Source organism: Triturus cristatus, chromosome 5_2, assembly GCF_964204655.1.
Source record: "Triturus cristatus chromosome 5_2, aTriCri1.1, whole genome shotgun sequence".
NCBI lineage: Eukaryota > Metazoa > Chordata > Amphibia > Caudata > Salamandridae > Triturus > Triturus cristatus.
In genome coordinates, this window is record NC_140588.1 from 1,105,013,937 (window position 1) to 1,105,158,115 (window position 144,179).

General features: G+C 42.8%; 1 pseudogene across 1 annotated transcript; it reads right to left on the reverse strand.

Moving 5' to 3' along the window:
• Positions 1-39,437: 39,437 nt before the first annotated feature.
• LOC146829783 (nicotinamide N-methyltransferase-like) lies at positions 39,438-94,690 on the reverse strand (annotated as a pseudogene). Its single transcript, XR_014962047.1, has 3 exons — positions 94,544-94,690; positions 63,268-63,475; positions 39,438-39,874 (listed from the first exon to the last, which is right to left on the reverse strand). The product of XR_014962047.1 is annotated as a nicotinamide N-methyltransferase-like (transcript).
• Between the last annotated feature and the right edge of the window lie 49,489 nt (positions 94,691-144,179).

Genomic DNA, 144,179 nt, shown 5'->3' on the forward strand with positions numbered 1-144,179 from the left:
GATCACTGTAGTAAAGCTACTGCTCACCACGGAAGTCTGCTGCTGGTATTGAAAGTGCATGTTTCAGTCTGCATGTCAGAATTTTTTTAATGAAATAGAAGAGGATTTGAGAAGTCACTCAAAACCTGCCCTACTTTTCATTCTGCAGCATTAATCATAATTTCAATGGCAAAATGAACCCCCTTATGTTGTTCCTTTTTAAATTAAATGTTTTAAGAGTTACCACTTTATTCCAATCAAGATGGCTTCAGGTGTGCTATACTTTTGTCATAAGTAGGACTGTTAGCGCTCTAGTTGTTCTTTAAAACACTGTTGGGACCTGCAGTAGACACAACGGAGTCATCTGACAGTCTCTGCCCTTGTTGGATGTACATGTTTTACTGAGAATGTCAGACTTCATTCTCATATGACTGATAAAGATAATGTGAATTTACAGAAAATATGCTCTCAGTTTAGCTTCTGGAGCACCTTCCAAACCTCTATGGGACAAGCATGAGAAAATAGTTTTCTCTCAAACATGATTCATGAAATTCAATCAGAAGGCTCTTTCACAGGCTAAAATCACCTTAGAACAGACCACAATTCCTAAAATTAGTATGGTACAATCAACAAATGATTTATAATCTAACTAAAGTCTTATCAACCTTTATACGTTCTCCTTTTGGTAACCCTCAAAACCTTGTATTCACTACAATGCATTTTAATGGGATGCTATCATGTATATTGGCCCTGAGATGGTTGCCAACACTTCTAGGATGAAGTACTGACAGCTAATCAGATCTCACGATGAGATGTGTAGTAAGACTCCGCCCAGATATAGAAATGTATTTCTCCTATAATATTTTTAAAAAACGACTGTACTGATTTACACCTGGATCAAGAGCTACCTTTCTGCCAAATTTGGTGTAATTCCATTCAGCAGTTCGGGATGTAGCCGGGACAAACATTTCCTATGGCAAACACGTTTTGGGACCCCCTTTTTTCTCAGCCCCCGCATGATAAATCATCCCGAAACTTTCAAGACAGGAGCTGAACCGAGCGCCACATTAGTTTTAAAAATTTGGAGAAGATTTGTCTAAAGGCGCCAAAGATATTGGCAAAATAAATAACACTTTTTGAATAGAATCAACATTGTAACTATAAATACCTACTGGTGATTGCCACATATATATGGCATATATGCCATATATATGGCATATGTGTGTGTATATATATATATATATATACATTCACTGAAAAAACCATAGGATTCAGGACTGTTATAGTTAGCTGGACATTTCACTCGTACCAAACCATTGAAATTCCTCCGTTATAGTTAGTTCTGCTAACTATACCTCGCGCACCCGCAATCCACTGCTGATGATGTCACATATTACACCATTCATGACATGGTCAGTAACATCCTTGATGACATCACTGATGACAGCTCAAATGACATCATTGATTACATCACTTTTACCGGAAGCTCCATGCCCACAAAGGCAAGTATCGGTGGTGTGGAAGTTTTTCACCTTTCCGGAGGGGCAGAAGAAAGTGAACGCCACCAAGGTAACCCGCAATATCTGTGAGCGTGTCTTGTCTTGAGGTAGTGCTGAGAAAAAATACTCTTGCGGTACTGCTTCGATGTATAACCACCTGAAGACTCTGCATCCAGTGAATCTGGCTTGGGAGGAGTGCAGGAGAGCACAACAGAACCCTTCACTTGCAGTGCCTGGTACCTCTGGCAGTTCTACATCACCATCATCACCGGACATACGTCCTGAATTTGCTCTACTGAAGCAGCACTGCATAAAGTGCAACAAACTAATATCATATGGAGAGCAGTCTGTTGAAGCAGTGTGTGCGGCACAACAAAATCATCCTTGTTAGACTTTTGTTTGCTTTTTTTTTAGTTGGGAATGGCTGTTAATTCCTGAAGTTTCCTGTTTTTTTTCGTTCTTTTTTCATTTTTTTTAAAACACCAAAAAAATAACAAAATTGTTCATGAAAATACAAAAAAAGAAAAAAGAAGAAAAAAAAACTATATTTGTATGTTAACGTGTGAAAGTTTGTTTGAATGTATGTGTATAGCTTAATTGACTGAAAGAATGCATTAGTAGTGTAGTGCAGAACTATAAGTGTGTTGGTTAGTTAGGGGACTGCATGCATAGTGGATAGGGGTTTGAAACAGTCCATGTGCTAAGGCCTGGCTCACTGCATGAGTACTTGGGTACTGACTGAATGATTAGAGTACTGCAAGGATAGTGCCTGGGTGAATTTCTAAGTGTTTGGGTTTTGGCGCAGTGAATGGATTAGTACATTAATACATGGTGCTGGATAGGTCATTAGAGGAGTGCAAGGGGAGTACCAGAGTGTTTGCTGGAGTGTATGTATACTGACTGGGGAATTGAAGGTGTGAAAGACAAATGCAGTCCATGTGCTAAGGCCAGGGTAACTGGATGAGTACTTGGGTACTCACTGAATGATTAGAGTACTGCAAGGAGAGTGCCTGGGTGAATTTATAAGTGGTTGGGTTCTGGCGCAGTGAATGAATTAGTGAATGAATTAGTACATGGTGCTGAATGGGTCACTAGAGGAGTGCAAGAGGAGTGACAGGGTGTTTCCTGGAAGTTTATGGATACTTACTGGGGAATTCAAGGTGAGAAAGACAAGTGTGTAGAGGTGGGTAGAGGACTGCATGCATAGTGAATAGGCCTTTGAAGCAGTCCATGTGCTAAGGCCTGCCTCACTGCATGAGTACTTGGGTACTGACTGGATGATTAGAGTACTGCAAGGAGAGTGCCTGGGTGAATTTATAAGTGTTTGGCTCAGTGAATGTATTAGTACATGAACCTGAATGGGTCACTAGAGGAGTGCAAGGGGAGTGACAGGGTGTTTGCTGGAAGTGTATGGATACTGACTAGGGAATTGAAGGTGTGAAAGACAAGTGTGTAGATGGTTAGAGGACTGCATGCATAGTGGATATGGGTTTGAAGCAGTCCATATGCTCAGGCCTGTCTCACTGCATGAGTACTTAGGTACTGACTAAATGCCTAGATTGCTGCAAGAAGAGTGCCTGGGTGAATTTAGAAGTGGTTGGGTTTTGGCGCAGTGAATGGATTAGTACATGGTGCTGAATGGGTCACTGGAGGAGTGCAAGGGGAGTGACAGGGTGTTTGCTGGAATGTATGGATACTGACTGGGGAATTGAAGGTGTGAAAGACAAGTGTGTAGGTAGTCAGAGGACTGCATGCATAGTGGGTATGCGTTTGAAACAGTCCATGTGCTAAGGCATGGCTCAGTGCATGAGTACTTGGGTACTGACTAAATGATTAGAGTACTGCAAGGAGAGTGCCTGGGTGAATTTATTAGTGTTTGGATTTTGGTGCAGTTTTTACAATATTTTCAGATGGGTACTGGTGGTAACTGGCTCTGACTAATCAGTCCTAGAGCCAGTGTTATGCTATAAGACACTTAGAATGCAGTTAAAACACCTACATACACTAGGGAACACTATATGGTGGGGTAACCCTGTGATTACCATGGCCTCCTATGTAAGACCCTAGTACATATTAGGGCAGGGGGATTAAACCTACCTCTTAAAACGTGCCACAGGGTGCATTTGCACACTGGTGAAGGGAGGAGGGGCTGAGCTGACATGTGCAAACATGCCCTCTGGCCTTTTTAATTTGGGGAATAAAGTTCCCTTGAATCCTGAGGGTCAGTGAATGCAACTAGCCCACGAGGTAACTCCAGTAAGCGCCACAAGGCTGCGTTGCAGAGAGGTGTAAAAAGGGGCATGGCCTGCACCACCTCTCTGCAACGCAGCCCTGTGGCGCTTACTGGAGGTACTTGGTGGGCTAGATGGCCCCCAGGCACCCCCAGTATTGACGGGGAATTAATTCCCCAATTTAAAACACATCACAGGGCTTGTTTGCAGAGTGTTTTTGTGAGGGGGCGAGGCCTAGGCACGATTGCGTGTCTTTTTTTTTTTTTTTAAAGGGGGCTGTTTGGCCCCCCTTCCTTTTACTTTTTTGGCGCCCTGGGGACCCCATCCCCCAGGACCTGACCCCCAAATGAAAAATAAAATAATGTATTAACAGGAAGGGGGCCGCATGGGCCCCCTTCCCGTTGCCAATTTCGGTCCCATCAGACCCTATCCCCCGTGTTATGGCCAATTTTTGTAATACTATTATGGAGGGGGGGCTACATTTATGGCCCCGGGGACCCCATTCCCTGGGGCCGGCCTCTGCATTTTTTTTTTAATGGGGCAGGGGAGCCGTGTGGCCACCCTCCCGGGCCACTTCTGGCTCCGGGGACCCCATCACCCGGGGCCTTGCCTCGTTGGGGACCGTGGGAGGAGCCCCAATCCCCCAATGGTACCACCGGCACCCCGCGTCCTACAGGAGCCGGCATTGCTTGTCCACATGGGGAGCTGCTAACATGCAGCTCCCCATGTGGAAAAGCAATCTGCTTTGCTTCATTGAAGCGAGAGCAGGTTTCCCTGCTCTTGCTTCAATGAAGCAAAGCAGGTTGCAATGACAGGGTGGGAGCCGCGAGGCTCCCACCCTGTCATTGCAAACAGCAGTGTCCCGGGGTGGGCACCCCGGGACACTGCAGGAGCCGGCCCTGGGGGGTGGTGGTCCACAGAGCCATCAAGGGCTCCAGGAGGGGTTCCACGCGGCCCCCCCTCCCAACATGTATACAGCCCCGGGGGGTGGTGGTCTCTGGGGCTCGAGGGCCTGTTACGGATCCCCCAATTTGAATAATCAGTGCCCTGGGAGGTGGCGGTCCCTGGGGCGTGTGGGGGGCTCGAGCCCCCCCACACAGGCATTATTATATAACAAAAAGTAAGAAGCCCCGGGAGGTGGCAGTCCCCGGGGCTGCAGGGGGGGCAGTGTGCCCCGGCAAATATAATTATTAGGAGCCCCGGGGGCGGTGGTCCCCAGGCCTTGGGGGGCCTTAATGGCTCCCCAACTTTAATCGAACAAGCCCCGGGGTGTGGCAGTCCCTGGGGCAGTGTGGGGGGATTGGGGCCCCCACACATTTTTTTTCTGCACCCGGGACCTGACCCACCCGGGGGCTTAATTAAACGAAGCGCGGGAGGCCGTGCTTCGTTTTTTTTAAAATTTGCGGCCGAAATTTGCGCTGGGTGCACGAATCTCACCGATTTAAAAAAAAATAAAAACTTCTGGGCCTAGGGGGTCCTTGTGGGACTCCCTGAGCAGACCTAGGGGGTCAGGGTGTTTCTACCCTGACCCCTTTTCGTGTTTTGCTCTGTTTTTTTTCTGTTTTCTTGAGCCTCGGTTCTATCCGGAACTGCCAAGCCAGGTCCTCTCTGGACCGGAAACAAGCATCCAAGGACCGGTTTCGGGGTTTCTCCCCTCTTCAGCCAGGATAGCTGGATTCCAGTGGCACAGGGAGCCCAGGACCCACGTCTGGGCATATCTGGCGCAGTTAGGGCGAGAAAGCAAAAGACACACAATTGAAGGACGGAATGCAGAACAAATCAAAACATTCACCCCCAGTCAAGAGATCTGGATTAAATCCATCATTCTTTTGCTCACCATGCCACCCCAGTTTAGACCTGGCCATATGCAAATCAGTCTTGACCCTGTTCCTCATGGGAACAGTCCAGCCCGAACTGCCAAACCAGATCCTTCCTGGACCGGAAACAAACATCCTAGGACCGGTTTCGGGGTTTCACCCCTCTTCAGCCAGGATAGCTTGATTCCAGTGGCACAGGGAGCCCAGGACCCATGTCTGGGCATATCTGGCGCACTTAGGCCAAGAAAGCAAAAGACACACAATTGTTGGACGGAATGCAGAACAAATCAAAACATTCACCCCCAGTCAAGAGATCTGGGTTAAATCCATCATTCTTTTGCTCACCATGCCAACCCAGTTTAGACACAGCCATATGCAAATCCGTCTTGACCCTGTGCCTCATGGGAACAGTCCAGCCCGAACTGCCAAGCCAGGTCCTCCCTGGACTGGAAACAAGCATCCTAGGACCGGTTTCAGGGTTTCACCCCTCTTCAGCCAGGATAGCTTGATTCCAGTGGCACAGGGTGCCCAGTACCCACGGCTTCACAATGGCTTACCGGATTGGTGTAGTCCAGGCCCCTTCTAGTCACACTTGAAGCTTCTTGGATTGCTGTCCTGGATTGCCGTCTCCTTCTCAATTGTCTGTGTGATTCATTCCAGAGATTTCATTGTCGGTGCACAGGAACAAAATTTACCGCTCATTTTTCCACCTTTGCCGGTGCCCTCGCTGGCGGGTGCTCTTGTTCAGGGGGTGTGCCGTGTTATTTATATTAGCTCTATAATCTCTTAGGCAGACACACCCCAATGAGAGATACTCAGGGGGTTCTTAGTTAATTTTCTTGAACTCGTGCAACAAACAAACGTGTTTTGGCTGTCGCCTTTCACGGTGTCATCAGGGCGCTGGAAAGGGCCATCATTTATCATGCATAAACTTATCAGCATGAAGAATGGACTTGAGAATCACATTTTTATTTCAACATAATGTTACTCACAATCGATGCAGCCGTTTCAGCAATACATTGTTATTGTTCTAGATTGTAATATAATTAATTCATACAGGGCCCATTAAGGGCGTGATACTGAGTTCAGTATTGATTGAGCATTGAAGAGTATACTATTTTTGCTTATGATTACACATGAACTGTACCTGTATTGTCATGTATCTTGTGATGTAGGATATTTCCCAACTATAACTACTTACTGGCGACCACCAGTAGGTAATATACATAGGTGCCAGGAGTGTGACACCTCAACTGAAGTTACGTGCCAGTACAAACTTACAAAGCTACAAAGTCCAATTTTGAATAAAAGGCACTAACTCAGGGCAGATGCATTGTTCTTTGACACCACTTTTCAGCCATGACAACCTTGATTATATGACAACAGTATACTTGTAAAAAACTTCAAAAAGGGCAAATGTGGGCCTCCAGGGTGCCATCTTAAAAGAGAAAAACCCCATAAAAGTGGTGCACATAGAATTGTAAGTACTCTTAAACAGGGCTCAAAATGCACAAACAATTGGTCAATCAATGAATTGTTGTTGAGGACACAAAATAAATTAATTGGACTATCTCATGGTCTGGCCATTGGTTGGGTACTATGGAGATATGGAAGAATATGTAACACAGCACCTATCTTATACAAGTAGCCGAATGCCCACTGGGAAGTGAGCTAGTGGCACACATTTGTGTCCATATATCATATTTTTTGTGTCCATTACAACAGTTGATTGCACATTTTGAGCTTTGTTTAAGAACACTCGAGAAGCCATTTGTCCATACCAGTGTGTCCTTTACATCAATATTAATGTTCTTGTTTTGAGCTCCATACAATCCCAATAGAGGAAAATAGTGCTGCTGACAGAGTGTCTCTTTAATAATTTCTTTGCTAGCATATCAAGACCTATAATTATTATAGTCGTTGTATGTCTTATACTATCTCAGTAAAACTATACATTTCTTTGACAACATAAACATCAAAACTTTTGATCAAAATGCCAGAAACATCCTTTCACGCATATGGGAGTGACTTGCTAGGCACTCATGATCACCCACAAGATTTTCAGGGCTGTTTGAGGGTGCCACAAGATTTACTAGCTGGCCGCATGCTTACTTGTGTTTTGTTTTTTACTTTCGTTCCAACTGGAAGATAGTGCTCCAGAGTCTCCAACTTACTGTTCCTCTCCAGCAAGCTCCTCCCAGTGATTTCTCCATCTACTGCTCACTTTTCATTTGGGTTTGGAGCTGGAAGGATTCCCTTTTGGGTCTGCTGCATATCTCATTGGATTTAGGGACTTTGGGCCCTGATGACCTACTCTACCATTTATCACTCGTTCATACTGTTCCTTTTTGAAAAAATTGCATTCTGGCCTATTGATTACACTTTATCCAGCCCAAGCTGGACTGTACGGCACGAGTCGTAGAGTACAACCCGGTTGGGCCAACGCCTGAGATTTCTGCCCAAATGCGGATGTGAAGCTATGACTCATAAATGACCTCTGTGAATACCAAAGGTTAGACTTTTATCTCAGATTGCCTTTGTTACTCTGTCCCTTTATATTTGAGATTTTACAAGTAAGTTGAAAAAATTGTGTTGTGTGTTTGATTGGGGCCATGCACCTTTATTTATTTGTACTTTTAGATGCTTTTTTAAAGTTATTGTGCTGTGTGGCCTGTTGTTTCAGTAGGGGCCTAGAGATTTCTTTGCATTTCATTTATCTTCTTTAGTAAAGGAAAAATGTCGCACCGCTTGATGCATGCTCTACATTTTTTTCTTAATACATTTGCAATACCATAGTCAGTTCACAGTCCTGAGGCCTGCATGTGTTCTTTCTTTCCACGCCTCCTGCCTCTTGTTGTGACCATGTGGCTGGCGACCATTTTTTTACCACTACCCAGCCAGTATGCTTTCCCCATAGGCCTGCATCTGTTGTCTTGTAACCATGTGGTCGATGGCCAATTTAGATGTAGGCAGCCAGTGTACTTACCTCATAGGCCTGCATGTTTTCTCTTTGGTCCCATTGCTTTCTTGCTCAGTGTTCTTATGGTTGATGATAATGAGGCACTGGATGGCAGCCATTTTGTGCGTCCAGCCAGCATGGCCCTTTGCCATAGGCTAAATAGATGGTTGAGCAGTGGGATAGTAGTTTAATAACTTATTATATCTGTGAGGATAACTTCACCTATTGTTCTTTTTTTAATTTTTATTTTTTCAATGATTGTAAACGTGTTTTTATTTTATTTTATTTCTTGCTTTTTTTGTTCACACCATTTTTATTGCATCTGGCATCAATCAACCTCATGTCTGCTGTAGGTGCACAACAGCATTCATTGTCTAGGGATTATTCCTTCCATTGTAACTTACATCTCTACGAGTGCTACATCACACATGAGTGATGTTATGTAACATACATAAAGCAAAGAGTTGTATCTTTATGTTGATGTTTTTCTCTCTCTTATCCTTCCTGAGTGACACAGTCATTCACCATGAATGCTTCGGTTGCTGTGGTTTTCCGTTTTGCCAATAGATACACTGTATTGTTAATTATTTATAATCGGAGTAACAAGTGACCATACTAAATGATATTGTGTTTGTTTGTACTACTAATCTAACTCCAAAAATGCCACATGTCACTGATTTCCTTCTTGCTTCTTTTCTTTTAAGTGCACAACAGACAACTTCACCAACAGTACAGACAGAAAGAAGGTCTGTTCAAGACGTGACACGTGACCCACAAATCACAGACATATTTTCAACTTGTAAAGCTAAGTGCCACTACTAGCAGCATCAAGATGGCCTCAAATAATGGCGCTACTAAGAAATTGGCCAGTGAAAGGAAGAAGGAGCTTACCACCACCAATGTTATGTCGCGGCACATCAGTGGAACCACCCCAATCTAGGCCCAAGCCTATGTCTGTTACAGAGGCAGCCAGTCTAATCACGGCAATGGTGATTAACGGTGATGTTAAAATTTACTTATTGCAGAGTAGTACCCAATCATTGCAGGAAACTCAGAAAGTGGACAACAAACAACAACAGCCACAGTCACCAGTAGTTCCTCCCAAGGTAGGAGCAGTTCAAGAGATTCAGCTTCATGCTGATGAAGTAGAGCAAGCCACTCTTTCACAAGATACATTGTCTTCCAGATCTTCAGCTAGAAAAATAAGGGTTAGTGGTGCATCATCTTCTTCTTCAAGCCATCTTCTGATGATCTAGATACCACTTGCATCCTGCCTGAGTCTGAGAGTGAGACATACCACAAGATGAGGCTAGGGAAGAGGAATGATCCAGAAAGCCCTAGAGCTATGGAGGCAGATGTAGAAGATAAGGATGCCCACGTGCCAGTCATAATGTTAGCTCTGCCCCAGTGGAGACTGACGTTACCTCATACCAACTTCCCGGTGGCACCACAGATCCAACCACCACCAGCAGCTACCACATTTGCAAAGTCCCAGCAGTGACCTACATTAACAACCACCTCAGTAGACATTGGCACCGCCTAGAGTCAAATGTCAAAATGCCCACCTAGAGCTAGTTCATCTGCCATTGGCAGTGGCAGCAGCATTAGAAAGTTGATCTCCCCAGTTTGGAACTTCTTTTCAGTTATCTAGAAGGAGGTGAACATGACCATTTGTTCCCTTTGTGGTAAGATTGGTACAAAGTATGGTAATGGGGGCCAAACAATCTATTTGAGAAAGCACTATACGATCTGTTGGGAGGCGCACATTAGTGTTGGTGACGGTGGTGAAAGCTGGCTAAGCAGGGAATCCCAACCTGATCCAATCATGGGGGAAGGTGAAAAAGAGGAATACATTCTCATTATGCAAAGCAGCCTTCTCCCTAGCAGTGCAGTAGTATCACCCAATCAGTAACCTTGCAATGGCACAATACTCAAGTCAAGACACCAAGGCAAAAGAGGACAGTGACTGGTCTGATGAAAATCACATTGAACCTACCACCACCTGCTCTCAAGAAGTCACCTACATCAGTGGCATCAGAAAAGAAAACTACTATTCTTGCCATGTTTAGGCCAGAGTTTCAAAATGAACGCAAACATCTAATGATACATTTGTACAACGCAAAGCTGGCTAAAAAGTTAGTGCTGGACCTCCTGCCATTTTCTTTTGTGGAAGGGGTGAATTTGTTCCCAGGTGGTTCCATTTCACTAGAGTTGTTATTAAAGTGCTACATCACAAAGTGCTGGAATTGCTTAGACAAGCTGTGTAGCAGAGTGCTGTTCACAGTATCTACCTGACAAAAGATATGTGGAACAATTACTGAACGACTGATCACATGTGCATCACTGCACACTGGATCACTTTTGTGGGGGTTAGAGAAAAGATAACTGCAGCTGTTGACAGCACTGGGATTATTTTTTGTGTTCAAAATAGTTTTGGGGATTTTATAATAAGTAAAGGCATTACAAAAAACAGCACTGTATATAGTAACCATATAATAAACATATCTGTAAAGAAACCTAATTAAACATAAAACAGGTACAATATAATATGAAAATAGCAATCATTAAATAAAAAGAAAGGGAAGAGACAAGCAGTTAATATTGTAAAAAAAACAATTTTTAGCAGAGCCACTATAAGTTGAAACATGTGAAATTTATAATGTAAGGAAATAAATAGAAGGGAATATAGCTAAGAATATAAATAATGACCAAGCAGTTGCCAAAATGAATGATAAGAGTCACAATTATGAGTAATACCAGACAAAGATAAATTGGCACCTCTTCTAGTGAAAATAATCCGTGACCACCAAGCATGAACAGATAATAGTGACGCAGCTTTTCAACAATTTGCAATACAATTTAAAGCGGCTGACAACAGAAAAATAAAAGATTCACACTCTAAGTCACAGAATTCTTTAGAAAGAGCAACAGATTTGCATATCAACATATTAAATGAAAGTCACTCAGAGTTATTGAGTATTTTTAGTATAATGTCCCAAACCTGAAATAACTTTAAGCCATTAAACAGAATATAAGAATTTGTTTGATAAAGTGAAACAGGTAACCATCCTGAAATATTATTCAGCCATATTTTTTTCCGTGTATCATATGAGAGAGAAATTCAGAATTCATTAGTCCAGAATGTTGAAATCACATCAATATTGTCACATTGAAATGCATTCAGCTTCTTTTACATTAATGAAACAGCATGAGACGAAGAGGAAACTGTTTGAATATAAAGTGTTAAATCTGAATTTGTATTTGAAGAAATATTATTAGGAAAGGAATTTAGTATAGAATTACGTAAAAGGGTAAGTGGAATTTTGCCTGTAATAAATCAATCGATATGGGAGTGTTATTATTGTAAATAACTTTTAGGAAAAACATACCAGTGTTAATCCATGAATTCCAAAATGTAACAGTTCAAGAAAGTTTTAGTTGTGGATTGTACCATAATGACATATCAACAGTATTTGAAATGATTGAGTCTAAATCATTTAATATTAACTTTGTGGATTTCAAAATAATAGACTTATAATCATATAGTCTTGTTAGACATGGTTAACAAGCTATACAATGGTAACGGAGTTACCAAACTCTTTTCTATAAGAAGCCAATATAATTATTGTGAGAATGATTAAACCAAATATAGCTTTGTTTTAAGATAAACACGATAATTAAAAAAGTCTGGCAAACCAAATCCTCCATTACACTTAGCCATTTTTAGTTTTTTTATAGCCAAAAATGAGGTGACTTATTATTCTAAAGAAACTTAGAAAGATGTTGAATAACAATTTTATAAAACTTCATAGGAAATTGACTAGAAATCATAGCTAGACAATAAAAAAAATCAGCGCTATAGTCATTTCTATTGAGTCCATTTTCCCCCACCATGAAAGGTGAAGAAAAGACCATTTAGATCATTTATATTTACTTTAGTTTAAAATAGATTCAACATTTATTGTAATTGTTTTTAAACATAGCCAAAGAGAACAAATGCCAAGGTAATTGATCTTATCTCTTTGCCAAATTGTTTCTTTAATAGTCAATATCTCTGGGGAACAATGAGGATTTAAAGGAAAAAAATCAGTTTTATTGGTGTTTAACATATAACCAGAAATTAGAGAATATGAGATCAAGTTGCGGTTTATTATATAGGGTAGTGTAATAATTTAGAAATTCATTAACAATATATTTTTGGGACAATGCAATTTTCCCATTAGGGGCATAAATTGAATGTATTTGTGTCAACCAGATCTGTTAGCAATAAAACAAAATTTGGCCTTAGAATTAGAAAGTTGTATACCGGCACTTTTACCTAAAATTGAGTTAAACTCATATTGCAGCTTTTGTAGTTTTATTTTGAATTGTGGGTCATTAGAAGTAATAAAAAGTCTCTCAAACTTTTCAATTTGTTTGTCCAATTCTTTAATTTTTGCATTGAAAGTTTTGTTTTCATGTGCCATAAGAGAAATGGAAGTCCCTCTAATATAGGCGTTGAAAGCATCCCATCGATTCACCACAGACGTAGAGCACTCTGGGTTAAGCTGGAAGAATTCTTGAAGTGCAGATAAGATTTTTGGTTTATTTTGCTCATTTAGAAAAATTTTACTATTCATGCGCCATCTGGATTGGGCTTTAAAGTTTTAGTTGAGTTTTTAATACCATATAAATCAAAGCATAATCAGAGATATTAATATTATAGATATTAGTAGCAACAACTGAAAAATTGCCAAGAAACTAATAAATATTCATATATACACTAATGAAACCCCAAAAACGGTCCAAGGATGCTTCTTTCCAGTTCAGGGAGGACCTGGTTTGGCAGTTCGGGCTGGACTCATCCCATTAGGCAGAGGGTCAAGACTGATTTGCATACGGCTGAGTTCAAACTGGAATGGCATGGTGAGCAAAAACAACGATGGAATTAGGCCCAGATCTCTGTACTGGGGTCAATGTATGACATTGTTTTGCATTCTGTCCATCAACTGTTATTTTGTTGTTTATTTGTTATTATTTGTGGGATGGGTATGCCCAGACGTTGGTCCCGTGCTCTCCATGCCACTGGAGTCAAGCTATCCTGGCTGATGAGAGGTGAAACCCTGAAACCGGTCCTAGGATGTTGGTTTCCAGTTCAGGAAGGACCTGGCTTGGCAGTTCGAGCTGGATTGTTCCCATGAGGCACATGGTCAAGACTGATTTGCATATGGCTGGGTTCAAACTGGAATGGCACGGCGAGCAAAAAAACAAGGGATTTAGGCACAGATCTCTGTACTGGGGTAAATGTATGACATGGTTCTGCATTCTGCCCATGAACTGTTATTTTTTAATTTAACTATGAGCAGCACAATGCTCAAACCATATAAGATGAATTTTAGTACAAGACTTATAGACTTTTCAGTTTCTTTCTCTACCAGACTCCTCCCCTTTCTCCCTCCTATACATAATACAATCATTTGAGAAGCAAAACATTCTTGTTTCATTTTTCTTTTCACCTTCATATAGTGGGGCTGAAACACTTCCACTGTTGTTGAGTGCGCTACTCACCATACTTCATAGCTACTTAGAAGATTTCTACTATTGGAGATACCATTACTGCACTAGCTTATGTAAGTTCACTATTTTGAAGGCTATTTACCTTATTCGACCTGCAACAGGAGGACATTAACCTTACACTCAATGTTTGCAATTTTATGTTTTTAACAGCTAAGACTTTTATTGAAACATTTTGGGACAACTTCCTTCTTTCACCACAATATACGTCTTGTTTGCTATTTCATGCTTCACTGAAATGGCTTTTTAGAATGTAGACAAATTTTGAAACTATCTGATTTTCCACAGCTGGTGTAAAATCTCTTCTCACATTTCTTTTGCCATTCTTAGCCCACATGCACTGCAATACAACATCCTTTCTTTGCATGTTACTAAATATTATCATTAACATGCAATCACTCCAAATATTCCTGACACATTACTCTTCTAAAGACTTGTGTCTTTGGGTCTCTATCTGGTGCAGAACTTTCTATGTTAACACTCAACTTAGGTTGGGCACTACATTAACCGTCTTCTTATCTATGGAATAGTGGTGCTTACAGTTGGGTGACATCTACATTATTGTATTACTACACAGTATTGAAAAGGTCACATCAGTGACGAAACACATGTCGACTGTTCTGCATCATCACTGAACATAGCTGCTTTGAATGGAATGGGAAAACAATAACTTATAATACCTGTTAATTGTTTGCAACTGAATTGCAAGAACTTGTTAAAGAAAAGCTTACAGAGAAACAGTTCATTCTTTTTGTACAATAACTCCTTCCTCTCTGTTTGTCTACACTTAAACGTTTCTCTTTATTCTCAATAACAGTTTTCATATGTAAATGTGGAGTGCCGGGGTATATATCTCATAAACTTTTGAATGCAAAGGTTTCCCTTTGTACAAATACACCGCAGGTGGTAGGGTGTGGTATTTCTCAGAGTGGCACGATTACTCAACCAAAATATATATATACTGTATTTCTTTTCACAATATGCCCACTAAATAGCTTATCATACGAGGTATGACTTTTTGTTCCATTACCATCTTGCTTGTTGCGTAGGACAAAGGAGTCTCTGCATTACTTAAGTTCTTACATATTCAGTCAACAAGTATCGAGAATAACGATCATATGAAACAGTATTTGCAAACTTAACTTCCCTGCATGTGGGAAGCATGCTCGCTATTTAGGAAAGAAATATTTCCAATAACATAGAACACACAAGTAATAATAATGTTAATAATTAGCTACATGGGGGCATGATTAGCGCCCGAGGGAAATGGCCGCCAGTCCCTGACTCTCCTGGGATGGTGAAGACAACGACAAACTCGCCGGGGTCCCTGCCGCCTGCTGGTTCTCCAGAATGAAAGCGTAGTCAGCCTAAATGTCGCTGCTCATTATGGGATGCTCAAAAATCACTGCACTGCAATGCAAGCTGCTTTTTTCTCCATTTGTGCATTAGAGCGGGTCCATTTTTGAAGTGGCAGCCATTTTGAATTGCACTTCTTCTGATTCCTGTCATGGAATTCCTTCATACTAATTATGCACCTCAGCAATCTCAACTAATTTTGTTTTTCCAGTAGGGGTCATTGCTTCCTCCACTTGTGTCCAAAGTTCTCTCACTCCTGGCTCCTTGGTAGTAAATATGCACCTCAGCAGCTTCAGTTAACTTCGTTCCTCAGCGAATGAACACTGCTCCCTCTAATTGTGTTCAAGGCTCTTTCACTCCTACTTCCTTTGCAATAAATAAGCGCCTCAGCAGCCTCAGCTAATTGTGCTATGCAACGAATTGACATATTGACATTATTCTCTCTACTTACACCCAAGGTTCCTTTATTCTTATTTCTTTGCATCATTATTTCTTTGCGAGTTTGTGCCTCACGTAAATTTCAAAGGCTTTATGGTCTCCCCAACTCCTGCCTTCAAGCTTGAACATCCTTGGGCCACCAATCTCTTCTGATTATATTTTGTCTCCTTTCTCCACCTGCTCCATTTTACCGGTGCAGGGAATAGTTGCACATTGCATCACTCACCAGCAGGTTGAAATTCACCTCACAGTGACTGTGGTATTTACTTTAGTTTATCTTATATAATACCCAGTTGTACCTCTTTCATAATTGACCTGTGATGTTCGCTACTACTTACCCTTATTTTCTCCATTTGCACTCCTATTGTCAACAACTGCTTTTTCTTCATTCAGAGGCTGCTGCATCTGCTCTTCCCCATCTAGGTACTGGGATCATTTAAATCAAGTTTAACCTCATTCTCTGCTCTTACTCAGTATATACTGCTTTGCGATGGATTACTCAACAAACGTTTCACCTAAGGGTGCCGCGTCATCCACCATTACAGCCGCCTCAAACACCAACAAAACGCCAAGCAAGCATTTAAAGAAAGACCCTCCTTCTCCTCCCAAACAACCCTCTTCAGTCTCTTTGGATCTACTATTGGAGGAAATCAGAGCTCTTCTTCACTTTGTGGAGGAGACTAACTCAAAGTTATAAATATTAACTGATAATTGGTCAAGTTTGGAGAACAGAGTGTCAACAGTAGAACATAGCATTGAATTTCTCTCCTCATCTCACGTCAAGATGGAGGCTCTCCACTCTCAAGTATCAACGCTCCAAAAACAAGTTGAAAATCTTGAAAACAGAAACCGACGCAATAACCTCCTTATTTGCGGATTACCGGAGGTTTCTGAAGGTTCAGACCCCATCAACTTCTTCAAATCCTTTCTTCCAAAGGTCCTCAACTTACCGCAGGATACTCTTCTCAACATACAATGAGCGCACCCTTTGAGCCCTATCTCTTCAGTGAGCTCCTCTACAGGGCGGAAACCGAGAGGCTTCATTTTGTATTACTTAAAATACACTGACTTACTTAAGGTCCTATCTGCAGCCAGAGCAATCAACCATATTACCTGGTCAGGAAATCCTCTTTTTTTCTCTCAGGACTATTCCAAACCCACCGCTGACAGACGCCGGGATTTTCTAGCAATGAGACCACATCTTCACTCTATTGCTGCTCAATATGGTCTTTTCCATCCCTGCCTAATTAAGGTGACCATCAAAAATAAGACTACTACATACGAAGATCCCATAAAGATAAAAAGCTTCCTCAACTCTTGTCAGAAGGAGTTTATGGATACCTCCTCATCACAGAACAAATAGTTGTTCTTGATTTGGTCTGGATTGAGTTTTTTACTCTTTTTTTTCCTTGTCAACACTTTTTCCTGATGTATTTTTTATTGCAGATATTGTTTCTTCACTCAATTGCTCAGCATGCATATGAATCCTCCTTTTTCCCTTGCAGGTTTTGTTTGCTTGATTTATTTCCCCCATGTCTTCTGCTCATTGGGTTTGTCTCCATTTCCCCTTCCAGCTCAGAGTCTGGACTCGTCATTGTTCCATGTGGTCTCATCTCCCCCCACTCCACATATATCTCGGATTTTTGTAAGTATGTCTTTTGTGTTTCCTATACTTTTTCTCACACCAATTGTTTCTATTTTCTTATTCATATTATTCTCCCTTTCTCTATTTCCTTACTTGCTTTCCTAGGATCTATCCTTCCCTCACCCTTTTATTCTTTTTTCACTCCTTATCACTTCATCATATTTCCCTTTCCCGACCTTTTTCCTTCTACTTTTCCTTTTTTATTCGACTGATTTCTATAATGTTCAACTTCATATGTATTATTTATTCTATATTGGTTATACTGAAGTTTCATTTTACCTGCTTTATAGATGTTCTTAAGAATCATTACTTGGAACATTTAAAAGCCTCAAGTTATTCCTCCGAGCGTGATTCTCTAAGCGTTCAAGGCCCTCTTTCAAATCCTTATTTTGGGCAGATAATTTAGCTACATTGGCTTCAGTGGAGCGAAGAGAATACTTAATTTGGGGGATTTCCAACTCAATTGTCTCCATTCTTGCTGTGACTTCATCTAATCTTTTGGTCAGTGCTTCACAGGAGGCTTGAATTGCTGCCTGATTTGCCTCAGAGGTTAGAAATCTGTTTGTCATCTCTGCCTGATTATTTTCGGACACCGTGAATCTATTTGCAATTTCATCTTTCATTGCAAGAAGTATATCCGCCAATGTATGTGATACCATATTTGCTGCGCCCGATGGACCAATTACATCTACGCTTTTGACGGTTGCCAATGTATTCTCTGCTATGGGGTCTGATTGTTTATTGCAAGATACTTTAAGTTGATCTTCAGGAAGATTCACTGGCTCCTCATTTGCCAGCACCGAATATCTATTTGACAGATTTACTACTGAGTGCGTGATACCAAGAGCTATGTTCTGTGTATCATCAGCTTTCTCCTTCAATTGAGGTAGGGCACTAGGGGGCTCTAAATTATTACCCAGTTATATGCCTAGAGTTTCTTAAGTGGCGACTGACTGGGAGGAAGGCATAGTTGCTGTAGTTGTTGGCAGTAGTGGTAGACATTACTTTATAAAAGGTTTTAAGTGATGGAGTGATCTTTATTTTAGAGGGAGACCCCTTCTTTCCCCTGCCTTTCTTCCTTAGAGGGTCCACCTTTTTACCTTTAGCCTCGTCCGTACTGTTATCTTTAAGTTTACCTTGTCTATTAATGATCTTTACTTCGGAAATCGGGGGAGAAATGCGGGGTGGATATGCCGGAGCCTCAATGTCAGTAATCGCCCTGCTTCGTAAGATATATCTGTTAATTCTAGGCTCTCTGGCGTTACTTATCTCTTCTTTTGCTGCTACACCCTTGGAATTGCCTGAGGCCTCTAAGCCAATACTTCGACCAGGGTTGCCAGATTTTACGCCTCTCCCGATATCCATACAGTTCCCCGCGTTTTCCAGAGAGTCCCACCAGTCTTTGCTGCTGCCTTCAAAGACGTCGAAACGTTGAGTGCATGCCCCTATCTCTCGCCTTGCACACAAACTACAAAAGTGTGTTCCGGCGAGAGAAGACTAAGTTGAAAAGAAAAAACGTCGACTCCCTAACTCAGGGTCAACAACCGCACCGCGCTCAGCCCAGTTCGACCCTTTTCTCCCTTCCAGCCGATGTGCGCTGCCTCCAGCTCTTCTTCCCGCAGCTCTGCCTCCTATGACCCGGAACAGATGCAAGGCTGCAATACACTTCCTGTGCCCCTGGGCGGCCTCCTCCCAGCGCCAGAGCTCAGCGCAACCAGCGCTGACCGCTCCCCGCGCCTCGATCCGCACAGCCTCCCTCAATGCCCCTGACTCTCCCGGGGCTCTGGAAAGAACATCTGGCGGCATACCAGCGGCATACCAAAGGTTAGTTGATTCTGGGGGTGATAGGATAGGGGGGCAACACCTATCTACAGGAATCCATGACACACGAGAGGGAGAGGAGGACCGCGGCCGTTTAGCTAGCTGCCGCCATATTCCTCACCATGTCTTGTTACTTGGGGTTTATAAGCATTTGGCAGAGGAGCTGACCCCCTTATTAGGTACTATTTTTAACTCAGTTTATTGTCCTAAGGGCCGGGTTCCTGAGTCCTGGAAACAGGCAACAATTGTCCTGATCCTGAAACCAGGCAAGGATCCTTTAAAAGCAGACTCATATCACCCAATCTCCCTGCTGAATGCCGATTATAAGATCTTTATGGGCATATTAGCAGGGAGACTGGCGAAGGTGGTTCCAGAGTTAGTTCATGTAGACCAGAAGGGTTTGGTTGCAGGGCGGTACATTCAGGAGCAGACGCAACTGTTAATAGGCAACATTGATTTGGCCATACAGAGATCGGATCCTTTGGCCATAGTTGCTGTAGATGCTGCTAAGGCATTTGACAGAGTCTGCTGGATGTATCTCTGGGTAGTACTGGAGAACGCGGGATTTGGACTCATTTTTATTCAAACATTACAGAATTGTTATCAAGGAGCCTCGGCCAAAATTCTTTTAAATGGAATATTGAAGTCAAGCTTTTCCATCCAAAGGGGTACCAGGCAGGGCTGTCCAATGTCGCCTTTACTGTTTAACATCTACATAGAACCACTGGCACAAGCCCTTAGGTTGGATGATTCAATTTGCCCATTTAAGTCAGAACAATATAGTTCTAAAATAGCCATGTATGCAGATGATCTAATCTTATATACTATTGACCCTGAGGGGGCAATTCCACGGGTGGAGGCACTTTTGACTAACTTTGGGGCCCTGTCTGGTTATCTGATTAATAGGTCAAAGACAGAAGTAATGTGTTTGGAATTTAGACCAATGGCCTGGCAAAGTTAGTACTGAATTTAGATACTTAGGGATCTACATAGTTAAAAATCTGGAAATGATCTCTCAGGTAAACCTGAATCGAATGACTAAAGAAATAGACCGCCTTTTTAGTCGATGGAGGAATCTCCCTTTGACTATCTATGGAAAAATTAGTCTGGTAAAAATGATTATTCTTTCCAAACTCTCCTACTTATTCTCTGCTATTCCCCTTGCTTTTCCTAATAATAGTATTAGTAAGGTGTAGAGTAAGATCGGAAGTTTTGTTTGGGGAGACGAGGGGGTTCGGTTGACATGGAAGAAGTTAAGACGTAGGCTCGACAAGGGGGGATGGTCCTTCCAGACATTAGATTATATGCGGCAGCCTTCCAGTTTAAAAGCATTCGGATGCTACTTGTGAAACCAGAGGAATCAGCCTGGGGGAGGATGCTGGGAGAAATGGTTAGAGCCGAAGGAGGTGGTGGGGGCCAGGCATTTCTGTATAAGTTTGGCGCCCCTAAGTTCTTCAAGCAAGTTCGTCTGAAGGTCTTGAGGGCAGCCCTAGAGCTTTGGCATAAGATAAGACTCAAGTGGGGTATTGGATATTACTCTGACTGTGCCCCTATTTGGGATACCCCCGGAACTCCGGATTGACTTAGAGACAGTTTAGCGTTACCCATTAAAAGGGCGGGCAATAACACCTGGTCTGAGCTGGCAGACTCCGAGGGAATTCATCCCTGGGAATATCTGCGAGCTAGGATAGGCGCCGGATTTTCCACGTTTAAATTTCTGCAGTTAGAGTCGTGGGTTAATGCGAAAAAAGGGGAAATTAGAGGAAATCGAGACATGGAAAGGTTCTATTCTATTCTATTCAATCTATTCACCCACTGAAGAGAGAAATCTCAGTATGGTATACATTTTTATTTGATGTTGAAGATCAGGAGACCCCTCCCTCCAAGATGGTTTGGTCTCGAACCCCCCTTGGTCCATTAATAGGTTCTCTCTTCGAGCCATCATTGAAGGTGCTATATAAGCATGTTAAGCCTGCTTGTTTGAAAAAGAACCATTTCTTTGTCATAAATAGATTGTACTATACTCCAGCAAAGACCGCTAAATTTGTTTCAGTTCCCCCTTCCAAATGCCCGAGATGCTTGTTACTCTTTGCCGACGACTTAGATATCTTCTTTGACTGTCCAGTTTTGGAAACCTCCTGGAAGGAGATTGGGGACTCACTTTGAGACATTTTCAAGATTAAAATCAGTGTTAACTTGTCATTTGTGTTTTTAGGAGATGACGGTATAATATGTCATACAGTTTCACAACCAGAAAGAGGTCTTTTGTTATATTTGGTTTTCATGGCTCTGAGAGAGATCTGTAAGACATGGAAAGACCCCCAATCACCAACAAGGGAGAATTGGCTCAAAGCTTCATTCGCTATGGCTCGTCTGGAGTACGAAAGTACAGCGGACCAGCCATCCAATATTTGACATCATCTTATGAGCTGGGGCAGTAGCTTGCGGTTAATAGAATTGGTCCAATGATTACATCAAGCTGCCTTAAGATTAAGGGGTTGGTCAGGGTCCAAGGCGAAAGCGGAAAGCCAGGAGGCCCTCAGATCGTTAAATGGCTTTATAAGATCCGCTGAGATATGTTTGGTGAGATGAGGACTAAAAAAGAAAAAAAAAAGAATCATTACTTGGAAAGTCAGAGGCTTAAATTCTCCCATTAAAAGACAGCAAGTTCTCTCACACTTATCTAAGATGGATTGTTATAACTTTATGTCATAAAGCTTTGAATGCTAAACTTATCTAACAGGAATCAGACAGTGAAGGTAGATGGTTGTTTACTAACTTATTGATTGGAAAAACCCCTATATCTGTATTTAAAATGTATGCTCCCACCAATGGTGATGTCTCTTTCTGGTCCCACATCTCCCAATTACTCTTAAAATATCCATCAGATAATTTTATTTTTGCAGGCATCTGCAACCAAGTGATGGACCCTTTTCTTGATCGAAATTCTAAGATTCCTTTCATCCCAAATAAATCACACAAAGCTTTCCTATAAAACAGAGAAACTTAATTGACGCCTGGAGATTGTGCAACCCATCTTTAAGAAAATACTCCTTTTTCTCTCCACCGCACCAGACACAATCCAGAATAGACCATATTTTTTATCACACATGAGGTTTCCCAATCTTTACTCTCAGCAGATATAGGACCCGTACTTATCTTTGATCATCTTCCTGTTGTGCTTCAATTGGATATTTTACACCAATCTATGCCACCCAAGAGATGGCATTTCAATAACTCTTTACTTCTTGACCCTAACTTCAATGCATCCTTTAGTGGAGAAGTGTGGCTCAATGATTAGAGCGGCAGACCCTGATGCAGAGGTCTAGCCCGGGAACAGGGTTCAATTCCCCGCCTTTACTTCTTTTATCCATTCATTTTTTCAAAGTAACCAAACTGATGATCTCCGCTTCCATACAATCCGGGATGCTTTTAAGGCTACCGCTTGCGATTTTTTTATCAGATATACATCAAATAAACGTAAGTCATTTTGAACAAAACATAATGCACTTCTTACCTTGAACACACCTTTTACACCTCCAAAATGAAAGGCAGTCTGGGAGGTCTTATAAATGCAAAGATAGCTTTCAACAAAACTTCGACTGAAAATGCCTTCATAAACTTACTAAAATTGAGTGTGAAATATTATGCCGGCCAAAATAAATCTGGTAAATTATTAGCCAACTATTTTAAGATTAAGCAAAAGAGACTCCACATTGATTCCATTATTGATGACGATCAAACACCTAAACCTAAAGATTCTGAAATCCTCCAAGCATTTGTATCCTTTTATGAATCACTTTATACAACAGAACTACACCTTCAGATGCAGATATACTTCAGTATATCTCCATGATCCAGAAACGTATTACTCCCCAATCTAGTTTAGAAAGTTTGGAATCTGACATTACACAAATGCTAAATGCACTGAGAACTCCTAAAAAAGATAAAGCCCCAGTTCCTGATGGAATTAAAGTTGTTTTATTTTTACATTTAGCACAGCTCCTCATTCCTTATTAACACACTCTCATTTCCTCCTTCACCATTTCTCGAAACTCGTCTGGTTGATTTCTAGAGATCCTAATCTGCCTCATACCGAAAGATGGTGAAGACTCCAGATATTGCAAAAATTATAGTTAGTTAATGTAGATTATAAAAAAAAATCAAAAGCATTAGCTCTACGACTAGAATCACATCTTCCTTTGTTGCTGGACAAGGAACAATCAGGATTTGTCAAAGGTCGCAGCATCACAGATAACACAAGATTGTTTTTTGACATTTTATCTAAAATGTCTCATCACTCACATCCAATTGCCAGAATTGCCCTGGATGTGGAGAAGGCCTTCGATAGAGTTTCATGGCCATTTATTTTTCATGTCCTCAAATGGTTTGGTTTTGGCCCCAAAATAATTTCCCTAATCGCTTTACTTTATTCAGAGCCCAAGGCGGCCATTTCCACTAATGGTCTTGTTTCTTCTTACTTCACTCTTAAAAGAGGAGTTTGTCAGGGCTGCCCTTTGTCCCCTTTTCTTTTTAACTTGGCATTAGAACCTTTTTTATCTAGAATTCGACAAAATCATTTTATTGCGGGTTTCACTTATGAATCCCAGCACATTAAATTAGCAGTATATGCGGGTGAGCTTTGTAGTCTTCCTTTCTCAACCACAATCTGCACTCCCTCCTTTTTTAAGGGAGATTGATGCTTATGGTTTGGTATCTGGATACAAACTAAATACTGAAAGATGTGAGGTAATGCCCTTAACCAAATACACATTTAAGGAAGATTTTCAGATCTCCAAGTTTGCATGGAACCCTAAGCATATAAAATACCTTGGATAATGGTTCTCTCCTTCCTTAGCGACAACCACCCCTCTAAATTTAGATAAATGTATAGATAAATTAAAAACGCTACCCGAACAATGGCAACTGCTCCATCTATCTTGGAGGGGGCGTTTAGACACCATTAAAATGATGCTTACCTCTATAATACTCTACATCATTTCTAATATACCAATATCTATACCAGCTAAATGTTTTCATAAGATCACTTCCATTGTAACATCAATTTTATGGAATAACAAAAAAACAAGAATAGCACTACAGAAACTAACACATCCAAAGTCAGAAGGAGATGTACATTTTCCCCATTTTTCCAATTATCATAAAGCATTTCAATTAAAGCAATTATCAAATTGGATTTCTGACCAATCTCCTAATGACCCATTATGGATTGATCTCGAATCCTCATTTATATCACCCTATCATTTATATCACCAGCCAACCACAAAAAAGCTATACACCAGTAATGAAACACTTGTGTAAAATATTACAAGCCACTCTTCCTTTGGTCCCACACTTTTCTCAACTCCACAATTTGGCACAACAAACGTATACTTGTTAAAAATAAACCTGTATACTGGAAAGTATGGAGAAATAAAGGTTTAATTTGGGTCCACCTGTTGTTTCAACAAGGCACACTCCTTCAATTTTCGAGGGTACGTCACTTTTATAGCCAACCCCCTTTCTTTCAGCATAAATTTTCAATCCCGCAAACTGCGATACTTGAAACCTGCGCTCAGTTTTCACAAACACTCTCTATGACTCCCCATGTGGACTGCACATGGAATAGTTTTCTACATGTTCATCCTAAAGCCTCTACCATTTACTCCCGTCTAGTACAGTCATCCATAAACAGGGACACATCTAAGACAGAACTCTCCTGGGAGACTGACTTGGGCATTTATTGGCCTGTATCTCTATGGAATAGAATATGGATTAAAATACATAAATCATCTAGAGCAGCAAGTGCCACACAAACAATTTTCTTTGTTTATAACAGGCTTGTTTTTACACCCGCACATTTACATAAGATGCATACTGCTACTCCCAGTACATGCTGGACTTGTTCTTATGACACTGCTGACTTAAAACATGTTATTCACGTGTCTGTATGTATTCAAGTTTTGGGAACAGGTTTGGTCTCAAATCAAAATCATATTCAACACTACAGCTTCCCTTTCCTTCACTAATATTATCTTAGGCAGCTTATCCACTGATTGGAAGAAAAGACATTTGCATATGCAAATAATAGATCTGCTATTAGCGGTCGCTTTTCAATAGATATCGGAAAATTGGAAGAACACCTCTAAATTATCAATTCTTGCCTGGTGGTATGCTATCTCTCATAATCATAGATTGGACACGGCTCTAGTACATCCACTAATGCTTGCCACAAAACGATTGCAGCTATGGTATCCTATCACACAATTTCTAGATGTGATAGTGCAAAAAAATCCTTTACACCCCAACCTACACTACAAGAAGTTGCTAAGCCTCCTTGACTTCCTCAATGTTGTATTTTCACTGCTCAATATCCCATGCAGCAATATCTATATGCTGATACATTGTAAAACCATCATATCATTTATTTGTATTGTGTTAAATTTAATATGAACCAAACTTGCTTTACTTTTCAGTTACACATGTTTATGAATGTATTATTTATATTACTTCTATTGTAACTATGTATCATCAAAATCCCTTATTTCCTTTCCCTGACCTATAAAGTCGTTATTGGTTATTTGTATGAAGTTTTGTTGTTCGATTGCTTTCCTTAAATAAACTTACTCTTCAAACTTAAAAATAATTAGCTACTTACTGAGCCCTGTGACCTCAACCCCTAACAGGTTCAGCAATGTTGGACCACCGGTACATCAGCTGACTATGGGTGTGCCGGACCCTAGAGCAGCAATATCCTTCCCGGCACACCTTTACCCAGCTTGGATGCCGCTCCCAGAGCCCGGACCCAGGCCTGCTGCCAGCTGCTAGGGTGGAGGGGAAGTTTCGCTGGACATAAAAAAAACTGTGCTGCCACATGCACCTCAGACAACAAGGCCTAAGCTGCACCCATTCCTGGTGCAGCCTCCTGCAAGGAAGGCAGCTTCCTGTTGGCACCTTTTAAGGTTCACCCTTTTCTACCATGATGCTGGGAGGTGGGAAAGAGATAAACTGTAGAAAGTAGAGAAACAGGAATTAGAAGGAAGGAACAAAGAACAAATTAGGAAGGAAGTAAAGAGAAAAAATTAAGTAAAAAATTTACCAAAAACACCCCCCAAAATTTGAAAAAATGCAAAATAGTCATGGATTGCAAAGATTGCGGTATGATGGAAACTTCAAGCAAATGGGTGGGACAATCAACGTCAGCCACTCATGGAACTACACGTACCGTGGCAGACTTTTTATGCGATTTTGCATTGTTTCACAAAGCGCTGCTATGCAAACTCCACATACCCTTACTCAGAGCATGACAACACTGACTCCCCAAGGAAATTGTGGAAACAGATCTAAAACTTTTTCATTTAGTAACTCATGCACACCTAAAGAGATATCCAAGAAAGACACATGTTGTTACCATATGTATTGAAGCACTATTATTCTTGTGTAAAACACGTGTACAACAATATTCAATAGAAGTAAACAGAATAGTGTGATCAGCATAATAAGAATGGTAAAGAAGATAAATATTTCAACCATTGTGTCGTTACCAGGTGTGGCCGGCACGGGTAAGACCGGTGAGGTGGGGCAGAGTGGGGGGAAGTTGACAGATAGGTCAAATTAAATGAAAAAATAAATGAAACCACTAACCTTGAACTTGCTGCATCGCTGACTCTACACATTTTGCATATTATTGGATTGCCAATTTAATATTAATAATAAGTGTGTACTGTCAACTGTTTGTATTTATTTTTTCAAGTTTCTTGTACCTGAGGGAGTCCTCGAGATCTTGTGGGTCTTACGCAAGAGTCTTGCAGCCAATGAAAGGCCCTCCGGGGACTCTAAAGCAGCTCTACCTATAGGTATGGCTTCTGCTGGATTCCCAAAAGAGCGCCACAATTTAAAAAGCAGTATTTATTTTGAAAGAGACATTTTTTTCTGCGTGTGAACCTACATGGTCCGCAAGTGGGCCAGTTATTGGTGATACTTTGAGTCTTTTTGGTGGAAGTTAATTTTGTGCTCCCATATGTGTCTCGAAAGAGTCTCTCAAGATGTCTGTGGGAGTGATGTCTCATGCAAATAAAACACTTGAAGTCTTGTTTATAGTAAGTACCCACTCTTAAATTCTTACTTAGGGTTTTCACATAATTGGGGTAGAACCTTGTGTTATCTTATTATCAGATTTTTCCAAGTTTGTGTTCAGCATTGCCTCGGATAAGGAGCAAGGATTTGTGGAGGAGCACATGTTTGAGGTCGCATAGGAGGAGATCAGTTACCAGGCTCCAAAGGAACTATTAATGTGGAAGTATTTCTTATAAATCGTCAGGGAATAAAAAAGGTTCCCCCCATTTCATACCTTATAACATCTGCAAGTAGGAATTCTCTTTTGAAACGGAAAAGAATATATAGTTTTTAGTATATGGATGCACACCATGCTCCTGGTGAAGCTGGCTTAAATTGGAAAACAACAGCGCAATGCTGAGCCTCCGAATCATAAGCAGGCCCATCCCTTGCCGGAGGTGACCAGCACCATCAGAAGTTCTTAGGGCACCTACAGATTTGGAGCTAGCATATGCAGAGATAACTGACTGAAGGGATGTAGGAGTTCCTCAAAGGTGATGTTTAGTGAGAAGCAATCTCATTTTCAATACCCTGTTTTTTATATTGAAACCCAGTGGACAAATCAAAAATCCCCCCAAAATTAAAAATGTGGTTCTTCATGTTTATGTGCTTATGTTGCTTTATCCTAATTGTCTCCTATAGCAGTGCATTTTTAGAATTCAATTGTAAGTCTGCTGTTAAGAGTGTAAATTGAACACAAACACTTGTAGCAATAGATTTAACTTACATTTATATAGATTTTGTGTTAGTTTTGCATAACTTTTTCAACAACAACAAATCAAACTTTATTCAGCAACCCATGCCTTAAAAGGTGATAAGAAGACAAAAACATTCTTACATTTTATTAAAAAGTGGAAGTATACAAGTGAATAGTCACTAAAAGTATTTTCCCTAGAAAAAAAGTAATCAAGATACAGTATTGTTGCAAGGATTCTGTTTGGAAACAGAACTTTGCCTCGGCAGAACGGGATGTCACAAAGTAGGGACTGTGGGCCTCATTTGCAATCTTTTGGCATAGGGCAATGCCGCAAGCCTTCCTGCTCTGCTGCCCTACATCAAAAGAACAGGGCAGGAATGTGCCCTATCTATCGGATACAGCCAATTCCAGTCCATTTCCCTGTGCGGGTGCACAATTGGTTGCCATGAACCTAATCAGGCATCCTTGCATTTTAGGAATTATTGTTTTTGCGCAGGAACACCCACAGTAACACCTATGGCATGTTTCCTATCACAGGATGAGCCAAAGCAGCAGCTTGCTCTGGGTTACCTCAGTCCATATCCCTAAATCAATGGAACGCTACTCAGGGTAGCATTGAAGATATAGCCCTGCAGTAAGTGCTGCTGGAACATCACTGGAAGTGATGTTCCTGCTTCCCAGGGGCCTTCTAAATGAGGCCCAGTGTCACCCGTGGGCCCACATCTGACTAGCTCCAGTGCCTTACCTGAAATCCTAACCTAAAGGTGATTTCAGCAAACCTCTAATTCATCACCTTTCACTCTCACTCATGCATGTCCATAGTAATCAGATAAGAGAGACAAAGGGAGTTTTTCATGTATTTATTGAAACTTTAGTAGTCTATTTTGAAGCAGGTTTGCTGGGATTAGAAAACAGATACAACTAAGGAAAGTAATCAACATTACAAACAGGCTGTAAACTATAAAAAGTGTAAAGAGGGCTGTGAGTGCCAGTGAAGTGTGATGGCCTGTTCAATTGGCTGAAGTCCCACTTGCTATAGTAATGTAATCTGAATCGACAAAAGAAACAAGATAAAAGGAATGGTGGGAATGCAGTTTTGTGTGTGTAAACCCTTATAGAAGGGTACAGATAAAGAACGGAGGAAAGGTCCCCATTGGTCAATTACGAGCTTGTGTTATTTAACAACTACTAGTATCACCCAGCATAGTATTTAGCAGGTGGTAGGCTGTCATCAAACATAGTGTTGTGGTGATGCTCAAGTGGATGAACAAACATATAAATATATAAAGGCATCTCGGTTAAAATCATGATGTCATGTACAGTGTCATTACCGTACTGGAGTAGACAAACACACACATAGATGCATTTTGTTAAGCCAAGGGCAAGGTCATGACCCAGTCACACTTTTATTTCATACTGTGAGCTGTGCCGACTATATTGGGATTGTAGAAAAATATATTGTTGTATTGTGAGGTAAAAACATATATTAAGGTAGACCATTGATGGTAAGACCTCAGATCTCACTGTGCTGACATGGAGTGAATGGTGTGGTATGCGCTTACCTATACAAAACGGGGTTAATGTCCCATGAGGTACAGCTGAGGTAGTCCTCGAAATCTGTGTAGAGAGTTGTTGTAGTAGTTGCTTAATACGTACAGAGTTGAATGCAACAGAACACGCAGGGGGAGACTTTACTTAAAGGCAAACCTGGGGCATGCCAAATGTGTATTGACAATGTGCCAATGTTTTAGAACAAAGTTTTTCACTTAATTGGAGGTAGGGGTGAATGTAGTTCCACAAGTCATGATGTCTTCTTGTGTTCTGGTGTTTGTTTCCAACAGCACTTTGTGGTAGTTATTGCGTGCTCTCTTCTTCGCATTTCTGATGACTTGTTTAGGGTAGTTCTTTCTCCGCAGGTTGTTGCTTAGGTTTTCTGCTTGTGTCTCATAGTCGCAAATGTTGTTGCAGTTCCTTCTCAGTCTAAGGAATTGTCTGTAGGGAAGGTTCTCCTTAGTGCTTTGGGTGATGGCTATTGAAAGGTAGGAGGCTGTTGCAATCACTAGGTTTCTTGTATGTCCTTGTTTAGAGGTTCCAACCTTGTGTTTAATCTAATTACAGAGGCTCCTGTGCAGTTGAAGAATCAGGATGTGGGGGTGGGCCTGTGCTGTCCTAAAGAGACATTCTCCCTTTAAAGATTAGTTTGGCTACTCCTCGCCCACTTCCTGCCATCTTATCTATAGATTGTACTTCTCCACCCACAGAAAACCTATTGTGTCTTCTGACATGACAGCTCATCAGACAGCCCTGTCAAAGCCTGGGAGCAGGCTGGCCAGTCAGGAGAAAAATCTTGAAAGCTGAACTTGTGATCACATAAAATAAAGTGTATTAACTTAATTCTTGTAAAATATCCAGCAAATCCAGCTGTCGCAAGTTGTTGGATTTATTACATGGCCCTTAACAATATTTATACTTCAATAACACTACAATGTTAGTCTAAGGAGCCATTGACTACAAAGGGAAAAACAAAATTGGCATATTTTCCCTCACTTGAGTTCATACAACTTCTTTTATTATGCCCCTGCGTATAGTTCCACGGCAGCCTACACCTGGAGCACCTAGAGGAGACCTTAGTAGTGACTTATATTTACCAATAAGGTAGTTTGAGACTTTCAAAGTACCTTTAATTTCAAAATCAAATTTGCATACAGTCTTCAAAGCAGGGCCTTTAAAATGACAGGAGGCAACACAGATGTGCACACACCAGTGAAGAAAATGTACAGGGCCTCTAAACTTCCTTGCCTTATTATATACTGGGGACTTATAGGTAGGTTGAATCCCCCTATTCCTATTATCTACCAGGAAATTACAGGGTCTCTCAGTGCCAATTGTAAATAGACAACATAACTTCAGAGCAGAACACTTGCCCTTGGTCTGGTAAGCAGAGCTCAGGGCACAGTGGGGTCCGTTACCACCAGAACAAGTGAAAAATGGGGGTGATAAGTACAAAAAGGATGACTTTCAAACAAACAGGCACATGCATCAAAGGAAAAACCGGTCGCAAACGGGCAGATTCTCAGAATCTGCCCCTTTGCGACCGGTATTTTTGCATTTGGGATACATCATCCCAAATGCAAAAATCGCAATTTAAGGAATCTCTAAATTGCGATTACTTAAATTGCGATTGCATTTAAGGAATCCCAAATTGAGATTCCTTAAATGCAATGCATTAAAGTATAAAAATTAGCGATTTCGCTATTAGGGGGAGCAAATTACCATGAAGTTGAACTTCATGGTAATTTGCAAAAACTTTGTAAAATGCACTTTTGTGCTTTTTTCAAAGTGTCATGTTGTGCACACACATGCCCTTAGAGCATGTGTGTGTGCAACATATGTGCACAGATCAATTTCAGGGGTGCAATAGGGTGTCATTTTGACACCCTTGTACCCTTGAAATTGCATGAGAAATTTGCGAGTACCTACTGGTACTCGCAAATTGCTCATGAAATCTCCAATTCATTCCTATGGGCCTGGTGGCCCATAGGAATGAATGGGACGGCATTCCTTAATTGCGACTCGCAATTTGCGACTCGCAATTAAGGAATGTGTAGGAATCGCTATTTTTATAGCGATTCCTACATGCATAGGCTTTTGCAACTCCTTAATTGCGATTCCTTAATAATCGCAATTAAGGAATCGCAAAAGTCTTCGTTGATGCATGTGCCTGAAAGTGTGCATCACATTTCTAAAATATTATCTTGTCACAAAACAGACATTGTATGTGTGGCTATGTTACCAAGGGAGAATCAAAGGGAGCCCAGAAGGGGAAATACTACAGTACGGCTATCTGAGAAAGCAGTGCATAATAAATTATAGAAATACTATCCACAGTTCCACCAACCTAGTAGAATAGGATTAAGCGTTTGTGATGACTGACAATCCTAAGAGGATATTGTTATCTAAAATGAATTATGAAGTATTGGAATGCCGCTGGGGCATTGCAGAGTCCGAATGGCATTTCAGTGTATTCAAAAAGATCACACTTTGCTTCCACTCATCTCCTTCTTTTCCACATGACACAATAAGCGCTGCGTAAGTCCAATTTTGTGTAAATGGTAGAACTGCAAACCTGATCCAAGAGTACAGGAATTAAAGGCAATGGATATCAATCTTTTATAGGGGCCTTATTGACTGCAAAATAGTCGATGCAGGTTCTAATTTCCCCATTTCTTTTTGCCACAAAAGGAGATGAGACTGGATAGATGGAGTGTCAAATAAATCCTATTTCCAAAAGCTAATGCAAATATGTTCCTAAATATTGGGTTTCATGCTCAGTAAGGGCATAAATCCTACTACAGGGTGTGAGAAGCTGGCCTGGTATATGATGTCCACTAATGTAAATGGGCACCTTGCACCAGTCCAGACAACCCTTAAGGTGAATTAACAGGTCTCAGGCAACCTTAGAAAGCTATCCAAGTGGTAGCTGTGGAGAACAGCATTCATGTTTAGTTTTGAGTGTAAAGCCGCTTGTTTTACCAGAATGCTATCCTTTAGTATAGATTAAATGAAAAGGAAACACACAAAGTATTTATAAAAATATGTATCTATTTTCTCATGTATGTTATAGTATCTCCTACATGGAGATAGACACAAAGCACACAATATCTTAGCAAAGAAATCACAGCAAATAGAACTAATAAACAGTGGGGACCAAACCATATACCAAGACAGTGGTGTAAGTACCATGACTTGAGTCAAGACAATGTTGAGAGGATGTAGAATTCCTGGGGACCCACAGAACCACCCAAAGTAAGTAGATAGGGACCCCATGGAGAGTGTGTGCAGTTTGTGAACACGTCTGTGTGCTCCGTACAAGTCTGTGTGTAAGTCGCGGTTGGAATGTTAAAGATTAGGGACCCTTCCCAGTGGGCCCTGAAGTAACCCCATTGAATACAGAGGGTTGGAGAGCCACCCCATCCGTGGATACCCTGGTACTTAAGTAACCTATCCCAGGGAAGCCAGGTGCATAGGTATGAAGCTGCATTGGAAACCGCAGTCGAACCCAATGGAGGACTTCATGAAATTGCCGCTGCTGGAAGAGGAGAAAGTGTCCGGAAGAATCCAAATATGGATTGTTGGAGAGAAGTACCTGAAAGCAGAGGGGGCAGAGTCTATCTCACTTGGGAGTGACCAGAAGTCCTGGAAGACGAATATCCTCCGAAGTCAGGTGCTTCAGGAAAGATGACAGTGACCTTGACTCTGCAGCTGCGAGGATCAGGTGATGCTGAGGATGAGCAGAACCCAGTCCTGAGCTGTCCCACAAAGGATGTCACGTGCTGAGGGTTCGATGTCTGGCAGGAGCACAAACAAGCCTTGGCAAATGCAACCCATGTAGGAGACTCACCACAAGCAGGGGAGTCAGGGTAGTCCCCAAGCAATCAGGGGAGCAATGAAAACAAAGGTCACCATCAAATGGACCCATGGGCCAAAGGCATAGGAATCGCGAGAGGACCTCAATCTGCTCTGCAAAAGATACATGCAATGATTCACATGATGCAGTGTTGCCAAAGATTCTGGTCACTGGAGGTGCTCAAGGTCAGGGCTACTTGGTGCCTGAATATCTTCTTTGAAAGATGTCAACAAGCCTTTGCAACTGTAAAGGGGATGAGGGTCCCAGGGGTCGGGTATTGCAACACCCACAAAGACTACTGGCTTCAAACTTGGTAAGAGTGTGGAGCAGGCCTGGGAGCTAAGGAGAACCATGAGCTGTGTTGCCGAGGCCACGGAGTCTGGAGGAGCTGGGGATCTATGGACTGGTCGTCTTCGTTGCAATGCCTGCAAATGCAGAGTAGTGAGTCCTCCTCTTCAAGGGAGATTACTTCAGTTGTCATTGATGCTTCACAGGCCTTGGAAGGTTCCTGTATGATGCACAGGCACAGATGATGCAGCAGACTGTAAGGGAGACGAGGTCAGGCCCAAATGAATTCCAGCAAAGTCCAGAGTGCCAAGACGGTATAAGTGCGGTGGTTTCAGTTCTGAATCTTGTCCCATGATGAATCTAGGGACCTACACCTAGGTAAGTCCTTAAATACCCTAGGGAAAGGGTTTGGGACTTTCAGGGGAGTGTCTGGACAGGGGGAGGCTACTCCCATGTCCTTTGTCCAGTTTTACATCAGAGCAGGAGCCAATGGCTCCCAGAACTGGTTTGAACTGGACTATGCACAGGGACACCAAATGTGCCTCTCATTCAGACTTCCTGGTGCTGGAAAGTGCACCCACCCAGCCACAATACACTAAATCCTGTCTTGGAGCTGGTCAAACCTCCCTGTGACAGTATGCATATTGTTCTGCCTTCCCCTACTCGAGCTCGGCTCAGCAGCAGGCAAACAGAAATATTTCTCTGGTCAGCAGCAACCATTTTGTGCTCTCCGGACTAGAACGCTGGTACCAGGAACACTGAAAGCCTAACAAAGGGCTCTTCCAGTGCTTGGAATTATACCGCCCACACCTTTTATACCAAACATGATAGGATTCATTGCAGCTGTTTTTGAGACAGTCATCACGTGATTACGCGTTACCCCTCTATATGGTAGATGGCTGCTGCACTGAAAACCCTGGAAAATGGACTCCGAAGGCTGCAGGGATGCCCTGCTCATGCAGGGGCACCCTCTCACTTAGAACCAAGCACCCTGCCTTCAGGATAGTTAAAGCCTGTTATAGGGGGGACATAGACTAAGTGCAGTGACTCTTAGATATGATACAGAGCAGTGCGGAAACAGGATGAGATGATATGCCTCACCTGGTGTGGTCGAAATGTGTGTGTTTTGTCCCTCTGCTTTCCATATTGTATAATATTTCTTTCTATTTAAAAATGCAACTCGATTACAAGTATTCCAAAATCTCCAAACTTCATCATATTTTCCTGCGCACTGCACTCACAGTCAATTGATGGCTTATACATGAAATAATCAACTACTACCTAATGAAAAGTAGCTGTTGTTATGTGGCTATGCTTGTTGTTTATAGGCATGTTATCATTTAGGGTTCAAGTTTGATTAAATGGAAAGATCTATTTTGCAGAGTGGAACAGGAAGTCATTCGAGGCTTCATTTGTACCCTAGAATAAAAGAGTAGTAGTGATGTGTGTGTTGGGGAAAAAATGCAAGCATGCCTTTTACAGAGGGTATAACTACTAAACAGTGCAAGGGGCAGCACCATCCTCCAGTGGTGACATTTGAAAGTGGTGAAGAGTAAAAGTTTGCTATGACTTGTATGTAGTATGTGAGACAGGAATGATTAATGAACAAATATACGGCACAGGCTGGATCCTCTATGGTGCATGTTAAAGCAGAAGCTGGTTTGTTAGAAATCTTTAATGTCCATGAGACTTCAGACCAGGAGGCCAGCCAGCTAGCCCTTTGAATCGCACAGGGTTCAAGGGATGCAGGGCCAGTCTTTTTACCCAGGCAGGGAAACAGTAGGGAGCAGGGCAGCATAGTAAGTGGCAGTTCTTTAACAGCGCAGAAGTCCTTCTTCCTGGCAGTCTTTATAGATCTAGATGTGTACTGAAGTGATGGTGTCATAGGTCCGGTACTTGAAGTGGGTAGACTTTATAATTAGTCCTTTTTAACCCTGGGCGTAGTACTACGCTATTCTCGCGGAGCGTGCGTAGTTTGCGCTACTACGCACTACGCGAATTGCACGCAGCGCGATGCAAAAACACGTAGCGTAACGGAAATTTTTTCTTTCTGGTCCTCAAAATCAAGTTGGCAAACGCGAGCAAGCAAAATCAACACTCCAGCAAGACTTTTCCTTGTTAGCGATCAGCAACATCAAGTTGCCGATCGCGAGCAAGGAAAATAATCCTCCCAGCGAGATTCTCAATGCAGGGAGGTCAGGTTGCGAGCGGTTGCGTATGCTCGCGACCGCTCGCAATGAGAAACTACCAGTCCACGTTGACAAAGCTACCGCTTGAGTACAAATCTACTGAAGTGGCAGAAAACTACCGCTTGCACTGTGCAAGATGCCGTTTGCATTGATTACACAGTGTGGACAAGCATCCGGCACTGTGCAATCAATGCGAACAGCATTTCCCTACCGCACTATGCAGTTTGTGTAGCTACATGTAGCGTGCGTAGTGCAAAGTGTACTTCACATAGCTACGCGTAGCGCTACTACGCAAACTACACCCAGGGTTAGTCCTTTTTAGTGCACAGATGTTTTCCCTACAGGTGGGTATGTAGCCCTTTGTATCAGGACAGGACTCAGCCCTTTCAGGTATAAGTTCTTCTCTTCTATCCTCCCAGGTTGGACCATCAAGTAGCAACTAAGCTGTCATTGTGTGTGGCTGTTTAGGGAATACAAAGAGCACAGCTGTCACCCACCCCAGGCAAGTGATGAGAGACAGGCGGCTGGCACCAAACAACTGAAGTAAAAAAATGCAATTTAAAATCCGACTTCATCATAAGTTGTGACTTTAACTTGTGTTTACAGAGACACAATACTCAAAGTCTATGTCTTCACAATTGGAAATTACACTTAAACTTAATAATCTATGGCTAATATCATCCTATGGGAGATATCAATTTTAAAGAGTTTTTTCACTGCATTTCCTTGCCTTTTAAATACATTGCACCCTGCCCTCTGGGAAGGTTTAGGCCTGGAAAGTGATTTATGGTTATGGTGGAAATGGCGGTGTAAACCACACACAAAGGTTCTGCAATGGTAGGTCTCAGTCACGGTTAGAGGGATACTTAAGTGGGGCACAATGAGTGCTGCAGGCTCACTAGTAGCATTCCCTTTACATGCCCTGGGCACATCTGGTGCACTTTACTAGGGACTTATAAGTACATTAAATAGGCCAACTAGGGAGAAAACAATATTACTATGTGTAGGGAAGAGACTACAAGCATGTTAGCACGGGTTAGCAGTGCTAACACGCACATAGCCCTAAAACCAGCAAAAATGAGGTCAGAAAAGTGCATGAGGTAGGCAAAAAGTTGGGGTTAAACAACTCTAGTGTCGTTAGGTCTAACAATCTGTTATTTCTATATTGCTTCTTAAACTTGCAATGAATATTTAAATAGGAAAAGTCTGTTTCAGAACACACCTTTTTCTTGGCTTGTGCTTGACAGACCACCCTGAAACTCGTGTCTCTATATTGTTTGGTTGATAACTTTGACACCTTTTGACTTAGCTCGTTGAAGCTTCCCAAAAAAGAAAAATCACCCACCTCACCTCCTTACGCAGCTATCTGTCAAGTGGGGACTGAGAAAAGAGGTGCGGGGTCCCAAAACACTTTTTCCCCCATGCAATTCGAATAGGGAATTTCACATTGTAAAGCTAACAAAGGAGCAAAATAGAATTTGTCAGAAAGCTAAATATTTACTTTTAAAGTGTGATGTTTGTGATTTGATGTAAAAATGTTCAGGATGGATAGTCTTAGCAGGCACCTGCAAAAGTCCCACAAAACTGCACATTTAAAAAAAATGTCTGTATCTGTATGTTATGAGGACTGTTTTCATTTGCCCATTTCAGTTCCACAAGAGCGAGCTGTCTTTTTTTAGCAAAGGAATCTATTTGCTGATTGGTAATGGCAGCAGAAACATTATTTTTTACGTTGTGTCTCTTATTACAGGACACTTGGGCTCGGTCTCTGTGTCTTGCACAATTAAAATAAAGACTATATAGGTGCAGGATAGGTGCACACTGACCCCATGGTCTTTGTGCGTGGTGTGCCCTGGTCACTGTTCCCTTTACAGCAGGGTCACCCATGGGACTCATGTGGGGACCAGAATGGACCTCCGAAGTTCCTACAGGAGTCCCACAGGATTGATGAAAATGTAAAAAGTAGGAAAATGTGGGGTGGGACTCGTGGCTAATGACATCAGAGTTATACTTGCTGGGTTATATATAAATTATGAAAATTGTATAAAAATCTTGATTAATTATATAAATTATTTATATGTAAATGATGATCTTTTATTTATTTTTATTTATTTATAAATTTATACCGCGCTAGAATCGACTCTTGCATAAGAGTATCTCTTCAGTGTTTTGGGGGTTTTTCAGAAGCTATTTTCTAATTATTACAAAACCTATGTATATTTGTATGATATTTATTTTATAGGTTTGTTTGTATTCTTCATGCGTGTCATATTTGCTTTTATTGAGAGCTTCTATTGTATTGCTTATTATATGTAATGCTTACTATGTTGATTATACCCCTTACCCTCTCACCCCCTATTTCTTTTTCCTCCAATAAACTCAAACTTAAAAAAAAAAAAAAGAAAACCTATGTATAACTCTATTTTTAACCTTGTTAGGGGCATATTATCAAGACAGGCGATAAAATGATCGTCGCTTTAGCGGCAGAAAACCGCCGCTAAAGCGGCGATAATGGGCTTGATAATATGCTCTTTGGAATTCCAATTGAAGCTCAGGTGTTTTTATGTAAACAGACCTTCTTTTTTACTAAATTTACCAAAATGCATTTGAGCCTGAAACAAATTCAATGAGCTTTCAGTGCAGGATGTGGTCACACCCTCAGGGTGGCCCCTGGGGTTACTCTATCATGAGAGGTGTTGAAGCACATGGGCTGGCCATCTCCCATGGCAGCTCCCAATGCACCCAGAGTGCTCAGGGCTGGGAGCAGCAATCTTTGGTTAGACTGAGTTAGTTCTAGAGCAGAATGCACAAACATGACATTATCTATTGGATCACTCTTGAAAACATCATTATAACATTTCCTCCTTCATAATTTCTCTAAGTCTTATGTTTAAAGCATTGAGTTTGAAAATAATGAATTTCAATATGTGCCACTGACTTTTTAATTTCCATAATAAACATAAAGGAAGCATGAGAGCCTGGTCACCCTGCTTAACCTCCCCTAATATCATTTTATTTTCAGAGATAAAATGGAGTTAAGGTGAACTACTGCCACATTTGTCCTGAGAATTGGGAGCCTTTGGGTTATGACTATAATTGCTGCATTAGGATCCAGATCCTTTGGGTTTAGACTAAAAAACAAAACACCAGAAATGAGAAGTCTTGAACGGAAAGTCATGTCCAGGAAGACGTCATTGATTATTGAATGTTTTTATGCAACAAATAATCAGTAACAGTTTTACTCACTATTGTTACTCAACATTGTCCAGCATGATGGACTACTTTTAAGGTTTACCAGCATTTCACTTCAATTTTAAAGGAATTATTATAATTTTAAAGAAAATACATCATGGGAAAATGAAAAAGAAATTAAGTTGATGCTCATCCGAGCTTCCTTTTTCATCAGTTTGCCTCCTGAAAGTCTACTCTTAATTTACTGAAAATTATATTTTTCATTCTTTCCGAGCTTTTAAAATGACAAAATATTTATAATCAGCTGCACTGTACAAACTTTCAGTTTTCCGAGGATAAATGTGATCTTCCTCAATGACATAACCAGCCCCCTTGAGAGCATCCTTCATCATATCCTCATCCAAGCAGAGAATAGGTATCTTGACGTCACCGCACATGTAAAATGTAGCACAGCATTTTGTAATCATTATCAGATGTCGTCCAGGCTTTAACAGTGAAGAGACGTTTTTCAGTGCTTCGCAGTAGGACTTCTTGTCTGTGAGAAAGTGCTCCACACAGTGAGCCAGGAGCAGACAGTCAGCCTGGGGGTGGATGACGGGAGACAAAAGGGTTACTGCACATGACGTCATATTTCAGGACTCGTTTGAATTTTCTTTGTAACATCTGTTCCTTCTCAGTCCATTTTTCACTAAAACAAAGAGATACAAGGTGATTAAATGTTTTTAATTGTTGACTGACTCATATATTGTAATGCAAAGATAACCATCTTCATAGCTGTTATGGAAAAATGTATCAATGTTTTCAAGATGGCTGCCCCCAGAGCCTGTGATGTGCAATTTCTATCCTGCACTTCTCTAGAGCAATCAGTATGACTGGTTTATCAACTAGAAGTACATTCACATTCACTTTTCATTGCATTTCTGCTTTCCCTGAATTTCTATTAAACATGCTGGTGTAAGTTTTGCTTTTTGGAGTTAGTGCTCTGCTTGACATTAAAGAGAATACTGTACCTAGGCAAAGTGAAAATGGTCCATCATTTCTAAAATCTGGTCATTGCCAGATATGTTTAAAGTGATCCTTTCATCTACATCACACATGATTAAAACCACTGTGTAGGAGCAGTCAACTCCATCACCATCAATAAACCTTCCCATCCACTCAAAACCCTCACCCTGAATGAAACAGCAAAATCTAAGAGACTTGAGTTATAGTTTTTCGATTTAACTCTAAGTGTAAGTTGAACTTTAATGGCTTTGTGTGTGTAAATTTTGAACCTAACTGTAAGGTCCCTATAAATTGTTTTTTGTACTGCAATACTTTGCACTGACCTCTTACTCTTTGCACAGTTCACTACCTTCTTTTTACCCGCCCGGTCCATCCCGGCTGTGTGCCGTTGTGTGGAGGGTGGAGCTAAGCTTGCCTAGAATGTTATTTCTGGTCGGGGAGGGGAGACTTCCTACCCGAGCCTCCTCAAAAGACCGCTATGCACACGAGCGCACTGAGATGCTCTGGTGAGATTGCCGGAGTGTGCGCGTGTGATGGTATTTTTAACGCTGTGTTTTTAGCTCAAAATACTTTTAAATCATTTTTTGTTCTGCAATACTTTGCACTGACCTCTTGCTCTTTGCACAGTTCACTACCTTCTTTTTACCTGCCCCGGTCCATCCCGGCTGTGTGCCGTTGTGTGGAGGTCGGGGCTAAGCTTGCACAGAATTCCATTTCCGGTCGGGAAGGCGGGACTTCCTACCCGATCCTTCTCAAAAGACCGATGTGCACACGAGCGCACTGAGATACTCTTGTGAGATTGTCGGTGTGTGCGCATATGATGTTATTTTTAATGCTGTCTTTCTAACTTAAAATACTTTGAAATCGTTTTTTGTACTGCAATATTTTTCACTGACCTCTTGCTCTTTGCACAGTTCACTACCTTCTTTTACCCGCCCCGGTCCATCCCGGCTGTGTGCCGTAGTGTGGAGGGCGGGGCTAAGCTTGCCTAGAATTTCATTTCCGGTCAGGGAGGCGGGACTTCCTACCCAATCCTCCTCAAAAGACGCGGCTCGCCAAACGCAAGCCCGGGGTCACAAGGGAGGATTAGGTACTTAGGTACTCAGCTGAGGAACTACGTAGATTATCAAAGCCGATCGGCACATTATTCAAACATACCATAAATGCAGATAGCAAGGAAGCAATATGCAATTACTGTGATATGACCTTAACATTTAAAACAAACAATAACAAGGAGGGGAAGCTGCACCTAGCATTACTAAATTGCAGGTCATTAGCTAATGATGTTCTGGACGCACCCCCCCCCCCCCACGAATATGTGATAGCAAGGCAGGACCGAGAAGGTCAAAGAGGCGGCGGTATTGCTATAATCTACAAGTCCACACTGAAGTGTGTGATAAAAAAACGCAGACCTAGAAAACTGCGAGGCATTTTTATTCTCCTTAGCAGCTACGGAAGGTAACACCATAGCTGGCCTTCTAATTTAGCGCCCACCAGGTCCATTATAACAATTTATTACGAGCCTGGAAGAGAAAGTAGTACACCCAACTCTCCGACACAAGAATTGTTTGGTACTAGGCGACCTGAACATACATTTCGATAATAAACAGAACCAAGAAGCTAATACAATATGCAGGGACCTATTGACACTTAACTTAGCACAGAAAGTAGAGACACAAACGCACCAAGAGGGACACATTTTGGATCCCATCTTCTCAAATATTACGGAGACAGAGGTTGACAAACCTTGGCCAGTCCCCTGGTCAGATCACCATCTAATCCAGTTTACAGTGCCCTCCCAAAGAAAGAGGCCAGAACAACAGACCAAGGGAATCACAACTAGGAAGTGGAACGATTTCAAACCTACCTCCTTCACCCAGGCGCTTTTAGAAAAAAGGCCTACACTTATCTAGCCAACAATCAACTAGAAACCTGAATTATAGAGGCACTAGATAAGACAGCACCTTGGAATACCAGGATCCCAAAGAGAGAAAAGGAAACCACACCTTGGTTCAGTGATGAACTGACGATGGCTAAGAAAAAATGTAAAAGGCTTGAGCGAGTATGGAGGAAGGAGTACTGTAGTAGGGCCAGAGAAAACTACAAAAAGGAACTAAAACAATACCATGCACTAATCAAGAAATCCAGAAGTACTAAGGTGACTAAGATATACGACCCCTTCCTGGTAGAAGCACAACAAGGTATAGGCCTGACGGGCGGCAGCCAGACTAATTTTTCAGGGGTGACGCTGGATGCCTTTAAGATCGTGGAAATATAAGAACTTACAGCCATAGCAGAAGGGATCAAATCCGGCTCCCCTCTGGATCCAGCCCGACCTAAAATAATAGTGGAAGGAGCCAAGGCAATTATGCCCTATATATATCAGAGATTATCTCACACTCCTTCCAAACTGGCACTGTCCCCACAAATATGGAAACAGGCCATTGTCAAGCCACTCTAAAAGAAACCATCATTAGATCAAACAATATTAGAAAATCTCCGCCCTATCTCACTACTGCTATTTGTGGCGAAAATTGCAGAGAAGGCAACAAACAAACAGCTGGTAGACCATATAAACAGGAATGACTTGGCACACTGCCTCAAGCTAAACGGTAATAAAACAGGGGTACTGATTGTAGGCAAGATGCCATCCATATGGTCTACCGCGTGGTGGACTGATTCTCTAGGCCAACTACCCACCCCAAAAGCAGAAGGGAAAAACCTCGGGGTCTGGTTTGACTCAGAGTTGACATTTGAGAGCCAAATCCGGAAGGTAGCGGGAAAATGCTATGGTGCTATGAAAACTCTGCAGAAAGTCCTAGACCTCCTACCATCTAATGCCAGGAAAACCATTGTACATTCAGTAATAACCAGCCAATTGGACTATGGGAATGTACTATATCTTGGAGCCACAAAGAGGAGTTTGGCCAAATTGCAGAGGGTACAGAATGCGGAGACAGAAATTACCCCAGGTTAACCAGAGAGCAGCGGGGCAGGAACAGGCTAAATCGCTACAAAAGGAGGGAGAGGTCCATTATGAGTCAGTTACTTGTACTGGGGGCGGTTGACCCATTCCACCAAAGGTTTCATTAGGAACTAATTCCGGACCACCAGCGTACCCTAAGAACTGTCCCTAGATTTTGCAGCCCTAACCTCATCGGCCTCTGATCTTATTGGCCCAGGGCCTTCTGTCCCTGCAGTCACAAGTCTATATGGTCTCAGTCATCATTCTTCACTGGCAGAGGGCCTTAATAATTAACACTCACAATCATGTCCAAAATTAACAAATGAAGAATCTGTGAGGGAAACATTAAGCTGTTATTGATTGGCCATTAGCCCAAGCATAGACAGAGTCAAAAGGGTGAAAGAAGGCACCAGTATGCCCCTGACCTCTAATATTAACAAGAATGAAGCCAGTAATCAACTTGAACCCTAACTCCTTTGTACCAATGACTCAGGGAGCCCTCCCATCTCATAACCATGTACAAGAATCAACCCCTTTATAGCAACCATTAACAGTCTATTCTTGAATCTATAGCCTGAAAGGAGAGTTGGGTAACATCTTAGATTTTAGCTACTATATAGGCCCAAATAGAGGACACACTTAGTCAAACTCCGATATTGGGATGGAGGGGGTGCAGTAACATCTCCGACTCAGATTCAGTGTCCCATCGCTGGTGGAGATATAGCCTTGTCCTTTGAGATGTCATCAGTGATGTCACTGACCATGTCATGAGGGATGTAATATGTGAAATCATCAGCAGTGCATTATGGGCGCGTGAGTTATAGTTAGGTCAGCTAAATTTGGTTTTGTACAAGTGAAATGTCAGCATAACTATAATGCTCCTGTAACCTGTGTTTTTGTTCTGTGAATGTCTATAGTTTTTTAAATTCCATGTCCTAACTATAACGTCCCTATAACCTTTGTCCTTTTTGAATGAATTTCTAATGTTTTTTAACTAGCAGTCATGTTTGCAGAGTGGTGGAGAAAGGTGGCTGGGCCTCCAACCAACTCTCAGGAATTCTGCTGCATAGGACTTACAGGAGGAACCAGAAGGGCCTCTTGGCCTCTAAGGTCCCTAAGGACTAAAGTGGACTTCATTCCCCAGCCCACCTGTTGCTTCCACTAAGCCCCACACAGTGCTATTGCTGAGAGTTGGTCGCAGGCCATGCCCCGTTCTACACCACATTATGAATTATTAATTTAATTGCCCTCCATAACTGGCCCACCCGAGGGCCTAATTAAAATCAGCACATGCTCCCACCCTCCTAGGGTTTAATTAAAATTGAAACAATTTATGCAGGGGGTACCTGCACAACCCACCCATGTCCTGAGTACCACATTCTCCCTAGGGCATGTTTATTTAATTAATATAGGGGGCCTCTTGGAGCCCTATTGGCCCCGGGGACCACCTCCTCCCCAGGCCTTTCCAGGTAATAATTTGGGGGGCTGTATGGACCCCCTTGCAGTCCCAGGTGCCGCCATCTCCCCAGGGCTTTTAGCTTTTGTCAGTGGGGGAAGCCGCACAGACCCCCCAGCCCTGGGAAAACAACAAAATAATGAAGGGTGTCTGTCACAGAACGCCAGGCACCATCTCCTCCTCGTGACACATTCAACGAAAGGACAGGGGCCATGCAGGCACCATCCTGGAGCCTTAGATGGCCCTAGGCACCATCACCCACCAGGGTCACTCCAGCGATGTCCCAGGGTTGGGCACCGCTCTCAATAAGCCATAGCAAACACTGCTCTGCTATGAGTCAGCGAGGGCAGAAAATACTCTTCCTTACTCAAAGCAGAGCAGAATTGCTTTTGGACAGAAGGAGCTGCATGTTAGCAGCTCCCTCTCTCCAAAAGCAATGCTGGTTCCTGGAGGACGATGGGAGCTGGCTGGGATGGTGTGGGCTTTGAGTCTCCACCTACAGTCCCCAACATTTAAAAAATCGGTGCCCCGGGTGTGACCAGGGTACCCACACTACAGGCCGGGCCACAGTGATGGGGTCCCAGAGGATGAAATCATCCTGGAAGGAGAGCCACTCGCCTTCCCTCTTTTTTATTTAAAAAAACATAAAAGGGGAGGACCTGGGGGAGGGGTCCGTGGATGACAATTAGGCCCAGTAGGGGTACCTCCCATCCCCACTCCCTTTAAATAAAACAACAAATTAAAGACCTGGCCCATGGTGAAGCTGTCCCCAGGGCCAAAATCAGCACATGGAGGGGGACTCTCACCTATTTTAACTTAAAAAAAATAAAGTGTGGCCAAACCCCGGGGGATGGGGTCGCCAGGGCCAAAATTGACCCAGGGAGGGTGAGCCATGCACCCCTCAATATTTCATAAATGACTGGCCCCACAGCCCTCTTCTATTAAAAAAAAGAGGTCATCAGGACTAAAGTGGACTTCTTCCCCAACCAGTACTGCGCCATGAGGTGTGTTTGTAGAGTGGTGCAGAAAGGGGGTGTGGTCCTTCCAGCAATCAGGCTGTGTGGGACTTACTGGAGGTAACAGTGGGGGTACTTGGACCCCAAGTACCCTCAAGAGCCAAGGGGATCTCCTCCCCTAACTAGTGGTGCGCTAGGAGGTGTGTGTGCAGACTAGTGGTGAAAAGGGGGTTACCATGAAAACGTCCCAGCAGTACTGCTTGTGTGGGACTTACTGGAGGTAACAGGAGGGGTAGTTGGCCCCCAAGGACTCTCAAGAGCCAAGGGAACTTCATACCCCAACTAATAGTGCACCAGGAGCCACGTTTGCAAAGTAGTGGAGACAGGGGACATGACCTCCAAACATCTCTCAGCAATCATGCTGTATGGGGCTTACTGGAGGTAACAGGAGAGATAGTTGGCCCCTAGGAACTTCCTTGGGGGGCCATCAAGCCCTCCTGTTAACTCCAGTAAGTCCAAATCAGCAGAATTGCGGAGATGATTTCTGTTAGGTTGGCACATACTTCACCCCATGTAGGGCTCTGCCCACAGCTTTGGCCATATAAACGTTTAAGACAGGGGAGATACTCTCCAGATCATTAGTCCTATACATGTATATATATATAATAGTCAGTAAATAGAACACAAAAAAAACTTAAAAATTCATTGGAAAAAACAAAGATACAGGGATATTGCAATTAGGCACAGATTTCACTCATACAAAACCAGAGAAATTCAGCAGTTATAGTTACCTGAGCTAACTATAGCTTATGACCCTGCAAAGCACTGCTTATGAGCTCTCATATTACATCACTCATGACATGGTCAGTGACATCACTTACTTTAGCCACTATGTGCCTGCAGCCTGCCTCTGAACATGTCTGTGGTGGGTGACAGTTGGTCTTATGTATTCCCCCTAAACAGTCACACACAATGGAAGCTTATATGTGTCTAGATGGGCCATTCTGGACGGATAGAAAGGAGAACATCGACCCAGCCTCACTTACACTTCAATAGGCTGTGTTCTGTTCCTAAACAAAGGGCTGCATACCCCCTGTAGTGAGTGTGGAGCCAGGGCACTTCATAATCCTGGCTTTGAAATCTCCCTCACTTTGAAGCCACAAGTGGATATAAGTACTGGTCCTCCTTTACCACAACTTCAGTACACTTCTGGACCTGTGGATACTCTGCCAGCAACAAGGACTGCTTGCTGCTGGGCTGCTACACTACTGGACTCCTGATTTGCTGTGCTGACCTGCTGCCTGCTGCACTCTTCCTTGGGTGAGAAGGACTGGAGCTGTAGCACTTGAACCAAAAACCCAGAGTGACTCTAAGGGCTAGTTAGCTGGCCTACTGGTCTGAAGTCTGGGGAACATAAAATACTTTCAACCACTCTGTTTCTATACTTTGACTCTGCCATCTGTGAGTCTGCCATGCCAAGTGGTGCCACTCCAGTCCAGGATCCTTGGAAGTGGGCCTAAGGTGGTTGCTGCAGCATTGTACGGATCAGAACTGAAACATTACCACTGTTGTGGGCATCAGAACCAGTTCATTGCCTCTGCCACATGGAACAACACTGATGCATTGCTACAGCTACATGGATTGGACCAAGCACATCACCTTTAGAAACATCACTGCATGTCGGGTCTACCCAGTGCAAGGTCCTCCTATTACCATCGACAACAACCTCAATGATGCTATTGGTCTCGGCATCACAGTGCCCGCTCATCGTACCCAATGCATCACCACTGCTGCGTGGATCAGGACCAATGCATTACCACCACTATGTGGATTGACACTAGTGCATCTCCTCCACTGCAGCATGCATCCCTTGATGTTGACACCTCCAGGATCTAGGTACTTTTGTTCAGTGGCTCAGCCCTGGTCCCTGTAGCCAGCCCATGTTCCCTCGCCTTTTGACTTTGTCCTGGTCTGGTGAAACCAGATATCCCATGTAACTGCTTAATGTTTCTAAACTCTATATTACATTATACTACCTTTAAAAATTCATAACTCAAGTTCTACATATTGGATTTTTGATTGTAACATATGTTCAATTTTTCTAAACTGGTGTGGGATCCTTTTGCGTTGTGTTTTCACAGTTTGAAGCGTTGCAAAAATACGTTACACACTGCTTTCAAGCTAAGCATGACTGCTCTGTGCCAAGCTACTAGAGGGTGAGCACAGATTAATTAGGAGATTGCTGGCACCTTACCCCAACTAGGATTGTTGTTACTGCTTGACCAGGGTTCACACCCCAGTCAACCAGGAACCACATTTCTAACATTTTGCTTTCCGTTCCATAATATTTGTTGAATTTGTTTTTGGTGAATTTAGGATGCTCTGCACTTTCCAACTGCAAACGACTGGCAAAATACGTGTGCTCTCTCTGTTAAACATAGTACAATTGGGATTTATCTGATTGGTCCATGAAATGTACTTTTAGGTTCCTAGTATATGCTACAAAATGCACTGAGAAAGTAAATGGTACAAGTGGGCAACAGCACACATTGTGTCATCCACTGAACTCGAACCCTGTAGTGCAGTTTAAAATCGTCATTTTTGCCTTGCAAAATAAATCTTTTGCCAGGCCTAAATCCTCCTTTTTAATTCTTAAAATCACCCTTAAGGTAGCCCTTAAAGGATCATAAGTAAAAGAATATGTGCGCTTAAATTGTACATGTACTGCCATTGAAAATATCTTCCACTGGTACTTTTCCCTGTTGCAAGGCTATCTCTCCAATTGATTACCTTGTTAAGCTTACTTCTTGAAAACTGAAGTTTGGAGACAAATAGAGAAATGCTTCTTCTACTGATTTGAAGTGTAATTTAAAAGTCTCATTGATGGTAAAATCGGATTTTCAGTTACTGTTCTGAAGGTTTTAGAAAGTTGGCATTGTTCTGCCTAAATCAAATGTGCCTCCCTGTCAGTATCCAGAAGAACATGTCTGTGAAATGCTTACGAGTGGTGTGTCTTATATGCTTACAGACATGGGAAAAAACGTGCCTGGTGTAAGGGAGTAGGTCTTTCTGAAAGGATGGCTGGGGAGGAGGTGGTCCCTGCCCTGATTATACTTCAAAGGACCCTTGTATGCACACACAAAGGAAGTTAACAGGCCTGCCCTTGCCTTTCTCTCCCTAGACAGATTGGAGCCAAACCCAATGTAAGAGAAAGAACTGACCAATATTAGTTTGGGTGTAGGCCAAATACTGACCTACACAAAGGCTGGCACTGGGTATATAAATGGCACCCTAAGATCATCATCAGAACACTGTTGGACCTGTGGATGATTCAGATGGACTGGACATGCTTGCTCTAAACCCAGTATTCCAAAAAGCAACTCCTATACTCAATTGGATGACCTCCTGTTTGAGCTGCGGGGAAACAGCAAGCTTCCAAAGGCCTTTCATTCAACTGCTGAGCTTCCTAGCACCAATTTGACCTGCCTGAGCCCTGCTGCTAGAGTAAGCACTGATCCCAAAGAAGTGCTCCTAAGGGCCTGCACCCTTGGCTGGCATCAGAGTGTACTTTCCCCGCCTCATAACTGAAGTCCAGGTGAAAATCCAGACATTTAGAGCTCTTCACGACCATAAGTGTGCTACTTGCATTAGCAGCAATCGCAATGTTTCCAGCCCATGTCTCCTGCCATGTGAGGCTCCAGCAAAGACCTGCTCCTCGTGCCAACAATGATGTCCTTGCAGTCCCTGCTCAAGCTGAGGCTCATTCACATGGATCTGGACCCAGAGAAGGTAAACTCTTCTCCTGGACAAGCCTGGGTCCTGTAGCTGACCCTTGCTTCATCGCGTTCGGCCAAAAAGCGTGACTTTGACATGGTTTAGCGTGATACCTTGATCTTTTTGTCATAGTTTTCACCTGGAACTTTTGAAAAAAATTGACTATAGTTCTACTTTTTGAATTTTTACATTTTGGTGTAATTTTATGTTTTAAATTTTACTCAATTTTTCTCAATTGGTTTGGGGTTTTATTGTGGTGTGTTTTCAGTTATTTCTGTTTACATTGCTGCATGCATTCTTTACACATAGCCTCTAATTTAAGCCAGATGCTTTGGTTAAGCACATGTTAACTTAGTGACTTTTTGTGTTTCTCTTTGACAAAGATTGTGTCTATTACTAGACACTAAGGACACGATTTCCTATAAGTTGCTAAAGACCCAAATATGACCCTCTAATACATCACTCCACAGGCACCTGCAAAGCCACTAACATCTTCTTCATGCAGTTGTTCCAAGAACACATTGACATCACCAAGCCCACTTCTACTATGCCCACCCCTCCATGCTGTATTACATGATTTTTTTAATGGAGTTTTATATACCGCAAACTTGACCCAAAGGTATCGAGTATCAGAGCGCTTTTACAGGAGCGCCAGTTGTGTTACATGAGGACACATTCCTTTTTGTTAGACATGGGGAGATTAAGTGGTTTGCTTGGAATCACAGGATGTTGCACATCCTTGCTGAGACTTGAACCCGGTTCCACAGATTTGAGGTCAACTACCCTAGACGTTAGGCCAACTCCTCTGCTTTCCTTCGAAGCTCTGTCTGTTGCAGACCTCGCTGATATCCTCAAATCCATCAAAACCATATCCAATAGAGATATTTGTACAGGTTCTTCAACAACACCCTCACTGGAAACGCTTTATCATACTTACTCACCATTGTTAATATCTTCCTAAAATCGAAGAATTATCCCAGAATCTCTGATAACATGCAAGATCCTCCCACTCTTGAAAAAACTCATACTAGATCCAGAGGGCCATCACTCAATCCTGAGGATATTGTCAGGCAATCACAGCCTCAATTCAGGAAGACCTTGCTCTTCTACTGAAATACTTGTACACCCCCAGTGCCTTGAGACCCTCACAGTTGACTAGTCACGCTTTATAAGAATGCTGATTGATTGATTGATGTATCCACTTCTGGGCCATCAATCACCTAACCGTTTACAACAGAATCATTAAAATATATAACTCCAAAAGCAGCTATTTCCTGCATCAGTCCAGCTTAAGACACACTGTAGCACAGGACACCTATCTTACAAATCGGATCGTATCATAGGCTTTGGGAGGAGGAGTCACGCTACTGCCGCTTGTTCGCTCGCTCGCAGACCTCGCTCACCTGCAGCTCGCTGTTTGCTGTATGCTTTCTCCTGCCCTTTCTTTCTGCTCCACGGCCGCCGCCGCTGTCGCCGGGCTTCATCGGAGAAAAGCTCTGGCTTCTCCTGTCTGACTGCCTGCACTGCCTGCACAGCTACTGCACGCCCAGCCGGACCGGACCCGCTTCCCCCCACGTCCACCTCGGACTGTGCGCTCTGCCTCACGCGGGTGCCTCGGCGGATTACATCGGGCTGCACCCCCGGACCTGGACTGCTGGGAGTGCTGGCAGTTAAGGGCAGTTGAGGGTGGCCGAGGGCCGAAGGCTGCGGAGGACAGAGGAGGACAGCGGAGGACAGCAAAAGGTGAGAAGTACAAGGGGGGAAAAGACTGTCAACACGAGCTGGAGGCCCCCGACGCTTGGCGTCAATTCCCCATTGCTCCTGCTGCTTTGCCTTGTTTCTCCCTGGCTGGGACTTTTTGTGGTACCCGTGCCCTACTCCATGTCATTGCAATTCGTCGTTTGGTGAGGAGCAGGGCAATAAGCTTCTTGCTGTCTGCCGGAAGGTCCTTTACGTAGCCAAGTAACGCCATCAAGGGGGATCTATCTAAGGAGGCTCCTGTCATTTCTTCAATTTTGTACAAAACAGACGCCCAATATTGATGAACTTGGGGGCATTCCCATACCAAATGTAGGAACGTTTCATCAGGCGAGCTACATCGCTGACAGTACGCCTCAGAGGCACGGCAGAGAGGAGGAGCTTTTCACGCGGCTTGCAGTTTTGCAGTCTACAGTTCGAGCGGAGCGAGTGAAGCCGGAGCTGGGGTCGGAACCGGTGCCGGTGACAAGTGCCGACGATTAGAGAAGCTGGAGTCGAGCTGACAGAAGCCGGGTCGAGCTGGCTGGTGTGGTGGCGGTTCACTCTCCAGCCCCCCGTCCCCCGGCGCACTCGTTGCTTTGCACCGAGCTGAGCAAGCAAGCAAGCTGAGCAAGCAGAGTCGGTGACTGGAGCCGCTCTCCTGCTCCCCCAGTCCAGTCCACGTTTTGCAGTCCGCATAGCCATTCGTGAGGGCAGAGGAGACCAGAGGAGGCGGGCTGCGAGCTGCGTACAGCTGTGAGCACCGAGAGCTGAACCAAGCGTTGGGAGAACAACACCAACTCCGCAGCAGAGGGAAATATTACCGCCAGGAAAGCCACAGAGCAAGGAGAATAATACCACCAGGAGAACCGTGGAGCCGCGGTGCTGCAAGCCGGGACTACTCGGTGAGTCGGGGGAGGTCGGCAGTGCACGGAGCATACGGTGCACACGGAGCATACGGTGCATACGGAGCTGGTCGGTGGGGTGGGGAACCTCAAAAAACTACCTAGCAGGGATTAAGGAGTCGCGGGAGCCCCAGTAGCTCCTGTTGCCCAGAGGCTCGTGTGGGGGGCGACCCGGGGAAGCTAGGAGCGGAGCTGCGCCCGCGTCTGTGTCTGCAGCAGTCCGGTGCAGATCCAGTGCAGACCCAGTCAGCGTAGACCAAGTGACATCGTCGAGAGGAGAGGAATAAGCAGAGTAAGCAAAGGGACTGAGGACTGGGGAGTAGGTCGAGATAGCTATCAGGAGGCAGTTGCCGACCCTCTCCGCCTCGGCTGGTGTCGGTTCTGCTGGCCCCCAATGACCCCAGTCTCCTCACTTACCCAAGTCGTGTGGCCTTGTGAGTCAAAAACGTTCTATTAGCAATTAGCAAATAGCTATTAGCTACCAGCTACCTAACTATCCAGCTAAACTGCTTCCGGGTCAGTATGAGGTCCGGAAAAGTGAGAAGGACCATTATAAAACCAGTACTAAAACGAAAAAAGGGGGCTACAAGAGATGTTGGAGCCACTCTATCACCCACAGATAAAGACCTCTGTAAAATAAGGACCACTAAAGGAAAGGATAACTCGAACGATACCAACTCCACCAATCAAAACGGCGACGATATGGGCTGCCTTTGGTTCTCTTGCACGGATGCCACCAAAGATAACAACTTAGAAATCGCAGTGGACCCATGCAATTCAATAAAACCAAGTAAGCTAATAAAAGGAGCGAAAAGAAAAAGAACCGAAGATCTCATAACTATTGATAGAGAACCAGCTAGGAAAACTCCATTCTCTTACCAACCAAAAGTTTACACGAAATTTGCATTCTTAAAACATCCGGGAGCAGCAATTTTCACAAACAACGGAAACCTAGAAGGTCTACCAACTCCATTGGAGCCTGGGAAGATAGAAAAACAAAAAATACGGGAATACGGGAATCAGAAAGAACGCCAAAATTTACAGTAGTGGATATACACACCGCTAATAATCCTATGACATCAATTGAAAGCAGCTTACTAATTAACAATGAAGAAGGCGGAATACTATATTTATCAGTAGACCCGCCAGTGGAGCTCAACAGCCAATCAGACACCGAACCGATAAACCCTCAAGGCACACAGACTCAGCTCAGGAGGATAAAAACAGAAAGCTCCCCAGACAAGGTCACAACATTCAATGAGGCAAGTATAGACAGAGCATTAGATGCCTCCATCATTCTAGAACAACACGACCCACAGGACTGGGGTGATCAACAAATGGGTCCGCCACGGCAAAAACTTCGTACCATGCAGGACGCAAGGACAGTAATATCACGACAAACTAGCAGCCTTTCACCGACGCTGAAGAGCGCACAAGACGGCCCTCTCACGGCCCCAAATGAGCAGAGCGATATGGGTCACCCCAATACACCAAAAAATCGGCAAATGGAGAATCCACACACTTTAGACAGTGATATGTCTTTCCTTGCAACATAGGAGTGGCAAGATCTAGTGGCGGCATACAATCTAAAACCCACTACAACTCCAAGCACCAGGAGACCAGAGAGCGAGAGCAAAAGCTCGTTCATTACCTTCTGAGCAAACCTACTAAATACAATGCAACTATCAGCAGCAGCCTTACAATATCAATCAGAGAAATTAGATATGCAACTAATAGTACTGGAAAGACTAGCTGAATTCACTTCAGGGATTGAGAAGAAACGGCTTAATAAAAAGGTTTCAGGAAGCAGAAGAACTTTCCGCTATAGTAAGAACAGAATGCGACTGCTCCCCAATAATTAACAAACTATCGACACTATCAACCATGCTAGAGAACCTTCTGGTTCATCTGAAGCCAATTACTCCACCGGACTTGACAGATATACCTAAGGGAGGAATTGTCGTACGGGACTCCCAACCACACGGAAATACTGAAAAAGCAGAGAACGGGTTGCTCCAAAACGAGAAGCCCTACTCCTCTACTGCCGGGCAACCGCCAAATAATGCACTCCCAAACCTTTCACCTCAAGAAATAGCCACAACAGAGGTGCCTACAAACTCAAGAACCCGCCGGAAACAAAAAAGGAAGGGTAGGAACAGGAAAATGATAGCCATGGCCCATGAACAGGAGGGGCAGATAGTGGAATTCAATTGTCAAGTGGAACAAGAAGAGACAGCGGGACTCTTAAATCAGGTCGAGCAGGCCCCGCCATTGGGCAAAAAACTGTCAACCATAAGGACCCCCATCAATCTCAAAATCCCGAGATCAACGGAACTATTAGAGACAGCAATAGAACACCTTGGGCATGAGGATGTTACAAAGGCACGACGCTTACATCAGCAGGAAAGATTCGAAATAGAGTCTGACTCATGCAGCATAGCAAGGAGTCACATTGATAGCTGGCCAAGGGCCACGCTACAAAATGTGAAACAGTCGGCCCTGGAGCAGGAATCAGAACAACTCAAAATAAGGGCAACCTTAGTCAAAACTGACAACATCAATGACCAACCCTCCACCGGGGCTAATCATCCTGAACAAATCGCAGCCCGAGTATCTAGAGACACTATAACAAATAAGACAGATATACTAATATTCGCTCCAGAGTACAAATCTAGGGGCAGAATGGATACCTTGAATAGAAGAAACATAATCAAATTAATTACATCTATCAAGGGTCTGGAAGGCATTACCACAACTGATTTACTTCAAATTGAATTCCAACCTGTACTCGACCAGTCCAAACCTGAAACGACAAAGACAACACGGGCATCAAATGATCTGGTCGACCGGATTTTAGGAGAACTTAACAAATTTGCTCAATGGGGAATAAGGCTGGAACCAGGCAGAAGACCAGCCTACCCAACACCGTTTTAAGGGAGAGCGAAAAAGAACACCCGCTCAAAGCTACATCAATTCTAAAAGGAGCCCTTAGCCAGTCGCCAGGCCGCCAAGGAAGGTCCTTAAACACTAAAACGGTAATAATGAAATCTACAGCTCATAATCTGGACACAATACAGCGAACAATAACAAATAGAGGTGGGCAATGACAAGGACACCCTGTGCAGCCCTCAACACATACAACATTGAATAACCTTAGAGTATGTATTTGGAATATCAACGGCTTGTCTGACAAATTGAATGACCATGAAACACTAAAATCCCTAAGGACATTAGACTTGATACTACTTCAAGAAACCTGGGAAGAAGCTGAGATTGCCCTTGAAGGCTACATGACGCAAATTGTCCCAGCTACCAGGACCTCACCCTTTGGCCATAGCTCAGGCGGATTAATGATCTTTGCCTCAATCCTCATAGTAGGATCAATGAAGGAAATAAAGATCAAAACTATAGTTCCTAACGTTATACAGGCGACTGAGATAACAATTAACACCAGAAAGCCGGACTATCGCCTGGTAATAGTTAACTCTTATATACACCCGAAGCACAGACGGAAAGGTGCAAGAGAGCTGGTCAAAGAGACAGCAAGAATTATGGATGAGGGGGAAGCTGAAAATTTAATCTTGGCTGGAGACTTTAACCTCTTTCTTTTTGGAACTGCAATGGACGATGATTTGATATATAAGAACTTAACAGAGCCTGGGGAATACCAACTCAGGCACAACCACTTTCAACTAAACAAACCAATTGCTCGAACCAATTGTTAAAAGAATTAGAGCAACTAAACTTAAGGGCGTTGAATGGCCGGTACAAAGAAGATACTCCTCCAGCATCAACCTACGACTCGGCAGCAATTTCCTCCCACCTAGACTACGCATTTGCAACTCTCCCTCTATTCGACATCATCAAATCATTTAAGTTGGGTGTTAGTGATCAAAGTGACCATTTGCCATAAGAAATCGTTCTAAGTATAACCAGGGAGAACCCCATGGAAGTCAGTGCATGCGCTAGATCCGAATATACATCAGATTTTAAACGCATAAGATACAAACAAAATAACATCGAATAACTGAGTTTAAACGCGAAGGAGCTTATCCATCAGGGCAATTTTGCTGCAAACCCAATAGAGGCCTGGGAGTGGTATACAAGGACTCTGGGGACCAAATATGCAACAAAACCAAGGTCAGTCAAAGGCAAAATCCCTAAGTCTGCATCAAGTAAGACAAAGAAGCTGGAGATAAAAATAATTAAACGGAATATAAAGCAAACTTTAAACCAACTCCGTATACAGCCTAAAAAAGGGCCTTTGCAAGACCCCCTACGCGGTTTAAAAACAAGCCTAAGAAAGGCAACTTGGGAAATCAAAAGACAGGTGAATGATGAACTCTGGGCAAAAATAAAGTACGATTCGAAACAAAAAAACAGTGCTAAATTTTGGCAAACAATTCACAGCTTGCAGCGGCCAGGCCATCAAGGAATAAACTCCTACATATCAGAGGCAGTTTGGGCTGACTATATGCACAAACACTTTAACCAAACTGACGAAGGTAATCCCACAGCCCTGACAACACAAGAAACAGATAACAATCAGAAGAATAATGCAATAGGAAAGATTGAAAAAGGGTCCAGGAATCCCAAGGAAAGCACAACGGTAAAACACGACCAAAAGAAGACTGTTGGGGTAAAGGGATCACTGACGAAATATCGAGAAGGAGAATATCGAATTGCCAAAATATCGAAGTAAAAATATAGAATGCCAAAATATCGAAGCCCTATCTCCAAACAGGTAAGTACAAAAATATAGAATCCAAAATATCGTTGTAAAAAATATAGTTAGTCACAATATCGAATTATTTTAAATGTCTTAAAATTAATGTAAAATTAATGAAATAAAACATAACATACTTAAAAATACTAAAATAACTTTAAAATTAATAAATAATCAATGTAAGTTAAATAAAAAAAATAATACATGTATATTAACGTAATATTAATTTAAAAAATGCAATATTTTTTGCGTAGGATAGCCGGCGGGTACATTTTACTATTCCCACTCCAGTAAGTGCAATAGTAGGGAAAGCGTTGGATAGCGGGAGGGTAAAAATTACTATTCCCACTCCAGACAGTGCAAAAGTAGGGAAAGCGTTGGATAGCGGGAGGGTAAAAATTAGTATTCCCACTCCAGACAGTGCAATAATAGGGAAAGCATTGGATAGCGTAGGGGTAAAAATTCATATTCACACTCCAGAGAGTGCAACAGTAGGGAAAGCGTTGGATAGCGGGAGGGTAAAATTTACTATTCCCACTTCAGTGAGTTCAACAGTAGGGGAAGTATTGGATAGCGTAGGGGTAAAAATTACTATTCCCACTCCAAAGAGTGCAACAGTAGGGAAAGCGTTGGATAGAGTAGGGCTAAAAATTACTATTCCCACTCCAGAGAGTGCAACAGTAGGGAAAGCGTTGGATAGCGTAGGGGTACAAATTACTATTCCCACTTCAGAGAGTGCAACAGTAGGGAAAGCTTTGGTTAACGGGAGGGCAAAATTTACTATTCCCACTCCAGTGAGTGCAACAGTAGGGAAAACATCAGATGGCGTAGGGGTAAAAATTACTATTCCCACTCCAAAGAGTGCAACAGTAGGGAAAACGTTGGATAGCGTAGGAGTAAAAATTACTATTCCCACTCCAGAGAGTGCAACAGTAGGGAAAGCGTTGGATAGCATAGGGATAAAAATTACAATTCCCACTCCAAAGAGTGCAACAGTAGGGAAAGCGTTGGATAGCATAGGGGTAAAATTTACTATTTCCACTCCAGTTAGTGCAACTGTAGGGTAAGCGCTGGATAGCGTAGGGGTAAAAATTACTATTCTCGTCCAAACCGCAATTAGAAACGTTACAACAAAAAGGCACCATGATTTGTCTTGCGATGATCCCCTTGAAGAAAATACTGCCAGACTATACGCTTGACCCGCTTCTACAAGTATTGAGAGCTCGCCTTCAACCGAAGCTAACATACGGGAGTGAATCAACTCTCGGGAAAGATGCTCTCACCCTTGACAGAGTGATCAGTAAAACGTATAGATCCATCTTTCGGCTACCCAATTATGTATCTCCTGCCCAAATCCGTTTGGATTTCGGGGTTCAAAAACAAACAGTGGAAAGAAGGGGCAGCTTCATAAAATGCTGGCATAAGATTAGAAATGCAGAGCAAGGCACCTTAAATGCCCACCTTTGGATTGAGCTGCAGCGACGAGAACGATTACACGCAAGGAAGTATTTGATGGAATCATTAGAAGTACTCGAACTGTCTGACCTCTGGAACTCCCCAGTAGAACACAAAAGTTTTAAAAAACTAGTAACAAAGGTTACAAAAATAACATCATTATTAGAGGATAAAGAAACCCTATCAAAAAGGGCACACGGATGTACAGTCCTAAACGACTATAAAACATTAAAGACCCAAGCGTATATGGACCATGGATTCAAACAGAAGACTAAAGAGAAATTTTTAAAACTGCGACTCGGTATACTACCAATTCTCCCTCGCCTGGGCCCATGGAAAAGGAATCAGGAAGATAAAACTTGCTGTCTCTGCAGTGCAGGACCTGAAGATCTAATCCACATAATATGTATCTGCCCAATCTTAATGGACAAAAGGAGATCCTTATTACGCGCAATATGGAACCAGAAGGGCATCAGAACCTGTAGACATTCAGTCAAATTATGTTTTAATCCGCAGGAGACCCAATTAAACTGCAGACTTACAAAATACTTTGACGCAGTGGCGGAGAGAATTAAGGAGACACAAAATGAGGAAACTGAGTAACAAACTGACATTGCCTTGAGCGTAATTTATGGGCCACAGCTCTAAAGAACAATAACAAAAATGTAAACTATTAACACGGACTCCATAATTTTAACTCCTGATAATTATTTTTTACCTTTGACATGTATCTCTTTTAAAGCTGTGTATCTTAAATTGTAAGTTTTAATTAACTGTGCAATAAAATTATCTATTTAATCTTATCAATCTATCTTACAAATCATAAACAATGTTCCCCTGATCACAGATAAAGATTGTCCCTGTCTCAACCAACTTCTATGCTGATGACCATTTTACACTCAACAATACACAGAAGGAATCACTGTTCTCTTCCTAAATATCCAAATGACATCACTTTTTTACATGGGCACCTCACTTTTTGGCAACTCCAGGTATTTATATTATCCTCCTGGGAAATTGTTCCCTAAATATCTTCTGATAATGTTCTAGTCTTAAATATTGTTAGGTTGACTGTTTTCAGTGCTTATAACTTGTTGATCTATGTAAAACACAAAGGTGACACGTGGGAAACTTAGATAGGTTATAAAAAATGGCATTAAAGCTAACAGAGAACTTCAATAAATGTATCAATGTTTTTAGAAAAGCAAAGAGCAACCACATAGTGTGTTTCTGAAAAGCCCTTCATGATACAGCCCCAGTGGTTTCAAAATATCATTGGTTGATATTGTTTGGTTATGCTATATATAGGTCTAGATTCCCCCTTTTTTGAGTATAATATCCTGTGATGAAATTTTCACATTTCTGCAAGAGAACCTATGAAAAATGTCTACCTGCCAGCCATCTGCTTCGTTTAACAACATTACCTCTATTGTGTCATCATGTTTTAACATTAATAGAGACTTTTTGTACACCCTGCTGTAGAATTTCATGGGAGATCTAAAACCAGAATTTATAGCCATTCTCCAGTAATTCGAAAACTGTCGCTAAGCACAGTGCTATATTTAGAAAGAGTTAGTTTTAACAATGAGTCCCCCCGTCCCTGGGTGCCATGCCCCTTAAAGAGGAGGATAAATGTGAGAAAAGATGAGCCACAGGTGGTGTACATCATTGGAAGTGGTACCGTCAAAGCCATCCAATACAGACATAAGTCAATGTCCCATGTTAAGGGCTTATCCTCCTCCTTCTTAGAGCAAAACTCAGTATCATAGTGCAACCAAGCCAACCCACTGAAGGTGTTTTGTGCTTATCTTCTAATTTACATGTACTTAAAAAGAAAAATGGTTCCCTCTAAGCACTTCTTTGTATTGCATTTGCCTATACAACTCATCCAAAGGTCTAGAATTTAATGTTAATGAGCTGTGTAAGACTTCCAGCTAGTTCTCTTTTCTATTTATTGGCTCTTCTTTGGATCTAATTATGCTGTGTGGTAGCTTTAAAAGGGTAATAACATCACTAATCCATACTTCTACTATTGTATACCTCTGTAGAGAAACCGTAAGGTTAGATCTGAGTTACCTTGTCACTTACAAATACTACTTAGTTTCTCCAAAAGTGCTTATGTGCTATGGTCTTTTTTAGACCTGTCTGCCTTAGGGTGGTCTTCTCCCAACTTGATGCCTGTTTGCCTAACTGTTGGCTGGTCTGTTTTTGTTGACATGAGGACTCTGGGCACTTTATCACTGCTAACCAGTGGTAAAATGCATGTGTTCCCTCCCTAAAACATGATACAATTGGCTAATCTACAATTGGCCTATTTAGTTTACTTATGAGTCTCTAGCAAATGGCACTAAATGTGCCCAGGATCTGTACATTAAATGCTAGTAATGTATCTGCAGAACTGATTGTGCAACCCACTTAAGGATCCCTTTAAACATGTCTCAGGCATGCCACTGCAGAACCTGTTTGTGCAACTTTACTGCCATGTCAACTTGCCATTTGAAACCCCTTGCCAAAACGTAACCGCCCTCTTTTCTTAGTACTATGTCACCCCTAATGTAGGCCCTATGTAGCCCATAGAGCAGGTTTCTGTCTAAGTAAAAGGTAGGGCATATACCTTTTAGTTTTACATGTGCTGTCAGTGAAAAACTCCCAATTAACTTAATGTTCTCTACTGTGAGGCCTACACTTCTCTTAGGTTAACATTTGAAATTCCTTATTACATTTAATCAGTGACATTTCTGATTGACAAGGAACAGAACTGTCATGTTTGGTACATATGGATTTGTAACGAAAATCCTTCTTCAATAGTAAAGTTTGATTTAATATTACAACTTTAAAAATACCACTCATAGAAAGTTGGCATTTTTCTGCTCTTAAATACTGGGTTCCTGATGCGTTTCTACAATGCACATCTGGGGTGGGTAACAGGTGGCCTTGTACATTTCCTCCAGAGAGCCGAACACACAGGTCTCTTAGATTTGTCTGATGGGCCATTCACATACTGATGAGTCATTCTGTGCAGGACGGAGGGAAGAGCTTACACACCTCATTGGGCTTTGTCACGTTCAGACACAAAGGATTTCTTAACTACTTGTAGTGAGTCTGGCGCCAGGGATAGAAGGTAGGATCTTTGTTCACTTCAAAAGCCCCTCTTTCAAGTTTCCAACGCTTCAAAGGCACCACTGGGCATAAGAACTGGAGCATTGCCCCTGCCCTACCAACTAAATACAGTTCTGGGCCTGTGGATACTCTGCCAGGAAGAAGGAGTGATGTGCTACTAATGGACTGCCATTGTGCTGGACTTTTCCTCTGGGAGAACTGCTGTGCTGACTTGCCTGCTGCCCTCTCTGCCTGGCAGAGAAGGACCTTTACCACTTGAACCCAAAGTGACTCCAAGTAATTGTGTGCTTGTTTCCTGTTTTGAAGTCTTGGGTACATCAAAGAATGCCAGCAGCCCTGCAATAGCACCTGGTCTCTGCCATCTGTGAGTCCTACTCTTCCAAGTGGTCCTAATCCAGTCCAGGGCCATTGAAGTAGGTTCTTTGTGCTGCATCTTCAGAGTCCATGCATTGCCATTGTTGCGCCAGTTGGAACCGGTACATCTTCTGCTTCACTTGCGTGTCTTAAATGATGAAACATTACCTACATCCAGTGCTGCTCAATGACAACACATCTCCAAGTGAGCAGCTCAACAATTAAGCATTACCTACAAATCCTAAGGATTGGAACCGATGCATTGCCTCCCAGTTCCTTGCATATCAATGTCAATGAATCCTCCAACCAACTTACCTTTTCTGGAGGACAAGTTTGATCCCTGCATCCTACCCATGCTCGATCGTGGTTGGCATCTGGATATATCCCGGTCAATTAAGACCAGGTAGCCCAGGTTGTCGCTTTCTGCTTTTATATATTTGCAGATATTCTTAAAAAATGCATAACTCCAGGTTCTACTTATTGAATTTTTCATATTTTTTCACATTTTGCTGATTACATTAAGCTCTGTTTTTCTAACCGTGTGTGGATTTTTCTGTTGTATTTTCATTGTTTTCTTTTTGAAGTGTTGCACAAATACTTTAGACATTGCCTCTCAAGTTAAGCCTGACTTTCAAAGGGTGAGCACAGGTTAATTTAGGGTGTGTTTCTGAATTACCCTGACTAGGATTGTGGTCCGATCTTTGACAGGGTGCATACCACTGCCAACTCGAGACCTAATTTCTAACCGTTTGTCAATCTGCCAGTCTGTCCGTTTGGGATTTCATTGAATAGATAGGTTTGGGAGTTCTAAGACTGACAGGTATTATATTTGACACTACACCATTTGTCTAAACTTTGATGGTGGAAGGAGTGGCCCATAAATTAGTTTTTATTGGTATGATTTTAATGTCATTCAATTAAAACTAAGTGGTCCACACTTCAGAGCGTCTATGTCTTTTATCATTGACATGTTTCAACACATGTAGAAAATGTTGATGATAAAAAACATGCACTCATCTGGACCTTCATATTTCCAAATGATGGACAGGCAGGTCAAAAGACAGGTGGATGCATGAATGCAAGATGTTTAATCCAGTGATAAAGCATGCCATCAAACAAAGAGACAAGAGTCATAAGATGGTAATCCCTCAAAGATTCATTAGCCAAGAGGGGAGGTATATTTATTTTATGTTCACTATAAAGTAAAGAGGAAGACATCAATCTGAACTATCCTCTCATTTCCCACTTGTGTGAAACATTTTTTATACAGTCTGAGCATATGAAGGTAACAGTATATGTACAGGTACACATTAGAGTGAGGAACGATATCAACACTTTTAAAATCATGATCTGAAAATGAATTGGTATGGCATTGAAGCTATTTTGAAAAGTAAGTCATGACAAAACAGAATAAAGGGTAGTTTAGTGAGCCTTTGGTTTATCACCGATTCTGCATAACTGAGTTGTTGATAATGGAGACCTAAGTATAGCACATAGAAGGTTATTCCTTGTTTTATTCATTCTTTCACCTTTCTAACTGAGATGTCTAAATCTTCATTTTCTTAAACTTTTCCCCTTGTAATAGCAAAGCAAAGCAGGGCTGTGTTAATGCAGAGCAAACTCCTTACCCACTTCCCTGGAGATCACAAATCATTTCCATAACATGACTGTAATCCATGGCATCAGGCTCATTCTTCTGTCATTTCTGTAGCTCTTGGATGGACTTGTCATCCGCACAGGCAAAGGTTATCTCGTTGAAATATTCACAGATTGGGAGAGGGTAGTAGACATAGGGCCCAAAGGAAAGTACGATCAGCGAGTCTCCTTTAACCTGCCCTGATTAGAAAAAAGCATTCATACTTCAGTGAATTCAACATCTATAACATATACATGTCTCTCTCTTATCAGCAAACTAGAAAAAATAAAAATGGCCAGCATAACATCATCATCATTTATATGTTACATGTGTGTTCTTCTCATGCCACATGAGTCTTCCATATCACCTCTCAGGCTCTCCTATGACCCTCATAACCTCCACAGATCTAGGTTGTGGTCTCCAGTGTACCCTGTAATCCAAACTTCCTCGTTTCTCAGCACTGACACCACAAGAGATGACTGACTGCCTCGCAATGGAGAGAATTAGCAGCTCTCCTCAGGCTGTTCCCACTTACCAGCAGGGTACTTACGGTCTGTCTGTGAAGTATTTCTCATATATCTTCCAGATTCTCACTAAAAGGTTTGCTTGGCTGGTTACTAGGTTAAATCATACCATTAACTGCCTGACTCATAGCTTACACTTAATGCAAGACCTGTCTTGAAAACCTCTGCTGTGAATATCCCAGGAGCAAATGTTATCATTTGGTAGTTTCCACAGTCCTTCTGCCATCTACTGATGCTAACACTGATAGTGGCTAGAAGGAGTAACCCTGTATCTAATGGGTGAGAACTTTAAGGCTCCGTTTGAACTAAATATGCACTTGACTTTTACCTAGCATGGACTATTGAGAATTGCTATAATTTTTCCCCATTGATAATGGCCAAACAACTTATAGGCTAGTCATTCATGTGACAAGTGTTGTGTGTTTGTCTCTTACTTGTTTAATCTGTGCAGTTTTATACATATCATGAAACAGATTCCACAGGGCATCAAAACACTTACATCGGAATTACTGATGCAGGAGCAACAGTATAGACAACACAAGGAGTATAGCAAAAAAACAATATCAATGTGAACTACATCAGGGACACAACCTATCGCATTAGTGATGTCAACAAGGAATACATAGTCGTTAGCATTCTATTAAAAAACATATGAGGCAGGTATCATGTTAGCAATCTGAAGAGAGTTTAGTTGAACCATTCCTGCCAAGAGACAGATTAGTAGCAATTTATGTTGTGAGAAGGATTTAAGGTGTCCTAAATGATTGAAGAGATGGGTTGGTCCTTATAGCAGATGGAATAGAGTTGCACATTTTGTGTGCACTTCCTGAGAAAGCTTGCTTTAGGGTTGTGTTTTTTTATGAATGTTGGAGTTCCAGTGGTAGAGGGTCTGGTCAAGAGTGTGCCGAGCATTTACATGCCCTTGTGAATTATGAAAGCTGCTTGTAAAGGGTCCAGGCCACAATGGGAAGCTAGTGAAACAGAATAGGAGTATTTTCCTAATTGAACCTTCTAGCCTCAGTGACTAGGTGAGCATCAGCATGAGGCTGCCTTGAAATGTGCTCGAATTCTTCTGAATATCAGTTACAAGTGAGTTGTCAGGGTTTAAACAAGCACGTACATGAGCTTGAGCTATAGATGTGAAACCCCTTGCTGGAATTAGAGGCTTGATCCCTTTGAAAAGTCTGATGTGGTGTCTAACATAGGTAATGTGCTTGTACATGTGTGTAGGTTAAGGATTTGTCCAAGCATATAATTCAGGATTTAATATTCTCTATTGAGTATGGTCTAATACAAGTAGGATTGAGGTACCGGGATGGTGCAGGGAGGTGGAGAACATAGAAGGAACTCTGTTTGTTGGCTGTACAGTTTGAGTGGATGAAATGACCGCCATGATGCAGAGGAGAGTGGCTGAAAACCGATTTGGATACTGTCACTTGCTGTGAGCAATTCTTTAGATACTATTCAAACCAACTGAGATCAATGTCTTTGATTATTTAGAAGAAATACTGAATCAAATGCTGAAGATAGGTCCAAGAGCATGGAAAGACAGGATTCTCCAATGTCCTTGATGCATAGAGTATTAGCCACTAACTTTAGCACCCCTGTCTCCCTGCTCCAGTCAGATCTGAATCCTGACTGAAGGTCGTGGAGGATGAGTTCATTTATGTGTTTGATTTGCAATCTCACAACATAATGGGAAGTTGAACATGGGGCAAGCGTGTTTAAGAGTGGGTCTGTATCTGTTGTTTGTTTTTATTTCTAATAAAAGCGGTGACTTGACCATTCTTGAGGCTGCAAGGCACTATCCAATGGTTGAGGGATAAGGTGATTATGCAAGTAAAGAAAGGGATGAGGAATGAAGATATTTTGTAGAAGTGGTGGTGGGACGGTTTGAGGAAAATCAGACACTGGCCTTTCAGCAAAGAGATTTTTTACAATCAATCAATCACATGTTTGTTAAATGCTACTACTCACCCATGAGGGTCTCAAGGCCCTGGGAAGGCAGGGTTCGCAGGTTCCAGTCCATCAAGGAGGTGGTCTGTCAAAGAGTCAGGTTTTGAGGTTTCTTGTGAAGATGGGGAGAGATGTTGTCTGTCTGAGGTGGAGAGGGAGGGCATTCCAGGCTCTGGCCGCGAGATAGGAGAAGGAGCGGCCGCCTTATCTGGTCTTTCTGGTGTGGGGTACTATGGCATAGGAGAGATGGGCTTATCGTAGGGTCCTTTGGGGTGCATGGAATTTGCATTGCCTGTTCAGGTATGCTGATCTGGTGTTGTGGAGGACCTTGTGAGCATGGGTGAGCATCTTGAAGGTGACTCTAGCTTTGATCGGGAGCCAGTTGAGCTTGTGCAGGTGCTGGGATTTGTGGCAGTGTCTTGGCAGGTTGAGGACCAGTTTTGCAGCAGCATTTTGGATGTTCTGTAGCTTGCGTGTGAAGTTTTTGTTTATTCTGGCATAGAGTGCTTTGCCGTAGTTGACTCTGCTGGTGACCAGGGCGTGAGTGTCGGTCTTTCTGTGTTCGAGAGGGATCCATTTGAAGGTCTTGCATAGGAGGTGGAAGGTGTGGAAGCAGGAGGACGAGACGGCACTGAACTGGAGGTCCATTTTGTGTTCAGAGTCCAGGATGATTCCCATGTTGCATGCGTGGTCCGGGGTGGGTGGACTTCCGAGGGCAGAGGGCCACCAGGTGTCGTTCCAGGCATCGAGGTGTGGGCCCATGATGAGTACTTCCATTTTGTTGGTGTTTAGCTGAAGGCAGATGTTTTTCATCCATTTGGTGATGGCTTCCATGCCTTCTCAGAAATTGTGTCTGTCGGTGTAGGGTTCATTGGATAGGGAGAGGATGAGTTGGGTGTCATCAGCGTATGATACAATGTTGAGTCCATAGGTTCTGACGATGGGGACGAGCGGAGCCATGTAGATGTTGAAGAGCGTGGGGCTGAGGGATGACCCCTGGGGGACTCCACAGGTGGTTGGCATAGGGTCCGAGAGGAAAGGGGAGAGTCTGACCCGTTGCTTTTCTGCCAGAGAAGAAGGAGTGGATCCAGTCAAGGGCCTTGTCTTGAATCCCTGCATCATGGAATCTGCGTATTAGGGCACGGTGAGAGACTGTGGCGAACACCACTGAGAGGTTGAGGAGGATGAGGACTGCAGTTTCTCCTTTGTCCAGTAGTCTGCAGATGTCGTCTGTTGTGGTAAGGAGGGCAGTTTCCATGCTGTGGTTTTTTCTGAAGCTGGTTTTTGAGGAGTCGAGGATGTTGTGTTCTTCGATCAATATGATGAGTTGGCTGTTGATGGCTTTCTTGATGACTTTCACTGGGAAGGGAGCAGGGAGATGGGTCTGTAGTTTTTGAGGTCGGTGGGGTCTGCCGAGGGTTTCTTGAGGAGGGGGTTGATCTTGGCGTATTTCCAGTCATCGAGGAATGATGAGGTTGACAGGAAGCGGTCGATGGTGTGGCAGAGTATGGGTGCGATGATCTCGGAGGCTCTGTTGAAAATGTGGTGGCAGCAGGGGTCCGTGGGGGCCCCGGAGTGGATTGAGTGCATTGTCTTTAGTGTGTCTTCAGAGGTGAGGGCTGTCCAGTTCTCGATCGTTGGCTTCATGGTGTCAGGGTGGTTGGTGAGGCTTCAGTGTGTTGGTTATCTTCGTCGAAGTTGTCGTAGATGCTCTTGATTTTGTGGAGGAAAAAGGTGCTGAGTTGGTCACAGATGTCTTGTGAGAGTGGGATGTTGGAAGACTTGCTGGTAGGTTGGGCAAACTCCTTGATAATGTTGAAGAGTTCTTTGCTGTTGTGTGCGTGGGTGGAGATTCTGTCGTCGATCGCTTTATTTTCTAATTTTTCTGATGATTTGGTGGTTGACTCTGATGGCGGCTCTGAAGTTGCAGGAGCAATTTTTTCTAATCAAGACGATACAGGTTTTCTTCCTTTACCGATTACACCAATTATGAAAGTCAAAATTACTATAATGGCCCAAACTAATGGCATTACAGACCCAGCTGGGACACGACCAAATCAGGAATTAATCGAAAACAAAGATCGTCAATGGGGTACAATTACAGACCTGAAGATGCTTGCATTAGGAGCTCATTCTCCACAACACTTGATTAATCTATACTCACACCAACGACTGTCAAGGATCAAAATTAAGATCTGGTGCACCACAACCAAATTAAGTAAATGTAAAAATCAATAATAACCACAGAGATGTAGAGAAATTAATGGCTTCTAGTTGTAAAGCAAAGCAAATAGCCCATGCAGCAAATAGTCAAAACAAGCAGCAACCCTTTAAGAGTTTTTCGCTGTTCAATCTTGAAATTCAAAACAGTAGAAAAAAGGCTGTATCGTGTTGTGATAATTGAAACCCTTGAAAGGGTCAATTGCTGGAAAACAGAGGAAGAGCCATCGGTTCACTATATTCACAACAGTAATGATATTGAAAAATTAGATAGGAAACAGAGAGTCAACCAGGCCCATTAGCAGCAAGCAGGGGTCCGTATAAATGCAATTGTGATGTTTATCATAATCGTGAGTTCACACCTGCACTAATTACTGATTCAGGAGCCATATGGGACATCTTTTTTAAAACATCTCAACTCACAATGGAAGCTTTGATTTACCAATCAAAAAAGATGGATGTCCAAGTAGACATTCATAACATCATGGCAAAAGCAGTTTAAAGGATTGATCAGCAGTTTGCTGAACCACATAGTAATGTGAGCACAAACGCATGCAGCTACACTGTACACAGAGTAAACTTGTTGCCCAATGATTAATAAACTAGCAACAATTCTGGACGTTTTGACCACTATAACTCAAGTTATAAAAACAAATGTGGCCATTGCTGGCTGTAACAAAATTGATATTTTATCTCTGCAAAAAATTGTGAAAATGGCTCGAAGTGACAGTAGTAGAAATAAGAATGTAAGCTTAGGAAACAAAAGTCAAGTGACAGAACTAAGAGAGGAGACAGACAAGGTTAGTATGGGAGAAGCTACAGTTCAGATGTTCCCACATGGCAATCCCCAACATGCCGGTCCCCGTACACAATGCCAAAAAAACAATGTAAAGCTAGAAATAAAAAAAAAATCTAGTGTGGTAATTACTTTTGGTGTAAAGAACAATTGTACAATGACTGAGCAAATAAATAAAGAGAATAGTGAGGTGGGGAAAGCCTGGAACCAGGGATTCATGAAATATGGGAAAAGAATAAATTGCATCCCCTGATTGACAAAAAGCTAGGGAAGAGTTCACAAAATATTCTTATCTTGAAGAGAGAGAATCATTAACATTAGGCACAAAGACCCACAGTCCATCCAGGAAGTTTGTTTTGCTAAATCAAAACCAAAATTAATTGGAAAATATTTGGACCTCTCAAATGACTGAGGAGGATAAAGTATGGCTCATCCTTCAATCAATCAATCAATCAATCAATCAATCAATCAATCAATCAATCAGTCAATCAATCAAGCATTTGTAGAGCGCACTACTCACGGCGTGCTTGTGGACTGAGCAGGTGTTGAGAAGTATGCAGCTGAGGTGTTTGTTGCCTTCAATGTTGGGATGGGCCGGACGTGCTGGCATGTGCCGGCTGGTTTAGCTGCAGTTTTGGCAGGTGAAAGGTCCGTGGGTGAGCTTCGGGTGGCCTGGAAGCAGGTGGGATTTTAGCCAGTGTTGAGTGCGTAGAGGGTGTTGGCGTCATAGTGGCGTTGGGTCCTGTGGAGGTCGGTGGGGCCAGGGTGTCTGGTGCTGGGCTTAGGCACGCCTTAGGGGTGCCAGTGGCGCGACCGCATAGCGGTCTGCATTTGTAGGGGAGGGGGGAGAGACGAGCAGCTGGGAGGCGGGAGCGGGACGGAAGGGGAGGTGTCAGTGACAGAGGAGAAACAGAGCCAAAACAGGAAGCAACGAGGGGGCACAAGAGGAAAAGTACAAAATAACAGTAGCAGTCCTAGACACTGATCTAACTCAAGAGAAAAACACTACCAGGCACACTTTACATTAAAACAGATATATGGCAACAATGTCCTAGACACTGATCTAACTCAAGAGAAAAACACTACCAGGCACACTTTACATTAAGACAGAAATCTGGAAAAAATGGGGTCAAGGGGACTTGAACCCTGCAACAGGGGGCTTGTTGGAAGCCAGGCGGTGCAGAGCACTGTGGAGCTGCCGGGGAGGATGAGCGAAGTCCTGGGATGAGGCCTGAGGACTCACTCCACAGAGTATTATGTCAAAGGTGTCTTTAAAAAATTGAGGACAAAGGAATTTAAAGTTAGGTTAAATGATCAACATAATCCAGCTAAGAACCGTAATAGGCCAAAGCCAACAGATCCATTTTGTAGTGCAACCACCACCTATGCGCCTGTGGATGAAATTGATCAAACACATTTTGTTCCTGAATATCATTCTAGAGGGAGCCACAATCCCTATCAATTGCAGAAGCATTTTAAGACTTCTTATGGCAATTCCATCTTGAAAAAGCCACAGAAGATATTGAATCTATTACGTTTTTACCCCAGCTTGATGTTATTACACAAGAACGTACACTGGGCTTTGAATCACCTAGCTGCGTAAGTGCTAAAAAAAAAGGAGTCTTTCTTAAACTGGGAAATTAAAATCAGTAAGCCTCCATCAATCTCATACCCAAGTCCTTTTATTCTTCCAAAAGAAACAAGTTGTAATATTGATAATATACAAATATATTTAGTACTGAAAAACGCAATTAGTAAAATGGTAATCCCAGCTGTGTATTCACGGTTAGGAACACAGAGCGTGACTCAACATAATTTAGGCTGGTGAACAACCACTTTATACAATAGCTCATGTCCCTGACAAACAAAATCACAGAATATTCTGGAAAAACAAGTACATTATCTACAGGAGCCTATGAAATTGTGTTAATGGTATGAAAGACAATAAATATAACACAAAACCACCTGAAACTAAATGCGCTAACAACATAATTCCTCCTAATCTCACTGCACAAGCAATCTCTGATCATTGAACAATGGTTGAATCACCTTACTGCTTTTAAGTGCAGACCCCACCTTGTGGACTCGGCATCCTCGCTTGGTATTATACTAGACAAAAGTCTGAACATGAAAAAGGACATCAATTCCCTCATCAAAGGAGCGAACTTCCAAATCACCATCTTAAGGAATCTCAAACCCTTTCTCCCGGCTCATGACCTAAAGGGTGCAGTGGAAGCATTGGTGAGCGCAAAGCTGGATTATGGCAGTGCAACGCTTTGTGGCTTGTCCAGAGTGGAAATGGCTCCCCTTAGGGTGGCACTCAATATTGAGGCTAGGCTCGTAACGGGCACTAAAAAATTCAACCACATATCTCCGGACCTGCTGGCCCTGAAATGGCTCCCATATGAAGCACGGATACAGCTGAAAATTGCACGCATGACACACAAACCCATCCACCTCAAGACCCCGATGTTCTTCACTCAGAAACTGGAGCTCTCATGTGGTTCAAGAGCCTCCAGAAGTGTCGGCACCCTCCTACTCAAACTAAAAAAATTGAGAATAAAAAGACCTACAATCGAGCATTCTCAGGTTTGGCGCTAAGGATCTGAAACTCTCTTCCCCCTGAAGTATCAGGGTGATCCCTTCCACTGTCCTATTCAAAATAGACGTTAAAGGGCTCTTGATGAAGAAATATCTGCCTCAGTCTGCCTTCCCCACTTGACTCCCAGGCAATCGACGCTGTTTTGTGGCCTAGCGGCTGGGCTCAGGAAAATGTCAGACATTGTAAATCTATGTGCTTTTCTCCATGCTGAATATGTGTGTTTGCTTGTACACGTCCTTCTGCACACTCTGTAAAGCGCTCTGATACCCTAGGTGGTCATGTTTGCGCTTTATAAAACTTTCTAAATAAACAAATATGAATGCATTGTTCAGAAACTTTCATATTATACTATAAAAATAAATCTTGCAACCCGAGCAAGGAGGTTGATGTCCCTTAAACTAGCAAGTCTTTCATACAAGTTAATTCATGATGAATTTTCTTTGGAAATTATGATATAAGGGGAATTTAATATGAATTTGTTGTGGCCATTTACCCGAGACGAAACCATAATACAACAACATTTCAAATGGTCTATCACAATAAATACAGTATCCTTGATTGCAGTGGATCAAGAGGTTTGGATCTAGTAAAAATTTAAAATCCCTCGGTTTAAGGGTATTGAACAGAAGGTATCAAAATGATGCTCCACCTGCATGGACCTATCAGGCTGCGGGTTTAAAATCAAGAATTGATTTTACAGCAGCAACTCTACCTCTACTTAAATTATTATCCTTCATTTCAGAGTCATAAAACAGGCCAAATCGACCACGGCCAACAAATCATTGAGATCCAAGTGAAACACAAGTATCATGTAAAAGTAGAATCCCTTCTGGGAGAGATAGAAACAACAAATTATAGGAGATTATGCTGGGCGGAAGGATCACTAGATGCAGTAAGTCTGATGGCTTCACTCCTGGTTAAAAATTGATTCTCTGTTGAGTCTCCGATGGTGCAGTGGATAGAATTTATAGAAAAGTTATTAAGTGTCTACCCCTCAGAAACCAAATTGACTAACCAGCAATTTAAAATTCTTTTACAGGATCTAAATTGGATTAGAACATCAGTATCATGCGGTATTCTGAACAGAAACCACAATAGAATTTTGCATCAAGCAGGGAAGCATCCATGGAATCAGAAACTTCAAACTAAAGCCAAGAAGATAAATTAAGATTACCAGAAGAAAATCAAAGCAAACCCTCTGGGTTAAGGCTCTGTTCCTTAGTAAAGTAAACAAGTCAAAGGCTTTTGGAGAATGATTAATAATTTGACCCCAGTGAAGATTATAGCTTCAACTATAACAGAATCAGTCTAGTTAAGTTTCTTAACAAAGCTTTTTAACCAATCAATAGAAATTAAACCATCCCTACTCAATGAAATATACTGTGTCGGAACAGGGGACCATGCAATCACAACTTCAGAAGTGCAGGTTTGAAATGTAATCAAAAGCAGTAGACAAGATGGGGCACCTGGCCTGCAAGCCCTGTATAAAACAGATGCAATTTTCTGGACTGGCATCCCACCAAATAATTTTAACAACGCTTTTCAATCGGGAACAATTCCTGAATCATGGAACGGTTCTATACTAGCACACAACTGGAAAATTATCGACTTATCATGCTCCAAGATACTGAGGCAATACTTTTTACATGGATACTTTTGAAATAACTATTATATTGGGCAGAGGAGAAGGAGATTGTTCCTTCGAACCAATCTGGATTTGTTCAAGGATTGGACACCTCAATCAAAATCATAGCACTCTCAGTAATGGTAAATAAATATAAATTAAGCAAACAACCAATCTACTTTTGTTTTGTAGATTTTATATCTGCTTTTAATTTCATTGAGTGCCATCTTCTTTGGCAAAAGCTTGCTAAATTAAACATCCCCACTTGTCTCTTAAAACAATTCAAATGGTATATTCTGATACATAGATAAGGGTGAAAACATGTGATTGTTCCCTTTTGTCAAGGCAAATTAAAACCTCCCAAGGACTGAGGCAAGGTTGTGTTCTTGTGCCATATTTATTTAATCTGTTTTTTGGCTGATTTAACTCAAGAGCTGGATAAAGTCAATGCATATCCTCCAAAGTTAGGAGATACGTATATATCAAACCTCTCTATACACCAATGATTTAATTTTGCTGAGCCCAACTGCTGCGACTAATTAATAAATTATTTTTAAACAAATGTTGCTTAATGACATGGTAATAAAGGAAGTAAAAATAGTGATGGAGGTAAGCAATAAGATTCATAATAAAGTGTGGTTCCTACAAGCATGACAACTGGAGCAGGTCAAAACATATAGATATCTCTGAGTCATATTTGATGAGTAGGGCTCCTTCCAGAATCATAAGATGGAATTATGAAGTAAAGGAAACACTTTACTCGTCATTTTTCTCATTACAGAGGTCATTGGGTGGTTCGAACTATCTATCACTACTAAAAGCTGATATCTGCAAAACTTCTACCAACTATCTCATATAGAAGCGAGGCAATGAGAGGAAGATTTGCAGCAATGTTCTGGACGATTGTTGCAAAACTATTTTTATCGCGTTTTCATTTTCCATACAATGCCTCACCAGCACAGATGAGGTTAGAATTTGGTCTATTAAATCAAGTCATTGCACAAAAAGGAGCATATATTAAAATCTGGAAAAGAGTAAAATCAAATTCCTCAAATAATCTAGGTCAAGCCATTTGGCAGGAAGTTCAAGTAAACCCAAATTCTCCAACATAGAAGTATTTATATGTGGCAAAAGAAGATCTGTCTGTTTGTTCCTTATGGGAAATGCCTTAAAAAAAATAAAACACGTAAATGGTATTGGACAAAGATTTACTTGCACTTAGAGCACATGCCTGGATGGTTATAAATGAATAAATAACTCTCAAATCACAGTACTACTTAGAGACTGGATTGTCCCCACAACAAAAAAGAAGGTTCACAAGAGTACAATTTGGAAAACTCCCAGGGCTTGCACATGTGATGCTCTGGTTGCGACAAACAAAAAACTATGTGTTGTAGACTGTAAATCTGTAAATCTGGTGAAGCAAACATTATTAATTTAATTTGTATTTGCCCGGCCTTATGGGAAATAAGGTGGAGGTTGCTAAGAATACCATTTAATCAGTGGGGTATTCGCTCATGCAGACAAGCTGTGATAGCATGTTTGTAAAACATCTGATACAGCATTAAAATGCATATTTATAAAATTCCTGATGTCAGTGGAAACGAAAACGGATGTATGCGATGCTATCACAGTCTGAGTTCTAGAAAATGTGAGATGCTTTTTTATCAGGTGATTGTGTAGATATATGTAAGACAATTACCTTTCTCAGTGCCTTGATAATTGTAAATATCAAATAATTCCTCTAAACATTTTTACAGTGATTTCATAATTGTGGTTTAATTGAATAATTGGCTGTTTAAGAAGCTGGTGCTTTTTAAGTGTTTTTTATATTGTAGGAATTTAATTCATTAACAATAAATGTATTATTATTAATATGCATTTATGGCTGCAAAGCAAGCAATGGAATACAGGTTGTACACAGTAAAGCCAAACAGGCCTGAAGGACAAGAACCAGTGCTCATTTTGTTCTCAAAGCTGAGGTGTGCCAAAGCAGTGTACCATGACCCCACAGCACAAAGCACAAGCAGTGTTGTCTCCATTCCGGGTTGAAATGGGACATCCATTGTGGAGCAGAACATTTTTAATTGGGATTCCCACTGCAAGTAGCAGGACAAGCGAGATTCCCTACAAAAACACTTCCCAACACAGAGTGCATGAAAGATGGTAGAACTCAAAAACTCATCTGAAAGTTGCTAACTAGTCCAGAGCTGATACATTTAAAAAAGTGTACATTTCCCTCCATATCAGACAGATGCTTAACCAGCTCCATAAAATGCAGCAGTAAGTTAGTGTGGAGTAGTGCCTGTATCTCAAATAAGAACCTTGTATACTGAAGATCAAACATCTTTCAGGCCAAATTTAAGGCCACATCCTTTTGAAAAAGCATGGCTTTCAGCTTGCTCTGAGAATCAAAGCGTTTGTTATAAACATTAATAAAAGGCCATTGCATTGTCTCCCTAACTCTGCGGACAGGTGACTATGGAATTAGCCATCACAAGATACCCGGTTCTATTTCACAACAAACTTGATCGTTCAGCATCAAATAGCTCCCATTCAAGAGCAACTGGAACACCAGATGTATCACAGCAGCTGTAAGACCCTTCAGATAACAAGTCAAATTTGCAACTGAACCATTGCAAACTAAATGAAAAGAAATGTATTTGCATATTTAGGACACACTTAAAGAATCCTCACAGTCCGAACCGCTTAAGAAAAGTCTGTGCCCCCATTCACACATTTAAACCTGAATGGTAACTTCCAGTACTCGTGCACATAACCTTCTCCTAGCACTTCGTATCTGCCTACCTGTTGGTATTGGAGACAATAATGGAATTGAAGGAAAACTCCCATGCGAATGGAAGGCAGCACAAGTCCTCTCGATTCAGAAAAAGACTACCATCCCATTTCTCTCCTTCCACTCCTGGAAAGACATATTAACATTCAGCTTATGAGACATTTAGAATCCAACGGTAAACTGGACCACTCCCAATCACATTAAACTGGCCCTGGACAATAATAAGTGTCGCTGTTGGTACTACTGGATTTGTCCGCTGCTTTTGAGACCATGGCTCACCAGATGCTCTTCCATAGACTATAGGAGACAGGTGTCCAGGGACTGGCGCTCAAATGGTTTACCAGGTTTCTTGACCAGAAAACCCAAACTGTCAACTTGGTCCCTTTTCGGTCTTGCATTCTTGAGCTAACAAAGGGGGTTCCACAGGGTTCATGTTTAATGTGTACGTTGCTCCCCTTGCCAAGATCACCAGAGACCTTGGATTCATCCCATATTTCAATGCGGACGACACTCATCTTCTCTTATCTTTTGATAATGGTAAGATCTCTACCAAATCTCATTTTGAGGAAGGTTTGCTTGCAATCTCTGGTTGGATGATGCAAACTTTCCTTTAGCTCAATGCAGCCAAAACTGACATCTTGCTGTTTGGTAAAGCCCAAACCCTGTCCGACTGGACCTCGGCCTAGCTATGAGAGACAAAGTTCTGGCCACCACTGTTTCCATACACTGAGCCTCCTCATTAGAGTATTTAACCTCCTTCCCTTAACTGTCTGGAGGACCCTAATACAAGCTTTGATTAATAGCCACCTCAATTACTGCGATGCCCTTCTTATATCTGCCAAGGAAACTATGCTAAACAAATTACAGGTGGCTCAGAATACAAAAGCCCGCCTAGCTCTCAACATGCCCTCAAGAACCCCTCCCCGGCCATTGTTATTGCAGCTTCACTGGCTTTACATCCGCCAGAGAATCAAGTTTAAAATCTGCAATCTAGTCCATAAGTCACTATATGACAGAGGCCCTAGTTTTCTTGCAGCAAAACATGAAATACTACCTGCCTGGAAGATCTATTCATTCGGGTGACAAAGCCCTGCTGGCCCATCCCCATTACAGGAAACTTAGGGCAGGGGGAAAAACTTTTAATTATCTTGCCCCTATGTACTGGAATAAACTGCCCATCCATATACGGAAGTACACCAATCCTCTTCACTTCAAAACTCCTAAAGACTGAATTGTTCCAGTGAACAACCTGCCTAGCCATAGCGGGACCGTGCTTTCCTGTAAACTGAAGTACTGGGTATTTTAAGCCCAGCGGTGCAGGGGCACACACCCTATGACTTCTGGGTTCTCCCTGTTCCAGACCTACAGAAACACAGAGTCTTCTGGGTGAAGTCAAAGAATCGTTTAGTGGCTGCAGACCAATTACAGGTATCCTAGAAGTACAACAGCGTGTATGTTCTCAGGAGACTGCTGAAAATCATAGAAACGGACTTCACCTTAAATACACTTTTTCCTGCCTCAAGCATACATTCCTAGGTTTTATAATACGGTAATAAACAAGTGTACATTTCAAAAGAAAAGGCAGAGTCATGATGACCATCCCACATTCCAGTTCGGTCAGCCCACAATGATTTACACAGTAAGGTTCAGATCCCACATCGGATATCAATAGGCCCCCCAATAAACATGAGCATCTCCTGTTTTGGGAAACAAGTCATAAAGCAGGAACAGTCAGGTGTGAAAGAGATTAGCCGGAGGCTCGTGTAGAATGAAAGGGTTTTACGACGGGTCAAGCCCTGATGCTAATCACAGGTGGACGGAGGAAGGGGAGCTCGTGAGACCAGTTTGACCCGGGGCAGCAGAGCCAGCTGCCCAGGTCACAGAGAAGTCAAAGGAAAAGCCCATGTACTGTGAGGCCCGTATTTGCTCCATTGTAGCCTATGTGAGGGCAATGACAAGATGGCCACCGCTTCCAAAATGGAACCCGCGTAGTGAAGCAGAATAACGTGTACACAGTGCATTCATAGCTAGAACGATATATAAAGCACTCGTACATACCGTATTAACCATTTGCGGTTTGCTAATACCAGGATAGACAGGGGTGGGGCCCTGTCCCCTACGCGGTCCCAGAGATTAAAGTACGACAAAACATCCTCGGGATTGCATGCTGTGAAGATGCTCCTGCTATTTAGTGCTGGGTAATATTTCCAGCCATACTCTACTGGAAACCTGTACAAGAGAGCTTCTTTCACTAAGCATGGTTATTTGCCGCCACTGAATACCCTGTAGTCTATTCACTACCGACAACCTTACAGCATGTTTATACGAGTATAGGACACCACTTTTTGGCATGGTTATAAAAGTATTCAACATGAGGATACTCTCAATTTCTGCATAGGACTTCTCACAGTGTGCATTCGGACACTCTCCTTTTTGCATTCAGAGCACTTCTCAGCATGACACAAGTGGTCGTCTTCACATCAGGACGACCTGCACTTAATGATAGTTATGCCGTAAACCCTTTTATGGCTCACTTGGGTCTGCATGCCTTTTACGCAGTTTTTAAAGCTCATTTTTCCTTCCCTAATCTTTCCTTCCCTCATTATCTCATTATCTCTTTTTCAGGCATCTTTTACTTAGTCATGTAAATACTATGTCCTGATGATAATCCCTATATTTTCTATAAGAGATCGAAACGTTGTCAACCACATGTGCTCTGTAAACACCTTCTCATTGTACATTACTCATGGGTAACGGGGTCTCACCATATCTCTGCTTGCAATAATCAAACGTATAACATGCAGACAAGTCGCTATGCCTGAGCTTTCCTTTCTATTTTTCAGTTTTATGTATATACCGTATGTACACCAAGTAGGATGCAGGCTTGCGTCCCACTTTATTGTTTTTTGTGTCTATTTAAAAATTAAAAGTATATCTGTTTGGCTGGACAGCCTCAAATATAGTGCTGATTATGGTTCTATATTTATTTTTCAAAATATTGTACTTGTTTAGGGACCACTGTGTTTAAAACGCATATTCACATGAGATTTCTGTACATGTTGACTGTACAGTTGTAGTTATTTCAACAGGAAGAAGAATCATTTCATTGCTGTTTACAGATTCTCTTTGTGGAGCGGAATCTTCAGTAGTTACTTGACCTATTGTTGAGAATCGGCCACATAGTGTGGTTTGATCGGATCAATGGAGAAAAACCTTTGGTCTCTGCGACCTTCAAGGAGTGGAAGAAGTACAGTTTTAGTACCTTCGACAGCCAGGACAGGTAGAGGCATTCTGCAAGATATACCAAATTCTTTCTTATACACAATTTTCTCTCTGACCAGGACCCCAATCTTCACAACCAGGCAGGCATTGCTGGTATGACCTTCACTTCTCTAGTGGCAGTGTGTTTTGTTGGGATGTGACTATGTGCACCCTGAATGCCTGTAAAAGAGTAAAATGTTCATTGATTGCAAATGGTGTTTCTGTCACCACTGTGCTGACATTATCGAGGTCTGGGATCCACATTCTCACACCAAACAGGAGTCCCACAGCTTTCACCCTGTCATTGTAAACAGCAGTGTCCCAGGGGTGAGCACCCCGGGACACTGCAAGAGCCGGCCCTGGGGGGTGGCGGTCCCCAGGGCCATTGAGGACTCCAGGAGAGGGGCCGCATGGCCCCCTCCCTCCTTTTCATTGCCCTGAGGAGGTGGTGGTACCAGAGGCTATGGGGGCCCCCATGGGCCCAACACATTAATTCCCGAGTGCCCCGGGGACCTGGCACACCCGGGGGCTTTTTCAAAATGACAGTCCACGCTCCTTTTTTTTATTTTCTCAGCAGGGGTCACAACCTCAATGCGACTTCTGCTGTTAAAAAAAATATTAAAAAATGAGGTCCCTGGGGGTCCTTGTAGAACCCCCCTAAGCAGCCCTAGAGGGTCTGTGTGTTTCTACCCTGCCCCCTTTTCTTCATTTTACACTTTGTGTTACTGTTTTCTTGTGACTCAATTCTACTAAGTCACAAGATGGCTGCCAACAGTTCCTGGTTTGGAGTGTTGGCAGTCAATCAGAGTAAAGCTTGTGCTCAGGAGGATTCACAAACCCACCGCGGCCATAGATATTGAAACGTTTTCTTTTTCAAATTTCTCTGGAACTACTGAATGGATTTACACCATTTAACAAAAAGGGCTCTTTCTTGACCAAGGGCTACCTTTTTGCCAAATGTGGTGTAATTCCGTTCAGCAGTTCGGGCTGTAGCTTTGTCTAAATTTTCCATTGGAAAATTACATGGGGGGGAATGCGTTTTGGGACCCCCCTTTTTTGTCGGCCCCCGCTTGGTGAGTCACCCCCAAACTTTCAAGACAGGAGCTGACCGGAGTGCCCCACTAGTATATATATATATATATATATATATATATATATATATATATATATATATATTACCTACTGGCGGTCGCCAGTAGGTAGTTATAGTTAGGACCACGTTTCCATAGGAAATCCGCAACATTCTATTTTGAATAACTTTGGCGCCGGTCGACGAATCCTCGCGAATTTTTCAAAATAGGTGGGGCGCTACACTCCGCTCCTACCCTGAAAGTCTCGGGGGGATTCGTCAAGCGGGGGCTGAGATAAAAGGGGGGTCCCAAAACGCGTTTTTCCCATGCATTTTTCCATAGGACCTTTAGACACAGCTACAGCCCGAACGGCTGAACAGAATTACTTGAAATTTGGCAGAGAGGTAGCCATAAGGTCAAGGAAGTGCCTTTTGCAGGTCTGGTGTAAATCTGTTCAGTATTTACGGAGAAAATAGCATTTAAAAGCATATATATATCTATATGCGCGCAGGGTGCGCGCACCGTGCGAGCACCGTGCGAGCACCCTAACGTGCGCGAGCGTAATTCTGATTGGTGGTTACATGTTAGTCAACGTTCGAATCGGTCGAAATCAGGAAGTGTCGGCCGCCATTTTGTTTGTTTTCAGTGCGAGAGTGAAAAAGGAAGGTGGCGAACGTGAAAAGGGGGCAGGGTAGAGAGTTCCTGACCCCCTAGCCTTTGTCAGGGGGTCCCTGAAGGACCCCGAAGGCAAAAAAAAATTTTTTTTTTTTTAAAAAATCGCGGGGGTGCGCGCACAGTGCGCTCACCCTAAAAAACACACAAAAAAAATATTTTTTTTTACAAAAAAAAATAAATAATTCGCAGGGTGAAAACCAAAAAAAAAAAAAATAATACGTAGTTTATTGTAAAATAAATATATAAAAAAAATAATACATAAATAAATTAGCATTTAAAAAACCATACAAATTCACTGAAAAAACCATAGGTTTCACACACGTTATAGTTAGGAATTAGCATTTAAAAAACCTTGCAAATTCACTTAAAAAACCATAGGTTTCACACATGTTATAGTTAGCTGGACATTTCACTCATAAAAAACCAATGAAATTCCCCCGTTATAGTTACTGCAGGCAACTATAACTCACGCGACCGCAATCCTCTGCTGATGACGTCAGATATTACATCACTGATGACATATGTGTCTTTCTGAAAAATAAATATTTGTAATATATGTATAGCTAAAGATTAATGGAAAAAGACATGGGTAAATAAGTGTCTAAATACAGTATTAGCATCAGCAGAGGATTACGGTCGCGTGAGTTATAGTTGCCTGCAGTAACTATAACGGGGGAATTTCATTGGTTTTTTATGAGTGAAATGTCCAGCTAACTATAACATGTGTGAAACCTATGGTTTTTTAAGTGAATATATATATATATATATATATATATATATATATTATCTACTGGCGGTCGCCAGTTGATAGTTATAGTTAGGACCGAGTTTCCATAGGAAATCTCAAAATTCTATTTTGAATAACTTTGGCGCCGGTTGACGAATCCTCGCAAAATGTTCAAAACAAATGGGGCGCTCCGTTCAGCTCCTACCACCGTGCACTATTATGAGGTCAGGGTGTTGGATTTGCATGAAGGATTTCACCAATGGCATCAATTGGTGCCACTTTAACCCTCTCTGTCCAATCCATTTAATGTCTACATTTGGCAAACCTAGGTCTTTGTGAATGCCTTTGTTTTCTGCATACCTTTGGCTCCAGAATATATAGCTGTGTCCCACAATCCACACTCTAAGCATCTTGAAAGGAGTCTGGATGCACTCAGATGGTCTCTGTAAATGAAATGGCAGTTTGGAAAGTAAGATGTTTCTAAAATGGTGGCTAAGATGCAATTTTGAAAAAAGACTAGAAATCATTGGTTGTTTGACAACCTTCTACAGTGAAAGGTAGGGTATATATTTCTGTTTTTTAAACGCATGATTCTTATTGGTAAACAAAAACTGATTGTAAAGAACATTATATATGATAAGCTGATATGTTGAAAAGTCAAGCACATTAGCATCATTGTGTGCTGAACTTGTGACCTGTGTGCTCAGTGCAGTGTTCTATGACCTGTTTCTATGGTAACTGGCAGAAGGCAGATTGGGGGAAGGGTTCAAATTTATGTCATTTGGAAAGGGTTGACATGTTTAACCAATAGAAATGTGTGTTTGCTTTTGAATTTATGTGGGAAGGAATTTGATTTGATGTTTACATGTATATGTGTGGAAAATGAGAGGGAAACTTTGCCATTCTTTGGTTCTGCTGACAGGTGCACAGTGCAGAGATTCTGTATAAGAAAATCTGGCGTGTGACTGATATCTGGTGTGTGACTGATATACTTCTTAATCTACAAAACAACTTGAAAGGTGAGTTATTTAATTGTGAGGGGATGTATGTAGACTATTTTGATTTTAATCAGACTAATGTATTTCTCCTGCTAAAGTGTCGGGAGTACTTTTTTTCTCCACAATCTTATTGACAGTGTGTGTGCATGTAGAAACCATTCTGTGATAAGCATTTGTGTTTTTCATGTGTTTGTAGACAGATAACTGTGCTGTTTTTATATTTTGGTAGAATTAGAAACCAGTCATTGTTTATGAATTTGTGAAATGAGTTATGTTTCTACACTAAAATGTAGTACTCCTTCTAGATGAAGAAATGTGTTTTGGTATAGTGCAAGGGACAGTGTTGCTTGTCTAGAATCACACTGTGAGTCTGTGTGCATTTGGGAACCACTGTGAAAGAAGCATTTGGTAACATTGTGTATTTGCTGACAGATAACTGTTTTAAAACCTGTCATGTTGTCAAGTTTTAGTAGCATTAGAAGCCAGTCTTTGCTTATGCGTTGGTTAAATGAGTTAGGTTTTGACTCAAAAGTGCAGTCCTGAAATATGTAGATTGTGTGTAGTCTCCTTACCCATTGCACAGTAGAGAATGAGTTTTGGTAAGCTGCTAGGGATAGTGTTACTTGTCTAGAATCACACAGTGAGTCGGTGTGCATTTGGGAACCACTGTGAGAGAAGTATTTGGTAACATTGTGTATTTGCTGACAGATAACTGTTTTAAAACCTGTCATGTTGTCAAGTTTTAGTAGCATTAGAAGACAGTTATGGCTTATGCTTTGAGTAAATGAGTCAGGCATTGACACTAAAGTGCAGTCCAGAAATATGTAGATTGTGTGCAGTTCCCTTACCACTTCCACTGTAGTGAATGAGTTTTGGTAAACTCTTAGGGATAGTGGTGCTTGTCTAGAATCACACTGCGAGTGTGTGTGCATTTGGGAACCACTGTGAGAGAAGCATTTGGTAACATCGTGTATTTTCTGACAGATAACTCTTTTACAACTGGTCATGTTGTCAAGTTTTAGTAGCATTAGAAGCTAGTCTTTGCTTATGCATTGATAAAATGAGTCAGGGTTTGACACTAAGGTGCAGTACCATGTACTATTCTCTTCACTGCGCCAGAACTGAAAATGTAAACGTTTTACCCAGGCACTGTCCTAGCAGTAGTCTGATGATTTAGTCAGTTTCTAAGTACTTACGTTGTGAACCATTCATTACCACATAGACTGCTTCAAATGTCCATGCAGTATGCATGCAGATTTCTAACATACTATGCACTTGTCTTTCACACCTTCAATTCCCTAGTCAGTATCCATACACTTCCAGGAAACACCCTGTCACTCCCTTTGCACTACTCTAGTGGCCCATTCAGTACCAAGTACTAATCCATTCACTGTGCCAAAAGCTAACCACTTATAAATTCACCCAGGCACTCTCCTTGCTGTACTCTAATAATTCAGTCAGTACCCAAGTACTCATGCAGTGAGCCAGGCCTTACCACATAGACTGCTTCAAACGCCTATTCACTATGCATGCAGTCCTCTAACCACCTACACTGTTGTTTTTCACACCTTCAATTCCCTAGTCAGTATCCATGCACTTCCAGGAAACACCCTGTCACTCCCTTTGCACTCCTCTAGTGACCCATTCAGCACCATGTACTAATCCATTCACTGTGCCAAAACCCAAACACTTCTAATTTCACCAAGGCACTCTCCTTGCAGTACACAATTACACAAAATATCCAACAAGATGCTCAGGAATTTTTAATGTGTATGCTTACCATTTTTGAAAAAGAAGGTGTACAAATAGAAAATATTTTTGGCCTTTCTTACAAATGGGAACATTATTGTGAAAATTGCATGTATACATGTAGCACCAATATAGACACTGAGAGATTTCTGAATTTAACATTACCAGACTGTAAATTAGTGTCTTTCAATAAATTAGTTAAAGCTGCAATTCAAAACATGGAGTGTAGCCAATTTAAATCAGAAATGTTATTCACATTATTCTTATCAAAATATGGAATATACATAATTTTAATGATGCAACATTGTACAGCTGACGGAAGAAAATTGGATACTTTAATAAAGCAATTTGTAGCAGCACAACTATCAATATCAGGAAGGACTTTTGTAGCAAATGCAATAATTTTCCATGATGGTCCTTCCACAACATCTGGACATTACACTGCCTATCTAAAATGTGACAAAGGCTGGACACTTTGTAATGATGCCCAGTTGGTTTTCAAACAATGTTTGCCTAGTGAATTACCAAATTCCTACCTAATATTTTTAAAGCCAAAATTTTAGAAATATAATTCACTTTCTGAGGAATTTATTATTATAATTTAATAGGACTACCATTGGACAATTTACATAAAGAAGGAGTGCAAAAATACCATTTGGCCTCAAGGAAAGGTATATTTTTGAATTATGGACTTTTTGGTAGTCATTGATTCAGTGATTATTTTAATCCGGCAATATTTACAGTTTTTATAAGTTAAAGTTATAAAATTTTGTAAGCTGTAAGCATTTCATATATGTGTGATTTGTATTTTCTGGTATTTTACTGAGTATATTGTTTTTTTTTTAACAATCTTTCTGATTGTTTTTTTTTTGCCCGCTGTTAAGTGATGAGTACGATTGAAATCACTATTTCTAGTGAAATTCAATATATTCTGAGAACAGCAAAAAAGGCAAACAAATTACTTTGTGGAAATTATGCTGTGTTGTAAAAAATGTATTATTACATGTTATATATTTTTTTTCTTTTCTTTCACAGATCCAAATTTTAAAATAAGCAATTTATATGAATTTAGTTTGCTATGAAAATCTGAAAAAAATGTATACCATTTTTTATTCCTATTATTGTGAAGGTAAGTTTAACTAAGTCTCAATATGCAGAATGAGGAGGTCTGCAAGAAGCTACAAAGTTGAAACACGTTTCTAAAAACACTCTGGGGCAGATTTATGTTGCACTTGCGCCACTTTTGTGCCGCCGTTGCGTCACTTTTGTGACGCAGCAGCGGCGCAAATCCTGCGCCATGGTGCGGGGTATTTACAACGTGACGCATCTGGGAGATGCATCATGTTGTAAAGCCCTGCGCCACACGTAGGCGTTCCAGGGCAGGTGGGGGCATTCCGGCGCAGGAACGCCTCCTAAAAGTGGCTGAGTGAAATCTACAAGATTTCACTCAGTCACTTTTAGGCCCATGCTGCGTCAAAACCCTGCGCCTGCTTGAAGCAGGCGTAAGGATTGACGCAGCATTGTACAGATAGGGCCCCCCAGAGCATTGCTGGAGCTGCGTCGCGCTTGCGACGCAACTCCAGCAATGCGCCACTTTTACGGCACAGATGCGTCACGCATCTGTGCCGTTTTTGCCCCATGGTGCGCCGCATTATAAATGCGGGGCATCCATTGTGGCGCAGCTGTGGCACATAATAACTGGCGCATCCCTGCTGATATGCAGGGATGCGCCAGTTATTATAAATCTGCCCCTCTGTTTATACCTATGTAGTTTTGAAATCTGACCATAATCAGATATCATGTGACCTGCAAAAAATGAGATTTGAGGGGTTCATAATATTTCCCATTGTACCTATTGAAGGACTGCAATCATTTCAATCATTCTTCTTTGAACATCTTTGCAGACAAAACGCTGTGCTTACCTTCTATCGTTCGCAAGGAATTTTAAAACCGGAAATATGTCACTTTTTGTAACATAGTTATTGCGCAAGACACTCATTTATATTTACAAAGAGAGGAAAAGGCACTCTGTGTACTTTTTCTACTCCATGTAAATACAACCTCATCATACACATCACTTTGCGTTGAAAGGGTGTTCTATAAGTGTTGTTGTGCATGATTGCACTGAATACTCATAGAACAAGATACATCTCTAGATTTATCAGAAATCATGAATCTCGATATGTATGTGAATGCTGCACCATTCTGAAATTGGTGTAGGAAAGCACAATAAGGAGAATTATTTTTATTTCTCCACATTTTTGTATCTTCAATGTATGCTAAAATGTTCACGATACATTGAAGGAGAAAAATGCATTTTCTCATTGTTTTTGTGCAGGAAGGTGTGTCTTCCTGCAGAAAAACACACAGCACATGACACAGATATCCTTGCACTATGGTGCAAGGGTGTCTGTGTCACCACATGGCTGCAGTTTAAGCAGCCGTGCAGAGAGAAGCATAAATTTGCAACATATTTATGTACATATGTTGCATCCCTGTGCTTCGGAGGTACTACAGCACACTGTAGTTAAAGAGGTTACTGTGTGATGCTGCAGCACTTCCTCATAGTTCTGCACTTATACATTCACCATACGCTACTAATGCATTCATTCACTCAATTACGTACTACACATACATTCATCTAAACTTTCACACACTTACAAAGAAATTTAGCTCTTTTTTTAAACCAGGAACGTTAGTTCTTACAAGAACCTTTTTTTTTTCTTCTTTCTTCTTTTATATATTTTTTTTGGTTTTTCTAACAATTTTGTGATTTTTGGGGTTTTTCTGGAAAAAAACAAAAAAAAAACAGGAGGGACCAAACAATGAACTTCAGGGAACAAAAAAAGAAAAAAAAAACAAAACTAGCAAATGTGACTTTCTTGCCAGCGGCACATCAGATCGATCGACTTCTCACCGTAGCACAAAGTTGCATTGCACTTAGTGCAGAGCACTTTTAAATATTGACATTGAGGACGGATGTCCAAGTTTTGGGCTGATGGATGCACTCTTGAAGTGCTCGGCTGCGATGAGGTAGAAGGCGAAGGAGCAGGAGTGTTTCTCATCCGTCGGCACTCTTGTCGTGCAAGATTGTTCAGATGAAGGGTCCTCAGGTGCTTCATCATACTTGCCGTGCTGCACGAGTATTTCTTGTTAGGATCCCCTCCCGACAGCACTCTTTTGCAAATCTTGCACGTGACCAAGGTGACATTGGTCTTATTCTGCCCCTCGGGAAAAGTAAAATATGTCCACACCGCTGAGGAAAAACGTTCTTTGTGTGATGCCTCCTCCAAAAATTCATCCTTAGATGTATGAGGAGCCTCAGGTGATGCCTGCTGCCCTGAAGCAATTTTTAGTTGAAAAAAGTTAGAGCTAAGTGTAAACTTAGTCTAAAAAATCTTCTTCTCTGCAAAGAGATGCTCCTCCAAAGAAGGTCAAAGAAGAATGATTGAATTGGGTGGGGTCTTTCAATAGTTAGAACAGGAAGTGTAATGAACCAATTAAATCTCTTTTGTTGCAGGTCACATGGGATCCGCGCCCCCTGCGCTTACGCAGCACGCACCCAGCGTGCATCCGCGAAATTGAATTAAAAAGAAATATAGGATTAGATGTAAAAATATATTACTTTTAAGACTAGTTTAGAGTTTGTCTTCAATTAATATTCACATGAAATACATATATATATATGTTTTTTTAAATGTTAAATATTTTGTGGGATCCACGCACCTACCGCATCATAGACGCACATGATGCATCGCGGAAGCGCGTAAACGTCGCGTTATGTACATCAAACGTGTCGCGTATAGGCTCGGAGTCGCGTACCAGTCGCATTGCGATCGCGCACTAAACACGTACCCAACTCGTACCATGCGTGGATGCTAACGCGTCAGGATCGAGAACGGTGCGCATAGGGTGCGTGGATAGAAAAACATGGAAAAAATATATAGAAGATAAAGCTTTGAACATATAGTTAAAAAAATATTTTGAAAAATATAAAAAAATCGGTTTGAAAAACCCATTAAATTCAAATGATATTTTTAAATTTTTAAAAGAATTAATTGAAAAAATAAGTTTAAAAAATGGTGATAAAAAGTATTTTAAAAAAAACATAATTAATGAAATTGACATACTGAATTGGAAAAATATAGAAATCCAATCAAAATCATTAAACATGATATCTTTAGAGATAAGTTATAGATAGGAATTAGCATTTAAAAAAACTTTGAAATTCACTGAGATGTCATCAGTGATGTCACTGACCATGTCATGAGTGATGTAATATGTGACGCCATCAGCAGTGCATTGCGAGGGCACGAGTTATAGTTAACTGAACTAACTATAAAAGGGGAATTTCTAGGGTTTTGTACGAGGGAAATGTCCAGCTAACTATAACGCCCCTGAAACCTATGGTTTTTTCAGTGAATATATATATATATATATATATAATTCCGTAGAGAAGCCGCAATTGTGTCTCCACCACCGTCACAGCATACACGGACACGGACCATAGATGAGTGCTAATTTATTTTATTCTGTGTAGTTTTGCCGCCATAACGTTTCGGCTCCTCCGAGCCTTGATCACATGATATATATATAACCTACTGGCGGTCCAATAGGTAGTTATAGTTAGGACCTAATATCCATAGGAAAAGTGTTTTTTGATTTGCCAATATCTTTGGTGCTGGTTGACGAATCTTCAAGAAATTTTGAAAACTAATGGGGTTCTCCAGTCGGCTTCTGTCTTGAAAGTTTCGGGGTGATTCGTCAAGCACAGGCTGAGAAAAAAGGAGGGACTCAAAACGTGTTTCCTCCATGTTAATTTCCATAGGAAACTTTAGACAAAGCTACAGCCTGAACTGCTGAATGGAATTACATCAAGTTTAGCAAAATGGTAAGTCTTGGTCTAGAAAGCGTGCTTTTTTAAAATAGTGTAAATCCGTTCAGTAGTTGCTGAGAAATTCAAAAAAATAAAAATATCAACATCTCAGCGCTGAGGGGGGTTTGTGAACCCTCCCGGGCAAAAGTTTAACTCTGATTGCCTGCCAACAATCCAAACCAGAATGTGTTGGCCACTTGTGACTCAGTAACTGAGTCAAAAGGTAAAACATAGATAAAAATCAAGAAAATGGGGCAGGATAGAAACACCCTGACCCCCTGCCCTGCTACTGGAAGTAATAGGAGGGGTAGTTGGCCCCCAAGGATGTCATTGGTGGCCAACTACCCATCTTGTTACATCCAGTACATCCCACACAGTGGGATTGATTTGATTTGATTTGATTTTTGAGCTTGTAAAGCGCACAAATGCCCAAAGGCATCTTGGCGCTACTGTTAGATACACTTCAGGTTACTGCAGGGATGCAATACTAGCTTAACAGGGGTACAACCATGTTTTGACTGCCTCTCTGAAGGCTAGAAGCGACGGGCTACTTTTTATATTGATAGGTAGAAGGTTCCATAGCTTGGTTGTCCTTAGCAGGAAGCTTCTTCCTCCCCACCTAGCCTGTTTGAACTTGGGTACTTGAACGAGTTTTGCGTTAGTGGATCTCAGACTTCTAGCTGGGACACACCATTTGAAGTGAGTTCTCAGGAATTGTGGTCCTGAGCCATGGAGTGCCTTATATGCCAGACACAGGGACTTAAATGTTATCCTTTTGTCCACTGGCAGCCAATGCAGGTCCTTCAGTCTATGGGAGACTGATTCAAATCTAGGAATGTTTAGCACTAGTCTTGCTGCTGCGTTCTGGAGGCGTTGTAGTTTGGTTAAATATTGAGTTTGAATCCCTGTGCATAAAGCATTGCCATAGTCCAGTCTAGACATGGCGAGAGCCGTGACCACTGTTGTCTTTGAGTCAAGGTTGATAAATGGACATATTCTTCTTAAAGGTCAGTTTGTCATCGAATATAAATCCGAGATTTTTAACTTTACCTATTGGAATTGGGCAGTCGACCAGACTGTCAGGCCACTATTTGGGGGACTGGATATCTGCATTAGTGCCCAGAAGCATGACCTCTGTTTTTTCGCCGTTCAGCTTTAAACAGTTACACTGCATCCATTGGTTTACTTGCATCATGCAGTCCCTGAAGCGGTCTGCCGTTTCGTCTATGTTGTCAGATACTGACACCACTATTTGTGTGTCGTCAGCGTACGAGACCGGTACGAACCCACACTTTCTGATGATCGAGGCCAGGGGAGCAACATAAATATTGAAAAGAGTGGGGCTCAGGGCCGAGCCCTGAGGCACGCCACATGGTGCCCTAAAGGGATTAGAAGCAAATTCTCCCAGAACAACTGAAAAGGTTCAATCCCTTAAAAAGGAAGACATCAGCAAGCGAACAGAGTCTTGGACCCCCAGTTCATACAGACGGGCCAGGAGGATCTCATGGTTCACAGTGTCGAAAGCTGCTGATAGATCTAATAGGATCAGGGCGGCCTTCCCTCCTGCATCCAGAATGTCCCTGAGACCCTCAGCCACCATGACCAAGGCTATCTTAGTTCCATGCTGCTCCCTAAACCCATGTTGTGATTTATCCAGTTAATTAGATCCTTCAATTGTTTGTTGATCAGCTTCTCCAGCACTTTAGCTGGGAAGGGTATTCTAGAAATTGGCTGATAGCTGCTGGGTTCATTGGGGTCCAAATTACTTTTTTTTTTTAAAGTGGGATGACTGATGCAATTTTCCAGGCGTCTGGGAAGATCCCTGACTGGATTGTCTCTGAGACCAGGCCATATAGCTGTTCGCTAAGTATCTCTGGAAACAGGTGCATTATTTTAGGCGGGCAAGGGTCAGTTGGATTTCCGGATCTAATGGTTTTTGCTACCTGACAGATCTGTTCGACTGAAGGAACCGTAAAACAGAAACCCGTTTTAGGGTTTAGTGTACCTGGGTCCAGATTAGGATAGTTAGATGAGGTCTTGGTGTAATGGTTAGTCTTAAATAGTTAATACTCTGTAGAGACTTTGTCCACAAAAAACTGTCCTAAGTTGTTACATAGTTCAGAGCTACTGCCCAGTTGATTCCTGACAGGGAGATCTGCTAGTTTTTTAACTGTCATGAAGAGCTCCTTACAGGAGTTTTTGGCCTCTTTGATTTTTCTAGTTAAGTAATTGCTCTTTTCCCCTATAACCTATTTTTTGTAATCTGATAAATTTCGGGCATAATCACTTTTTTAGTTTTGATCGTAGTTGGATCTCCATTTTCTCTCAGCCCTTCTGCATACTTGTTTTTGTGCCTGGAGTTTTTCTGTGAACCAAGGTTCTGATGGCTTTTTCAGTTTAGGAACAAAACATTTAGTAGGTACTACCATATTTACCGCTGTCTTTATCCAGGAAGACATCCTCTCAACTGCCTGATTACTGTCAGATGTAAGTTCAGGTTTAGTCCTGAGAAGTATTTCATGTAGCATCGGGCATTCATTTTAGACCAGTCTTGGTATATGACTGGCTTCTGACTCTTAAACATGCCTGGCTGCTCCTGACGCACAGTAATCGAAAATAAGATGGCTTTATGGTCTAACCATGGAACAGGCAATATCTCCATGATTTCGAGGTTAGGGTTTGATGAGAAAATCCCATCCAGCATGTGTCCGGCCACATGGGTACCCTGTTTAACAATCTGGTCCAGGGATAACCCAGGCATAGCGTCAATCAGCTCGACTGTATTATTTCTCTAGATGATAGTTAAAATCCCCTAAAATCGTAAAGTCTGATCCCAACAAATTTGATTCTAAGATAGGGCTTAAGATTGGTAGCAAAGGGGTTCTTGCCCTAGGAGGTCTGTATAGCAGAAGACCTCTTAATGTATAGTTCTTTGAGAGTGCAATCTGAAATCGTAACAATTCGCAGTCAGAGGAGCTAGCCACGACCGAGCTGCGGACTTGCAACTCTTCTCTACATAAACTTACATTAGTGCCCACAGCGATTAATCATATTTCCATATTTTAAAAATATATTTGGGTGCAGGTGAAAGAAATTAAAAGCGCAGCCTGCAGTATCCTACTGCATCGAAGGCTATGCCCCCTTTTCTCCACCACTCTGCAAACGCACCTTCTGGCAGACTACGGGATCGGAGATGAAGTCCAATTTACTCTTGAGGGACTTTGGGGGCCAAGAATCCCTAATGGTACCTCTTGTAAGTACAATGCAGCAGAATTCCTGAGCACTGGTAGGAGTCCCAGCACCCTTTCTCCACCCCTGCGAACACGACTATTAGTTAAAGAAGTGTTTTTCAATGTAATAGGTTTCGCATGTGCAAGAGTTAGAGCAAGAGTTAGAACTATTGCATTGTAAATGTAAAAGTTTTTTACTAACGTTTTTGGAGTGGAAGGGATGTGCGTTGTGTGTAGTGAAATAATGTGTTATGTTGTGCAGTGAAATTATGTGGATAGAAAGTATGTCGTATTTAGTATATACAAATTATGTAGAGTGGTATTATGTGTTATGGAGAGTCATTATGTAGTATTGTAGTCTGTGTTGTGAAGTGGTAACCTCAGGTTTAGTCTTCCGTGTTTCCATAGAAGCTCAACTATAAACTCCGTTAGCCAAAAAAAAGAAAGAATCACTGAGGAGTACATGTGGACCTAGTCAGAGGAACGAGCAGGGCAACTGGAATTATGCGACTGTTTGGCTGCACCGACCTTCACACAATTATAAACTTTTTGCATTAGCCACATTATTCATCATCTGCACCCTAATCTGTAGATTTCAACAAAAAAAAGCCTTGTTTCTAGCTCAAGTGTTACAGCGTGGTGGAAGGCCCTTTGAAAACCTAGAATGGTCTCCAGTTACTTATTACTAAATGTGGGTGTTAAATTGGTACTAATGGTGTGCAAGCCACTCTTGCTTCCTTATGCACCTCTCTTGTTTCTTTCTGCATTTCTGTTGCTTCTTTCTGCACAGTCTGCACTTCTCTTGTGTCTTTCTGCACATCTTTTCTACTTTCTGCACCTCTCTTGCCTCTTTCTGTTCCTCACTTGCTTCTTGCTGTACCTCTCTTGGCTCTTTCTGCACCATTCTTCCCTCTTTCTGCATCCCTCTTACCTCTTTGATTGTATTTCAATGTGCCTCCAATTCTCTGATGAATAATGGACATTTTCTTAATATTGTTTAAACTGACCAGATGTGACAAAATTATTCAAAAGTTCTTGTACATTTGTATTCAATACAATTGGGCCATTTGTCTAATAGAAGTTAGAGCCTGCACCACCTCTTTTCACATATTATTCCTCTGGTTGTTTTTCAAGCTGTTTTGAAAATGAAAGAATGAGGAAAATTAACCAGCTCTGCAAAATTGTGGATGGGCAACCAGCATTACAAAATAAATCAGATCTTGGAGTATTCTAGCTGTTCCCTACAACAAGAAAAATCAAAGCAGGGGACTAGTTGAGTATCTGAGGATTGAGACCGTAGGTAGCTACTCAAGATATTGAAGAATAGCGTCCATAAATTATTTAATCTAACACAATGCCATATAATATGAGACCAGTTGGCTATATCTGTGGAGTTCAATCTTAAACTACTCATGTATTGTTTTCAGGCATTTAGAATACAATTGCATTTTGTGAGATATTGTTCTCCTGAGACCTGAACAAGTGAGCTTACATACTTGTCTCCAGACCTCAAGCAAAGTTACACAAACGTGTAAGAGTAAGATACACATGTAAACAAGTCACAAGTGTAATTTAACATTGTGAATAACCCAAAGTGATGATATAAATATAAAATTGTAAATCTTTCAGCCATCAAAAAGAGACATTTCAAACAATGTTATTGCATTTCTGAGCACAATACACCTTAACTAAATAGGTAATCGCCTACATATGCCTTACCCAATTTTTCAGTTTTTTAGGGCAAAGGTCATGAAACACAGAGGAGAGGAGAAATAGCTCAAATTCATGTAGCTTGAGTCTTCTTTGGCTCTGTTTTAAATCCACAGTCCAAGGATGACCTGGCCAGATCTCTCCTGTGATTTAAATTGTATAATCACAATGGTGCATAAGTATTTACTGTAGTCACGGTTCAAGTGTGGTCACTTCAACACAAGTTCTTCAAAGAGTGACCTTCTTATCAATAATTAAGCTAATATTTTCGTCTTAGTTTTTGTATCATAATTGGTGTATAACATTGATACTCAATACTCTACTGCAAATGGTTTAGACTCACTATTTATGTTATACACTATTCTGGTACCGCATTATGAGTTTGTCTGCTGCCAGCCGAACTAGATAAGTAGGTACTGTCTGATAATAGCTAAGTTCATGAATAGTACATACCTGATGAGGTGAATTTGAGAAATTTAGAAAACACCTCAGTAATGGTATCAGCAAAAAAGCAGAATCTGGCATGAAATACATCTCCAGGACCTTTCTTGGATCAAAATGCTTCTCATGTAGTTCCTTCAGGGTCATAGTAGAAGCCATTTCTCTGGTGATGCCTTTTCCAACTTTGAGCCTTTTTACTTGCACCCATGCTATACAGCTTGAAATCTAACTTTTAAATGATCTGCTTATGCAATTTAAGTTAGTTGCAACATAATTTCACTTTTACCCTCAGGAGCAATGATCCTCAGCTGACTTTAAATTTTTAGCTTGTGGCTGCTTGTTAGTTTTTACTGTTTGCAAGTATGACACTTTGAAGCATAACACAACTCCTTAAGCAGTATGAATAAAAGTCCACAAACAAATAAGGTTATAAAAATGGCCTCAAATGATGGTCTTGGCAAAAAACCCTACTCTTCGCCTGCACCAATGGCAAAGCATCCAATGGATCTTATTTTTACAAGACTTAAAACATGTACAGTGAGCACGGCAGCCCGGACTGGCAAATGTTTAACAGGCCCAAGAATGTTAGTTCCCCATTAGGAGTGTCCACTTAACTCCAGTGGGACTTCTAAATGAAATTACCAACCGCAATATAATTGTGAAATCCAACACAACACTGCAGATACCTTTACTTACCCCAGGAAACTTATGGTTGCTGTGAACGTCCAAAAAGTCACGTTGAAACTTGGTAGAACACTGTGGAACTACCAGGATACTGGATGTAGAATTCCGGGGTAATTTCCTCTCAGTTCCACTTATTCGCCTCCATGAAATTACTGGTGCTACTGGTAAAGGTAACTCTGAGGGCAGGTGTAGCAAATTGGGTTCTGCCCATTTAATGCATCCGTTTTTTTTTTCATTTGACTACCCAATTGTTTTATTTTTACACTGAGTGAGTCTCACTCAAACTAAGTTCATGGTAATTGGACAGAGGGTTCTAAACAACAGTGTCTGACTTTTAAGATTAGATCTGCTGCACAAATATGTGGTTGTGTGGGCATGGCCGCATATGTTAGACCACTGTCTGGCACAGCCCGATATATGAGCACAGTTAGCTTGTCTCAGAAGGGACATTTAGCAAATGGTACGAACCTGGGGTAGGTCTTCTTGGTGAATTTAATTACTCTTCTCTCCAGCAGGGGGATCAGAAACTGCAGTAGAGCAATAAACAGTGCTTGACCCAAAGGAGAAAATTTGCACTAGTTTTTCACATTGTACTTGGGCAGGGAAAGCCCCGGCCATCGGAAAAAAGAAAGAAGGACTGTTCTCTGGGTTCAACACAGGAGAGGCTTGTCTTTGAGGTTTTTTTCAGAAGGAATCAGGCAGCTGTGTCAGATAGGGGCAGAGCTGTTTTAGGATGTCACCTTTCATCTACAAGGTGGTGTCCATGAAGGCCCTCTGGGGTCCTGCCTTCATCCCTGTATAGGATTATGTGCACCTCTACACCTTGCATTCCTAGATCCACTTTGTATTCCAGTACTAATTTCTGTCTCCAAACTGTGCCCTGACCATGTCCTAGTGGTGGTACATTATATTCTATCTTGATTCCTGGATCCTCTTATAAACCTTGCTTTTGGACTTTTAACTCTCTTATCTCAGTTCAGCCTTCCCTTCGCTGTGGTTTCCCGGTACCCTGCTCTTGCTTAGTTCCTTGTTCCTGGCTCTCTCCTTGCACCTATGCTCCTCTCCTGAGCCTTCTGTTGTGTTATCTTCATTATTTCCCCTACAGACTTCCAATGTCCTATTCAGGGACTCTTCCAACCCTGTTCAGACTTCACTTTCTGTCTCGCCTACTTCACAGCCTTTAGGAACAATCTTGTTTATATGTTTTACCCCTTCTGTGGAAATTGCTTGTCCCTGCAGTCAGCAATCACCCTCCTGTTACCTTTCCTGTTTAAACTTTGGTAGATCCCTGATAAGCAGAGGGTCACAGAGAAGTTATGTCTACAGATATTCTGCAGTTACCATATTGGATTATCCCACAATGCTTTGCAGGAGGGTTGGCACAGGGCTGCAGTGATGATGTTGCATCGTAGAAATGGTCATGGGTGCCACACTGCTTCATCTGTGCATTCCACCAAACAAATCCCAGCACAAGGGAGATACAGTTGAGAAAACACCTGATCTGGAAATATTAACAGTGAAAAACTACCCTGTTGGAAGGATAAGCCACTTGGGGCCAGATGTATGATGTATTTTTGCATGTGCAAATGGGTTTTAGAGAAAACCGTATGACCCATGTGCTAACCCTATTTTGAGAGTCGCTAATTAAATTCCGACTCAAAGAATAGGGTTAGTGACTCGCTATTAGGAAGGGGCATCCCTTCCTAATAGCGAGTCTGAACCCTATGTAAGAATGTTTTGCGACCGCAATTGCGGTCGCAAAACACTCACAGTTTACCCCCCTGTTCAAGAGGGTGGTAAGCCATTTGGAGACCCCTTCCCCTTTGTGAATGGCTGCGCAAAATTTTTTTCAGAGTAGGCAGTGGCACATGAAAACAAAACGTTTCACTTTTTAAATTGTAAATGCATCCCGTTTTCCTTTTATTTAAAAACAGTAGTCCCAGACCAGGAGGTCTGCTGACCCCAGCAGGCCACCATCCCTGGGAGTTCCAGCCATTCCCAATGGGGTCACAAATTGAGGTAACCTCATGAACATACATGAGGCATGCTATTTGAGACCCCATTGGGAAACGCAAAGTGTCTCAGACACTGTTGTACATTGGCAATTGCGACTCGAAAATTGTGACTCGCAATTTGGCATAATGTGCGAGTGGCAATTGCCATTGGTCGTACATCTGGCCCTTGGTTTTTAATTTTTTTTTAGTCCTTCTTTGTCAATTTTTTAATTAGGAGTCAAAACGAATTCCGGAAGCCTCGGCTTGGAGAAGGGAGAATCACCCGGAGGGAGGGATGAATGACATCCTGGGTTCCCATCTCGATACCGCCTACATTCTAGCTTTGTTATACAGGTACTTGTGGGTTTAACCCACAGATCAAGGTGCTAATCATAGTTTAGCAATCCCTTTCAAACAAAAAAAACTGTATTTCCGATTGATAATCATTGGACCAGGTATCTAACATAACAAAAACAAAGTGAAGTAAAAGGAGGAAAATAGATTAAACGTGAAAGATGAAGAAGTAAGGATACAAAGGGAAAAATAGGGAGTATCACAAATCAAAGGTATGCTGTTTTGTAACAATTATTCCAAAGATCCCAAAATGTCATTCTCTTAATATTCAATGTAGCTTGATCTAAATTTGCCATTCTTAGTACTGAGCTTACCCATTCTCCTTCAAGAGGAGGGTTAGGTAAGATCTATTTCATGCATAACTCTCTGCGTGCCAAAAGGAATAATATAAAAGTGTGTGCTTTATGTGCTTTGGAAAGTCCTTTTACCCGCTGCATCCCTAAAAATGACTAGTGCCAGGCTCACCTTGATTTCTTGACCCCAAATTCCTGTCAACGTCATACCCACTTTCTTCCAGAAAATCTGAATGGAGGGACACTGCAAAAACATGTGAGCTTCATCTGCATTGGGCTCGCCGCACTTTGGGCAGTTCTTCACAGCCAGGGTCCCCATTTTAGCAAGTCTCCGTGGCATCCAATAAGCCTTCTGAAAAGTTAAAAGGTGTTTGTTCCTGAATGGTGTAGATTTCACAAATGACCATAGGAAAGATTGAGATACTTGCCATAATGAGTCATGGTCGTATGCCGGCAGTTTCCTCCCCCAGGTCACTATCAACAAAGCTTGAATGTCTTCCATAGAACTGTATCACCATCCAATACCATTCTGATACCTCTCTACGCAAAGGGGGACATAAATAGATCTTTGATTCCCAAACTAAATTTCCCTTTCCACCTTTTCTTGGCACTTTTGCCAGCTTCATTAACTAATAATGTTTGAACTTGGAGACCGATCTGTCAGAAACCTCCTACATTCTTTGCCAGGAGATTAATTCCGTGCCTTCTAGAAGTTGACCCCATCTAAGAATTCCACATTCTTTCCACATTCTTTCAACGAGCTAGCAAGTGAGTCTTGCAGGCAGACTGGCATGCCTGGTGAGTTCCAAATGGGTGCATAATGACAAAAGTGTGGTATCTGTAGCTGTGTTCTTATTTGGTACCAAATCTTACATGCACCCCGGAGAATCTTGAGTCTCACTTTTTTGGAATACTTGGGGACCCCAATTTTAAAAAGAAAGGAACTGGATTAGTCTGGTGAGCCAAATGTGAGAGCTCGGAAGAGTGGTGATAAATCAGGGGTATCCCTCAGCAACTGCCAAAAACATTTTAGATGGCAAGACCGGTGGTATTGAAGGAGGTCTGGGCTAGCTATGCCGCTACTTTCCTTTTTCGCCCTGAGTTTTTTCCAGGCAATTCTGGGCCTTTTGTTCCCCCATATAAAACTTGTAAAGTCCCCTTTTACCTTCTTAATCCATTCCTTCTCAAATTCTAAAGGAATTGTATTAAATAAAAAAGTATATTTAGGTGGGGGTTAGGGAGAGGGGTGGGATGTTTATAATAATTTATTTTGTTAGGGGAATACATTATTTATACTTAAAGTTTACATACAATGTGAATGTTTTGTGGGGTGTTACTCTTTTTCTTCACACGGTTTTCTTTGCTGCTGCAGGGCCGCAGCCATATTTTGATTTAAAAATTATTTAAAATTAGACAAAGTGATGACTGCATGGTGATGAAGCTTTGGTTTCCCAAGAAGCCATGGTGGTGGTGGTATTAGTAGTAGACACTGGCAGTAGCATTTGCAAAAAAAGAAAATGAGACAGTCAGTTGCCTGAGGGAAACTAGGGAAGGAGTAGTAGAACGAAGTACAGTAAGTACACAAGAAGACCGCCAAACAAGAAACCATGATAATGAACAATGATAAAGTAAAATAAAACATAATGGTGGTGGGGATAGCCTAGTACAAACTGAAGTTGATTTGACCTATGAAGTGGACAAGAGTAATCTTTAGTGCTGTAAGGATGAAGAATCATCAATTCCGGCAATTAATTATAATGGATTATGATCCTCTGGAAAAAAATTGACTTACAAATACTGAGCAAGGGTGGGCAAGCAGAAGAAGATCCACTCCCTGCCTTGAGTTAGAGTTGCTTTCACTACATCCGCCCCAGCAAGTGTGTGATCAATTGTTGGTGTTTACTTTAACTTAGTCACACCTAGCATTGTTTAAACTATTGTCCCTAAAAGGTTAAAACCCACAGCCCCATGGTACTCTTCAGAATTGAAGTCCCTAAAATTAACTTGTAAACAGTTGGAACGGGCTTGGAGGAAGAGTTGTCTTCCATCTGCCAAAGATACTTATAAACAAAGCATTCAGCACTATAAACTCTTGCTGTTGAAAACTAAGAGAGAGTTTTTTGCACACCAGATTAAACTGGCAAGTAATTCCACTAAGGAACTCTATATTATAGTAACTAGGCTGGCGCATCCATTGCCCGTCCTCCTAACGCCGACGAGGGATTTCTGTGAGGAAATTGCCATTTTCTTCCAGAATAAAGTTGCTAACATTTTTGATACTTTTAAGAGCCCGGCTAGCATCAACCCAGGCTTGACGGCCTGTCTGGAGTTAAATTCCACTTTGGATATTTTTCCTCCTATAGCATACTCAGAAACCCTCAATTTTCTGGTAACCGCAAAATCTGGGTCACCTTATGACCCTTGCCCTGTGGCAATAGCAAAATTGGCACCTGAACCCATAGCTTGGACATTGACGATTCTCTACAATGCTATGTTTACCCTTGGCCAGTTTTCCAAATGTTGGAAGGCAGCTTTGGTACTTCCTTTGCTGAAAAAACCCAATTTGGATACGAATGATCCAAATAATTTTTGCCCCATTTTGCGTCTTCCCCTTCCGGCAAAATTGGTGGAAAAACATTTGAATATCAAACTGCGTGACACCAATGCCCTGGATCCCACCCAGTTTGGTTTTAGAGAGGGGCATAGTACCGAGACTGCTATTCTCAAATCGATTGATGAGATTAGGAGAGGGTTGGATCAAGGTGGTAAGGCCGTGCGGATCCTGCTTGACCTTTCCTTCGACACGGTCCATCATGGAGTTCTGATGGACCGGTTATCGGCTTGCGGAATACGGAATAAAGCCTGGTCTTTCTTAAAGCCCTTTCTTTCTGATAGATGACAGTCAGTGGCTTTGGGTGACTTCGTCTCGAACCCATTCTCACTTCTGTGTGGGGTTCCACAGGGTTCTACCCTTAGTCCTACCCTTTTTAACGTTTATGTATCCCCTCTGGCCCCCTTGATTGAATCGTTTGGCTTTTGTCTTACATCTTATGCTGACGATACTCAAATCGTAATCTCCATGCTACCAGGCCAGGAGAAGGCGTCAGGGGAAAGGCTACATGACTGCATGAGGGTGGTAGGAGAGTGGATGTCACAAAATTGCTTATAGCTCAATGCAAGTAAGACGGAGGTGATGCTTTTTGGCAATAATGCCAATATCTGGACTCCTAGCTGGTGGCCTGAGACTATGGGTACTCTTCCAGTCCCCCCGAGAAAAGTAAAAAATCTGGGTGTAGTATTGGATGAGTGCCTCTCCATGCAAGCTCAGGTGAATGCGGTAGTTTCCACCATCTCTTACACTCTTAGGAGCCTGAGGAAAGTGCTCCCGCTTCTTCCTTCGGAGTGCAAATTCACCGTGGTCACAGCTCTGATTCTGTCTCGCCTTGTCTACTGCAATGGTCTTTATTTGAATATGCAGGAGTGCAACCTTCGTAAACTCCAGATGCTTCAGAACTCAGCAGCTAGTCTAGTTACGGGAACTTCAAGGTCTACCCCTATTTCCGACGCTATAAGAAAATTCCACTGGCTGCCTGTAAAAAAGCGCATCCTATTCAAAGCTCTTTGTCTAGTCTTTCGCGCTTTTCAGGATACAGGCTCTCTACATCTGAGACAACAATTTCGCTGGTATGTTCCAGTAAGATCATTGCGCACATTGGGAGCAAAACTGATCATCCTTCCCATCATCAGGAAAGCCATATGGGGCGGGAGAAGTTTTGTAGCAGGGGCGGCTAGGGCCTGGAATGAGCTTCCTTTTGAATTAAGGAATTCTAAGAATCTTCTTTCCTTTAGGAAAGCGCTCAAAACTTGGTTGTTTTGATTCTCTGGTTGCAGGTGTTGGGAGAACTACAGCAAGCGCCGGGACACCCTAGGGTAGCTATGCGCTATATAAGTTCTAATAACATAACATAACATAACCTCAATATAAATCACACAGCCCGGGCGAACTCTGCACATGGACAACACACAATCTTGGCAGCCGACCATCATAAATCTGTTAAGGGAGAAAAAGGAAATGCATACATGATGATGACTTGATGGTTAATGATGAGTAGTGCTAGACTAGTAGTAGAGGCTAGGGCAGCAGTATATTAATCATTATTATCGTTATGCAATTGCCTTGCCTGTCTGCCCCCAGAGAGACCCAAATAACATACATTGTTTTTTCTGTTGTACCAGGCTTCCTTTTAAATCCAGCAAAGAAAATAAAAAAATAGCTGTAGGGGTCAAATATATAAGTAAACATAATAAACACCAACACACACAATCGTAAAATGATTGAAGAGAAAAAATTAATCAAATGAAATAAAAGAAGACAATACTATAAGTTAGTACGTTATGGTCAAATTGGGAGGTTTATCTCGGCATTAACCTTGGTCCTTCCGTCCGTCAATCTTGGGTACCACTGCCTGCCTGGCAGATGCAGATTGGTAAGGTAATTGTAAGTTGTTTTCCCCAGTATAGCACAGGGTAAAGGCTGGCTTGTAAATGTAGATGGAAAAACAAAAGTGATTTTGAAAAGTCAAGGAGAAAAGTAAAGATAAAATGCATAAAGTATGGAGGAGTGCAACAAGATCACTTTCAGAGGCATCATGGCTAAATCATGTCTACTCTGTTTCCTGCATTAACCTACAAAAACAACAGGACAGAGCAGGCCCGCAGAGCCCACCCAACCTCCACTTAGCTTAGATTTTGAGCCAGACAGAGCACACATATATAGCAACATAGCATTTTCCAAATTAAGTAACTAAATAAATGCACCACTGTCAGTCATACCACTACACTCGCCTCCACCACTACACAGACATATAGGTCTGCTGTGGTTGTTGTTGACTTGTTTACCTTTTAGGCCATTTCATGAAATGCCCCAAGTTGTTCCATCAATCATCTCCGATCCTACTGACTGACTGTGACAAGTATAGTATGGTCATCATGGTGTCCAACTCTGTAGTGTACCGAGTGAGTCAAGATTCCATATTCCGAGAAGCAATGGATTGGCTGGCAGTAGTAGTAAAACATTTTTATTAAACAACACAAGATTAAAAACTAGCACACTTCATGCACAACTACAACACCACAAACACCAATCACTCAGTCAGCACCAATGCATGCCATCATCACTACCTGTTCTTAACTTAGTCAGTCTCTCTCGGCTTGGAAAGGAGGGTATCTATAGTTATGTTCTTTGGAGGGATTCGATGAGGCAGCATTTCTTGTACTATTCTCCATACAATGTCTGGCTTGAGGGAAATTGATTTCGGGCGAGTCAGGAAGAGTGGACTGGAGCAGGACTCGGAGGAGTGGACTTACTTCTTTAATGACTGCACACATTTGCAACTCCAATCCATCAATAAAAGAAAGTGGTGATGGATTTTTTGTGATTCGAACCAGAAAGACAGAGACACACTAATAAAAGTAAATAAGGAAGAAAGAAAGAAACAAGTTGAAAGCCTAGTTCTCAGAGAAGTACATCTTGTTCTCAAACTCTTGTGGTTCACCCAGAAGTAGGTCATCAAACACACTACTTCCATGACCTAAGTCGCTGTCATCATCTTCCTGCAGTGCTACTTCAGGTATGGTGTAATCCGGTGGCATAAAGTGCTGATTCATTTTGATCACAGTTAACCTCTGCACATTTTGGGGTGAGAAACTGGTCCTTTTCAATGCTACAACAGCACCAGCAGCACTGAAAACACACTCAGAAGAGACACTTGAGTCAGGGTAAGCCAGATAGTTTATCGTCAGCCTGCTGAGCACTGGCCATTGGCCCCTTATCCCAAACAAATACACCAATGGGTTTTGATCAATGTAGACCTCTGTTGGGTCATCCAGATAGGCCTGGACCGTCCCCTCAATGCTTAGGGGTGCTCTGCTTTGCTCAGCCTCTTTTGCCTTTGCCTCAGCACTGGAACTAACACGCCCATGCCGTAAATACCATTCCTGTGCCAATTTTACTGGGGCTGAAGATCCTGTTCTTGCTGTTGTTGATGTTGTTCTTGGTGTTGTTGGTGGTTTTGACTGCTGTGAGCACTGTCTTCAGGTTCTAAAGTTGAACTTGACGCCGGTTGCCCTGTAGTACTTGTTGAGGCTGGAATAGCGGGCCTCTGATTCCCAGCCGTTCTTTTTCTAAGCGACTGGCTTCTGCAGCTATCCAAGTTTTGTACTTGGCAACATCCACTTCTGAAAAAGGAACAAATGTGTTAGTGTTCAGTACTGCTTTGTACCATGGACCCAGAATTGTGGCATAAATGCAATGGTTGGATTAAAAAAATGCCAATTTGCACCCTTGAATTTTCAGATAAGCGAAGGGCTAAGCTCTCCACTGACTCATATGCTTCTTTTTTTTCTCCAAACCTGCGCACATAGCAGACACCCCCTTCAGCTGCTCCTGTAGCATGTGCAATAATTGGATAGCTTGGCACATAGTACAGTCCTCTGTTGCAGGGATTCTACTTATGCGCAGAACTATGCGCAGCAACCCAGGCCCTCAGTGAATTGCAGTGTACCAAAAACTCACCTCAGAACCCAGAACCCCTATCTGGCCAGCATCAGTGTTCCATTCGTTATCCGAGATTTAGCTCGGCGGTCCCAATGTATAAACAACCCAGAACAAGCGACTTCGTATATTTCTCAGGAATGGTGTGAATCAGAAACACCTTTTCGTAATCATTCTCGTACCAGTCCACAACAGAATAAACAGAGACACATGAAAAGTTGAAAGAGTTTATTTTATAAACCTTGTGTCCTAATATGCAGCAGTTTGGCTAACATTAGCAGACAAACGATTACAATCAAAACCATCAGCATAGTTACAATACCATAGAAAATGAAAGGAGCAATCATAATAAAATGACAGTGGCTCTAGGCCACCTTCCTTTCTCTAACACACTAATAGCATTATTAGATTAATAAAAGGTCTCTAGGCTTGAAGGGGGAACCCCATACCGTATAGATCAGCTCAGAGAATTCACATCACAGGATCAGCTATGCTCTGCTCCTAGGAACGCTCTTCTTCCGAATGTGTGAAAAACATGTAACACTGCAATATTAAAAGCATTCGATTTTCAGGTATTTGCAGCTGCGTGCGTGTTATGGCTAAACTAGTGGGCCAATCAACCTGAACTCAACAACATGCACCGTCTAGCGATCCAGACTGTTTCTGTTACACTGTGTACAGACCAAGGTCGCTATTCACTGTTTAAGATGTTAACAACAGACAGTTCTCATGTGTAGCAAAGTCGAGTAAGCATTTCTCAATTCTAATAATATGTGACTACAGTGTCGGGTGCAAAAGCAGCAAAAGCGGCAAGATGGCTTTCGAACATCTAACGCGGTTATGCTAACTTAGCGTTGTACATAGGCAGATAACGATCACCACTACACCCCCCCATGATCGGACCACTAACCACTAGGGGCGCACTAGCAAGAACAGAGAGTTCAAGTTCGAAAGAGCGGAACCAAGGGCATGAACTATAAGTCCATATAAGGGAAGTGAAAAAGTTCGAGAGAAGAAAAAAAAAATCCATGGAAAAAATTAAAACGTAGAGAGAAAAAACCATGTAATTAACAAAAAATTTACGATGATGGACTGAGGACCAAAAGGAAGTTCAAAAGTCAATCCATTAAAGTGTATGCACAATACGTTGCTACTGCTTCCAAGAGGAAATCATTGGAACGTTCCGCAAAAGTATCTGCCATCCAGTTCAGGACGGGGAAAGAACAGACATGTTCCACAACCACCGGAGCCTCCAGCACCTGGCGAGGACAACTGGGGTGTACCTCAAGGTAACTGTTCGTTAAGAAGTCAATCGCCGCCGCTCCGATGTCCCAATTACCAAGAACTCCATGTGCTGCAGCACAGGCCATAATCCCGACCCCAGAACAGTTCAACTTGTGGGCCACTAAGGGGCTCATAAGCCGAACATAATCCGGATCAGGAGACACCGGGTGTGACAGACACAAATCCAGAGCCCATTGGAACGGACAATCTAGGCAATGAAAGACAGGCTGCACACAAGTGAAGTAGGCAAACCGAAAGGACAATCCATAGGCTGTGCTCAGAGTCGCTAGCGGTAAGGCGCCATAGAATTCAATCATCCGGTTACGAAGATGGTGCAGCCGGGGCATGTTGTCGTGCCACGCAAGTTGTGCATCCATAGCGCAAGGCACAGATCAACAATAGTATTCCAGCCACGAGGGCAAGAAGTAAAGGCAGACCTCCGAAAACACTGGAAAAAATAGAATGAAAAAAGGCCGAGATCACTCCGAAAATAGTTTGAAAAGAGGTCACGAGGCCGGAGCCCACGATTTAAAAAAAATGAGCTATGCCACTTGTGGAAGAGGCATTAAAGATAGTGTTAATCAAGGTCCCAAAATGCAGTGGGAGATCAGTATTCAAAAGTGCTTGCACCTCAGTGCGCGTGTTAGCTACGTGAAGGACAAATGTTTCCCAGGACAAAGTTAAAGCGACTTCTTTCTGAGACAATAGAGCTCTTATTCTGCTCATCTTGTTGAACTCTGCTTTCAAGGTTGGAATTGAAGGCCATATGGATACATCCAGCCGGCCATGCGGGGGCGGAAAAAGAACATTATTACAGCAAACTACCCTCTGTGATACAGTCACAATGTAGGGAATTCCTACCAGCATCCCACAGCAAGCTTCATTATTTAACAGCAAATAACTACCATTAGCAAGCAGCGTGAAAGATGGAGTAATAACAGGCAACGGAATCCCTTTCAGGACGCAAGCTAAATTAGGGGCATGGACATTACATGCACCATGCAATTGGATGTGCCTACACAAAACAGAGTGATCCGGTGCGGAAGTGCACTCTTCACCTTTCAAGTAAACCTCCTTGCCGTCCCTCACACATCTGTATGTGAAAGGGAGCAACCAGACTTCATGCAGGAAGGCAGTACCCAACTGTTCGTACCTGCCTAAGGCGTAATGTTTCATGCACAAACTAAACTTGAACAAGGGGAACGGTAAAGTGATCAACCCATGCACTAGCCACACGGCATCATTTAATTCAGCAACAGAGAAAGGCAAAGGTTCTAACTTCTCAATGTGCAGCAACGAATATGTAGCATCTTTCATGGACATGAATTGCTGTTTCGCAGTTAAATTACAGGGAAGGAATAAAGATGAAGTATTCATGTAATCCCAAGGGACTTTCCCTGAATTTAACGTTTGCAATGTCCATGCAAACTGCATAATTGGTTCTGACCATGATACAACACAGATAAATCATCCTGCACAATGTCTACCACAGATGAAACAATATTATCTAAAGTATAGATTCTGGAAGACAGGGTGTTAATGCTATTATCTATAACAGCCAATACTTTTTCCATATTGGCTTGATCTATTGCACGCAATCTGGAAGCAGCCTCAATTTGGGACAACTTCCAAATTTCGTTATAAACAGCATACACCCATCGCTTGGGTCTGCCCACAGCAGGACCTTTAACAAAATCATTCAAATCTATTTTGTCATTTAATCGTGCTAAATGGAGTTTAACAGATGCTAAAGTGGAATGTTGCAGCCAAGACTGGCATAACTTTCCTACTGAATAGGTAGTTACAGTATGAGAAGATTCAAAACGGGGGTCCACACGAACCTGTGTATACCCCTGCTTTAAATCCAGAAACCTATGTTGACAGGAGTCCGAACTCATTTGCCACACCAACCATCCTTTCGGATTCAATGCAGAAATATTGAAGGACGTGTTGGAAACCTGTGTTTTCAACATATCCAGTGATAGATCCGTATGATTACCCCAATTGGGATAAGCACCCAGATCCGGCATTAAGGGAGAATTTAACTTTTTAGTAGTAGCCAATCCAAAACAGGTTGTCTGAAAAATTAAAGAATTTAAAAATAACATATGATTCGGGATGAGGCAGGCACGATGCAAAGCCTCTGTTCCTTGTACTTGCCATCGTTTGGAACCCCAAACCGATTTAAGATCGACAGTAGCTTTCCACAGATCATACCCGCCAATTGCCAACTCGTCCATGAAGGACTTGGAATACAACAATTTAGTGTGTGTCAGTCTAACTTTAGAAGCAGCCTCAGGCGCAACCTTAAAATAAAAGGAGGCTGGATGTGCCACACTAAAATCAGAAAAATAAGTGAATTTTTCCACTAGTTTCGCAGAACTGCCCATCACAGGGACGGGGCAGTGTTCCCATTGTGTAAAATTTACAAAATTTCTAAACGTATTTGCTTTGTGCAGGAAATGTGTGCCATAGTGTTGATAACAAAATTGTTCATCATAATTAGCAGTATCCAAATACAAATCATCAGCATCAAATGCAGCATAATATTTCAAATCAGAAAACAGTGCTTCTATGGCTTGAACATCCCAGTCATCCAAGTGAATGTTCTGCTTCACAACATCACCCATAGAAACACGAAATACATTTGGCACATTAATCACTTCAGTGGGGCCATGAATTTGAAATTTAACGGCATCCCAAGCGATCCCATCACAAACAGGCCAGGCAGTAATGTTCACAAAAGTCTGGTCCCTCTTCATTATGTGTGATGAGGAGTGGGGGGCCAAAGTTCCATCAATTTGTCGAATTGAAGACCTTTCATTCAGGTAGTGTCCATTGATAAGTCTAAAAAACACTACCACAAAGCCAATGGACATAAACAAAAAAACACTTATGAGCACCAGCCAAATGTAAGTCCAAGGGGGTATTAAAAATTGTCTCTTGAACCAAGCCACGAAAATCGAAACTTTGGAAGGGGCAATGGAAGTCATTGAATGAGAATCAAAAGAGTCATGCGAGAGGGCAACTGTGGTGGATTGTAAAGTAGGCAAGGTAACATCCGCAGGATAAGCATATTCAACTTCATCAAGCACGCCACTAGGTGATTGTGGCAACAAGGGACCAGTAACGGCATGCATCTCGATGGCAACATCAGGCACTATGTCCGAAGCTCGGGCCACAACAGAATTTCTCAGCATCGAAGGGCAGGAAACAGACCGGAGTCATACTAAGAAGAATCGGCCACTCGTTGTAGTTTGACATTGTCATTCGAAATGTACCTGTTATCCTTTCGACCAGGAAGAGGAGGTAAAATAACAGTTCTTGTACCCTGCACTCCAAGCAGAGGAACCGGTGCACGATAAGAGGGGCTGAACTCCTTCTTGTTCTCCACCTTCTCACGGACCAGATCACCAACTCGGGGTAGCCAGCCGACTACCGGAATCTGAACTTCAGCTTCAGATGAGGAGGACACGTGTTCCTTCGCTAGACTGTTTCTGGCTTCTTGTAGAGTCTGCAATACAGCACAGTGTTCATCTACGTCAAAGGGTGCGGCTGATGCCGCCATGTCTAGACCATCAAGGTCTGGAACAAACATTCGAACACCAAAGAGCATCATGTATGGGGTCCGCCCACCCAGAGACCCTCTAGGGAGATTATTAAGTGCACGTTGCACGTCATATAAGTGGGCCAGCCAGTTCCGGCCAGTACCCAAAACTCGGGCTGTCAAAGATTGCTTTAAGTCACGGTTCATTCGCTCCACGACACTATTGCCCTCAGGCCGGTATGGAGACGAAAACTTGACTTGGACCCCCAAATTTCTCATGGCCTCTTTGTACGCCTTAGAGGCTAACGCCGGGCCCTGATCAGAATGAAAGGTACCACACGCAAAACTTCCAACAAAGACACGCAAATCCTTTATGACAGTGCGAGAATCAGCACTCCTTGGGGGCCATACCCACAGAAAACGTGTGCACGAATCCACTGCAACCAAGATGTATTTGAAAGCAGTATCAGAGGTAAAAGGACCACAGTGATCTAAATAAACACAACCCAATGGTGTACTAGATATGTACAACTGAGTCTGTGGTGGGCGCGCCGCAGAAGAAGGTTTAATCTGCTGGCAAATGTCACAATTAAGAACATAAGCTCGGGCTTGTTTGTACAAACCGCACCACCAGTAACGTTGTTGTAGCAAAGATACAGTAGCCGCAACGCCGGCATGCGCGGACGCAATGCCCTCGTGGGCCGCTAATATCAAAGAAGGTCTGCAGTCCGCGTTGGGAATCAATCTGTCACCAACGTCATTAATCCTCACTAATGGGACTTTATCAGGACTTAAGTGATAATGGTAACGAGCAGGGAAGCCTTTCGGCGGCATTGTGCCCTGCTCTGTAGCAGCAATAGCTGCCAAGATGTCATCATCAATCTTACTTTTGGATCTTGTAACTGCTGCTACTAAGTATGTTGCCACTGCTGTTTTTGCTGCCTCGTCAGCTAAGCTGTTGCTGACAGCATGGACACCAACGCGTTGGTGACCAAGATTGTGAATTACATTCACGAGCGGCAGACAGTCTTTAAGATCTGCCACTCGAACCCAAAGCAGTTTATGCTTAATAGTGCTGCCCTTGGAATCACGATAGTCATTTTGAGACCAAAAATGCAGATTGTCGTTGTAAGATTGAACACAGTAAAAGGAGTCACTCACTATAAGAGTAGTGACTCGGGGATCAGCAAACTCCAGTGCAAGCACCAGAGCACGAAGCTCCGCCAACTGAGCGGTACAATCACCCAATGACTGCGTGTGCACGACATCGGACAGGAATTCACCATTTACGAAAGTACCGACTACAATTGTGCAAGCCGCTGAATAGGCATGCTTTGATCCAGTTGCGGGTTGCGCAGACCCGTCAGTGTATTTGACACAATGGTAATCCTCGAGCGGGCGCAAGGACAGAGGAGCCGGATGAACGAATTCATACTGCAAAAACTCCTGAGTCTGAAGTGCCGCGTCAAAGATAAAAGTGACGTCCGGCAATGTCAAGGAAGTGGCCCATTGTATCCACCTTGGATGCAAAGCTTTAGAATTCGGTACACTCGCTTTCGTCACTGCCTCTAGGGCAGGATAGGGTGTTACCACCAATATGCGTTTCCCTTGCGACAGCGCTCGTTCTTTCAGAATAGCCATCTGCACCGCTGTCAGAACCTTCTCGACAGCGGAAAAGCGCAGTTCAGCTGAAGTGTACAAATGAGATTTGTAAGCAATGGGGATTGTGTCGCCCTCATTGAACGTTAAGCAAGTGAAACCAACTGCGCCAGGCACGATTCTTATGACCAGGTTAGTGTGGTTATCACGTGTCAGTAAGTACTCAGAAGCAAGAAGATCAGCTTGCAATAACTGCAAGATAGCTGAATGCTCAGGCAGCCAACAGGATTTGGAAAAAGTAGGTTGTACCAAGGCGTAAAGCGGCTTGATACGCTGGGCATATTCCGGGATGTAAGTTCGACCGAAATTCAGAAAACCCAGCAGGGATTGTAATTTTTTTAGTGAAGTAGGAGCACGGAGGCATGCGCACTTCTCGAGAAAGTGCGGAGCCAATCCTCGACCTTCATGGTTGAGTTCGTACCCCAAGAACAACACTGTATACTCTGCAATGTGCGACTTCGCAAAACTGAATTTGTACCCGAAGTCTGCAAACAAAACAATAATTTGGTCAACGCGTGGAGATGCGGGTCCAACTCATCATCCGTGAGATAAATGTCATCCACGTACGAGTACGCATCTGGGTCTATACCCTCTAAGAGGGAGACCACGCGAGCGGCAAAAACTCCCGGGCTGTTCTTATAGCCCATTGAATTCTTTTTGTTTGCCACCAGAGGTGAAAGCCGTCCACTCACTACTAAGAGAGGACAGGTTGTGGCTATAAAAGCCGTTGGAAATGTCAAGTGTGGTTTTAAACCTTTTTCTCACGAGACTATCGACGAGAGCCGAACTGTGGGTATTCTGTACTGCACAGGTCCGGCAATGTGAGTTAAGGTGCTGGTAATCCAAAACTAGGCGGTACGACCCGTCAAGCTTTGTCACAGTAAATAAGGGATTATTCATAGGTGACACACATGTTTCGATTACTCCCTGATATTCCAATTGTTCAAGGATCGAGGCTACGTGAGATCTAGCTTCACGACGCATGGGGTATTGGGGTTGTGGCTAGGCCTGGGCGGTAAATTCCGTTCCGTTCGCGGAATTTGCGGAATTTGCGTAATTTCGCGTTCCACGGAGAACGCGAAATTACCCAAAAATCTGCGTTCCGCGACTTCGCGAAATTTTTTGCTTGTTCGCGTTCTCAATATGCGTGTTCGCGAGATATTTCACCCCGAGCACGCAAACAGCGATCGCGAACAGGAAAAAAGTATCGCGAACAAGCAATTCCGCGTGTTCGCGGAATTTCTGCTTGTTCGCGGAGATTTTTTACCGTTTCGCGGAGATTTGCGTAACGCGATTACGCAAATTCCGCCCACCCCTAGTTGTGGCTGGGGCGTTGTCCGCAATGGAATCTCATGGACAGGGGACAATCCATCCCAACCCACCTGAGTCTGATACAACGCAGGTGCTTGCACTTGAGCCCATTCCCCGGCATACTTATCAGCTAGGACCTTAAGCACTGTGTGTGCAAAGGACGGGAGGATTACCTCCTCCCCTCTAGGAGCAGCCAACACGAAAGCCGGGGGCCAATCTGCCTCCGTCAACAGAATATCATAGGTAGTGGTCAGATTATCCCAAAAAAGCCCTTGAATTGTGCGTTGTATGTCACCTTCAATGTGTAAGATTATATTATATAGTCTGTCAGGAGGAGACACACGAGTATCAGCAGTTTCAATATTCACAAATATATCAGTTGCTGTCGCCACCAGATATGGACGCAGTGCTTGTCGCACTACTGTAACTTCCGCCGCGCTGTCCAGCAGCGTTAGCGCCCATGTTAGGTTCTGAAGCTGCGTCCGTACCATCTGAGGCATACCTCGCTGTCAGTGCAGCAACTTTCTTCTTCTGAAACGGGGGCCGTTGATGTGCAGTGTCGTCTTGCTTGCCTTTGCCGTCAGCCAGTCGGGACTGCTCACGTTGCTGTGACGTACCCCGACTTTTCCCAGTGCCTCCGCTACCGGACTGTGAAGCCGATGTTTCCTGTGAAGAACGAGGAGAACGTTGGTCAGAAACCTGAAATCGATCAGGTGACTTCATAGTAGCACGATAACGCAGATCATAAGTGCGCTCACTACTTGACTGAACTGGAGAGGCAGGACGGGACCCCTGTTTCTGTTGCTGTTTTTTCAGTTTTTTTGCCCTCCAACATTGTTTTGGAAAATTAGGGCAATCGTCCTTACCAGACGAGTTTGCCTTCGTGTGCTGTGTCGAATCAGGAATTTTCACAGTTCGTTTGACACCTAAGGCGCTACGACCAATTATAGGCGTTCGCGATAATTTTCGCGAAATCCCTCGGCTTGTCGTCTTCGTTCACTGCGTCTAATTTATTAAGCACTTGGAATTGCATAGCATCTCCTTTGAGGTTACCCATAATCATGGTAGCAACCACATCGAACACACCGACAAGCCGCATTCCCAATTCAATAGCAGCGTCAGCTCCATGATTCTCTTGAACACGTTTAATCACGGAGGGCAGTACCGACAAAGACGGAGTGCCAAAGCACTTTGCGTATGTCGCTGCAAAGATCTTACCCCAGTTTTCGCAATCAGCCATATCTGGGACCAAGTCTTTAGGCAAAGCAATGGTAAGGATCCGGTGCTTCTCCACAGGAGATGTACGCTGATAAACAGCTTCTATTTGATCAAACTTCTCAGCAAGCCAATAAGGGAAATCATCCCTATTTTGTGGTCGCTTGCCCACTACCAAATTGACCATAACAGGACTAATAACCACCGCGTGGTGGTCCGTCGGTTGTCCCGCAACAGCAGTAGCAACCACCTGCACGTTGCGCGACACGTACTGCACCAGAGCCCTATGTACTGTGATAAGGGCTGTGTGCAGCACACGCAACTGATCCACCGTTACCTGCAGGTATCGGGGATGAGGCGTAAATCCGGCTAACACCAGCCATGTGACCCCTGGGATTGACAAAGGGCCCATTCTCGCCGGTATGACCGCATGGGGAAGGGCACCATTAAACCAAATGTTATGTTGCCAGGCAAAAATAGGAATTTCCTGAGTCCTATATGGCGTATAGTTGGCTGGTAACGCCGTGGCAGTATAGGTGTGGAACGTATCATCGTCCTCACTCACCGCTGGCAAAGTAACCCAAGAGTAGAACAACTCAAATGGAAACAACGCATCAGCACTTACTACAAAAATCACAGCCATACCATCGTCTGGCATCCCATACTGCACCAGATGACGTTTCAGGGGTGCTCTGCTATGAGCCGGGATATCGACCGCCATTAGGACTCCAACAATAAATCTACAATAAACAGTAGCACTAGGGTTCAGATTAAATAACCTTTTTAATTTTCAAGCTTGAATGAACCTATTTAGTCGAAACACAGGTAGGTTAAACCGTCACTCCTGTTATCCGGAAACCAGAGTGAGGGTGTTGTGGACTAATACAAGCACTACTAACGCGTCTCAAATCAATAGACCAAACGTTAGGTGCACCATGTTGCAGGGATTCTGCTTATGCGCAGAACTATGCACAGGAACCCAGGCCCTCAGTGAATTGAGGTGTACCAAAAACTCACCTCAGAACCCAGAACCCCTATCCGGCCAGCATCAGTGTTCCATTCGTTATCCGAGATTTAGCTCGGCGGTCCCAATGTATAAACAACCCAGAACAAGCGACTTAGTATATTTCTCAGGAATGGTGGGAATCAGAAACACCTTTTCGTAATCATTCTCGTACCAGTCCACAACAGAATAAACAGAGACACAGGAAAAGTTTAAAGAGTTTATTTTATAAACTTCGTGTCCTAATATGCAGCAGTTTGGCTAACTTTAGCAGACAAACGATTAAAATCAAAACCATCAGCATAGTTACAATACCATAGAAAATGAAAGGAGCAATCATAATAAAATGACAGTGGCTCTAGGCCACCTTCCTTTCTCTAACACACTAATAGTATTATTAGACTAATAAAAGGTCTCTAGGCTTGAAGGGGGAACCCCATACCGTATAGATCAGCTCAGAGAATTCACATCACAGGATCAGCTATGCTCTGCTCCTAGGAACGCTCTTCTTCCGAATGTGTGAAAAACATGTAACACTGCAATATTAAAAGCATTCGACTTTCAGGTATTTGCAGCTGCGTGCGTGTTATGGCTAAACTAGTGGGCCGATCAACCTGAACTCAACAACATGCACCGTCTAGTGATCCAGACTGTTTCTGTTACACTGTGTACAGACCAAGGTCGCTATTCACTGTTTAAGATGTTAACAACAGACAGTTCTCATGTGAAGCAAAGTCGAGTAAGCATTTCTCAATTCTAATAACATGTGACTACAGTGTCGGGTGCAAAAGCAGCAAAAGCGGCAAGATGGCTTTCGAACATCTAACGCGGTTATGCTAACTTAGCGTTGTACATAGGTAGATAACGATCACCACTACACCTCCTTGCTGAAATCATGTGTGAAGAGCTCGAAAGGAAGTAGCATCTTTGTCAAGCATTTAACTATCCGCCATTGGTCCATCTCAAAGGTCATGCCTTTCACAGTTCCATCTTCTTTTTGCACGACATATTCATTGATTGGTCTGTACTGCTCAAACAGAATTTCAAGCATGTAATAAGTTGAGTATTAGATTTCTCCATGGTGAGCATGGATACAGTTGCATGTTTCTGAGTGGCATTAAACATTTCTGCAGTGTTAACACCTGCAGATATCTTTTTTCAAACCCCCACAAAAGAGAGCCAGTGTGCAGTGATGCGCATGTAATTAGTGGCTTGGCAACTGGTCCACAAGTCTGTTGTCAGGTGGAAACTATGAACAGCACTCTGCTTCAAGCCGTTTCCAAGTAATTCCAGCACGATATTATATAGTGCTGGAACAGCAACTCTGGCAAAATAGGACCTACAATTTCAAGAAAACCCTCCCCTTCCACAAAAGAAAAGGGAAGGAGATCCAGTGCTAATATTTTAGCCAGCTTCGCATTGTACAAACGTGCAGTTGGGTGGTTGCGTTCGTACTGGCCCTTCGACCTAAGCATGTTGAGAATGATGCCTGGATTTTTTTTTGGTGCCAATGATGCAGGTGACATCTTCTTGATGCCAGATGTTGTTAGGGTCAACAAATATTTTGTTGCAGGACTCTCTTGCCTGGGACCTCTTGGTGTCTCACTCTCTGAAGTACCGGGTTTTTAGAACCCAGCGGTGCAGGGGAACACACCCTAAGACTTCGGATTCTTCCTGTTTCAGACCCACAGAAACACAGAGTCTTCTAGGTGAATTCAAAGACCGACTTTATTGGCTGCAGACCAATCACAGATATCCGAGAAGTACAACACGATGTATGTTCTCAGGAGACTGCTCCCGTTACAAAACCAGTCTTCTCCTTATATACAAAATATCATGCTTCAGGCACACATTCCTCGTTTTACGATATGGTCATTCATATGTATTCATTACAAACGAAAAGGCAGAGTCATGATGACCATCCCACATTTCAGTTCAGCCAGCCCACAATTATTTACCCAGCAAGGCTTAGATCCCTCATCAGATATCAGCAGACCCCAATAAACACGGGCACCTCCTGCTCGTAAAACAAGCCATAAAGTAGGAAACAGAGTCAGGTGTGAAAACAGCTTAGTCAGGGATCGTGTGCGAACAGGGGCTTTATGATGGGTCGAGCCCTGATGCAAGTCACATTAGGCCGCGAGAAAGGAACCGGCCAGACAGGATTGACCTCGGGCAGCAGAGTCGGCTTGCACAGGTCAGAGAGAAGTCACCGAAGGTGTACGTGTCCTTTAAGCCTAGGCATGGCCTTAGTGCGCAGCCTATGTGAGGGCAACCACAAAAATGGCTACTACTGTAAAATGGAACCCATGGATAGTATCGTTTACACGGTGAATGCATCAGTGGAACATGATGAAAACACTCATACATACCGCGTTGCTCATTTGCGGTTCGCTGATACCAAACTTGGCATGGTGGGACCATGCCACCTACATGGTTCCGATTTTTACAGTACCACAACTCAGCCTGACTCTTACTCTTGTGCGACTGTGAATTTTCTGATGTGGATCTGGCCTGTACCACTGGGCTGCTGGGGACAGGGCTACTTTGTATAAGAGAAAAGATGTCTCCCTCTTGTTCACCTTCCACTGTGATTGGATCTTCTACTCCTTCATCCCCACCAACAACAATGGGTTCAGTTTTTTGGTCGCTAAGGTGAACCTCCCACTGAATCAAATGGTGTTTTTTCAGATGGGTTGTTTGGCCTCCGGTACCATACTTGGTACAAAGCTTAAACCGACTAACACCTTGTCCACAAATGGAGCATATCACAATATTCACCTCCTTCCTGCTCACGGAAAAGAAGTCCCAAACTGGGGAGGTCAACCTTCTGGACCTGCTGGTGCCACTTTCAATTGCAAAAACAACAGTTGATGGACAGAATGCAGAACAATGTCATACATTCACCCCAGTACAGAGATCTGGGCCTAAATCCATTGTTTTTTTGCTCACCATGGCATTCCAGTTTGAACCCAGCCATATGCAAATCAGTCTTGGCCCTGTGCCTCATGGGAACAGTCCAGCCCGAACTGCCAAGCCAGGTCCTCCCTGGACTGGAAACAAGCATCCTAGGACCGGTTTCGGGGTTTAACCCCTCTTCAGCCAGGATAGCTTGATTCCAGTGGCATGGAGAGCACGGGACTCACGTCAAAGCATACCCGTCCCACTCGGGGTGACAAATGCAAAAACAACAGTTGATGGACAGAATGTAGAACAATGTCATACATTCACCCCAGTACAGAGATCTGGGCCTAAATCCATCGTTTTTTTGCTCACCATGCCATTCCAGTTTGAACCCAGCCATATGCAAATCAGTCTTGGCCCTGTGCCTCATGGGAACTGTCCAGCCCGAACTGCCAAGCCAGGTCCTCCCTGGACTGGAAACAAGCATCCTAGGACCGGTTTCGGGGTTTCACCCCTCTTCAACCAGGATAGCTTGATTCCAGTGGCATGGAGAGCACGGGACTCACGTCTGAGCATACCCGTCCCACTCGGGGTGACAAATGCAAAAACAACAGTTGGACAGAATGCAGAACAATGTCATACATTCACCCCAGTACAGAGATCTGGGCCTAAATCCATCGTTTTTTTGCTCACCATGCAATTCCAGTTTGAACCCAGCCATATGCAAATCAGTCTTGGCCCTGTGCCTCATGGGAATAGTCCAGCCCAAACTGCCAAGCCAGGTCCTCCCTGGACTGGAAACAAGCATCCTAGGACCGGTTTCGGGGTTTCACCCCTCTTCAGCCAGGATAGCTTGATTCCAGTGGCATGGAGAGCACGGGACTCACGTCTGAGCATACCCGTCCCACTCGGGGTGACAAATGCAAAAACAACTGTTGATGGACAGAATGCAGAACAATGTCATACATTCACCCCAGTACAGAGATCTGAGCCTAAATCCATCGTTTTTTTGCTCACCATGCCATTCCAGTTTGAACCCAGCCATATGCAAATCAGTCTTGGCCCTGTGCCTCATGGAAACAGTCCAGCCCGAACTGCCAAGCCAGGTCCTCCCTGGACTGGAAACAAGCATCCTAGGACCGGTTTCGGGGTTTCACCCCTCTTCAGCCAGGATAGCTTGATTCCAGTGGCATGGAGAGCACGGGACTCACGTCTGAGCATACCCGTCCCACTCGGGGTGACAAATGGAAAAACAACAGTTGATGGACAGAATGCAGAACAATGTCATACATTCACCCCAGTACAGAGATCTGGGCCCAAATCCATCGTTTTTTTGCTCACCATGCCATTCCAGTTTGAACCCAGCCATATGCAAATCAGTCTTGGCCCTGTGCCTCATGGGAACAGTCCAGCCCGAACTGCCAAGCCAGGTCCTCCCTGGACTGGAAACAAGCATCCTAGGACCGGTTTCGGGGTTTCACCCCTCTTCAGCCAGGATAGCTTGATTCCAGTGGCATGGAGAGCACGGGACTCACGTCTGAGCATACCCGTCCCACTCGGGTTGACAAATGCAAAAACAACAGTTGATGGACAGAATGCAGAACAATGTCATACATTCACCCCAGTACAGAGATCTGGGCCTAAATCCATCGTTTTTTTGCTCACCATGCCATTCCAGTTTGAACCCAGGCATATGCAAATCAGTCTTGGCCCTGTGCCTCATGGGAACAGTCCAGCCCGAACTGCCAAGCCAGGTCCTCCCTGGAATGGAAACAAGCATCCTAGGACTGGTTTCGGGGTTTCACCCCTCTTCAGCCAGGATAGCTTGATTCCAGTGGCATGGAGAGCACGGGACTCACGTCTGAGCATACCCGTCCCACTCGGGGTGACAAATGCAAAAACAACAGTTGATGGACAGAATGCAGAACAATGTCATACATTCACCCCAGTACAGAGATCTGAGCCTAAATCCATCGTTTTTTTGCTCACCATGCCATTCCAGTTTGAACCCAGCCATATGCAAATCAGTCTTGGCCCTGTGCCTCATGGGAACAGTCTAGCCCGATCTGCCAAGCCAGGTCCTCCCTGGACTGGAAACAAGCATCCTAGGACCGGTTTCGGGGTTTCACCCCTCTTCAGCCAGGATAGCTTGATTCCAGTGGCATGGAGGGTATGCCCAGACGTGGGTCCCGTGCTCACTATGCCACTGGAGTCAAGCTATCCTGGCTGATGACGGCTGATAGCCAGAAACCGGTCCTATGATGCTTGATTCCGGTCCAGGGAAGACATGGCTCGGCAGTTCGGGCTGGATTGTTCCCATGAGGCACAGGGTCAAGACTGATTTGCATATGGCCATGTCTGAACTGGGGTGGCGTAGTGGGCAAAAGAACGATGGATTTAACCCAGATCTCTTGACTGGGGGAAAATGTCTGCATTGTCAGCATTCCGTCCATCATTTGTTTGTTGTAACGCTTTTCGCCCTAAGTGTGATGGGTATGCCCAGACGTGGGTCCCGTGCTCACTACGCCACTGGAGTCAAGCTATCCTGGCTGATGACGGCTGATAGCCAGAAACCGGTCCTAGGATGCTTGATTCCGGTCCAGGGAAGACATGGCTCGGCAGTTCGGGCTGGACTGTTCCCATGAGGCACAGGGTCAAGACTGATTTGCATATGGCCATGTCTGAACTGGGGTGGCTTAGTGGGCAAAACAACGATGGATTTAACCCAGATCTCTTGACTGGGGGAGAATGTCTGCATTGTCAGCATTCCGTCCATCATTTGTTTGTTGTGGTGCCACTTTCAATGGCAGATGAAGTGGGCATGGAGTTTGACTTTCTGCAGTACCTATTTCTACTGCGGTGGTTGTGGTGGATTTAGGTCACTACCAGGCCTTTGCAAATACAAATATGGTTGCTGGAGGTTGTGCTGATGTTATCTGTGTTGGTGGTATCCATGCCACACCCTCACAGCAATTTTAGATGGGGTAATGTTGGTGTCTACTGGGGTGGGGTTAATGTCCATGATGCATGGCTCATCATCATCATCCTCCTCTTCTTCTACATCTACCTCCATATCTCTAGGGCTTTGCGGAACCTTCCTTTTCCCTAGCTGTTAGACCTGGCACCTTGGCGTGAGTCTCCCTTCCACTTTTTGTAGCTGTGCCTCATGTGTTTTTATGGTGTTGGCTGCTCAGAGCACTGTGCCACTGCCAACCAGTGCCACAGTGCAAGTGCTCCCTTTATACAATGTATATGTTGGTTGGATTCCATGATTGGCTCATTTGGTTTACTGTCAGACCACAGTAAAGTGCACCAGGAGTGCCAGGGCTTGTAAATACAAATGCTGCTGGTGGGCTTGCAGCACTGGTTGTGCCACCCACAGAAGCGGCCTGGTAAAATGTGTCTAGGTCTCCCATTGCAGAACCTGCGTGCAGTCTGGCACTGTCATGCTGACTGGGCAAGTGCACCCACTTGCCAGTCCCTAAACCTTCCCTTTACTCATGTGAGTCACCCCTATGGTAGGCCCAAGGGCAGGGTGCATTGAAGCATAAGGTAGGACAAGCCCTGATGTGTGTGGCATGTCCTAATAGTGAATTACAGCCATTTCGTTTTTCACTATTGTAAGGCTACCTGTTCTCATAGGCCAGAATGGGCTGTTAAGATTGTTACATCCTATGATCCAAACAGACCGAGGAAACATGGTAGAAAATCGAGATTAGTATGCCTGAACTCAGGATAATAAAATACATCTTTTAGCAAAGTTTATTTTAATGTTCTGAGTTTGCAAACACCACTTTTAGAAAGTTGGCCTTTGCTTGCCTAACCATTTCAGCCCGCCTCTGCGCTGATGTGTATCTGCTGTCTGGTTTGTGTGAGTGACAGGGCTGGGGAAACCCAGAGGGGCAGGGCTAGGTAGCCTGGTGGTGAATAGAGAGATTGACATATAGATGGGTGGGAGGAGTGCACCTGGACTCTGAATAGGGCTGTGCTCTGCCACCACAATGCTGGCTCCTCCCCATGTGGAGCGTCTGATGACTCTGCCCTGCACACTGAAAGAAGAGACCTGCATCATGTCAACAAAGTGCTCAGAAACCGGACCGAGCTAGGCAAGGGCCCCCCTGGCCTGAAAGAACAAAATAAATGTAGTATAAGTATAGGAGCCCTGCTCCTAAGAAATTAGATCCTGCTACAAGACGAACCTCTGCCTGAGGAGAAGGAACCGGGAAAGCTGTAGGAGGAGTACTGTCCCTGACCTGGGGGATTGGCCTGCAGTGGTTGCCTTGCTGCTGAAGGAGAGGAGAAAGATTGCTGATAAACTTTGCTTCAACTTGTGCTGTTTAAGGTCTCCAAGGGCTTGTGCTGGAGCTTGCCCCCTGAACGAAGTCCCAGGACCAGTGGACTTCACCGCCGTGAAAAGAGGACCGTAAAACTGCCGTTTTCCCCGTAAATCAGAAGCAAACTGTTGTGTACGTCCCAACGATCGAAGCGTACCTTCGAAAGTTTATACCCCGCTGTCCTGCCCGCACAATGTGACTGGAGGCCCCCAACGAGCCGTAGCTCGCAACGCAAAGGAAGGACCTGTCCGGCCCGAACAACGCGACTAAGAGGCCCCTGTGAGCCGTAGCTTACAACGTAAAGGACGGACTTCGCACCGTACTTGCGTTCAGTTCCTATGAACCGTACTACTCAGCATACGCTCCTTTCCCCTGCTTCGGAAATGCTGCGGTGCGTAGAGTAGCTGCGTACGTCTCCCCCAAGCGGAGTGTATGGTTCGCTTCCTCATCGTGCTTCAAAGAAGGGTGGCGATCTCACGGTACGGCGCGTATGCCGCTCCAAAACTCAAGAGCACCGTTCCTCCACACAGTCCCCTGGAGCAACGCGACCCAAGTCCCAACGTGCCGTAGTACGCCCCGTGACAGGAGGACAACGCGACGCACAACGCGATGATTTTTCAAGCATCGTCCATGACGACCTCTCAAGCTAAAGGTACTGTGTACGTTCGCACCGTAAGGTGCACGCTTCACCCCGAAGCACCTGCAGTGTGTGTGAGACCCGTGCCGGAACATTTTTCCACCGCGTACGAAGCGTACGAAGAGGCACAACGCTAAACTCAAGAAATCTTTCCTTTTCTTTGTGCTAATATTGTGTATGGTCATAAATGCTTAGTCATTGCGCCCTGAGATAACGCCTTGTCTGCTCGCGCCAAGCTACCTAGAGGGTGAGCAGGGGTTATTGTTGGAGTGTAACCCCTTACCCTGACTGAGAGGATCCCTGCTTGATACAAGTCCCTACCTGTGTCAACCAGAGACTCCCAATTCTAACACTAGCCTTAACTCTCGGTGTCTCTCACTCTCAGACTGAGGTGGTATCTTCCAAGTGGCATCTAGATCATCAGAAGGGGGACTTGTAGCAGAACTCGACAGACTAACCCTCCTTTTCCTTGCTGGGAATCTGGAAGACAATGGATATTCTGGAAGAGTGGCTTGCTCTTCTTCTTCTTCCTCTGCAGGAAGCTCAATTTCCTGAACTGTCCCTGCTTTGGGAGGAACAACTACTATTGTGGGTGGTGGTTGCAGCTGTTGTTATCCACTTATCTGAGTTACCTGCGTTTATTGGGTACTACTTTGCAATAAAAATAAGTCAATTTCAACATCACTGCTCGTTGGCGTTGTCGTGATTAGACTGGCTGCCTCTGCGACAGACATGGGCTAGGGCCTAGGTTGGTGTGGTGGATCCACTGATGCGGGGGTGCTGCTCCCACCTTGCTCTCCGGGCACCGCTGATGTTGGCGGAATGTTTTGCTTCCCAAAAAAGATCTTGGGTGGCACAGCATCTTGGTAAGTTGCAGTTCCTTCTTCTCACTGGGAACTTTCTTGGTACTGGAGGACCTGGTACTTTTCTTTCGGGCCATCTTCTTCAATGTCATTAGCACGCAGTGGCACAAATTGAAGAGATGTCTGCGGTTGCACGTCATATGACATTGTGCACAGCAGGACTTCTGTCTGGCAGTACAATGGGTGATGACGCCTCCTCCTCTTTTGTGAACCTGAAAGTAAAGAAGCAAGAATAACAGCAGTGAAACATGGCATTTGTTGTTGTGGTTCAATTACTACTAGTACAAACAAACAAATATGATATATAAATTAGTGTGTGATCACACTTGTTAGTGTTATTATTAATATAAGTACACTTTATTAACTGAGTTATTTAAAAAACATAACAACAGTGTAGCCATTTGTGAGACTTTGACAGCAAGGGCTTTCATGGTGTACTGTGTACACTCAGGAAGGATAGGAAAGAAGATGAACAAAAATACAAATACAAATGTAATAGAACCTGTTTGACATTGTGCATCACATGGGATGCATCATTCAGGGAGCTGCAGCTGGCAATGGGGATGGAGGCAGTAAGCCAAGAGGAACAAAGGAAAGACATGCAGGCCTATGGCAAAAGCAGCACATTAACTACCACCACAAAATGGCTCCCAGCCACACGGTCACTCAAAACAAGCAGGAGGCCTGGAAAACAATGAACTCAAGCAGGCCTATATGGCCATATAAAGCAGGCATGCTAAACAACACAGCTTTATTGCAAAAATGCAAAAACGAAAATCCACAGGGTTAAAACAGGTTTGCACGCTACACAACAACCACACCACACACATCCAACAAAGGCATTTATTTAAGACACACAAAAAAGGTGAAATACCCCTAAAAACATATTTTGTAATTCACTTCCATGCCATCCATGCCCTAAATGATGTTTAAATTCCTCGGAAACAGTTGTTTCATGCACCCATGAGTAGCTCTCGGCCTATTGGTTGGAAAACCCATTGGCAGACTAGGCCACATAGTGAATCAATTCAAATTAATAATGTTGTAAATGTATTAGAAAATGTAGCGAACTGAGATGCTTTTTGTGCTGGGTAGAAGAAGAAAGAATTGCATGCAAATAAACAAGATATGGGCACCACAAAGAATGCTCGTGGACCTAATGCAGAAGCACACTGGCTGCCTTCACAAAATTTCCGCCAGCCATATGGCCAGGCCACAACAACAAGAAAGGGAAAACAGACAATGAAGGCCTATGGCAAAAGCACACTGGCTGCCTTCTTAAAATGGCCGCCAGCCACATGGCCAGGCCACCACAACAAGAAAGGGAAGACACACTATGTAGGCCTATGGCAGAAGCACACTGGCTGCCTTCACAAAATGGCCGCCAGCCACCTGGCCATGCCACAACAAGAAGAAGCAGTAAGCCATGAGGAACAAAAAAAAGACATGGAGGCCTATGGCAAAAGCAGCACACTAACTACCACCACAAAATGCCCACTAGCCACATGGTAACTCACAAAAAGAAGGAGGTATGGAAAACAAGAAACTCAAGCAGGCCTATATGGCCAGACAATGAGGCATGCTAAACAACACAGCTTTAATGCAACGTTACAAAAACGAAAATCCACAAGGCTAAAAAATGTTTGCAAGTTACACAACAACCACAACACATACATCCAACAAAGGCATTTATTTAACACACACAAAAAAAGCAAAATACCCCTCCAAAAAAACACATTTTGCGATTCAATCCAATGCCATCCATGCAATAAATAATGTTTAAATTCAACAGACACCACAGAAACAGTTGTTTAATGCACCCGTGAGTAGCTCTGGGCCTATTGTCTGAAAGGCCTATTGGCTGACTACTGGGCTAGTGATTTAAATAAATGTATTGCAAATTAGTTTTAAAGGTTGGAGAAAATACAGTGAACTGTGTAAAATGTTTTCTTTATAAAAGATGAAAAATTACTTACAAAGAAACAGCTAGGCTCCTACTGAACTACAGGCCACCCACCATAATAAATAAGCAGAGAAATATGAAAAATGCAAAATAAATGTAGATACAATGCCCCAATCAAACAAATAACACCAATTTTCCAACTTACTTGTGAAATCTTAGATTCAAAAGTCCTCAAATCCAATGAAGTATGATTCAGCAGCCACAAAGAGTGATCCTTTCAGCTCCAAATCCAAATAAAATGTGAACAGGAGATGGACAAAGCAAAGGGAGGAGCCAGCTGGACAGGAACAACAAGTTGGATATTCTAGGGCACTTCCTTCCTCTTAAAAAAAAAAAGTAAAAAAAGAAAAAGGACTCCTTGCACAAAAAAGTACAGCCAGATGTGAATCTGAGGAGTTTTTTTAATCCAAATCATCATTTCGAGTTGTTGATGCTGCTCAAGAAAGATTCTTCTCTAGATTGCAAATTCTGCATGTTCGGGATCATGATCTTTGCAAAACATCCGCCGGAAGTCCGATGGCACACCCGAATGACATGTTCACGATCGCACACTCTTGCGGGACCATGCGACTGGCTACCAAATCTTGTGGCGCTCACAAACAGATGGGACATCTCGTCGCCAATTGCTGACATCCCGGTAAGATGCTCCCATGCACGCGAACATTTTGTGGAGCAGAGTTTACGCCCAGGGTTAATTTAAATCTGATAGCTCCTGGAGAAAGTTCATTGAGTACAGCCCTGAATACCAATGTTGTGCCACCACCTTAGAGACCACGGACCATCTGATATGTTTTTGTCCTGCTCTATTAGATCTGCACAAAACAGACCTTTGACCAATTTTCAACAAAGCACCTTGTAGAGCCATCCACTCGGCACTCCGACTATGGGCCTTTAGTGAAAACCGCTGTATAATCAGTTGAGTAGTAATGATTTGGATGACAGTCATGTAGAGTCCTAGTGAAGTACACTAATTTTTATCCTACTGCATCACTCGTCAACTGAGACATCATTCTTTAATGTTTGAATGTTATCATGTTATGATTCTAACAGTTTCCTAAATATTCCTGTTCTCTGAATTGTCACTGCCTCAGGCATCCCACTGTTTAATGTATAAACTCATCTACATTTCTTGACGAGGTTGTATTTCCTACAAGGGCCTTCTGTTACGTGAGCCTTGTTGCTTTGCGTTCCTGAGGTGTCTTCTGACACATGCCTGAGACGAAGACTATAAACAATACAGGGTCTAATGTGGTACAGTAGTGAAATGCTACAGCTGGTGTCTCAAAGGTGTCTCGATCTCAGCAGTTTTGTGAACTTACCATTATCTTACAAGGACTGCACAGATAATGGGAACAGAAAAGAGCCTAAAGCAGTCATAAATAAACTTGTTGCACGTTTGATGTTTCTGCATATCCTTCTTGATTGGAGTTTTAACCAGTGCTTAATGTTTGCCAGTCCATGCAGGTGGGACAGTGGTCAGCATCAGTAGTCATATATTAGGACATGAAAGCTTAACAGATTGTCCCCCAGACAGACATTTTTAACATAATGTACACAAAAAAGGAACTGGAATCCTGCCAAGTGGCTTCATGCTGAATGAGGAGACACTGACAGAAACATATTGTTGCGACCTAGATCAGAGCAAGCAACACTAGTCTCTTGGCTGGCCAATAAACATCCATCGCCACTGTAAGCCTGTCAAAGGGTTTGACTTTGATTCTCATTGTCAATTGTTGGTGGAATGGTGCGGCTGTCGCAGGGAGGCTGGTTTGGTTTTGAAGTGCAGGTGTGGCAATGGGTTATGTCTGTCAGTGTTGCTGGTCCATTGGCTCTACTCTCTGTGGAGAATGGAAAACTGATGGATGGATTGTCAGTCGCTGGCAAATACTCTGGGCCACATGTCAAGTTAGCAGTCCAGGTCACCTACCACCAACCTTAGACTGCTTTTGGACTACTTTGGCATCTTACATAAGGTGCAGCTTGACTCCAATGTAATTGTGAGCATAGGACACAAATCTAGGCATACCCGTTAAATTTTGGGCATCATAGACAACAAAACATGGGTGAATTGATCTCAGTCACTGGAATGACTCTGGGCAACAATCCATTCCTTGGTAGTTTGAACTGGTCTGTTCCTGCTGGATTGGTTTGGGCCTATATGAACCCCTTTGGTAAGATTTAGCTTGATTCCTATGGCACAGTGTTCCGGGGTCTCAAGTCTTGGCATGCCAGTCAAATTTAGGACATCAGAATGAGCAAAATAAATGTGATGAGTGGATTGCTTGTGTTAATATCAGCCATTCCACTCATCACTTGTGTTTATTCCTCAGTGTAATACCCTATATATGATGGGTTTGACCAAACATTTGCATGTTATGACTCTGCTTTTCTGGCTTTAAGAACAATGGTCTGAGTTGAGGCCCTTAAGACTTTCATTCATCTCTTTTTGGGTGCTCCTGTGCAGCCAAAACCAGTATGTTGTAGATTGTTGCTCATGTTCTATTGTGATACCACAATAGCAGCATTGAAGGAAGAGGTGTGGTGCCGCGGCCAGGGCGACTGTCTCTGGAATCTGGGGATCACGGTTCAATACCCGGCGCCGGCAGCACATTAGCCCAGCACCATGTGACACCGGGCAATAGCTTGCTTAATCTTCCCGACGGCCCTCAGAGCCAAGAGACCCTTATGGGTGATTGTTTGCGCTTTCCACAACAACGCTACTGCTGCACCTGCTCAAGCTAGCCCTACACAGTCCAGGACGTGGTTAACCTGTTTAGCCAGAGAGAGCATCTGCTCCACAGTTGTCTGTTCTATGATTGCAACAGAATGCATGTGTTCAAATCAGAAGAACAACTGCCCAATTGGGATCTATTTTTGCCTTAAACTTTACAAACCTTCATGTAGAATTATTTGAGTGAAAGGGTGAAGAAAAGTGGCATATCTATGCTCAAGATACAGCATATCTTTGCACCACAATAATTAAAATAGTCTATACTCAAAGATGAGCTTGCTTTGAAGAAGAGAACTATAAAACAGTGAAATGCAGCCTTACAAGCTATGCTGTGCCCTAGGAATTGTTTGCACAACCTCTTTGATCGTACCGACAAAGACAAGTTTCTAACTCATCTTTAAAGCATTGAGCTATATCTCTTTCCCCAGGCAGAGTTTTGTTATTTGTTCTGTCTCTGTGATGAGCTTCATGTGATTCTCCTTCGGTGTATTGACTCTTCAGCCGGTAAGCCTTAGATATCAGAAACAAATCCAAAATATACAAAACTTCACAGAGCAAAGCAGGAACCGATATCAGGGCCATGTCAGGTTATCGACCAGCTCTGGAAGGGACAACAGTAAAATGGCAAGCCGTGGACACTTACTAGCTCTTCTACAAGTCCTCGTAGTGGAGAATATGGGAGGGCAAGTCTACCCTCCTCAAGTACACGAGAATCTACATGACAAATTAAATAGATGACTGGATTAACATGACTGAAAAGACATTGGGATGCCCCTTAGAATGTTTACCACAACAGGTTTACGGCACAGGTGAGAGCATAAGCTGCATCATCCCCTGGGTTCAGACTATGTAGGAGGGGGTTCATATACAGGAGATCCTTTAGAGGTGAGTATCTTAGAGTGGACGTCCAGCCTTTCACTTTCCTTTATCCCTGAGAGTCACACAGATCTGTCCTGTTTTTTAAAGAACCTCTAAACAAACACATGAATTACAGCCACTACTTAACTAGCATCAATAATCCCCACAACATACAATAAGATTAGAAGGCGATATCTGCCTGATAATAATCACCTGAAGGTTTAAGTACTTAAGATGATCATAGAAAAAATCAGAGTGTGGGAGTTTAAGGGCCTAGGAGACCCCACTCTAAAACTGCAACCTCCAAAAATCCCTCCAAGCACATTTAATACATTGGCAATCACACCAAAGATAACAATTTTGTTATAATTTATTTATTCTTATCCAATTAAGTTTAATGTTCAGCCGTAAAACATAAGATATAAGAAAAACATCCAAAATCTAGCAAACTGAACTGCGTGGGGCATGAACTGATATCTGGACTGCGTGGGTCAGGAACTGATATCTGGACTGCGCGGGGCATGAACTGATATCTGGATTGCGCGGGGCAGGAACTGATATCTGGACTGCGCGGGGCAGGAACTGATATCTGGACTGCGTGGGGCAGGAACTGATATCTGGACTGCGCGGGCAGGAACTGATATCTGGACTACACGGTGCAGGAACTGATATCTGGACTGCACGGGGCAGGAACTGATATCTGGACTGCACGTGGCAGGAACTGATGTCTGGACTGTGCGGGCAGGAACTGATATCTGGATTACACAGGGCAGGAACTGATATCTGAACTGCGCGGGGCAGGAACTGATATCTGGACTGCACGGGGCAGGAACTGATATCTGGACTGTGCGGGGCAGGAACTGATATCTGAACTGCGCGGGGCAGGAACTGATATCTGGACTGCACGGGGCAGGAACTGATATCTGGACTGCGCAAGGCAGGAACTGATATCTGGACTGCGCGGGACAGGAACTGATATCTGGACTGCGCAAGGCAGGAACTGATACCAGGGCTATAGTCAGGATAGTGACAAGCTCTGGGAGCAATGTCAGGAAAATGGCAAGCCATTGACACTTACTAGCTCTTTGTGAGAGAGCACGGCTACCCTCCTCAAATAAACAACAATCTATACGAGAAATTAAATATATGACAGCATTAATATGACTGAAAAGTCATTGGGATGCCCCTTACAATTTTTAATTCCACTGGTTTAAGGCACAGGTGAGAGTATAAACTGAATCACTAGCCAAGAACAGGCTTCATAGTGGTGGGTTTTCATATTCAGCAGGTCCCTTTGAGGTGAAACTGTGAGTGTCTCAGAGCTCATGATGTAATTGGCAAGCGGACTGCTGAGGCATACATTTCCTTTTATCCCTGGCAGTCACTCATATTTATGCTTATTTTTAAATAACCTCTTAACATTACAAACACATGCACTATATCCACTACTGAGCCTTCATCAGTCAGGCCCACAACATACAATAAGATCATCATTAGGCATTACAGCAATATCTGCCCACACTAAGAATGTTTTTTTCTACATAGCTCCTACTTGATAATAATTAAACCAAGGGTTTAAGTACTTGGCATGATAATACTTTTAAAAATCAGACTGTAGGAGTTCAAGGGCCTAAGAGTACGAACTCTGAAACTGTGCAGCCACCAACAACTCTTCCAACCCATTCAACAGGCTGGTAAACAAAACAAAGAGTACAAGATCATTATCATTTATTTGTACTTCACATACTTTTCATTTCATGGCCTCATTATTATTCCAACCTTGTGTAATCTTGAGAACATGCATGAGTATACAAACCAGCGCTATATTTCACTGGTTAAATAATGTGCAACCTACCTCAAATGTCAGGACCTCGTTGCCAGTTCACTGTTCAATAATCAAATAATTCCAAGAAGAAAAAAAAATGATATATGAACAACCAAAATCAAAAATCAAAAAACAAAAAAAGAACTTGTCCCCCAGCTCCATAAAGATGTTCACAGCACGACATGCCTCAGCTCTATAAAGATAAGCAGATGACCAAACCAGTCCTTTCAATCTTTAGTATGAGCCACAGGAGTTTTTCTTGCCTTTTCAATAGAATATTATATACATTTTCTCTCACAGAAGTGAAATACTTGTCCAAAAAGAATGAAACAATCTCCTCTCACCTCATCCCCAAAAAAGCTTTAGTTACAGAGGAAATAATACACATTCCTGCTGATCTCCAGTGAATCCCTCGTCTGGTGACCAATCACCTACTAAGTCCTTGTTTGTCTTTTCGACCTCTAAGTGGCCTGTATGGCAATATCAGATGCCATCAACGTGTCTTGAAGGGTAAGAGGTGGTATATGTTAGTGAATGTATGAAACCATTTTGCGTTTGTAAACAGTGTGAATTGTAAAAGTCGTACATTTGCGCACAGAAAATGGCCCTTCCCAATGTATGAAAGGGTTTGCATTAGCAAAATTGGGTAATCGTCATATTGCCGTTCTTTATTTTGTGAATACAAATATTGCAAATCTCAAATTGTGAATCCACAGCTGTTAATCGCAGACCAATGTACGAACCCTTCACAAATTGTTGATGATCTACAATGTGCAATTTTGCATGTGCAAATTACCACCTATTACAATCAGGTGGTAACCAGGTGAGTACTATTTAAACAAACCCAGAGAGACTCAGAATGTTTCACAATGACAGCGCTGTATGTCATAGTGAGCAGGATGAGGATTGCTGCAGTAGCACAGAGAAGGAGGACGAGACCGCAACACATTTTTAGAGTATGCCTAACCATGTTTCAGCAGACAGAGGAAGAAATCTAGGACACATATAGATTAGACTACTCTACAATTCAAGACCTGATAGATGAACTACATCCAGTACAGCAGCATCTCCTTGGGGGTAAACGTGTCAAAAGATACCTGCTAGCTTAATGCACCTAACACAGACTGGTAGGCTTTTTGCATATGGTGAAACAGTGCCTATTACCCTGTAGATGACAGTGCATATGCTGTGTGCTCCTTCATACTCACCCCATACCTGAATCCTGCTACTCAAAGTGAGAGGATTTACAATGCTCCACATAAGTCTACATGCAATGTGATAGAGAGAACCTTTTATCTAGTGAAGAGTAGGTTTTGCTGCCTCCAGTATAGGCTAGAAATATGCTGTAAAATCAAGGCCACTTGTGCCATGTTGCACAACCTTGCAACAACTAGAGGCATACCCTTGGACATGACAGATTGTGAGTCAGAGGAGGAGGATGAAGCACGGCAACCTCGCTGACCAGCCAACGTTGCACGGACAGCAGATGGCAGACAGAGACCTGCTGAAATCACACAGAACATGTTTGCAATGCACTACATAAGTTGACCTGTTAATGTGTTTATTTCATCCCTCAATCCCGGTTGCATTCATTCGCACATTCAAAGTAAAGGGTAATATTAGAGAGAGTTCCTGCTTGTCTGCTGAGAAAATTGAATACTACGGTTTACATCACCCTTTTGCTAGTCAAAACTCAAGGCCATTCTATTTCCTTCGGCCACGCACTCCTGTGGCCCGGTCTGTGTGCTCCGTTGACTCCCAAAATGAGGCCTCTGAGGCAGAGACATGTCTGGAACTGCACCTTCTGCATTCAGTAACTTGTCCTGTGATGCTGCTTAGGCTTGATGCCTCCTCACTATTGCCCCCACCCAGTAAATTGCTCCCACCAACAGTAGTAGTTTGTAACTGTTTGACAGCATTTGTGACCTGAATCAGACCACTGGCCACATCACCACTACAATCTGCTATTTCCACTTGCGTGGTCACTGCTCATTAAGACAGGAGTCCTGTAGTGCTACTCATGCACTTGATAGCCGTAGTGCAGCCATCTAAATGGCTAAGTAATTGGTGGTGAAGTCTGCAGTTGGACAAATGGTCTCCCTTCAGGAGATTTCAGAGTTCATGTGCCTGAAGTTGTCTGTCCTTTCTCTCTGCCCATCCACCACTGCTGTACTGAACTGTGTTATGCTGTACTTCATTTCTGAAATGTTGTTTTTGATAGAAACAAGCTGTGCCTGCATTGATCACATGTGCTTACATTGCAGGCACTGCACTTTCATCATTGCTGCCTCCAGGCCACCATAAACTGAATTGCTGTTGCCTTCCTCCTCTTCCAACTGTGCCATTGCCCTGGGCCTCCTGCTTGGGATGTTGTGGCGCCGCATGTGGCCCATGGGTCTTGGAGGGGATGTATGATCTGCCTGGGCTGTGGGCAGGTCAGGTTGGCTTTCTTCTTCTTCCACATCAGAGTCAGGTCGTGGTGGCAGTGGATTCCTGCGCCTTGTAGGTGCAGGTGTTAGGGATGTTCATCTCCTGACTGTTCCTGAATCTCCAGAGGGTCAATGGATGTTCTTCCTTCTGGCTCTTCCACTGGGGTATCTGTGACATTAAACACTTATTTAGTGTAAATATTTGTGTACCACTATATCACATTTTACATCCTTTTGGGAATTAGTTTGGGCAGCACAGTGAGTTTAGAATCGCCCAGTTTGTGTTGTCACTTTATTGGATTACTTAAATACACATATGTTGCTTGGTCATACCTTATTGCCTTCCCTCTTTTGTCTACTGACTACTACTACTACTACTACTACTACTACTATTACTACTACTAATACTGCCATAATGCATTGCTATGTTGCAACACTATGTGGACTGGAATGGTATTAGCATCGTTCTCCCTGCTCTCTCATATTGGGTTATCTGGTACACATTACATGCACTTGTACGTTCAAGTTCATCTTACCTTGGGAGACACTGGGTACCACAGAGGTGCCTATCTCTGTCACTCCTTTGTTTCTTGAGGTTGGAGGATAGACTAAATCATGGTTGTGGAATCAGTTTGAGGGGGTGGGCCTCCTACTGTCTTCTTTGTCTCTGCAGAAAACATTGCAGCCCCTTTTCCCTTGCACTGCTGCACAGATCATACCAGCACTTGTGAAGATCCTCCATTGAGCGATGTGTGACCCTCACTGCATTGATTTTTCTTTGTATGTCCAGCCATATTTTCCTCTTCTCACACTCAGGGACATGAAGTGATTTCTTCCCAAACAGTTTGTCATAGTGCATGACCACTTCCTCGGTGTGGACTTTTAACTCCTCATTGAATTTTTCGTTTTCTTTTATGCAATGCTGACCTTTTCCCACTATCTTCAGCAGCCACGGTTTTTGAATTCCACTGGCTCAGCTCTCCAAACAGGCTCCCAGGTGCTGTTGTCCTGCAGTCTGATTCCTCCTCTCGCTCAGAACACAGATGTGTGAGCATGGGAAAAGTAAATTCCTAGTTGTGAGGTCATCATGCTACATGGAAATATCAGATTTGCAATTGTATGATTATTTAAATTGTAAAATCGATATTTGTAACCGCAAGACCACTGACCTTTTTGGTCAGTGTCACTGCTCTCCCCCATGCAGATCCACTGTTAAGGCTCTCACCTTGAGGCCCTTCCATGTAGGTGTTCCAGGCCCTTCTCCACCCACAGGCTCGTTCTTGTGCCTCATCCCTGGCGGTCTAGTGAAAGAGCAGCCTGCTCTTCTGCCATTCCGCTCTGTGTCCTTGTAACTTTTTCTATTTTGCCTCTCTTTCCTTTCACTTTTTCTCTGTTTGCCTCTCTTTCACTGCCTTTACTCTTTTGCCTTGCTTTTATTGCAATGTTTCTCTTTTTGTCTCTCTTTCACTGCCTTTTCTCTATTTCTGATTTGATATCAGTGTTTTTCTCTTTTTTTCATCTTCTTTGCTGATCAAGCCCTCCTCACTCCCTTTCCCATGATCCCTGATGCCCCCGTGGCCCCTCCCGCCAGCATGTCACTCCCACCTCCCAGCTTATCGCCCTCCTCCAACCCTTACTTAATGGCGGCCGCTGCGTGGCAAAAAGAGCTAGACCTCTGGCCTCCTTGGTAGGTGTTCAAGGCTCTCCTTTACCCACAGGCTCCTGCCTGTGCCTCATCCCTGTTGGTCTACTGGACGAGCAGCCTGCTTTTTTGCTATTCCACTCTGTTTTAGTCATTGTGTCTTTTTCTCTTTTGCAATTCTTTTTTTGATTATTTTCTCTTTTTTCCTCTCTTTTCACTGCCTTTTCTCGTTTTATCTCTCTTTCACTGCCTTTTCTTTTTAGCCTCTCTCTTATTGCTGTTTTTCTCTTTTTAGCTCTTTCTCTTTGCTGACCAAGCCATCTTTGCTCCCTTTCCCGTGCTCCCTGTCACTGCTGCCCCCATGGCCCCTCCCCTAACATGTCACTCCTGCTCCCGCATCCCAGCTGATTGCCCTCCCCGACCCCTACTTAATGGCAGCCGCTGCGCAGCAAGAAGAGAAAGACCTCTGACCTCCCCTCCACAGCTCCACCATTAAGGCTCTGACCTTGAGCCCCTTCCAGGTAGGTGTTTGAGGTCCTCCTCTACCCGCAGGCTCCTGCTTATAGTGTGTCCTTGTGCCTTTTTCTCTTTTCCTTCTCTTTCCTTGCAGTTTTTCTCTTTTTGCCTCTATTTTCACCGCCTTTTCTCTTTTAGCCATTCTTTCACAACCTTTTCTCTTTTACCTTGTGTTTATTGTCGTTTTCTCTTTTATTCACCTCTCTTTCTCTGCCTTTTCTCTTTTGCCTCTCTCTTACTGCTGTTTTTCTCTTTTTACCTCTTCCTGATTGCTGAGCAAGCCCTCCTCACTCCCTTTCCCGTGCTCCTTGCCGCTGCTGCCACCATGGTATCTCCCCCAGTATGTCGCTCCCACCTCCCACCTGATCGCCCTCCCCGACCGCTACTTAATGGTGGCCCAGGCATTCCACTGCTACGTCTTTTTCAGCCACAATTAGATTGTCTGTTGCCAGCGTTATCCTCTTTGCCCATATTACCATCTTTTGTTTGCCCACACCTCCCACTGGAAAGAGTATTTGTCTTTAACTCTGTAACCGTTGGTCATCTTGAGCATCTTTCAGTTGCAGGGCATTTGTAGGAGAGGCGTGCAGCTGAATGGAAGCTTGCAGGCCTTTTGCGTTGTTGCTATTGCATCCATTTTGTTTCTTGAGAAATATCATTTATTCATAGTGTTTGTCCGAGGTTCTTGCTCCTGGGTAGCCAGCCTTGGGGAGCGACAATGATCATACTGGGTATGGCAAGCCATTTGCAAGGTGGACTCAAATAATCCTTTGTTTTTATTCACATTGGTATGCCTCTGTTTACACCTTTCACTTGTTTTCACCACCCTAGCCTTTCCTCAATGCATAGCTGCTTTCAGTTTCCCTAATAAGAACGCACTCATCATCGGAGAAGGTTTTTGATAGTTAGTTGTGTTTGATTGTTGATGGGGTACACCGGCACTTAAGCTTGGTTTATTTAGACTTATTTGGTTTTGTAATGCCAACAGGTGGTATGTTTTCTTATTGGAGACCACCCTTTAGATTTTCCACTGTGTTGGCTATAGTCCAGCTATGGGAGGGGAGTGCTCCTGCTTTTGATGGCCAGGGCGGGGGGAGCACACAGCGTAGAGTAAGCTGCTCCGTGGGCCTATTACAGACGGCTCAACCCTCAGGAGTTGCACTGCGCACCACCAAAGCTCCTGATTTGACACTGGAGGGAGTTTTTTCCTTACACCACTCTCTCCTCTTGGCTGATCCCATCCAATCCCAGCGGAGTAGCCCCTGACCCTCAGTCTACCTCTTCTCCTCTCCTCTTACCTCTTGTATCGGCTCACTTCAGGGCTCGCATTGGTGGAGCAGGTAGAGGACCTTAGCCAGTCCTGCTGCCCTCGGCTGTTTCCGCTGATCTTCAGAGGACAGCTTAGGGGCTGTGGCTCATGTTTACTGTGGCGCTGATACCCTGCCACACCCACAGAGCTGTGTAAATACCAAGCTTGGAGCCAAGGAGAGTATTTACATCTGTGGACAGTGTTTCTAGAGACCACATGGCTCATGACTGCCCACAAAGGTGGATGCTATGGTGAAGCAAACAATGGGAGGAGCAGCATAACAGCATATCGATTGCAGTAAACAACTAGAAAGGAGATGCTGTCAACTGGAAGACCTGTCTTGGCTCACAGTTAATTGCACACAGTGGAACAGATAATGATTGTTTGTTAGTCTTATCCTATCTCTTTGATTATATTTTGTTCTGTTTGTACCCAGAGCCACTTTACACAGACCTGGATTCTAGGTTACCACTGACATAAACAATCCTTGGTAAGGGTAAACAGGAGATTGAAGGGGTTATGGTCACTTTCTATTCTCTCTTCTTCCCTCATGTCAAGCTCCCATATTTATTATAATAAAGTCAATAACACTTGCCCTCCTCCCTGATCTGAAGGTTAGTTTAGGTGTATTATCAGACATTCTGCTGCCATTAAACTGTTTCATACCTAAGTCCAAATTAAAGATCCTTCAATTTTTTGATTGAATTGTGGGGTGAAATGACCCTCTTCAGCAACTTTTCCTTCCTTCAATATGAGATGAAACCTTATAATATATATATATATATATATATATATATATATATATATATATATATATATATTCCAACGTAAAGGTTGCCCCAAAAGAAGACGCCGACTCTCAAGGAGTATTACTTCCTTTAATGGAGGACTTCAGTAGGGCAGCAAGAAACACCATCCCAATTCATAAAATCGCCCAACGCGTTTCAAACACCACTGTGTCCTTGATCACGGGCTTGAAGAACTGCAGTCAGCAGCATCCAGGGAACACCTGATAAACTTTCCAAGTCCCGCCCCTGTATATATATATATATATATATATATATATATATTTTATCTACTGGCGGTCGCCAGTAGATAGTTATAGTTAGGACCGAGTTTCCATAGGAAATCTGAAAAATCTATTTTGAATAACTTTGACGAATCCTCGCGAAATTTTCAAAACTAATGGGGCGCTCCGCTCAGCTACTACCCTGAAAGTCTCGGGGTGATTCGTCAAGCGGGGGCTGAGAAAAAAGGGGGGTCCCAAAACACGTTTTCCCCATGCATTATCCCATAGGACCTTTAGTCGAAGGTACAGCCTGAATGGCTGAACAGAATTACTTGAAATTTGGCAAAGAGGTAGTCCTCAGGTCAGGCATGTGCCTTTTGCATATATGGTGTCAATCTGTTCAGTAGTTCCTGAGAAAATTGCAGTTAAAAGTACATAAATATCTATAAGCGCGCACCCTAAACCCTAAAGGAAAAAGCACAAGGTGAGTACTAAGTATGAATACAAGCAGGCTAACTATATACCCCACCTTATTTCTAAGGGATACCTTTTATTGAAGAAGCCAATATGTGCGAGGAAGCACCTCCCAGGGATAATAGAATACCCCCACTATCTAGAATGACAGACAAGGGTCAACACGTAATAGGACTGCAGAAGTTAGCATGTGAAACAAGAAAGAAAGATAGGGTATTGACCTAGGTTAGAATCACCATAGGAATGGAGGACACCTTAAGCAAAACTAAAAAATATACCCATTACTCCTAAATGCAGGGGAAAAACCAAAATACATATTTCCCTAAGCAGGAGGCAGTACAGGGCAAATGGAAAAAAAGCAGGGGTTTAAACGCATGCAACTTTTACTGATGAAGAACTGAAATTGTTTATAATACTAATATGTCTTCTTTCTTTAAAGGGACCAGAAAACAAAATAATCATCAGAAATGTGCAAAGGAACACAGGACCATCAGATAAGTACAACTCCTCTATCAAATATAAAGGTGGTTTTGTCCAACATGAAACAAAAAGATACTGTGATGCTTTAAAACCCCATGCCTAATTCTTCTTCTTGCAGATCCAGGACACAAAGGGTTAGTTTTAACTGGAGCTCCCTAGTAACAAAGTAACCTGACCGGAGAAACAACCAGCCCCAGAAGAACACCCGAGGACCCAGGAAGCAGAAGAGCGCACCGGAAGTCAACAACACCACGAGCGACCGAAAACAAATCCCGGAGATCAAGCACCAAGACAGTTAAGCCGGGAAATGTTGACTTCCGGTGCACTCTTCTGCTTCCTGGGTCCTCGGGTGTTCTTCTGGGAAATGTTGAATGCGGTGGGAAGCCTGGCAGGATCAGAACTGGAACGTGAAGTGCATTACCAGCATGGATCCCCTCCTTAAATATCCCTCAAGTGCCGCCCGCGGCCGCTGACAGGGAACGGCAGGCGGGGCTCTCTGCTCCATGTGCAAGCGCAGGTGCCATTAAAGGTGGCGCACCCCACGGAGCCTGACAATGAGTGTCAGGCTATCTTCACTTTCATTCACAATCTCAGTGCTATTTGAGGTGTAGGTCAAAGAGTGTGTCCTTTTAGTTTTCCCGTAAGTCCTGTCTAAAGATTTCCATTTTCTGGAATTAATGTGGGTGGATGTGCAGAATGATATTGTCAATAAAACATAGTGGCAGTTTAAGGGTGCCATTTGCCAGCTTTATTTGCAGGATTTGGCCCCACCCACAATGTGATCATTGGAAACAGCAGTTTCCTAGTCTATTCCATGAGAAGTGCTGAGGTACATGGCTGCCCATCACCTGTGGCCAGTCCCATGCAAAACCAGGAATTGCTTCACCCTGCAGGGTACAGCTGGTGTTGAATGAGCTTTCAGTGCAAGATGTGGCCCGTCCCTCAGTTCCCCAATGGGAACAGTCCAGTCCGAACTGCCAAGCCAGGTCCTCCCTGAACTGCAAACAAGCATCCTAGGACCGGTTTTGGGGTTTCACCCTTCATCAGCCAGGATAGCTTGTCTCCAGTGGTATGAAGAGCATGGGACCCACGTCTGGGCATACCCATCCCACTCGAGGTGACAAATGCAAAATGAAAAAATGAATTGACAGAATGCAGAACAATGTCATACATTCACCCCAGTACAGAGATCCGGGCCTAAATCCATTGTTTTTTGCTTCCAATGCCAGTCCAGTTTGATCCTAGCAGTATGCAAATCAGTCTTGACACTGTGCCCAATGGGAACAATTTAGCCTGAACTGCCAGGCCAGGTCCTCCCTGGACTGGAAATAAGCATCCTAGGACCAGTTTCGGAGTTTCACCCCTCATCAGCTGGGCTACCTTGACTCCTGTCGCATGGAGAGCACATAACCGACGTCTGGGCATACCCATCCCACCCGGGGTTACAAATGCAAAAAGAACAATTAATGGGCCTAAATCCATTGTTTTTTTTGCTCCCAATGCCATTCCAGTTTGGACCTATCCATATGGAAATCAGTCTTGACCCTTGGCCCAATGGGAACTGTCTGGCCTTAACTGTCGGTGCAGCCATTGGTGTCACTCCCAAACTGTAGTATGAGAAGTTCTGAATTACATGGGCTGGCCATTATCTGTGGAGAGCCTCAATGCTTACCGGCTGGGATCCGCAATCTTTGACTCCTTTAGTTCTAGAGCAGAAATCTCACAGATGTAATGATTATATTGGATCACTCTTGAAAACATCCTCATTGCGTCCCTTCATTCCTAAATACTTCTAAGCATTATCATGTTAAGTCTTATGTTTAAAAAATAATAATTTCAATAACTTATCGTCTAAAGTTTTATGCTAAAAAAAACCTAATTTCAATATTTACCAGAGACTGAAGCAGAATAAACTGACCTCTTAATTTCCAAAATAAAAATAACGAAAGCATGAGTGCACGGTCAACCAGCTAAACCTGCCCTGATGTAATTTTATTTTCAGAGATAAAATAGAGTTAATGTGGACTACTGAAACATTTGTCCTGAGAACTGGGAGCCAGTCAGGCCTCTGAGATATGAATATAATTTCTCTATGAGGATCCAGGTCCTTGGGGTTGAGAATCAAAAACAAAACACCAGGAATTAGAAGTTCTTGAAAGCAAAGTCATGTCCAGGACTTAGGATGATATTATTATTTATTGATTGTATTTATGCACAAACTACTCACTATGGGCAAGATGTAGGAAGCCAAATAGCGAGCGCAAACGCTGAAATTCGCAGAATTTCAGCGTTTGCAATCGCTATTTGGCTGCTTGCAATGTAGGTAAGTTTAAACCTACTCGCAAAATTGCGATTCTTTATTTAAAGCAAGCATTTAGAGAATCGCAATTTGCAATTTTGCCTTAAGGAATCGCAAAATACCACCAACTTCAAGTTGGTGGTATTTTGCGTTGGTGGTATTTTGCAATTTCATTTCAAAAGCACTTTTTGGCTTTTTGCAATGTGCCATGTGGCACACATACATGCCCATGCCCATAGGGCATGTATGTGTGCCACATGTGCACACATGCACATTTCAGGGGTGCAACAGGGTGTCCTTTTTGGAACCCTTGCACCCTTGAAATTGTACCCGCAATTTGCGAGTGCCTCTTGGTGACTCGCAAATTGCGAGCGCAAATCCTATTCATTGAATGAAATGGGATTGTTTGATTGCGAATCTCAATTTGCGATTCGCAATTAAGGAATAATAAGGAATCGCAAATATTTTTGCGATTCCTACCTACATTCAATTTTGCAAGTCCTTAATTTGCGATTCGGTAAAAATCGCTATTAAGGACTCACAAAATTACCTACATTTGGGTCTAAGAGTTTTACTCATGATTGTTACTGAACATTGCCCAGCATGATGGATTACTTTTACATTTTACAAACATCTAAAAATAATATTAGAGAAATTACTATAATTTTAAAGAAAACATATCATGAGAAAATGGAAAAGAAAATAACTTGATGCTCAGACGAGCTTACTTTTTAATCAGTTTGCCTCCTTGCAGGTTACTCTTTATATAATGAAAGATTACATTTCTCTTTTTTTGCGAGCTTTTACAATGGAAAAATATTTATAATCTGCCATATTGCACAAACCTTCTCTTTACTGAGGATAAATGTGATCTTCCTCACTGACATAGCCACCCCCCTTGAAAGCATACTTCAGAATATCCTCATGCAAGCAGAGAACAGAAAACCTGATGGTGCCACACCCGAAAAATGTTGTATAGAACGTTGCAATCATTATTAGATGTCCTCTGGTCTTTAACAGTAAAGAGATATGTTTCAGTGCTTTGCGGTAGGACTACTTGTCTGTGTCAAAGTGCTCCAAACAGTGTGTCGAAGACCAGACAGTCAGCCTGGGGGTGGATGGTGGGAGAGTCAAGGTGTTTAATACGCTTTTTATTGTTGACTGACTCATAGTTTGTAATGTGAAGCTAAGCTAACCATGTTCCTAGCTGTATGGAAAAATGTATAAATGTTTTCAAGATGGCCACCCAAGAGCCTGTGCAGTGTAGTTTCTGTATCACAATTCTCTGGAGCACTCAGTATCACTGCTTTATTCACTAGAAGTACATGCAAATTCACATGTCATGGCATTTCTGCCTTCCCTGGATTCCTATTAAACAACAATAACATGAGGTATTTTGAGAACAGATACAAATATAGAGTAACGGTGAAAAGGGCATATGGTATACAAGGGGATATGTGTGTAAAATAGCATCAAGTGATTGAGGTACAAAACGCATAAATGAAAATATAGATCAACATTGTATAAAAGAATAATCCAATAGACAAAGGGATGTGGGGATTTAAAGTTCTGAGGTAGGAATAGTAGGGAGTTGTAAGGGTAGGTAGAGTGGGTGCACAGTATTTCTCCTAGCTTATGAACGAGCTCGGCAAGATAGCGCTTTACAGAAGAAGCACGACAGCAGGACCTTGAGGTACATAAAGAACACATACAAATAAGTGCTAACGGTAAAAAAGGAGTAGATGAACTACAGTAGGGTATGTAGGCAAGAAGTAGCAACAACCAGACTTACATAAAGTGTGAGTGAAAGTACATAGCTCATACAGTCCCAAGCGATATCACAGTAATATGGAATAGGCATGTATGCATTGCAAAAAAGGGAGACTGAGTTGGTTCATCTAGGGTGTTGTGAAAAGGGAATAGATAGAACCAAAGATCATTCACTGCAATGCATTAGTTTTAAATGTAGTTTTTGTTATGGAAATTTAAGAATAGGGACTTTAGGACTAGTATGGCCAACTTGATATTAGATATAATTATAATACTAACTGATTTAGACAAGCACAATGCTTTGGGGACATTAGCTGTACTACTACTTTATTTATTTTTATCTTCTTTATCTCTTACATTAGCACCCACGTTAAAGAAGAAGAGGGACGGCTCAGAGGTGGGTCTGGGAGCTGGTGAGGAAGAGCAGAGTAGACCACCACTGCTGCTGCCGAAGGCTCTGCTCACTCCACTAAGTCCTACTATTCATTATTACAATTTCCCTAACTTTTACATCGGTGAACTATTATACCACCTTAAATGTTGACTTGATTGCTTGCCTGCTTGTCTCTTTTTTTCTAACTACCCCATCTAAGTTTTGTTTAATTCTTGTTATCCATATATCATCTTTTATTACCATATTTATGTTTTTTTATAGCTGACTTTCTCATTTCTGTATTAGTTTCTAGGAACAGTTTACTTGATTAAACAATGTGTCTGGGAGAATAGTTACAGCCATAGGGTCCGAGGACTGTCTCAACTCACAATCGATCTGAACTGGGTTTTATATAATTCATTGAATGTCATAAAATAGTTTTAGTGATCCTTTTTTGGTAAGGAACATGGCATATCCTTACTGCCAAGACAATTAATTTGTTGGAAATAATTTGTGCTGGAGCTCAAGCCCTATCACCACCTGCAAGAACAAGACAAGAAAAAAAATGACAATTTAAAAAAACAAATTGTTAAAATATTTAAAAAAAATGAAAAAGAGAACTAATTTAGAAAAATAAAATTGACATGAAAACTAAAAATAAAAAATAAACAATTCTTAAGTACTAGGGGATTATGAGAACCCCATTGGTACTTGGGGGGCAAGGAGGTGCAGGTGAAAATGCAAAAAAAGCATATAATATACAACACCATTTCTGTTCATCATATATCATACTAACCCTGTGCGTAGTTTAAGTAGTAGCGCTACACGTAGCTATGTGAAGTGAACTTCGCACTACGAGGGCTACGCGAACTGCGTAGTGCACCATGCAAAATGCTGTTTGCACTGATTGCACAGTCCCGGATGCATGTCCGCACTGTGCAATCATTGCAAACCGCTTCTTGCACAGTACAAGCGGTCGTTTTCTGCTGCTCGAGTAGATCTGTACTCGAGCAGCAGCTTTCTCAACGCGGTCTGGTAGCTTCTCATCGTGAGCGGTCAAGAGCATACGCCACCACTCGCAATGAGAAACCTGACCTCCCCGTGTTGAGAATCTCGCCGGGAGGTTTATTTTCCACACTCGCGATCGGCAAATTGATGTTGCTAATCACGAACGAGGAAAAAGTCTCACCGGGATGTTATTTTGCTCGCTCGCGGTCGCCATCTTGACGTTGAGGACCGCGAGCACGCAAAAAATGCCCACTACGCGTTTTTGCTCTGTGCTGCGTGCAATGCGCAAACTACGCAAAATACGCAATCGTAGCGTAGTCCTGTGCC